This window comes from Gorilla gorilla, chromosome X (genome assembly GCF_029281585.2).
Source record: "Gorilla gorilla gorilla isolate KB3781 chromosome X, NHGRI_mGorGor1-v2.1_pri, whole genome shotgun sequence".
Taxonomy (NCBI): Eukaryota; Metazoa; Chordata; class Mammalia; order Primates; family Hominidae; genus Gorilla; species Gorilla gorilla.
Genome location: NC_073247.2, coordinates 124,368,405 through 124,512,583, shown reverse-complemented (window position 1 = coordinate 124,512,583; position 144,179 = coordinate 124,368,405). Strand labels below are relative to the sequence as shown.

Sequence of the window (144,179 nt, the reverse complement as noted above, 5' to 3'; positions counted from 1 at the left end):
TGATAATGCTAATCATATTTTGAGTGTAAACATTATTATTTCCAGAGGTGCCTTGTTAAGGTCAGGGTAAAACTCTGACCCTGAAATTGATCTCAAATGGAATTCTGATTGAACACATTTCTTCTTTTTTTTAAACAAAAATTACACCTATTAGTTTGAGCATTTCATTATATAGCAAGTCAACGTATTCTAGTTCTTTAGTAAACAATATCTCATTGTTTCTCCATAACTATGCTAGGGAAAATAACCAAAGTGATAGCAACTCCTTGGAATATCAGCGATTGTATATTTGTCTAACACTTATATTATATTAAAAAGTATTTCTTAAAATGCGAATATGTCTTAACCATGTTCCTCTTAGAGCATGTTTCAATTGTGGTTAACTCATTGTTAAGAGCACTTAAACTTTATCTTCTAACTCCATAGAAAGATAATGCTACTTGAAATCAATTTGTTAAAGTCTTAGAGATAAACAGCCTAAACATTTTATTAATGCATAATAGATGTACATAGTTTTGGGGTACGGGTGATAATTTAATACATTCCTACAGTTCATAAAAATCAAATTTGCATACTTAGAATATCCATTACCTTAAATATTTATATTTTCTTTATGCTAGAATAATTCAATTCTTCTCTTCCAGGTATTTTGAAATATACAATAGATTGCTGTAAACTATAGTCACCCTACTGATCCTTCTAACACTAGGTCTTATATCTTCTATCTTATATATACATAAGATATATCTTATATAAGATATATCTTATATAAGATATATCTTATATCTTCTATCAAACCGTATATTTGTACCCATCAATCTGCTTGTCTTTATCACTGCCTACTCACTACCCTTCTTGGCCTCTGGTAACCACCAATCTACTCTCTATCTTCATGAGATCCACTTTTTTTTTTTTAGCTCCCACAGGTAATTGAGAACATGCAATATTTGTCTTTCTGTTCTTGGCTTATTTCACTTAACTTAATGACATCCAGTTCTATCCACGTTGCTACAAATAACAGGATTTTATCCTTTTTATGGCTGAATAACGTTCCACTGTGTATGCATACCACATTTTCTTTATCCATTCATCCACTGATGGGCATGTAGGTTGATTCCATGTTTTGACTATTGTGAATAGTGCTGCAATAAACATCGGAGTGCAGACACATGTCTTTTTGATATATTGATTTCTTTCTTTTGATATATACCGAGTAGTGGAATTGTTGAATCATATGGTAGTTCTACTTTTAGTTTTTTGAGGAGCCTTTATGCTGTTCTCCATAGTAGCTGTACTAATTTACATTTCCACCAACAGTGTATGAGGGTTCCCATTTCTCTGCATCCTTGCCAGCATCCATTATTACCTGTCTTTTTGATAAAAGCCATTTTAACTGTGATGAGATGATATCTCATTAAAATTTTGATTTGAATTTATCTGATTATAAGTGATGTTCAGTATTTTTTTCATATATCTGTTGACCATTTTTAAGTCTTCTTTTGATAAATGTTTAATCAGGCCATTTGTCCATTTTAAATTGCATTATTTCTCTTTTTTTTTTTTTGCAATTGAATTGTTTGTGCTTCTTATATATTCCTGTCAGATCCCTAATCCCTTCTCAGATGGGTCTTTTGCAAATATTTTATCCTATTCTGTGGGTTGTCTCTTCAGTTTTTTGATTGTTTCCTTTGCTGTGCAGAAGCTTTTTAGCTTGATGTAATTTTGTCTATTTTTGCTTTGGTTGCCTGTGCTTTCGAGATCCTACACAAAAAATCTTTACCCAAACCAATGTCATGGAACATTTCTCCGCTGTTTTCTTGTAGTTTCACAGTTTCAGATCTTAGACTTAAGTCTTTAATCCATTTTGATTTGATTTTTGTGTATGGTGAGAGGTAGGGGTCTAGTTTCATTCCTCTGCATATGGACATCTAGTATTCCCAGCACCGTTTATTGAAGAGACTGTCCTTTCCCCATTGTATGTTCTTGGCACCACTGTCAAAAATGAGTTTTCTGTAAATGCAGGTATGTGTACCTAGGCTATATCTAGGTTATCTGTTTCTATTCCATTGGTCTATGCATCTGCTTTTCTGCTAGTACAATGATGTTTTGGTTACTATAATTTGGTAGCAAATTTTGAAGTCAGGTAGTGTTATACCTCTGAGTTTCTTCTTTTTGCTCAGGGCTGCTATGATAATTGGGGGTCTTTTGGGTTTTAAATACATTTTAGGATTGTCTTTCTATTTCTGTGAAGGATGTCATTGGTATTTTCATGGGAACTGTACTGAATTTTTAAATTGCTTTGGGTAGTATTGTCATTTTTAACAACATTAATTCTTCCAGTTCATGATCATGGAATATCTTTCCTTTTTTGGTATCCTTTTAAATTTCTTTTATCAGTGTTTTATTGTTTTTGATGTATAGACCTTTCACTTTGAGGTTAAATATGTTTCTAGATATTTTACATATTTTGTAGCTATTGTAAATGAGATTGCTTTCTTGATTTCTTTTTTTTTTTTTTGAGATGGAGTCTCGCTCTGTCACTTGATTTCTTTTTTAGGTTGTTTACTGTTGGTGTATATAAATGCTACTGATTTTTGCATGTTGATTTGTATCCTGCAACTTTACTGAATTAGTTTATCAGTTCTAATAGTTTTTGGTGGGATCTTTAGGTTTTCCTAAGTATAAGATTATGTCATCTGTGAAGAAGGCAAATTTAACTTCTTTTCAAATTTGGACGTCCTTTATTTCTTTCTCTTGCCTAATTGCTCTGGCCAGTACTTCCAGTATTATATTGAATAAACGTGGTGAAAGTGGGCATCCTTGCCTTGTTCCACATTTTACAGGAAAAGGTTTCAATTTCTTTCCCATTTAGTGCAATGTTAGTTCTGGCTTTGTCATATATAAGGTCTTTATTATTTTGAGGTATGTTTCTTCTATACCCAATTTGATTAGGGTTCTTATTATAAAGGAATACTGAATTTTATTGAATGCTTTTTTGGCATTTATTAAAATAATCATTGTTTTTGTTCTTGGTTCTGCTAATCTGATGTTTCACATTTATTTATTTGCATATGTTGAACAACCCTTGTATCCCTGGGATTGAATCCCACTTGACTATGATGAATGATCTTTTTCATATGTTGTTGAATTTGGTTTGCTAGTATTTTGTTGACAATTTTTGCATATGTGTTCATCGGTGATATTGGCCTATAATTTTCATTTTTCATTGTGTCCTTATCTGGTTTTAGTATCAGGGTAATGCTGGCCTCATATAATAAGTTTGAAAGTATTCTCTCCTCTTCATTTTTTTTGAATAGTATTGATATTAGTTCTTCAAATGTTTGGTAGAATTCAGTAGTGAAGTCATCAAGTCCTGGGCTTTTCTTTGATGGGAGATTTTTATTACAGCTTCACTCTCATTACTTGTTATTGGTTTATTGAGATTTTATATTTCTTAATGGTTCAATCCTAGTAGGTTGGATGTATCAAGGAATTTACCCATTTCTTTTAGATTTTCTAATTTGTTGACATACAGTTGTTCATAATAGTCTCTAGTGATTCCTGGTATTTCTGTAATGTCAGTTGTTATGTCCCTTTTTCTGTTTCTCACATTAATAATTTTGATCTCTCTTTTTTCTCTTAGTCTAGTCAAAGGTTTATCAATTTTATCTTTTCAGAAAACCTACTTTTATCTTCTATTTTGTTTTTTCAGTCTCAATTTCATTTATTTTTACTTTCATCTTTATTATTTATTTTCTTCTACTAATTTTGTGTTTGGTCTATTCTTGTTTTCTGAGTTTTTTGAGCTGCATCATTAGGTTGTTCACTTGAAGTCTTTCTACTTTCTTGATATAATATTTTACTGCAAACTTTCCTCTTAGTACTGCTTTTGATGTATCCCATAGATTTCGGTATGTTGTATTTCCATTTTCATTTGTGTCAAGAAATTCCTAAATTTCCTTCTTAACTCTTTTGTTGACCCATCGGTTATTCAGGAGCATGTTGTTTAATTTCCATGTGTTTGTGAAGTTTTCTGAGTTTCCTCTTGTAACTAATTTCTACTTTTACTTCACTGTGGTCAGAACAAATACTTGATATTTTTTTCTGTTTCTGAATTTGATAAAACTTGTTTTGTAGTCTAAGATATGAAATATTCTAGAAAATGCCAAATGTGCTAATGTAAAGAAGGTGTATTCTGCAGCATTTGGATGAAATGTTTTGTAAATGTAAGTTAGACCTATTATGTTTAGTTTATAGTTTAACTTTGCTCTTTTTTTGTTGATTTTCTGTCTGGATGATCTGTTCATTACTGAAAGTGAAGTGTTAAAGTCCACCACTATTATTGCATTTCAGTCTATCTCTTTCTTTGGAGCTATTCATGTTTGCTTTGCATCCATAAAAGCTCTGGTGTCGGATGCATAGATATTTATAATTGTTATATCTTCTTACTGAATTGACCTCTTTTACATAGTGATCTTTTTTTTGTCATTTTACAGTCTTTGATTTGTAGTTTATTTTATCTAATATAAGTATAGCTACTTTTCTTTTTTGTTTTCCAGTTGTATGGAATAGCTTTTTCCACCCCATTACTTTCAGTCTATGGATCTTTAAAGGTAAAGTGGGTTTCTTGTAGGCAGCATACAGTTGGGTCGTATTTTTTATCCACTTAGCTGCTCTGTGCATTTTAATTGGATAATTGAGTCTATATTCAGTGTTATTATTGATAACTAAGGACTTTCTATGACAATTTTGTTGTTTGTTTTCCCATTGTCTTGTAACTCCTTTCTTCCTTTCTTACTGTCTTCATTTGTGGTCAAGTGATTTCTTTTTTTTGGTGGTATGTTTTATTTTTTGTTTTTCATGAATCTATTTTAGACTTTGTGGTTATTATAAGACTTACAAAAACATCTAATAGACATAATACATTATTTCAGAGGGAGAAAAACTTATCTTAAATCACAAAGAATAGAAACAAATTAAAAGCAAAAGAAATTCTTCTACACCTTAACTCTATCCTCCCAACATTTTGACTTTCAGTTATCTCAATTTACATATTTTTATATTACTTCTCTCTTAACAGGTTGCTGTAGCTATTTTTGTTTTTGAAAAATTTGTCTTTTGAGATTCACAGTATGTTATGAGCGAATTGCAATCTAACACTACAGTATTAGAGTATTCTGGGTTTGTCTGTATCCTTCATTTACAGTTAGCATTTTTTGTGAGATGGGTCTGCTGCTGAACTCTCTCAATTATTATTTGTCTGGAAGAGACTTTATCTCTTCTTCATATTTGCACAATAACTTGGCTAGATACAGTATTCTTGAATGGCAGTTTTTTTTCTTTCTGTGTTTTTTCGTATTTTTTAATTAACATTTATTTTAGGTTCAGTAGTACCTGTGCAGGTTTGTTACACAGGTAAACTATGTGTCATGGGAGTTTGAGGCACAAATTACTTCATCACCCAGGTAATAAGCTTAGTCCCTGATAAGTAGTTATTCAATACTTACCTTCCTCCTACCCTCCAGTAGTCCCCATGTCTATTGTTCCTTTCTTTGTGTCCATGCGTACTCAAGATTTACTTTCCACTTTTAAGTGAGAACATGCAGTATTTGGTCTTCTGTTCTTGCATTAGTTTACTTAGAATAATGGCCTCCAGGTCCATCCATGTTGTTGTATAAGACATGATATCATTCTTTTTTATGGCTGCATAGTATTCCATGGTGTATATGTACTACATTTTCTTTATTCAACCTACTGTTGATGGGCATTTATGTTGATCCCATGTCTTCACTATTGTGAATAGTGCTGTGATGAACATACACATGCATGCGTCCTTATGGGAGAAGAATTTACATTTTTTTGGGTATATACATAATAATGAGATGGCTGGGTTGAATGGTAATTCTGTTTTAAGTTCTTTGAAAAATCACCAAACTTCTTTCCGCAGTGACTAAACAAATTTACCTTCCCGCTGGCAGTGTATAAGTGTTCTTTCTTTTCCACAATTTCACCAGTGCCAATTTTATTTTGACTTTTTAATAATAGCCATTCTAACTGGAGTGTGATGGTATCTTATTGTGGTTTTGATTCACTTTTCTCTAATGATCAGTGATGTTGAACATTTGTTCATATGCTTGCTGGCTGTGTGTAGGTTTTCTTTTGAAAAGTGTCTGATCATCTGCTTTGCCCACTTTTTAATGGGGTTGTTTTCTGCTTGTAAATTTGTTTAAGTTCCTTGTAGATTCTTGATATTACACCTTTTTCAGGTGTATAGTTTGCAAATATATTCTCCTATTCTGTGAATTGTCTGTTTATTCTGTTGATAGTTTCTTTGGCTGTGCAGAAGCTGTTTAGTTAGATCCCACTTGTCAATTTTTGTTTTTGTTGCAATTGCTTTTGGCACCTTCATGAAATATTTTCCAGGTCCTATGTCCAGAATTTTATTTCCTAGGTTATTTTTCCAGGTTTTTAAAAATAATTTCAGGTTTTGCATTTAAGTTTTAATCCATCTTGAGCAGAGTTTTGTATCTTGTATAAGGAGGGAGTCTAGATTCTGTCTTCTGTTTATGGCTAGCCAGTTATCTCAGCACCATTTATTGAATAGGGAGTCCTTTGCCTATTGCATGTTTTTGTCAACTTTGTTGAAGATCAGATGGTTGTAGGTATGTGGCCTTATTTCTGGGCTCTCTATTCTGTTCCATTAGTCTATGTGTCTGTTTTTGCACCAATATCATGCTGTTTGGTTACTGTCAACTTGTAGTATATCTTGAAGTCAGTTAACGTGCTGTCTCCAGCTTTGTTATTTTTGCTTAGGATTGCCTTGGCTATTCGAGCTCTTTCTTTGTTTCATATGAGTTTTAAAATACCTTTTTCTAGTTCTGTGAAGAATGTCATTGGTAGTTTGATAGGGATAGCACTGAATCTGTAAATTGCTTTGGGCAGTATGGCCGTTTTAATGATATTGATTCTTCCTATCCACGAGCATGGAACGTTTTTCCATTTGTTGTGTTTGAGCAGTGTTTTGTAATTTTCATTGTAGAGATCTTTCACCTTCCTGGTTAGCTGTATTGCTAGGTATTTTATTCTTTTTGTGGCAATTGTGAATGGGATTGCATTTCTGATTTGCCTCTCAGCTTGGCTGTTGTTTGTGTATAGGAATGCTAGTGATTTTTGTACGTTGATTTTGTATCCTGAAACTTTGCTGAAGTTGTTTATCAGCTGAAGGAGCTTTTGGGCCAAGATTATAGGGTTTTCTATAGAATCACATCATCTGAAAACAGGGATAGTTTGACTTCCTCTATTCCTATTTTGATGTCCTTTATTTCTTTCTTTTGCCTGATCGCTCTATCCAGGACTTCCAATACTATGTTGAATAAGAGTGGTGGGAGAGGGCATCCTTGTCTTGTGCTGGTTTACAAGGTGAATGTTGTCACCTTTTCCCCATTCAGTATGATGCTGGCTGTGGATTTGTCATAGATGGCTCTTACTATTTTGAAATGTGTTCCTTCAATATCTAGTTTATTGAGAATTTTTAACATGAAGAGATGTTGAATTTTATCAAAAACTTTTTCTGCATATATGGAGATATTCATGTGGTTTTTGTCTTTAGTTCTGTTTATGTAATGAATCACATTTATTGATTTACTCATGCTGCACCAAACTTGCATCTCAGGGGTAAAGCCTACTTGATCTTGATGGATTAGCTTTGTGATATGCTGCTGGATTAAGTTTGTCAGTATTTTTTGAGGATATTTGCATCTATATTCGTCAAGGATATTAACCTGAAGTTTTCTTTTTAGTGATGTCTCTGTCAGGTTTTGGTAGCAGGATGATGCTGTTCTCATAGAATGAATCAGGAAAGAGTACCTCCTCCTCCATTTTTGGGGAATAGTTTCAGTAGGAGTGGTACCAGCTCTTTTTTATACATCTGGTAGAATTTGGCTGTGATTCTGTTTGGTCTTGGGCTTTTTCTCATTGGTAGGCTTTTTTATTACTGATTCAACTTTGAAACTCATTATTGGCCTGCTCAGAGATTCAGTTTCTTTCTGGTACAATCTCAGAAATTTATCCATTTTCTTCCTGGTGTTCTAGTTTGTGTGCATAGTGGTCTTCATAGTAGTCTTTGAGGTTTTTTTTTTTTTTGTATTTCTGTGGGGTAGGTGCCATTTCTGATGTGTTTATTTGGATCTCTCTCTTTTTCATTAGTCTAGCTAGTGGTATATTGATCTTATTTTTTCTTTCAAAAACAAAAGTCTTGGATTCATTGATCTTTTGCATGGTTTTTCAGGTGTCCATTTCCTAAAGTTCAACTCTGATTTTGATTATTTCTTGTTTTCTGTTAGCTTTGGGATTGGTTTGCTCTTGTTTTTCCAATTCCTCTAGGTGTCATGTTAGGTTGTTAATTTGAAATATTACTAAATTTTTGATGTGGGCATTCGGCACTGTAAACTTCTTTCTTACCGTTGGTTTAGCTGTGTCCCAGAAATTCTATTGTGCTACATCTTTGTTCTTATGAGTTTCAAAGAATTTCTTGTTTTCTGACTTAATTTTGTTGTTTACTCAAAAGTCATTCAGGAGCAGGCTGTTTAATTTCCATGTAACTGTATAGTTTTGCATAATTCATTTTTATTTAAAGAATTTTAAAAATTTAAAAATTTTTGTGGGTACATAGTAGGTGTATATATTTATGGAATATATGAGATGTTTTGATATAGGTATGAAATGTGAAATAAGCACATCATGGAGAATGGAGTACCTATTCCCTCAAACATTCATCCTTTGAGTTACAAACAATTTAATTACATTGTTTTAATTATTTTAAAATGTGAAATTAACTTATTATTGACTCTAGTCACCCTATTGTGCTATCAAATAGTAGGTCCTATTCATTTATTTTTTGTACCCATTAACCATCCCCACCCCCATCTACCCTTTCTAGCCTCTGGTAACCATCTTCTACTCTCTATGTCCATGAGTTCAATTGTTTTGATTTTTTTTTTTTTGAGACAGAGTCTCCCGCTGTCGCCTAGGCTGGAGTGCAGTGGCAAGATCTCAGCTCACTGCAAGCTCTGCTTCCCAGGTTCATGCCATTCTCCTGCCTCAGCCTCCTGAGTAGCTGGGACTACAGGTGCCCACCACCACGCCTGGCTATTTTTTTTGTATTTTTACTAGAGACAGGGTTTCACCGTGTTAGCCAGGATGGTCTCAATCTCCTGACCTTGTGATCCACCAACCTCGGCCTCCCAAAGTGCTGGGATTACAGGCGTGAGCCCCCATGCCGGGCCAATTGTTTTGATTTTTAGATCCTACAAATAAGTGACAATGTGCAATGTTTGTCTTTCTGTGCCTGGCTTATTTCACTTTATGTAATGATTTCCAGTTCCATAATCTATTTACATTCAATGTTATTATTGATGAGTAAAGACTTACTCCTGTCATTTTGTTACTAGTTTTCTGGTTGTTTTGTGGTCTTTCCTTTTTTCTTTCTTTCCATCCTGTCTTGCTCTAATCAAGGTGATTTTCTGTGCAATTTTCTTAGTATTGATTTCTATTTACTTTGTGTTGTGGTCCAAAAGTGCAACTGGTATGATTTGAGTTTTTTTTTTTAATATTTGCTGATGATTGTTTTATGGCTGATTGTGTGGTTGATTTTCCAGTATGTGCCATATGCAGATAAGAAAAATATATATGCTCTTGTTTTCAGATGGACAGTGCTGCAGATGTCTGCCAGGTACATTTGGTCATGTGTTGAGCTTGGGCCCAAATATCTTTTGTTAGTTTTCTGCCACGATGATGTGTCTTACACTGTCAGTGGGATGTTGAAGTATCTCACTATTATTATGTGGTATCTAAGTCTCTTCATAGATCTCTAAGAATTTGCTTTATAAATCTGGGTACTCCTGTGTTGAGTGCATATACTTTTAGGATAGTTAGGTCTTCTTGTTGAATTGAACCCTTTACCATTATGTAACGCTCTTCTTTATCCTTTTTATAGTTGTTGATTTAAAATCTCTTTTGTCTGAAATTAGAATAGCAACACTTGGTTTCCTTTTTCTGTTTGCTTGGTAGATTTTTCTCCATCCCTTTACTTTGAGCCTATTTGTGTCATTGAATGTGAGATGGGTTTCTTGAAGACAGCATACAGTTGGGTCTTGCTTCTTTATCCAACCTGCTATTGTGTGCTTTTTAATTGGGGGCATTTATCCTGTTTACATTCAAGGTTAATATTGATATGTGCAGATTAGATCATGTCATCCTGTTGTTAGCTGATTATTATAAATACTTGATTGTGTAGTTGCTTTATTGTGTCAATGGTCTATGTACTTAAGTGTGTTTCTGTGGTGGCTGGTAACAGTCTTTCCATATTTATCACTCTGTTATGGTGCCTTATAAGGCAGGTCTGGTGGTAATGAATTCCCTTAGCATTTTCTTGTTTGAAAAGGATCTTATTTGTTCTTTGCTATGAAGCTTAGTTTAGCTGGATATGAAATTCTTGGTTGGAATTTATTTTCTTTAAAGAATGCTGAATATTGGTCCCCAATGTCTTCTGGCTTGTAAAGTTTCTGCTGAAAGGTCCACTGTCAGTTTGATCAAGTTCCCTTTGTAGGTGACCTGCCCCTTCTCTCTAGCTGCCTTTAACATTTTTTTATTTCATTTTGACCTTGGAGAATTTGACTATGAGTCTTGTGGATGACCATTTTTATGGTATCTTGCAGGGGTTCTCTGCATTTTCTGAATTTGAACGTAGGCCTCTCTAGTGGGGTTGGGGGACTTTTCATGGATGATATCCTCAAATATGTTTTCCGAATTACCTGGATTATATCCTCAAGTATGTTTTCTCTTCCTCTCTTTCAGGGATGTCAATGTGTCATAGATTTGTTTTCTGGCTTTGTTCAGTCTTCTTTATTCTTGTCTGACTGAGTAATTTCAGAGAACTGGTCTTCAAGCTTTGAGATTCCTTCCTCAGCTTGGTCAATTCTGCTGTTAATACTTGTGATTGTATTACAAAATTTGAAGTGAGTTTTTGGCTCTATCAGATTGGTTCTTTCTTAAAATGGCCATTTCATCTTTCATCTCCTGTATCATTTTATTGTATTCCTTACATTCCTTGGATTGGGTTTGACTTTCTCTGAATCTCAATGATCTTCATTCCTATCCATATTCTGAACTCTGTGTCTGTCATTTTAACCATTTCAGCCTGGTTAGGAACCATTGTTAGGAAACTAGTGTGGTCACTTGGAAGTGAGAAGACACTCTGGCTTTTTCAGTTGCCATAGTTCTTGTGTTGGTTCATTCTCATCTTTGTGGGCTGATGTTCCTTCAATCTTTGAGGTTGTTATCCTTTTCATGCAGTTTTTGTTTTTGGGGGTTGACTGTGGTGTAAGGTAAGTTCCATTGACTGGCTTCATTTCTGGAAGATTTTAGGGGGCTAAGGCTCTGCTCAGCACTTTTAGGCTGCATGATTTAACTCTGGGGGTGGTGCTATGCTCTAGGCTCTGTTCTCTGGCCCAAGGTTAGGAAATTGCTGTGCTGGAGGGAGCCAAGTGGTTTCTGGTCTGCTGGTCACAACATTTCAATGAGTGTTACTGCCCAAAGCACTTCACTGGGGTGGTGGCAGTGGGTTCCATGCTTGCTTATGTGTGCCAGCAGTGGTGGCAACACTGAGGTGCACATGTGTTGGCTGGGGTGGGATACTGGCAGAAGTGGGGCTGTGGTGTTCCTATTTGTGCTTATGCTGGCAGTGTGACAAGGGTGGAGTGCTGGCAGGTGTGGGGTTGCTGGTGTGCATGTTCGCATTCACACCAGTGGTGGTTGTGGCAGAGGCAGGGTGCTGGCGGGCATGGGGCTTCCAGCCTCTGCTTGTTCATTCACTATGGCAGTGATGGTGCTGCAGGGGGAGGCAATAGGATGCACTCATGCCAGCAACAGTGGTGTAGCAGGGTGTGCATGCACACATGTGCCAGTGAAGTAGGGGAGGTGAGGTGTGCTTGCAGATGTGCACCAGCAAACTGGTGGGGGTGTGGCCATGTATAAGTACATGCTGGCAAAGCCAAATGGAGGAGGCTGCAGTGGAGGAGGGTGTGAGTGGGTTGGTGCTCATCAGCAGGGGTCACTCTGCTGGAGCTCTCTGGCTGCCAAGTACAGTCTGCCAGTGAAGGAGCTATGATGAGGGCCTTTGGGAAGCGCCCTGGTTGTGGATCCAAGTCTGCACTGCAAGTGGATGCAGCCAGGCTGGGTCCCTAGGAGAGGTCAGGAGACAGGAAGCATTCAGATCAGATTGGCCCTATCTCATAGGCAAGACCTCCCTGCTCTGTCCAGGTTTAATCGTCACCCCAAACCTAAAGTCTCCTAGAGGAGCATGACAAGCCTTAAGGGATGGGGATTCCTGGCTATTATCTAGTGCTAATGTTCCTGCACCAAACCCTCTGGGTTATGCATAGCCTGGAATCCTGCTGCTACCACCTCTCCAAGCAGCTTTCTCTGCCAGCTCAAGTGTCCATGTGGGTTGTGGGGTCTCCTGTTGCCAGGATTCTAGAGGTCCATGGCAAGAGCAGACCACTTCTTGCCTGTTCAACTCATTTCTTCCCCAGGAGTTGCTGATGGCCAGAAATGAGTTCTAGTGCTTGGTAGCTCCACATAGGACACCCAGCTTTCTCCCCCTTCAGTCTAGCATCTGTGTCCTCCTTCCATCCACTCTCAATGCCTTCTGTTTGAAGATCTGCTTGAAGTGTGCCAGACTTCCTGATGCCCCAGTCTCTTGGTGGCAGATATTCCTTCTGGCTATATATAGTCAGCCATCTTGGTTAAAATTCTTACAGCATTTTAAAAATGTTGTTCCACTCCCTCCCGGCCTGTATAGTTTGTTGAGAAGTCTGTTGCCAGAAGAACTGAAACTTTTTTATATGTTATTTGCTTCTTTTGCTTGCTGTTTTTAGGATTATCTCTGGATATTCATATCTTTCTCAGGTTTTAGAAAGTTTTCTGTTATTATTTCTTTGAATAACTTTTCTACCTCTACTCTTGCTCAATGCTCTCTTGAGCACCAATAGTTCTTAGATTTTGTCATTTGAGGTAATTTTCTAGAGCTTGTAGGCAATCTTTGTAGCTTTTCATTTTTTGCTTTTTTCTCTTCTGACTGTATTTTCAAATAGCCTGTATTTGAGCTTACTAATCATTTCCTCTGCTCTATTCTGCACTATTCTGATCTATTCTGCTGTTGAAAGCCTCTAGTGAATTTTTGAGTTCAACAACTGTATTTCTCAATTCCAAGGTTTCTGTTTTGGTTTTTAAAATTATTTCAATATCTTTCTTTAATTTCTCTGATAAATGTCTGAACTGATTTACTGTGTTATCATGGAGATCATGGATTTCCTTATAACTGCTGTTTTAATTTCTTTGTTAGAGAGCTCATATATTGCTATCTCATTAGGGTCAGTGTATTAGTCCATTCTCAAACTGCTATAAAGAACTACCTGAGACTGAGTAATTTATGAAGAAAAGAGGTTTAATTGACTCACAGTTCTGCAGGCTTAACTGGAACCATGACTGGGAGGCCTCAGGAAACTTACAGTCATGGTGGAAGGCAAAGGGGAAGCAAGCAAGACTTACCATGGCAGAGCAGGAGAGAGAGAGAGTGAAAAGGAAAGTGCCACACACTTTTAAATCATCAGATCTCTCAAGAACTCACTCGCAGCAAGCGGAAAATCCACCCCCATGAGCCAATCATCTCCCATCAGGCCCCTCCCCAACACTTGCGGATTACAACTGAGCATGAGTTTTCAGTGGGGACACAGAGCCAAACCATATCAAACATGTTCCTTGCTTTATCTCTTTGAGGAGTCATGGTTCTCTGTCTGTGGTTTCTTGTGGATGTACATCTATGTCTTTGCTTTGAAGGATTAGCCGTTTATTCATCTCTGTCTGGCTTGTTTATTTTTTTATGGGATATATTTGCTTAAAAATACTTTTTATTGTAAAATCTAACAGATATAGGACACTATATAAAACAAACCAAACACCCTTATAACCATAGTTTATGTTCAAAAAATGGAATTTTGCCATTCACCCTAATCACAGCCCCTTCCTGCTTTTCAAAGGTAATAACAGTCCTGATTATTTATGGTAACCACACCTTTATTTTATTTTATCACCCAAAAGTTCGTGCCTAAGCACTAGTTTAGTTATGCTTCATATCTTGCTAAGTCTTTTTTTTTTAATCTGGAGACTGTCTTCATCTTTTCTTCATTATAATTTATTCAAGAAATATTGCCTTTTTTCCTCTAAGAGTTTCTTTTATATATATATATATATATATTTTATTATACTTTAAGTTTTAGGGTACATGTGCACATTGTGCAGGTTAGTTACATATGTATACATGTGCCATGCTGGTGCGCTGCACCCACTAACTCGTCATCTAGCATTAGGTATATCTCCCAATGCTATCCCTCCCCCCATCCCCCACCCCACAACAGTCCCCAGAGTGTGATATTCCCTTTCCTGTGTCCATGTGATCTCATTGTTCAATTCCCACCTATGAGTGAGAATATGCGGTGTTTGGTTTTTTGTTCTTGCGATAGTTTACTGAGAATGATGATTTCCAATTTCATCCATGTCCCTACAGAGGACATGAACTCATCATTTTTTATGGCTGCATAGTATTCCATGGTGTATATGTGCCACATTTTCTTAATCCAGTCTATCATTGTTGCACATTTGGGTTGGTTCCAAGTCTTTGCTATTATGAATAGTGCCGCAATAAACATACGTGTGCATGTGTCTTTATAGCAGCATGATTTATAGTCCTTTGGGTATATACCCAGTAATGGGATGGCTGGGTCAAATGGTATTTCCAGTGCTAGATCCCTGAGGAATCGCCACACTGACTTCCACAATGGTTGAACTAGTTTCCAGTCCCACCAACAGTGTAAAAGTGTTCCTATTTCTCCACATCCTCTCCAGCACCTGTTGTTTCCTGACTTTTTAATGATTGCCATTCTAACTGGTGTGAGATGGTATCTCATTGTGGTTTTGATTTGCATTTCTCTGATGGCCAGTGATGGTGAGCATTTTTTCTTGTGTTTTTTGGCTGCATAAATGTCTTCTTTTGAGAAGTGTCTGTTCATGTCCTTTGCCCACTTTTTGATGGGGTTGTTTGTTTTTTTCTTGTAAATTTGTTTGAGTCCATTGTAGATTCTGGATATTAGCCCTTTGTCAGATGAGTAGGTTGCAAAAATTTTCTCCCATTTTGTAGGTTGCCTGTTCACTCTGATGGTAGTTTCTGTTGCTGTGCAGAAGCTCTTTAGTTTAATGAGATCCCATTTGTCAATTTTGGCTTCTGTTGCCATTGCTTTTGGTGTTTTAGACATGAAGTCCTTCCCCATGCCTATGTCCTGAATGGTAATGCCTAGGTTTTCTTCTAGGGTTTTTATGGTTTTAGGTCTAACGTTTAAGTCTTTAATCCATATTGAATTGATTTTTGTGTAAGGTGTAAGGAAGGGATCCAGTTTCAGCTTTCTACATATGGCTAGCCAGTTTTCCTAGCACCATTTATTAAATAGGGAATCCTTTCCCCATTGCTTGTTTTTCTCAGGTTTGTCAAAGATCAGATAGTTGTAGATATGCTGCGTTATTTCTGAGGGCTCTGTTCTGTTCCATTGATCTATATCTCTGTTTTGGTACCAGTACCATGCTGTTTTGGTTACTGTAGCCTTGTAGTATAGTTTGAAGTCAGGTAGTGTGATGCCTCCAGCTTTGTTCTTTTGGCTTAGGATTGACTTGGCAATGAGGGCTGTTTTTTGGTTCCATATGAATTTTAAAGTAGTTTTTTCCAATTCTGTGTAGAAAGGCATTGGTAGCTTGATGGGGATGGCATTGAATCTGTAAATTACCTTGGGCAGTATGGCCATTTTCACGATATTGATTCTTCCTACCCATGAGCATGGAATGTTCTTCCATTTGTTTGTATCCTCTTTTATTTCCTTGAGCAGTGGTTTGTAGTTCTCCTTAAACAGGTCCTTCACATCCCTTGTAAGTTGGATTCCTAGGTATTTTATTCTCTTTGAAGCAATTGTGAATGGGAGTTCACTCATGATTTGGCTCTCTGTTCATCTGTTGTTGGTGTATAAGAATGCTTGTGATTTTTGTACATTGATTTCGTATCCTGAGACTTTGCTGAAGTTGCTTATCAGCTTAAGGAGATTTTGGGCTGAGACGATGGGGTTTTCTAGATACACAATCATGTCATCTGCAAACGGGGACAATTTGACTTCGTCTTTTCCTAATTGAATACCCTTTATTTCCTTCTCCTGCCTAATTGCCCTGGCCAGAACTTCCAACACCATGTTGAATAGGAGTGGTGAGAGAGGGCATCCCTGTCTTGTGCCAGTTTTCAAAGGGAATGCTTCCAGTTTTTGCCCATTCAGTATGATATTGGCTGTGGGTTTGTCATAGATAGCTCTTATTATTTTGAAATATGTCCCATCAATACCGAATTTATTGAGAGTTTTTAGCATGAAGGGTTGTTGAATTTTGTCAAAGGCTTTTTCTGCATCTATTGAGATAATCATGTGGTTTTTGTCATTGGCCCTGTTTATATACTGGATTACATTTGTTGATTTGCGTATATTGAACCAGCCTTGCATTCCAGGGATGAAGCCCACTTGATCATGGTGGATAAGCTTTTTGATGTGCTGCTGGATTCGTTTTGCCAGTATTTTATTGAGGATTTTTGCATCAATGTTCATCAAGGATATTGGTCTAAAATTCTCTTTTTCTGTTGTGTCTCTGCCTGGCTTTGGTATCAGAATGATGCTGGCCTCATAAAAAGAGTTAGGGAGGATTCCCTCTTTTTCTATTGATTGGAATAGTTTCAGAAGGAATGGTACCAGTTCCTCCTTGTACCTCTGGTAGAATTCGGCTGTGAATCCAACTGGTCCTGGACTGTTTTTGGTTGGTAAGCTATTCATTATTGCCACAATTTCAGATCCTGTTATTGGTCTATTCAGAGATTCAACTTCTTCCTGGTTTAGTCTTGGGAGAGTGTATGTGTCGAGGAATTTATCCATTTCTTCTAGATTTTCTAGTTTATTTGCGTACAGGTGTTTGTGGTATTCTCTGATGGTAGTTTGTATTTCTGTGGGATCGGTGGTGGTATCCCCTTTATCATTTTTTATTGCATCTATTTGATTCTTCTCTCTTTTTTTCTTTATTAGTCTTGCTAGCGGTCTATCAGTTTTGCTGATCCTTTCAAAAAACCAGCTCCTGGATTCATTAATTTTTTGAAGGGTTTTTTGTGTCTCTATTTCCTTCAGTTCTGCTCTGATTTTAGTTATTTCTTGCCTTCTGCTAGCTTTTGAATGTGCTTGCTCTTGCTTTTCTAGTTCTTTTAATTGTGATGTTAGGGTGTCAGTTTTGGATCTTTCCTGCTTTCTCTTGTGGGCATTTAGTGCTATAAATTTCCCTCTACACACTGCTTTGAATGCATCCCAGAGATTCTGGTATGTTGTGTCTTTGTTCTTGTTGGTTTCAAAGAACATCTTTATTTCTGCCTTCATTTCGTTATGTACCCAGTAGTCATTCAGGAGCAGGTTGTTCAGTTTCCGTAGTTGAGCGGTTTTGAGTGAGATTCTTAATCCTGAGTTCTAGTTTGATTGCACTGTGGTCTGAGAGATAATTTGTTATAATTTCTGTTCTTTTACATTTGTTGAGGAGAGCTTTACTTCCAAGTATGTGGTCAATTTTGGAATAGGTGTGGTGTGGTCCTGAAAAAAATGTATATTCTGTTGATTTGGGGTGGAAAGTTCTGTAGATGTCTATTAGGTCCACTTGGTGCAGAGCTGAGTTCAATTCCTGGGTATCCTTGTTGACTTTCTGTCTTGTTGATCTGTCTAATGTTGACAGTGGGGTGTTAAAGTCTCCCATTATTAATGTGTGGGAGTCTAAGTCTCTTTGTAGGTCACTCAGGGCTTGCTTTATGAATGTTGGTGCTCCTGTATTGGGTGCATATATATTTAGGATGGTTAGCTCTTCTTATTGAATTGATCCCTTACCATTATATAATGGCCTTCTTTGTCTCTTTTGATCTTTGTTGGTTTAAAGTCTGTTTTATCAGAGACTAGGATTGCAACCCCTGCCTTTTTTTGTTTTCCATTTGCTTGGTAGATCTTCCTCCATCCTTTTATTTTGAGCCTATGTGTGTCTCTGCATGTGAGATGGGTTTCCTGAATACAGCACACTGATGGGTCTTGACTCTTTATCCAATTTGCCAGTCTGTGTCTTTTAATTGGAGCATTTAGTCCATTTACATTTAAAGTTAATACTGTCATGTGTGAATTTGATCCTGTCATTATGATGTTAGCTGGTTATTTTGCTCGTTAGTTGATGCAGTTTCTTCCTAGTCTGGATGGTCTTTACATTTTGGCATGATTTTGCAGCAGCTGGTACCGGTTGTTCCTTTCCATGTTTAGCGCTTCCTTCAGGAGCTCTTTTAGGGCAGGCCTGGTGGTGACAAAATCTCTCAGCATTTGCTTGTCTGTAAAGTATTTTATTTCTCCTTCACTTATGAAGCTTAGTTTGGCTGGATTTGAAATTCTGGGTTGAAAATTCTTTTCTTTAAGAATGTTGAATATTGGCCCCCACTCTCTTCTGGCTTGTAGGGTTTCTGCCGAGAGAGTCGCTGTTAGTCTGATGGGCTTCCCTTTGTGGGTAACCCGACCTTTCTCTCTGGCTGCCCTTAACATTTTTTCCTTCATTTCAACTTTGGTGAATCTGACAATTATGTGTCTTGGAGTTGCTCTTCTCGAGGAGTATCTTTGTGACATTCTCTGTATTTCCTGAATCTGAACGTTGGCCTGCCTTGCTAGATTGGGGAAGTTCTCCTGGATAATATCCTGCAGAGTGTTTTCCAACTTGGTTCCATTCTCCCCATCACTTTCAGGTACACCAATCAGACGTAGATTCAGTCTTTTCACATAGTCCCATATTTCTTGGAGGCTTTGCTCATTTCTTTTTATTCTTTTTTCTCTAAACTTCCCTTATCGCTTCATTTCATTCATTTCATCTTCCATCGCTGATACCCTTTCTTCCAGTTGATCGCATCGGCTCCTGAGGCTTCTGCATTCTTCACATAGTTCTCGAGCCTTGGTTTTCAGCTCCGTCAGCTCCTTTAAGCACTTCTCTGTATTGGTTATTCTAGTTATACATTCTTCTAAATTTTTTTCAAAGTTTTTAACTTCTTTGCCTTTGGTTTGAATGTCCTCCTGTAGCTCAGAGTAATTTGATCGTCTGAAGCCTTCTTCTCTCAGCTCGTCAAAGTCATTCTCCATCCAGCTTTGTTCCGTTGCTGGTGAGGAACTGTGTTCCTTTGGAGGAGGAGAGGTGCTCTGCTTTTTAGAGTTTCCAGTTTTTCTGTTCTGTTTTTTCCCCATCTTTGTGGTTTTATCTACTTTTGGTCTTTGATGATGGTGATGTACAGATGGGTTTTTGGTGTGGATGTCCTTTCTGTTTGTTAGTTTTCCTTCTAACAGACAGGACCCTCAGCTGCAGGTCTGTTGGAATACCCTGCTGTGTGAGGTGTCACTGTGCCCCTGCTGGGGGGTGCCTCCCAGTTAGGCTGCTCGGGGGTCAGGGGTCAGGGACCCACTTCAGGAGGCAGTCTGCCCGTTCTCAGATCTCCAGCTGCGTGCTGGGAGAACCACTGCTCTCTTCAAAGCTGTCAGACAGGGACATTTAAGTCTGCAGAGGTTACTGCTGTCTTTTTGTTTGTCTGTGCCCTGCCCCCAGAGGTGGAGCCTACAGAGGCAGGCAGGCCTCCTTGAGCTGTGGTGGGCTCCACCCAGTTGGAGCTTCTGGGCTGCTTTGTTTACCTAAGCAAGCCTGGGCAATGGCGGGCGCCCCTCCCCCAGCCTTGCTGCCGCCTTGCAGTTTGATCTCAGACTGCTGTGCTAGCAATCAGCGAGACTCCGTGGGCGTAGGACCCTCCGAGCCATGTGTGGGATATAATCTCGTGGTGCGCCGTTTTTTAAGCCGGTCGGAAAAGCACAGTATTTGGGTGGGAGTGACCCAATTTTCCAGGTGCATCCGTCACCCCTTTCTTTGACTCGGAAAGGGAACTCCCTGACCCCTTGCGCTTCCCGAGTGAGGCAATGCTTCACCCTGCTTCAGCTCGCACATGGTGCACGCACCCACTGACCTGCACCCACTGTCTGGCACTCTGTAGTGAGATGAACCCGGTACCTCAGATGGAAATGCAGAAATCACTGTCTTCTGCGTTGCTCACACTGGGAGCTGTAGACCGGAGCTGTTCCTATTCGGCCATCTTGGCTCCTGTCCCAAGAGTTTCTTATAGTCTTGACTTTGCTTGGTGGAGTCTCCTGTTGTAGTTTAATAAGTTACTCTGTCCTGTACTTCTTGTAACTTGGTAGTTAGTTGTATAGGCTGAACCAAATTTGAGTTGGTTTTTTTTCCTCTTGACTTCATAGTGGTGTGATTTATTTGGAGGTACAAAATTTTGGGTTACCTCTCTTTTCTCTGATGTTAGCTGCCAGTAATGATTAATACCATCAGTCTTTAGGTTGGTGATATTTCACCAGGTGTTTTGGTTATTAGAAGCTCATTCTGTAAAATCGGGAAAAACTTGCAGTAACAGTATTTCCTGAGTTCTCACATGTTGATAAACTTGTCTTGGCATTTTTACTTGAACTCAGTTTGGTCATAAAATCTTTGGCTCACATTTTCTTTCCTTGGGCTTGTTAAATATGCTATCCCATTTTCTGCTGACATAAAAAGATTTGTTGTCAAAGTCTGATAATCTTGTTTTCTCTCTTTTATTAGTTATTTTGGTCTTTTTATTGATTTTTTTCCTTTAAAGTCCAGTAATTTTACTAGAATGTGTCTCTGTGTTGGTTAATTTGCCTAGGTTAATTTCCCCTTTTAACCTGAAGTTTTAATTTCTATTTCAGAGAAGTGTTCTTGAATCATACTTTGTAAAAACAGTTGTTCTGTTTTCTTCCTTTGGTTTTCTCATTTGAGGATTGAGAGCTTATGAAAAATAAAACATTTTTTAGCAGCTGCTGAGGGGCATCAACATAGGGATGAATAAGGAATTGCCAAGCAGTATTGAAGGCTGAATTGAGACTAAATGACATACATTTCTAGTGGATCCAACTTTCTATAGCAGAACTCAGCAGCTGCAAACAAAATAAATGGTTGGGTTTTGTGGCAGGTCACATAGCATAGAAAGGCGAAGGCTTGGGAAATCCTAGGATGCTAGTTGAAGTACAGCTGAAATAGTTACCAGCATATTAATTGTACAAATAAGTACAAAATACATGCAGCTATTTCTGGAATAGTTCCAAGTTTTTCTATTTTATTTTAAATAAAGGAAATGTGAATGTTTGACTAAATGTGATTTATTTCTTATTCATTGGTAAGAATGTTTATTAACAAATTAGAAAAGAAAATCTTGATAGACCATCTGTCCCAATTTTTAATTTGAAAAAAATTTATTCCACATCTATGTGTCATCAGCCAGTGCAGTAATAATGTCAATGAAAACAGTGCCTGAGAGTGAAAGCCCTTTAATTGGAGACTTTTTTTATCAGTCATGTTGGCAGTGTTGGCAGATTTCAGATGTTTCAATAACATTATTTATATTAAATTTTTGGCCTGTGGGACTGAGAGTACTTCCTGCTTAAACAATGAGCAGAGTCGATCTTTGTCCACAGACTCTCCGAAGTGGGAATCCTTGAGTATTTTCTACCTTTACATTTAGCTTAAGGTCAAGATAGACACAATTGCAATGTTTAAAGAAGCAGGTTGTTTCATTGGTCTCTCCTTTCCTCATAGGAATGGTAAAAGTGCTCCTTAGTTAAATCGCTTTTTACTCTTCTTTAGGTTTCCCAGTATTCCTTTGCTCTGATGTTGTCATACCTGACACCATTGATGCTTATTGATTAATTGACTTTCTTTACCTCCTAACTCAATGTTCCTATTAAATAGGGGCAATGTAGGGAGATAAGATAATGATGGTTATTCCAGACAAAAAAGTCTTTATCTCCACATGGTCTTGCCATAAACAATGGGGCTGGGATATATGTAGGTGGGGGTTGGGGAACTAGATACACAACAAATCCCATATATAAATCTGATGGAATTCTGCAGTTAACTTTGGAATCTTGCATAGAGTGTTACTACATCTAGCTACCACTTCCTGTTCTTCCTGTTACTACAAAGTCTATTTCTCTTTCTTGATCTGCTTCATTGCAATTGTCCATTCAGCAGCCATTTTGTCATCCTTGCCCCCACTTCTTGTTTGCCTTGACTAGGATGGTGAAATGTATTTGAAATGTACTGGGAGTAGCAAAATAGGATCTTAATGTGAACTTTTTGACTAATTTACCCAGTTTGTAGCTTTTGCAACAATATCCTTCTAAAGGATTTCAGTCAATCTCTGTCACTATCTACTTAAAGATGTCTTTTGCTACTGCTCTCCACAGATGGCTTCAGGATGCTGATGCTTTCACTGAGAACACCAATGCCTAAACTCTTTGTTGGACCAAGGCAATATTACTGATGATGAATCCCTCTTTCAGACTGCTGCAGATGCTTGTACTTAGAGTACTTAACATGCATAAAAGGTAATACATCATACTACTGCCAAAGCTCTTGGTACCAATGCTGCTGATTCTTTGGCTTGCAATATCTTATGGTGATTTGCTCTGTTTACTGCAACTTCTTTGCTAAAGATTCAGACTTAGGTCTCTGAGGCTGGGAATAAAATTCAGTCTGATATATACCATGCTATACTTAAAATTTACATTCCTTCTGTGTTCAAACACTGGTCTGTTTCTATTGAATCAAACTTGTTTATCTTGATTCTGCTTACATAATTCTTTCTCAGAAGAATGCTTAGACTCTAGTATAGTGTCTTTCCCAGCCCCAGTGGTTCTCCTGACAGTGCTCAAAATGTGCCTGGAGCCCCTCCTATAACATTCTCTTCCCTATTACTCCAAGTAAAAATGTTGTTGTCTTTATTAAAGTCTACACCCACCCAAGAATCAGTTTGAGTAATTGGCATTCCTTCAAGTGAGGTCTTACACAATACCAAAGCATTGGGGAGAGAGAAAGGTGGAGCCACCTGATTATTGACTATTAGTTCACACAAATTGCCATTGTCTTTTTGCTACTATCTGTATTTGGTGATTTATAGGGTCCAGCAGAGAGCTGTTGCCCAGTGCCTGCATGGTAGTCTTTCTATTGTTTCTATTCCACATTTGGAATACTAGTATTTTATAAGGATTCTTGTGGTCATCGCTAGGACACATACCCCATAGCCATTTCCTTTCTGGGGTCATGAGACCTCACTATTCCCACCTTTGAGAATCAGATGCAGGGCCTATGCTTTCGTTACCTACATAATTCTTTCTTTCCATTTCTCTGGACTCTTAGCCTAGGGCAATATCCAGACTGTAGAGAAAAGCCCCTAATCTTCCCCACCACTCACTACCCATATGAATTAATTTAATTTAACATATTTCTTCCATGTAGCTCAGCTGGAGTGGGAGTGGGGTTAGGTTTACAAGAGCAGTTAAAATATCTGTTAGAAAGCCTTGGAGTGGGTGTCTAGCAGCTGCTTGATGCTTTTTAAAGAATATGTGTGTGGAGAGGTAGTCCAATCTTACTATCTTCAGCTTTGGGATTTTAACTGAAATAGTGACAAGAAAAAGTCTCATTTGTAAGTCTAAATCTTCACCATTACATTTCAATCTTCTCACTAAGCATAGCAAAAGTGCACATCCTTCCCTAACTCTTACCTGTTCTCTTTGGAACATTCTTCTTCCAAGGCTGGAGAGGATCCTCTCTAGTATCCTGAAATACAAGCAGGGTTAATGTAATCTGGGATAGATAGCACTCATACTATCTCCAGAGGAGGTAATGAGGACAGTAAAATAAGAGGGTACTTGAGTTACAATATAATAGGACTAACCAAGGTTATGTGCTTAAGTTTCTCTCACTGATGCAGTCACTAGTTAGTATAAATAAATCAGTTTTTGGCACACAATTCAAGGGAAAAAAGCAATAAACACTCCTATGGCTCAGAGATAAAAATATCTTGAGCTCTTGCTAGGGATATGTAAAGAAGGGCATGAGATCAATACGATGGAGAATGCAAGGCAATAGGCTGCCTTGAGAGTAGCCAGTTTCTACTGTAGGCTACACTGCATATTAGAGGGCTGTATTAGTATAAAGAGACCAGTTTCAATTCAACTTTGGGATACCGTGAAGCACAAATTTCACAGGAAACATGGGAATTAAAAGGTTTGAAATATGTAAAACAGACCTTATGAGTAAGAAGAGAATTTTGAGTAAGAGGTAATGACTGTGGTATGTGTATATGTGGCAATACTGCAAGTTTCTGAAGATTTGCAAGGAAACAGAGGTGTCTTAAATACCACTCTGAGAGCAGTTTGAAGAGTTGTATTTTCACCAATATATGATGGCCGTCACAATTATTCTTTTTTTTCCTCCCCCTTGGTAGACTTTTCTTTTCTCTAGCACCACCTGAAGTCATGTGGTCACTGAGGGTGACCAACATCTACTTGTGTTGTAATCTTTTAATCTTTTAATAAAGCCCCTGGGCTAAGCTGACTGACATTCTTTTGGATAGCCTCCACAGATTTTGGAGCAAAGCCTGAGGGAGCAAAATTCCAGGGTCTCAAGGGAACCCTTTGGGTACCATTTGACTGGGAAGATCTACACCAGAGCTCTCTTCAAGTCTCGTACATGTGCTAATGGTCATTGCAGTCAGGGCAAGACTACCAATAGACCTTGATGTTAAATTGCTTTCAATTGTGTTTTATTGACAGGCACTGGACTCTGAAAAAGGGGAATTGATTGGGTGTATTACTGTGGAAGTCCAAACTTGGTAAAAAAGACACTGAGATATCTTGAGTTGGAATCATTCCATTACAGAGGTCTGACAGAGATACTAGCTGGATCAACTGTCCTTTTCCTCTGTGATTTCATAGTATATTCCCCAAACTCTAGTTGGATTGATTATTCATAAGTGTGATGTGTTACTGTAGATTTTTGTATCCAAGGCACCTATAACACTTTCTGTAGTGGCCAACTTAGACTTTCTATGATTTGGAGACATTTTAGTAGGTAATATATACACAGAAGTATTTTCCACTGAAATTTAAGAAAACATATGCATTCTGATGTTTGCCGTAAACCCACCATAGCAGGTTGAATGACCAGCCCCCATTAAAGCATTGGCACCTCAAAGGCAAATCTATGCATTCTATTCCTGGATGGTGTAAGGAGTGCTGACATTAATGTTTTCTGCTATAGAATAGCTAAGTTGGGAGGGTTATCTTTATTTATTCTTAAAAAATTATATATATATATGGTATACAATGTGATGTTCTGATATACATATACACATTCCATTCTTGGGATAAATCCTATCTGGTCATGGTATGTAATTTTTAAATATTTTGCTACATTCAAATTGTATTTTGTTTAGGATTTTTATGTCTACGTTCATAAGAGATATTAGTCTTTAGATTTCTGTTCTTTTGATAATTTTGTCTGATTTTAGTGTCAATTTAATAGTGGTCTTATAGGATGAGTTGGGAGGCATTCTCTCCTCTTCTGTATTTTTTGGAAGTGGTATTGCGGAAATGTTTACAAAAGTTGCTAAACAAGCAAACAACAGTAACAGCAACAAACAGCAACAACAAAAAATCCTGGCCAAAAGAGAGAATACGATTTTCAAAATTATCACATTATATTATTTATAATGTCCAGTTTTCAACAATATAAAATACAAGACAAGCAAATAAACAAGAAAGTATGAGCTATGCATAGGAAAAGAAGGCAATCAATAGAAATGTTCTTTGATGAAGCCTAGATTTTGCATTTATTAGACAATAATTTTAAATCAGCTATTATAAATACTTTAAAAGAAATGAAAGAAATCATGCCCAAATAATTAATGCATGAAAATGTCTTATCAAATTGAGAAATTAGTAAAGAGAAGTTATGAAAAAGAATAAAATAGAAATTGTCAAGTTGAAAAGTACAATAACAGAAATAAAAAATTCAATAGTGAAGCTCAATGGCATATTTGAGCATGCAGAAGAAGAATCAACAAACTTGAGAGATCAATTGAGATATTCCATTCTGATTAACGCAAATAAAAATAATAAAGAATATAGAAGAGAACTTCAGACCTGTGCGATACATAATTTGTCCAACATACAATGGGAGTACCAAAAGCAAAGGAGAGAGAGAAAAAAATAGAAAAAATAGCCAAAGAAATAATGGCCAAAAACATCTTGAAATGGATGAAAAATAATAATATACACATCCATGAAGTTCAACAAACTTCAAGCAGGATAAACTCAAAGGGTTCCAAACTAGATACACCATGATCAAACTGTCAAAAGCCAATGCAGAAGAGACTATCTTGAAAGCAATAAAAGAGAAGTGACTTGTCATACACAGTAGATCCTAAATACAATAAATAGTTGATTTCTAATCAGAAGTCATGGAGGCCAAAAGGAAAGGATGAGAAATTCAAAGTGCTGAAAGAAAAATACAGTTGACCAACAGTTCTGTAACTGGCAAAGGTATCCTTCAAAACTGAAGGAGAAATTAAGACATTCTTAGATTTAAAAAAAAAAAACCAGATAATTCATTGCAAGTAAATCTACCCTATAAGAAATAATAAAGGAAGTCCTAAGGCTGATATCCTTAAGGATTTTTTTTTTTGAGATGGAGTCTTGTTTTGTCGCCCAGGATGGAGTGCAGTGGCATGATCTCAGCTCACTGCAACCTCCTCCTCATGGGTTCAAGAGATTCTCCTGACTCAGCCTCCCAAGTAGCTGGGATTACAAGCCATGTGCCATCATGCCAGGCTAACTTTTGTATTTTTAGTAGAGATGGGGCATCCCCATGTTGGCCAGGCTGGTATCAAACTCCTGACCTCAAGTGATCCACCTGCCTCCGCCTCCCAAAGTGCTGGGATTACTGGTGCGAGCCACCACGCCCAGCCACCTTAAGGATATTTGACAGTAACTTGAATGTACATGAAGAAATAAAGGGCACCGGAAAAGGTAACTATACAGGTAAATATAAGACAGTTAAATGTATTTTTTGTTTGTAATGTTTGTTCTCTGTATGATTTAAAGGACAACTGTATAAAGCAATAATCATAAATTTCTCTTGATGGGCATACAATATATAACTATGTAATTTATTTGACAATAATAGCATAATAAAGAAAGAGTGAATGGAGGTATATAAGGGCCAAATTTTTACATATTATTGAAACAAGTTTATATTAATCAGAATTAGATTATTATAAATTATTAATTTTGATCCCCAGAACAATGACTAAGAAAATGACTATAATGAAATGGTAAAAGAAAAAGAAATAGAATTTAAATTCCTCACTAGAAAATATCTGGTTAGAATGAAGAAGGCATAAATGGAGCAATGGAGGGAAAAAAGACATAAGATATATAGAAAACAAATAGCAAAATGACCAAAGTAAATCTTACCATATCAGTAATTGCAATTAAAGTAAGTAGATTTAGCACTTCAATTAAAATGAAGAACTTGTTGAAACAGATTAAAAACGTCAACTAATTATATGCTGTCTACAAAAGATACTTTAGATTCAAAGACACAAATAGCTTTAACATAAAAGATTTCTAAAACTATGTCATACAAATAGTAACCAAAGGAAAGTTAAACTGACTATACTAATCATCAGACAAAATAGACTTTAAGATCAAAATTTTTATTCGAGACAAAGAGGACATTTCATAATGATAAAAGAGTCTATCCATCAAAAAGATATACTGGTTATAAATATATATATATATATATACCCCTACAACAGAGTCCCAAAATATATGGAGCAAAAACTGTCAGAATTGAAGGGAGGAATAGGCAATGAACAGTAGCAGTAGTAGTAGACTTCAATACCCCATTTTGAGAAATAGATACAATAACTGGATATGTGATGAAAAATAAATGAGAAGACTTGAACAACACTATAAAACAACTGTATCTAACAAACATCTATTGAACACTCCACCTGACAATAGCTGAACACAAATTCCTTCCAAATGCACATGGAACATTCTTCAGGATAAACCATATGTTAGGCTACCAGACAAGTCTTACAGATTTTTAAAAGATTGGAAGCATGCAGGGTATATTCTCTGACCATAGTGGAATAAGACTAGAAATCAATAACAGAAGGAAATGGCCAATTCACAAATAGGTGAAAATTAAGCAACAAATTCCTAAATAACCAAAGAGTCAAAAAGAAAATCATGAGAAAAATTGGAAAATACTTTGAGATGAATGAAAATAAAAATGCAGCATTCCAAAATTTATGAGATACCACAAAAGCAGTGCTTAGGGGAAAATTTATAGCCATATATATATATAATATATACAAATATATAAAATATATAATATATAATAAATATATAATACATAATAATTGTATATATAATATATACAAATATATATTATATATAATATATATTATATGTAATTAATATATAATATATTTTATAATATATAATATATTTTATAATATATAATATATAATAATATATATTATATAATATATAATATATAATAATATATTATATAATATATAATATATAATAATATATTATATAATATATAATATATAATAATATATTATATATTATATAATATATAATAATATATTATATATTATATAATATATAATAATATATTATATATTATATAATATATAATAATATATTATAATATATAATATATAAATATATATATTATAATATATAATATATATAATATAATATATATATTATAATATATAATATATATTTATATATTATTAAATATATATTATATAATATATATTATATAATATATAAATAATATATATTATATAATATATATATAAAAATATATAAATATATATTATATAATATATATAATAATATATATAAATAATATATATTATATAATATATATAATAATATATATAAATAATATATATTATATAATATATATAATTATATATAAATAATATATATTATATAATATATATAATTATATATAAATAATATATATTATATAATATATATAATAATATATATAAATAATATATATTATATAATATAATATATACAATATATATTAAATATAATATATACTATATATTAAATATATATACAATATATATTATATATTATATGTAATATATAGTATATATAATATAAATAATATATATTATATAATATAATATATACATAAATATATATATGAAAAATGTTAAATCAACAACCTAAACTTTCATCTTAAGAAACTAGGAAAAAAAGAGCAAACTAGATTCAAAGCAAGTGGATGGAAAGAGATAATAAATATTATACTGGGAGTAAGTGAAATAGAGAACAGTAAAATGAGAGAAAATTAACAAAACAAAAAATTTTTTTTTTGGAAATATTAACAAAATGGAAAAAAAATCTTTAGCTAGACTGACTGAAAAAGAAAGAGGACTCGAATTTCTAAATCAGGAATGAAAGAGTGACATTACAAGAACCTTTATAAAAATAAAAAGGATTATAATGTTATACTATGAACAATTATATACCCACAAATTAGATAGCCTAGATGAAAAGAATGAATTCCTAGTAAGACACAAACCATCAAGACTGACTCAAGAAGGAATAGAAAATCAGAATATAACTATAAAAGGATATATATATATATATATCCTGGTGAATTGTACCAAATTTTTAAAGAAGAATTAATAACATTTTCTCAATACCACTTTAAAAAAAAATAGGAGAGAACACCTCTCAATTCATTCTGTGACACCAGTATTACACTGACACAAAAGCAAGACAAAAACACCACAAGAACAGAAATCAAAAGACTAATATCCCTTATGAATATAGAAATAAAAATCCAAAACAAAATATAAACTAAGTAAATTCAGCAACATATAAAAATTCTTATATACTGTGACCAGGTAGGATTTATCCCAGGAATGCAAGGTTGATTCAGCATGTTGAAAACTAATCATTATAATACACCATATGAATACAGTAAAGGGAAAACATATGTTCATCTCAATAGATGAAAAAAAGTATTTAACAAAATGCAACATTCTTTCTTGATAAAAAAACATTCAACAAGGTAGGAATAGAAAGGAACATCATCAACTTGATAATGGGCATATATAAAAAATCTACAGCTAATATACTTAATGGTGAAGGACTAAAGCTTTCCCCTAAGACCAAGAAGACAAAGATTTCTATTCTTGCCACTTCTGTTCCTCATTGTACTGCAAGTTCTAGTCATGACCATTATGTAACAACAATGACAACAACAACAAAATAGAAGACATCCAGAATGGAAAAAAGTAAAACAATATCTGTTCACAGATTACATCACCATGTGTATAGAAAACCTTATGAAATCCAAAAAATATCATTAGAGTTCAGCAATGTTAGGAGACACAAGATACGTATACAAAAATAAATTTTATTTCTATATACTCACAATGAAAATTGCAAAATAATATTGAAAAAACATTTTCATTTTCAATATCACCAAAAATAATAAAATACTTAAGAATACATTTTTTAAATTGCAAAACTTGTACACGGAAAACTAGAAAACATCACTGAAGGAAATTAAGACCTAAATGAATAGATACTCCATGCTCATGAGTCAAAAGACTTAATATTTTCAAGATGGCAATATGCCCTAAATTGATCTACAGCTTCAATGTAATCCCTATCAAAATCCTCACTGCCTTTTTTACAAAAATCGAGGCGCTGATTTTAAAATTCATGTGGAAATGACAGGGATTTCAAATAGCCAAATAATCCTGAAAAAGAACAGCTAGACGAGTAACACTTCCTGATTTCAAAAATTATTACAAAGCCACAGTAGCCAATTCTGCGTGGCATTTCCATAAGGAAAGACATGTAGATCAATGGAATGGAATTGAAAGTTCAGAAAGAAACCAATGTAACTATGGTCAATTGATTTTCAGCAAGGGTACAAAAGCTATCCAATGGGGGAAGACTAGTCTTTACAACATATGGTACTGGCACAGCTGGATATCTACATGTAAAAGAAAGAATTTGGACCCCTACCTCACCTCACCTCATACATATAGAAAAATTAACTCAAAATGAGTCAAAGACCTGAATGTAAGTGTAAACTATAACTCTAATCCTTAGAAGAAAATTTAGGTTTAAATATTTGTGACCTTGCAAAAGGCAATGGTTTCTTAGATAAGAAACCAAAAACACAATGGCAAAAAAAAAAAAAATGGTGAATAGGACTTCATCAACATTTTAAAAATTTTGCTTCAAATGACAATCAGGAAACTGAAAAGACAATGCACAGAGTGGGAGAAAAATATTTGTAAATGATAACATTTTTAAGGGTGCAGTATCCAGAATATATGAGGAACTCTTGCAACCCAATAGCAAAAAGACAAATGGCTTAATTGAAAAATTGGCAAAAAACTTAAAACATTTCTCCATAAAAGATAAGACTGGCCAATACATGCATTAAAGGATGTGAAAATTATTTAGCTATTAGGGAAAAGCAAACAAAATCACCATGACATACCACTTTATATCCACTAGGATGGCTATAAGAAAAAAATATGGAAAATAAAATGTTGGTGAGGATGTGGAGAAACTGGAAAATTTCTGTATTGTTGTTGGAAAGACTTTGGCAGTTCTTCATAATGTTAAACATAGAGGTACTGTATGACTCAAGAATTTCACTCCTAGGTATATACCCAGAAGAAATAAAAACATATTTCCACGAAAATACTTGTACAAAGAATGTTTATAGCAGCATTATTCATAATAGCCAAAGAGTAGAAATGACCTAAATGTTCATCAACTGATAAATGGGTAAACAAAATGTGGTATGTTCATGCAATGGAATATTATTCAGTCATAAAAAGAAATGAATTTCTGAGAGACGCTACAACATGAATAAGTCTTGAAAAGATTATTCTAAATGACAGAAGCCAGACAAATAAAGGTCACATATTCTATAATTTCACTTACATGAGATATCTAGAATGTCAAATCCACAGAGGAAAAAAGTAGGTCGGTGGTAGGAAGGGGTTTGTGCAAGGGGAGTAAGAAATGGGGAGTGAGTGCTAACTGGCATGAGATTTCTCTTTGAGTAGATGAAAATGCTCCAGAATTGGATAATGGTGATTGTTGTCCAACCTTGTGACTATACTAGATATTGCTGAGTTGTACACTTCTAAAGGATAAATTTTATGGTATACAAATTATATTTCAAAAAATCTGGAGAATAAAAAATATTACTTACAGTTGGGCCATTCAATATGGCAGCCATTAGTGACAGGTAGCTAATGAACACCTGAAATGTCACCGGTCAGAATTATGACATGCTGTAAATGCAGAATACACATCACATTTCAAATAAGGTAAAGTATCTCATTAACAAATTTAATATTGATTACATGTTGAAATGATAACATTGTGCATGTATTGGATTAAATAAAATTATTACAGCAAATAAGTTCAAAAAATGTGACTGCTGAAAATTTTAAACTAACATATGTGGTTTGGATTTTTTATTCTCATTTTATTTTCTTAGGACAGCATTTCCTTAGAAGGATAATATATCAAGCCCACTATAATTTTTTTTCTTTTTTTTTTTTTTTGCTATCTGGATAGTTGACATTGAACTTTATGTTTCTATTAGCTCATGAAAGGAGGCCTGTGGGATCAGTCTGGAATATTGATTCCTGTGGGGGTGTATGAGTGCAAGAAAAGGAGAGAATGGAAACAATGCTGGTTTCTAATTATCAAAACAATCTAAAGGGTCTGGGAATGCAAGATTATTGTTCATTGGTTTATTAGGTGGAATCATATTTGGAGAATCATGATTACTATGTCTAAAACATTTATAGCTGAACAATATGTATCAATCAGTGAGAAAATCTCTAAAACTCAAGTGTGCATGCCATACGTGTGTTTTAAAACATGTTATATTTTGTTGAAATAAACCGGTTTTTCCTCTCACTGAAATAGGGTGGGAATAAATGAAATGGTGGGCTACCACATTGAGCCATTCCAGCCTTTTATACCTCCATGTGATTGACTTCTTAGAAAGTTTGCTGAGGAAATATTATTTCCTCTATGGTAGATGCCTCTTAAGTAAGAAGCCTAGGACTGTGATGATTGTCCAGGTCGGAGTCCATTGGCCTGACCCAAGGGTAGGGTGCACTGTTTTATTTAAAGAGGACAGAACAGGCAGACACTGGCAAGTGCACCTCTGAGCTCTCAGAACCCACAGTACATCACCTTGGCAGACCACACGATTTAATGGGTTATTGATGACATAGAGAAACAAAAATATATTCAAAAATATATTTTTAAAAGCTGTTATTTAAATACTACATAACAGGTAGATAGTATAGTCATCTTTGGCTTTCAAGACCCACATGGGTTCACCGTAGTTGACCACATAACTTTGAGGCTATTGTTTAATATAAAAAGAGAACAAATGTAAATTCTAAAAGCCTAAAAAAAGGTCAAGGAAATGTATCTCTTTGATGAATAATAACTCAGGAGGGCCATCACTCTTCTGTGTGATTCTAGGACATGTACCAGAAGATTTATGGCTTGAGTGGCTTTCTGTAAGCTACTGCTGCTGTTGGTGCTGGTTGTGGTGGTGGGTCTAGTCAAGGGTACAAATACTGTAGTTGTGGATGGAGATGGCAAGGAAAGGGGTAAGACAAAAAGATCACTTTTTGTGAATAGAGGGCTGAAATGCAAACCATCTTCTGCAAAGGCAAGCTTCCAGTTAAGAAGGTGCATTGGTTTAACTCATTGTTCAGAGAAGAGATGCTTTCAGATTAAAACCTTAAGACTGTAAGATTTGAAGTCATTGGTGAGGAAATCTCCCTACCTAAAGATGAATGCTTCATATTTTCTCTAGTTAACTACAAGAGTGATTTTTTTTATTAAATGGAAATTCTTTCCTTCTGCTATTAAAGGAAAAAAATAAGAAAAATGGTAAGGAGGTGATCACAGGGCACCTTCCCTGTCATTTATACCTCCTAAGGGAGGGTCACTTCTGCCTGACGCAGAGGTTTATCATATCTTTCTGTTTGAGGGCATCTCTAAAGAGGCAAGCTGGGGAAAAAAAGAATCAACGTTTCAATTAAGAAGGAAAAACACATTTTTAAAATGGGGAAGCAGAACAAGATGTCTGAATGGAAGCCTACACCATTTGTTCCTCCTACAGGGACATCAAAATTTAGCAGCTAGCTACACGCAAAAACCACCATCAGAAGAACCAAATATCAGGTGAGCAATCACAGTACCTGATTTTAACTTCATATTGCTGAAAGGGGCAATGAAAGAGAGCAGGAGAGACAGTCTTGAATTGCCAATGCTACCCCTCCCCCATTCCCCAGTAGCAGAGAATCTGCGTCCTGTCCTCGGAAGAGGGAGAGCACAGGAACTGAAGGACTTTACATTGAACTCAGTGAAGATGCCCTGTCACAGCAGAAAGCAAAACCGGGCTGTACCCAGCTGGCACTCCCCCATGGAGGGAGCATTTGAACTGGCCCTAGCCAGGGAGTGATCTCTCATCCCAGTGATCAGAGCTTGAGTTCTGGCAAGCCTTGCCACCACAGGCTGGAGTGCTCTGGGGTCCTACATAAACTTGAAAAGCAATCTGGGACACAAGGACTGCAATTCCTAGGCAACTATTAGTGCTGAGCTGGGCTCAGAGCCACAGAGCTAGGGTAGCATGTGACCTAGAGAGACACCTTCTGGGGTGGCTAAAGGAGTGCTTGTGCCTCTCCTCCTCCAACCCCAGGCAGTGCAGCTTGAAGCAATGAAAGTGTCTCCTTTCTTCTGCTAAAAGGGAGGAGAGCAAATAACTAAGAGGACTTTGTCTTGTATCTTGGATACCAGCTCAGTCACAGTAGTATAGGGCACCGGGTAGAGTCATGAGGCCTCCATTCCCGGACCTAGCTCCCAGACAACATTTCTAGACATACTCTGGGCCAAAAAGGAATTCACTGCCTTGAAGAGAAAGACGCAGTCCTGGCAGGATTTGTTACCTGCTGACTAAAGAGACCTTGGGCCCCAAAGAATGAATAGCAATACTCAGGTAAGATGCTATAGGCCTTGGGCTCTGAGATGTGCTGGCTTCAGTTGTCAGCCAGCACATTCCCAGCCACGGTGGCTATGGTGAAAGATTCCTTTTGTTTGAGAAAAGGAGGGGAAAATGTAAAGGGGACTCTGTCTTGAGCCTTAGGTACCAGCTTGGTCACAGTGAGGTAGAGCACCAAGCAGGGTAGTGGGGTCCTCAATTCCAGGCCTAGGCTCTTGGTCAACATTACTGGACATGCCTTGGGGCAGAGGGGAGCCCACTTCCCTGATGGGTGAGTCCCAGGCCTGACAGCATTCACCACAAGGTGACTGAAGATCCCTTGGACTTTAAGTGAACATTGGTATTGGCCTGGAAGAAACTGGTGCTAGTGGCCACGAGGAGAAGCTCTTCTGCCTGTGGAAAGGGAAGTTCCACTAGGAAGAAATTTGTCTTGTGGTTTGAGTGCCAACACAGCCACAGTAAAATAGAACACTGGGTAAATTTCTAAGGTTTTTTACTCCAATCCCCAACTCTCAGACAGCATCTCTGGACACACTCAGGGTCTGGGGGAACTCGCTGCTCTGAAGGAAGGGACATAAACTTGGCTGGTGTCACCATCTGCTGATTGTGGAGCCCTAGGGCCTTGAGTGAACATAGGTGGCAACCAGGTATTGGTTACAGCGGGTCCTGGGTGAGACCCAGTGCAGTGCTGGCTTTAGATCTGACCCAATTCAGTCCCAATGGTGGTGGCCCAGGGGTGGCTGTGTCTACCCATCCCCAGTTCCAGGTAGCTCAGCACAGCAGAAGAGACTGTTTGGGAGAAAGTAAGGGAAAAGAATAAGAGTCTCTGCCCAGTAATCCAGATAATTTTTCTGGATCTTATCCAAGACCACCAAGGTAGTAACTCTACAAGTGTGCAAGAACAACAGTGCTGTTTGGTTTGGGTCCTAAGTCTCTTCGAATTCCTGGAAAGCCTTCCCAGGAAAGATAGGCACAAATAAGCCCAGACTGCGAAGACTGCAATAATACCTAACTATTCAATACTCAGATACTGAAGAACACATAAAAGTACCAACATCTTCCTGAAAAATATGACCTCACCAAGTTAATTAAATAAGGCACCAGGGACCAATCCTGGAGAAACAGAGATATGAAGGAGAATTAATACCAATCCTACTCAAACAATTTCAAAAAATAGAGGAGAGACTACTGCTAAACTTATTCTATGAGGCCAGTATTATCCTTACAGCAAAAATAGATAAAAGCACATCAAACAAAGAAAACAACAGGCCAATATCTCTGATAAATTTTGATGCAAAAATCAACAAAATACTAGCAAACCGAATTCAGCAATACATTGAAAAGATCATTCATCATGACCAAGTGAGATTTAGCTTGGAGATGCAAGCATCATTCAACATATGAAAACCGATCAATGTGATACATTATATCAATAGAATAAAACACAAAAACTATATGAACATTTCAACTGATGTTGACAAATTATTTAGTAAAATTCAAGATTTCTGTATGATAAAAACTCTCAAAAACTGGGCATGGTGTAACATACCTCAACATAATAAAAACCATATATGACAGACCCACAGATAATATCACACGGAATGGGGAAATACTGAAGTTTTCCTCTAAGATTTGGAACATGACAAGGATGCCCACTTTCAAGACTGTTATTCAGTGTAGTATTGGAAGGCCTAGCTAGAGCAATAAGACAAGAGCAGTAAATAAAGGGCATCCAAATAGCAAGGGAGAAAAATTATCCTTGTTTGCAGATAATATGATCTTATATTTGGAAAAACCTAAAGACTCTACCAAAAAAAGCTATTAGAATTGATAAACGAATTCAGTAAAGTTGAAGGATACAAAATCAACATACAAAAATCAGTAGCATTTCTATATGCCAACAGTGAACAATCTGAAAAAGAAACCAAGAAGGTAATCTCATTTACAACAGGTACAAATGAAATACATAACCTAAGAATCAACCAAAGAAGTGAAAGATCTTCTACAATGAAAATTATAAAACACTGATGAAAGGAATTGAGGAGGACACCAGTAAATGGAAACATATTCCATATTTATGGATTGGAAGAGCTAATATTGTTAAAATGTTCATACTACCTAAAACAATCTACAGATTTTATGCAATCTCCATCAAAATACCAATGACATTCTTCATAGCAACAGAAAAACAATTGTAAAATTTATATGGAACCACAAAATACGCAGAATAGCCAAAGATATTCTGAGCAAAATAAACAAAACTGGAGGAATTACTTTATCTGACTTCAAATTATGCTACAGAGCTATAGCAACCAAAACAGCATGATATTGATATAAAAACAGACACATAGACCAATGGAACAGAATAGGGAACCCAGACACAAATCCCTGTATCTATGGTCAACTCATTTTTTACAAAGGTGCCAAGAACATACATTGGGAAAAGGACATTCAATAAATGGTGCTGGGAAAACTAGATATTCATATGCAGAAGAATGAAACTTGACTCCTCTCTCTTGCCAAACACAAAAATCAAATCAAAATTGAATAAAGACTTAAATCTAAGTCCCAAAATGAAGCTGCTACAAGAAAACTTAGGAGAAACTCTCCAGAACATTGGTCAGGGCAAAAATTTCTTGAGTAATACCCCACAAGCACAGGTGATCAAATAAAAAGTGAACAAATGGAATCACAAGTTAAAAAGTGTCTGCACAACAAAGGATGCAATCAACAAAGAGAAGAGACAATCCACAGAATGAGAGACAATTTTTCCAAACTACCCATCTAACAAAGGATTAACAACAAATGTAGAAAAGAGCTCAAACAAGTCTATAGAAGAACATCTAATAATCTGATTTAAAAATGGGCAAAAGATTTGAACAGCCATTTCTCAAAAGAAGACATACAGCATACCTGCTGAGTCCCAGGCTTGGCAACATGGAAGGAACTGGAGGTCATTATATTAACTGAAATAAGGCAGGCACACAAAGACTTTCTCTTTTTCTATTGATTGGTTTCAATTTCAGAGCCTGTTATTGGTCTATTCAGAGATTTGCCTCAATTTCAGAGCCTGTTATTGGTCTATTCAGAGATTCAACTTCCTAGTTTAGTCTTGGGAGGGTATATGTGTTCAGGAATTTATCCATTTCTTCTAGATTTTCTAGTTTATTTGTGTAGAGGTGTTTATAGTATTCTCTGATGGTAGTTTGTATTTCTGTGGGATTGGTGGTGATATTTCCTTTATCATTTTTTATTGCATCTATTTGATTCTTCTCTCTTTTCTTCCATATTAATCTTGCTAGTTGATCTTTTTGTTGATCTTTTCAAAAAACCAGCTCCTGGATTCATTGATTTTTTGAAGGATTTTTTATGTCTCTATCTCCTTCAGTTCTGCTCTGATCTTAGTTATTTCTTGACTTCTGCTAGCTTTTGAATGTGTTTGCTCTTGCTTCTCTAGTTCTTTTAATTGTGATGTTAGGGCGTCGATTTTAGAGTTTTCCTGCTTTCTCTTGTGGGCATTTAGTGCTATAAATTTCCCTCTACACCTGCTTTAAATGTGTCCCAGAGATTCTGGTATGTTGTGTCTTTGTTCTCATTGGTTTCAAAGAACATCTTTATTGCTGCCTTCATTTCGTTATGTACCCAGTAGTCATTCAGGAGCAGGTTGTCCAGTTTCCATGTAGTTGTGCAGTTTTGAGTGAGTTCCTTAATCCTGAGTTCTAATTTGATTGCACTGTGGTCTGAGAGACAGTTTGTTGTGTTTTCTGTTCTTTTACATTTGCTGAGGAGTGCTTTACTTCCAATTATGTGGTCAATTTTAGAATAAGTGTGATGTGGTGCTGAGAAGAATGTATATTCTGTTGATTTGGGGTGGAGAGTTCTGTAGATGTCTATCAGGTCTGCTTGGTGCAGAGCTGAGTTCAATTCCTGGATATCCTCGTTAACCTTCTGTCTCATTGATCTGTCTAATATTGACAGTGGGGTGTTAAAGTCTCCCATTATTATTGTGTGGGAGTCTAAGTCTCTTTGTAGGTCTCTAAGGACTTGTTTTATGAATCTGCTTGTTCCTGTATTGGGTGCATATATATTTAAGATAGGTAGCTCTTCTTGTTGAATTGATCCCTTTACCATTGTGTAATGGCCTTCCATGTCTCTTTTGATCTTTGTTGGTTTAAAGTCTGTTTTATCAGAGACTAGGATTGCAAGCCCTACTTCTTTTTGCTTTCTATTTGCTTGGTGGATCTTCCTCCATCCCTTTATTTTTAGCTGATGTGTGTCTCTGCACATGAGATGGGTCTCCTGAATACAGCACACTGATGGGTCTTGACTCTTTATCCAGTTTGCCAATCTGTGTCTTTTAATTGGGGCATTTAGCCCATTTACATTTAAGGTTAATAATGTTATGTGTGAATTTGATCTTGTCATTATGATGTTTGCTGGTTATTTTGCCTGTTATCTGATGCAGTTTCTTCATAGCATCAGTGGTCTTTACAATTTGGCAGTTTTTGCATTGGCTGGTACCGGTTGTTGTGAAAGGCCAATTTTTATAGAAATTTCTTGGAGAAGGAATGAGGGTGCTTAGAGACTAGACATTTGGTAATTCCACAAAGAGGGGAAAATCAGGTTATATACATTAGGGATCAGCTGATCTTTTAGGAATCATGAAGAAAAGTTGATGAGAGTCCCACGTAAAGGTATAGCTCATCTGTGATTAAAAAATTCGATTGTCATTTCTCATTCTGGCCTAACATGGAAGCTATAAGGAGCTGCTGTTGTGTTGCTCTGGGTAACAACCCACGTTTGATGTTTTCTAGCCAAGTTCAGACCAAATGAACTTCAGGACAATTGGCCCATTAATCAACAGGATGCCTCATGATTATTAGATGTCATTCGGCTCTCTACTTTCACACAAAACCCTATTATTAGATTATTTCTATCAGAGACCTACAGGCACAAAGCCAGCTGTAGCCAACCTAAATATCTGCATTATTGCAAGAGGCTATTTTGTAAAGGATATAAGTCAGTGAGAACTAAAACTTGCTGAGGTATGGGGGGATGAAAGTGGAAATTCAGGTAATGGTACAATCTTAGCTGTAGCAACTAGTTCTATTGCCATTGCCCTAGCTTATGAATGGTCTTTCCTATATGCAGTTCTCCCAAAGATTACTTTGAAGGGCCCCACTTGGTGGAAGTCCCAAGAACAGCCTTGAAACCCAGGGACTCAGATATGGGCAACAAGCCTTCCTCTGAAGACAAGATGTTATGTTAGTTCACAGGACTTGACTTTCAGATAAGTTGTTTACAGATCTAGTTAGAAGCCTCATTTTATATTTTCCTTTTTCTGGCCTCATAAGAAAGACTTCAAAGACCTTCACTAGCCTTGACCACTGCTAACTCTGAATTTTAGGGTCACAAGACACTCTTGGTAAAAGATGAGAAGAAGGAGGCTGAAAGAGTCAGGAGTCCTTTAAGCTTTGCTTCATTTCAGTGATAGGTAATATCAGAGACCCTTTGAAAAGGCTTTGAGCGGGACCCTTTGAAAAGGCTTTGAGTGGTTGAAGTGCCATCCTGTTGGTTCTGGGTGGTTACTTAGGAACAGTGGGAAGTTTTAGAGAAGTGGTCTTATGAATGTGTATGCAAGACTCTCTGATATTCTGCATGTCTCCTTCCCTAAGGGGGCCATCTACACTGGATTACCACAGGCCTTACTCATTTGTCCACTGGATTTACAGGAGAAATAATAAAATATCTTAGCATATACCTAACCCCTAGAAGCAACTCAAAGCTCCCTCTCTCCCTCCACAAGAAAAAAGTACTGAAGGGCCAGAAAGAAGGTGGTATAACATAGGAGGCTAAAAGTAAGGGCTCCTATGCAAATGGTAACCAAAAGGGAGTATGGGTTGCTATACTACTATCAGACAAAACAGACTTTAATAAAAAATTGTTACAAAACACAAAGAAGAACATTATATAATGACAAAAGGGCAATTCACCAAGAAGTTATAGCAATTATAAATATTCATGCACCAAACCCCAGAGCTTCTAAATATGTAAAACAAACTTTGATAGAATTGAAGGGAGAAATAGACAATACCAAAATAACAGTAGAAAATGTCAATACCTCACCGTTTCAACAATGAATGGAACAACCAGACAGAAGATCAATAAGAAACAAGGACTTAATAACACTATAGGCCAATTGGAACTAACAGACATACACAGAACAGTTTCTCCAACAGCAGCAGAATTTACATTCTTCTCAAGTGTATATGGAACATTCTCCAGGATAGACTACATGTTATGCTGCAAAATAAGTCTTAACAAATTCAAAAAGATCGAAATTATGAAAGCATAAAGCATGTCTTCTGATCACAATGCAATGAAGGCAGAAATCAATAGCAGTAGAAAAAATCCACAAATATGTGAAAATTAAACAAACCACTCAAACAACCAATGGGTCAAAGAAGTCACAAGGGAAATTAGAAAAGATTTTGAGACAAAACGAGATTTTTTTTTCTGTTTTGAAAACAAAAACACAAATACAAAATAGTATGGGATACAGCAAAAATAGTGTTAAGAGAGAAGTTTATAGAAAGAGGCAGATATCAAATCAACAATTTAGCTTTATATCTCAAGAAATTAGAAAAAAAAATGAACAAAACCCAAAGCTAGTGGAAGAAAAGAAATAATAATTAGAGCAGAGATAAATAAAATGGAGAATAGAAAACATGAAAACAATCAAGAGTTTTTTTAAAAAAAGATAAAATTGACAAACTGTTAGCTAGATTAACCAAGAAAAAGAGAAAGAAGACTCAAATAACTAAAATCAGAAATGAAAGAGGCAACATTATAGGTGATGCCACAGAAATACAAAGAGATTTTAAGAGAATACTATGAATGATTGTACACCAACAAATTGGATAACCTATAAATGAATCAAGTTCTAAAAACACACAACCTAGCATAACTGAATCATGAAGAAAGAGAAAATCCAAATAGACAAATAACAAGTAAGGTGATTAAATTAATAATTAAAAACCTCCCAACAAATAAAAATCCAGAACCAGATGGCTTCACTGGAGAATTCTACCAAATATTTAAAGAGGAATTAGTGCCAATATTCCTGAAACTTTTTCCAAAAATTGAAGAGAAGGAAACACTTCCAAATTCATTCTATAAGTACAGCATTACACTGATATCTAAGCCAGACAGACACTACAAGAAAACTACAGATAAATATCTCTGATGAATATTGATACAAGAATTCTCAACAAAACACCAGTGAACTGAGTTCAACAGAACATTAAAAGAATTATACATTATGACCAAGTGGGATTTGTTCCTGGAATGCAAGAATGAGTCAATATGTGAAAATTAATCAATGTAATACATGGCATTAACATTATGAAGGATAAAAACCACATGATCATCTCAATTGAGATTATAGAAAAAGCATTTGACAAGATGAAATAACCTTTCATGATAAAAACACTCAGCAAACTAGAAATGAAAGAAAATGCCTCAACATAAAAAAGGCCATATAAGAAAAGCCCACACTAATGTCAGCCTCACTGATATGATTAAAACTTTTCCTTTACTATCAGGAACAAGACAAGGAAACCTATTCTTACCACTCTCTCACCACTATTATTCAACATAGTTTTAGAAATCCTAGCCAGAGAAATTATGTGAGAAAAAGAAATTTAAAAAATCCAAATTGAAAAGAAAGAAGTAAAATTATTATTCTTCACAGAAAACATGATCTTATATATAGAAAATCCTAAATACTCCACAAAGAACTGGTAAAACTCATAAAGGAATTCTGCAAAATTGCAGGATACAAAATCAACACACAGAAATAAATGGTATTTCTACACACTAACAATGAACAATCTGAAAATGAAATTAAGAAGCAATTTCATTTACAACAGCACCAAATACTTAGGAGTAAACCTAACCAAGGAGATGAAAGACTTTTACACTGAAAACTACAAAATGTTGCTTAAATAAATTAAGACATAAATAAATGGAAAGATATCCTGTGTTCATGGATTAAATGACAATATTGTTAAGATATCCATAATAATGCAATCTACAGATTCAATACAATCCCTATCAAAATCCCAATGGGATATTTTGCAGAAATAGAAAAATCCATCCTAAAATTTACATTGAATCTCAAGCCTAAAGAGCCAAAACAATTTTGAAAAAGAAAAACAAATTGAAAGATTCACAATTCCTGGTTTCAAAACATATTACAAAAATACAGTAATCAAAACAGTATGGTACTGGCATAAAGACAGACATATAGACCAATGGAATGGAATAGACAGCCCAGAAATAAATTCTCATGTATATGATGAAATAATCCTCAAGGTTGCAAAGACATCCCCCTCAAGTGGGGGAAGAAACAGTCTCTCCAAAAAATGGTGCTAGGAAAATTGGGTATTCACATGTGAAAGAGTAGAGTGGGAACCTTGTCTTATACAATACAGCATACAAAAATTGACTCAAAGTGTATTAAATTCCTAAACATAAAACCCAATACTATAAAACTCCTAGAATACATTAGACCTGAGAATAATTTTTGTGGATATGACAACAAAAGCACAGGTGACAAAAACGAAAATAGACAAATGGGACTGCATCAAACTGATGAACATTTTTCATCAAAGGTTGAAAGGGCAATCTATGGAATGGAAGAATATATTTGCAAATCACATACCTGATAAAGGGTAATATCCAAAGTATAAAGAAGTTCTACAATTCAACAACAAAAAGCCAAATCACCAGATTAAAAGATGGGCAAAAGACTTAAATAGACATTTCTCCAAAGATGATATACAACTGGCCAAGAAGCATATGAAAAGATGCTTGACATCACTAATCATCAGAGGAATGCAAATGAAAACATAATGATATTAGCCCACTCCTAATGGGATGGCTACTATTAAAAAAACAAAACAAAACAAAACAGAAAATAAACTGTGTCAGCAAGAATGTGGAGTAATTGCAACCTTTCTGCATTGTGGTTGGGATTGTAAATGGTGCAACCACTATGAGAAACAGTATGATGCCTCCCCCCCAAATTAAAAATAGATCTACCATATGAATCAACAATCCCACTTCTGGGTATATATCTAAAAAAATGGAAAGCAGTGTCTCAAATAGATATACGCACACTCTTGTTCACAGCAGCACTATTTTCACAATAGCAAAGAGGCAGAAGCAACCCAAATGCCCATAGATGGATGAGTGGATAAGCAAAATGAATGGAAACAAAATATAAATGTATTACATATAAAATTTGTGTATACATATTTACATATACATTTTTTATATATGTGTGTGTCTATACACACACCACACAATGGAATATCATTCAGCTTTAAAAAAGAAAAAAATGCTAACATATCCTACAACACCAACGAACCTTGAGGACATTATGCTAAGTGAAATAAGCCAATCACAAAAAGACAAATACCATAAGGTGGTAAAATGTGTGTCGTGTATTTTTACCAAAATTTTAAAAAGTTAAGAAAAAAAGTAAGGGTCCCGTGGTATGAAATGGACCTCAGTGTCAGTATTTTTATAAGCTGAGCGATCTAGGATAAGTTTGTTCTTGTAAATATGTTTTGGTTTTCCCAATCATAAAAAGGGGATGATAAAATACTACGTATTACTCAGGCTTGTTGTCAGGATCAAACAAGATAATGTATGTAAAAGTGCTTACTACAGCACTTACTAGATAGTAAATGGTTAGTATCTCTTAGCTATGATTGCTAGCTAAGACAACTTTAGGCTACAATTCCAGAATAATGGTTTTGAGCTTCCTCTCATAACCTCACAGAATAGGAGTACTCCTGGGGGTCAGAAGAGACAAAGTAGTATGATGTGATGCTGAAGAACAAGTTAAGATGGACAGAACTTCTATGCCAGTTCTGATTATCTCTGAAATCTTAAGCAGGGTTTTGAACCACCTCTGCCACAGTTTCCTCAGCTATTAAATTGGGGATATAAATGTGTAAGATAATCACTAGATTGTTGTATGACTCAAATGATATAACCTATGTAAAATCACCTAGCATAATGCCTGGCACACAGTAAGCATTTAATAAAATGTAGTTAATGTTAACCAAAGTGATCCTTGGGCCACCGTTCTGGAGAGAACTGATGTGATGTAGGGAGCCATTAAACAAACCTCCATGTCTTTGTGGCAAGAAGGATATCCTCTCCCTATTGTAGCCTCTCTCCATTGCTTCTTTGATTACTTTTTGATTCTTTTGATTACTCTCCATTTTTGATTCTTTTGATTACTCTCCATTGCTTCTTTTGATTACTCTAGACACACTTTTTGTGTCCAGAGTGTTTGGAGTGGGGAGTTGGGAGGACATTCCCAGCATTTATAGGACTAGGGAGGGTACTAGGACTACCTTTACTCTAGAAACAGGGACAAATATTCTTTTTCTCCCTGAGTTGTTATAGGGTTCTTTGTTCCTTTCTTTTGGAGTGCTAATTTCTAGAAGGAAAGAAAAGGCCTTTTGCCTAGCTCAAGGAAGTTAAGGAAGCTGCTAAGCCTATACTTAGCGTGATGAGACTTAGACCTTCATGGGGCCATAGGAGGATGACATCCTTAGGAAATTTCCATTTCTGCCCCTTCTGTCACTTTCCCTCTTGCTTACTATTTTCCTATCACATTAGCCTGGTTTTTGAAAATGCATAACAGCTTTATTGAGATATATTTCACAAACTGTACAATTCACCTAATTAAAATGGTTTTTAGTATGACCACAGAGTTGTGCAACCATCACCATTTTCTAGTTTTAGAGTATTTTTATTGCCCTGAAAGAAACTCTGTAAATGTTTTTAGTTTTTATTTTATTTTTTATTTTTTCATGAAATCCTCTGGTGTTGAAACTGATTTTAATTTCTTTTTCTTTTTATTTTTTTCACGATATTTTAAATTATTTTTCTTTTTATTTTTTCATGGTGATTTATTTTTCTTTTTTTTCACGATGTGTAAATGTTGAGCAATCTCTTCTGTGGGAGACCAGAATATACTACCCTCAAATATGCCTCTTTGGCATAAGGATTGTCTTAAGCTGAAGGCAACTGAGAAAAAGCAGATGTAGGAAAGCTCTCTGCCCTCCCTCTTTTTGTCTAAAAACAGAATATAAATTTACAAAGACAAAGATACACCACCTCTCCTTTCTACCAGGGAGAACAAAGGCTAACCACTGAAGAAAACTTTAGATTCTCATAAGCCTTGAGATGGCAACACAGAAATCTACATTAACAAGCTTTACTAACAAGCTTTACTAACAAGCTTTTATCTGCCATTATTTACCTTCCCACAAGTTATCACCCCTAGAGACTCACAGTCCTCTTTCTTTGTCTTGTCACTTCTCTAAAAACTGACTGTTGTTTGTTGATGGTGCTACATAAGGTGGACTTCAAAGCCACATTTTTGAGAATTACTAATTCCCTGGGTATCTTCCATATGTATGTTTTATATATTATATATAACATATAAGTAATTATATATTATGTATAATATATAACATATATAATCTTATATAATATATAATATATAAGTACATACAATTATATAAACATAAAATAAATATTATATATAACATATAAAAATTATGTTATATAATATATAACATGTATATAGAATGTATTATATATTCATATTTATATAAGTATATAATACATTATATATACATATATAATATAATATGCATTTATATTTATATATTTATGGAAATATATTTATATAGTCATAGAAATATATTTATATTTATATATTTATATAAACACATTATATTATATGTGTCTATATAATATGTATGTATAATATGCATAATATAAATACATATTATATATATATAGTAATAAACTTCCTTTTGCTTTTCTCTTGTTAATCTGCCTCTGCCTTTTATTATAGGGATCTGCTTTAACTGGAATTTATGAAAGTTGAAAAAAAATGATTCTTCCTTCCCTACACTGTCCATTCTCCCTTCCCCCAGGCCCTGGCAACCAATAATCTATTTTTTTATCCCTATAGATTTGCTTGTTCTGGACATTTCATATAAAATAAATCATACAATATGTGGCCTGTTGTGTCTAGCTTATTTCACTTAGCATAATGTTTTCAAGGTTCATTCATGTTGTAGTATCTATCAGTACTTCCTTCTTTTATGGCTGAATAATATGCCATTGTATATAATGGACACATTTCATCTATTCACTGGTTAGTGAACATTTGAGCTATTTCTATTTTTTTCGCCACTGTGAAACTATAAACACTGTGAATACTCATAGCTACTATGAATATTTATGCTCAAGTTTTTGCCTGAGTACCTGGCTTTGATTTTGGAGTGTGTATACCTAGAAGTAGACTTGCTGGGTCACATAGTAACTCTGTGTTGACTTTTTTGAGGAATTGCCAAGCTGTTTTTCACAGCAGCTGCATGATTTTGCACCTCTACCAGAAAAGTACAAGGGTTCCAAATTCTCTACTCCCTCCCAACACTTATTTTCTGTTTTTAAAATTGTTGTTATTATAGTTACCCTAGTGGGTCTAAAGTGGTATCTCATTTTTTTTAAGTATGATACTGTTTATTTAACTTAAAAAAACATTTCAGCATTCTAAACATAGGAAAAAATAACAGAACATTGCAAATCGTATTTAAGTACAGAAGGTTCTTGAACTTTCATTGATCCAGTGGCTCTTTATTTTGCTAGCAATTAAGAATTCCAGAGTTTGTTTAAAAACAGTTTTAAAACTATCACACTTCACTAAAAACAAAAAACCGAACACTTCTCATGCCAGCTGAACCCCCTTTGTCCACAGCTAAGAATGGCAGCAGAATGCTATGTCACTATACACAGAAACAAGACCACCTGAAGCTAAATGGATGCCCATGCAGAGTCAACAGGTGGAGCCTCACAGCAGCACACCCTGAGCTACAGCCTCTCCAAAAGGCGTCTTCCCCCACAGCCTCAATGCCAAGCAAGGAGCATGAAGAATTTGTCGGGGTTGTTTTTTCTTTTTTACAAATTATAGATATATGCAGTTGATAACTCAGCATTTCTAGCCAATAACCATAGACTTAATACCACCTTAAAAATAAAAAAACTGCCAGAAACATCTTTAAATGCCTTGTCACTCCACCTGCAATGTACACAGAGTAGGGAGAATACCAGAGTGACTTTTCATTTTTAAAATGTTTGAAATATGTACAACTTTGATACAGTTTCAGGATGCTCTGGACACCCAACCACTTCATGTAAACCACTGACAATTTCTAGAGCACTTCGAGAGACTACAATATGATCATAATCAAATTTTGTAATTAAACTTAATGAGGGCAACAGACGCTTCTCAAATAAGAGATATGTCAATTATGACACTCCCCTACTCTAAGGCATTCATAAGATGACAGATAAACAGTTTTTTTATTCCCCCTCCTCCTTCTTCTCTTCCTCCTCCTCTTCTTCCTCCTCGTCTTCTTTGTCTTTCTCTTTCACCTTTTTCCAGGCAATTTTAGTGGGACCCTTTGCACTATCAAACTTTCCTTTAGACTTATAGTCGGCAACATCCTTCTCATACTTCTCCTTCAGGTCTGCTGCCTTAGTGATGTAAGGCTGCTTTTCCCTGTCACTATAGTTAATCCACATCTCACCCAGCTTTTTTGCCATGTCTCCAATAGAGATGCCAGGATTTGTGGATTTGATCTTGGGGCGGAATTCTGAACAGAACAGGAAGAATCCAGACAGTGGCCTTTTGAGGGCATTAGGGTCCTTCTTCTTGCCTCCCTCAACTGGTCCATTATCCTTCATTTCCTGATCATAGTGTACTTTATCCACCTTTGCCATTTCATCAGATTTGGTCTTCTCTTTCCCAGACATGGTCTTCCACTTCTCAGAGCACTTCTTGGAAAATTCTACAAAATTGACAGGGACCTCTGAGTTTTTCTTCTTATGTTCTTCTCTGCATGTCTGCGCAAAGAAGGCATAAGCAGACATCTTGCCCTTTGGTTTCTTGTGGTCACCTTCAGCCATCCTGACTGTATTGTTCCCTAGTCCATCTCATGTGATTCTATTTGTATTATCCTAATGACTAATAATTTTGAGCATCCTCTCATGTAGTTATTGACCTTTTGCATATATTCTTTGTAGAAATATCTACTCCAGTCTTTGGGGTGTCTTAAAATTAGGTTGCCTTCATGTCCTTTATATATTCTAGATACTAGGCCCTTATCAGATATATGATTTGAAAACATTCCCCCCCCCATGTGGGTTATCTTTTCACTCTCTTGATAGTGTCCTTTGATACACAGAAGCTTTTAATTTTGAAGTGCAATTTATCTTTTTTTCTTTTGTTGATTGTGCTTTTGGTGTCATATCTAAAACACATTGCCTGATTCAAGGTCACAATGATTTATACCTATGTATGCTATGAGGTTTATGATTTTAGCTCTTATATTGAATTCTTTGATACATTTTAAATTAATTTCTGTATATGGTGTGAGATGAGGTAGAAGTTCAACTTTATTCTTTTGCACATAAATATACAGTTGTCCTTAACCTGCTTTTTGTTCCTTAAACGCGTTGATCATTTGTATAACTTGAGGTTTCCTTATTTGCTGTTTCCTTTGCTTGGAATTTTCTTACCTCTCTTCCTTGTAGGGCTGGCTTCTGACTTTTTAGGTCTCATGTGAAATATCACCTTATCAGAGGGTCCTAACTACCCCATCTAATCTAAAGTTGTCCTTATTCCCACTCCAACACTCTATCGTATCACCAAATTTTATTTTTGTTTTAAAACTTATCTCTCTACTTCATTAATGTTCACTTGTTTTATTGGCTGTCTTTCCTACTAATATGTGAGCTCTGCGAGAGCAAGAATCTTGTCTGTCCTGTTATCATTGTCTCTCCAGTCTCTGACACATAATAGGTGGTCAACAAATTATTATAGAATGAATGTAGTGGTCCCACAAGTAGTAGTAATACTAATAACAATTACCTCAAAATTATTTTGCTACTTAATGATTTGTTCCCATAGTATAATGATAATTTTTAAAATTTTTTAAACTTTTTCCCTAGGTAGAAGAATTAAGTCCTGAGAAGGGTGAAAGTGATAGCCCAAGGTGAAAGAGAGAATCTTTGATTTGTGGAGCAATTCTCACAGCAATAATTTAGCTTGTGGTATCCCACAAGAGTAAAGGGAGAAAGACACAAGAGACACATGGTTTGAAGCTACTCAAGGCCAAATTCAAGGTGCTTGGACCTGCTTCCAGCCTCCCTGTATTTCCTCAAAGTTTGTCTAAATTCAAGAAAGAAAACCAGGTGGTACCAGAGTTGATGGCTCTTTGCCAAGCACAGCAAGTATCAGCCATTGAGTTGCCCCTTAGAACTCATTAAAAATGAAAAAGAATGATTAAGGAAGCTGGAAATACTGTTTCATTTCTGAGTAAGATTGGTTTCTCACAGCTCATCCCTAGTTACCACCGGACAATAGTTGGTCGATACAGCACTTAAAGCTGGAAGGGTGTGTAACCACTTTGCCCCCAGTCCCCACATCCTTCCTGAGCCACTTCTTCCTGAGCCACCTCTTGTCCTTGAGAAGCTGTGGTATGTGGGAAACAGGGTGGTTGGAGGAGGTCTGACCAATCTTTGTCTCCTTCACAAGTCCTTGTTTCTTTACCTATCCCTTAAGTGTGAGTGTTTCTCAGGGTTGCTCCTGTCCCTGGCCCTCGTATTTGACAAATACCTTTGTTCTATCATCTACCCTTAGGCTTGTATTTTCCACACATGAACTTTCAGCCTGGAACTTTCCCCTGAGCCCTAGACCCATATAACTATGTTTATTGTACATCTCCACTGGGATGTACAGAGATGCTTTGAACCTAATAGCCAAGCTGATCTCAATAATTTACTGATCCTCACTGTCCACTACCAGGGAGAAAGAGTGTGGAGAGGTGGGGATACTGCTGTGTGCCTGTGTTCTTATTTTAATGGAGGATATATCTATGCACCGATTTTCCCAAAGCAGAAATTTAGGATTCATAAAATATTTCTCCCTTTCCCTTACACCCTTTTGGACCCTGCCTTCTGTCCTCATCCAGCCTTTCTTCTTTCTCCAGGTTTTTTTTTTTTCCTGAATCTGTTACTCAACAGACCTAAGAGCTCTGTGGCTTTGGAAAAGTCATTTAACTTTTCTAAGCTTCAGTTTCCTGCTCTGAAAATGGGGGTAATGTTTATTTCATAAGTTTATTGTGAGGATCAACTTTACTATTCAAATTTTAGGAATCATTACTCATTAAAAGGCAAGGCCTGCTTGCAAGGATTAGGCAATGTTTGCCTGTAATTCCCAGCAAATATTCTTAATGACAGCCTCCTGGGCAGATCTTCTAAATAGAAGGCATGTTAGAATCCACCAATGTGCCTATGATTTCCCCAGAGATCAGAATTACATACCAAGAAGTGATGAAACGAAGTTGTTTGGCTGTCAATTGCTTTACTCATTGCTGCCAAGAAAACATGGTTTATATTGCAGGTCACTAGGCAAATGCCCAAATGTGCTCTGGGGTGGTCGTAAGCCAGCACCCAAATACTTAGCCAGAGAACAAAGCTGAGGTTTATAGAGTAGGGCTTTTCTTATTGTATCATCTTTGCTTCCTGCAGCTGTTGCTTCATGGGATTTGGTGGGCAAGTAGTCTAGTTTGTAGAACTGCCTCCGCTGGCCAGCCACTGGCCCTATCAGATTACCCCTGTAGAAAAGGTTGCTATGTATTTTCTGAGCTCTGTGTCTCATTTCCTGAGAATTTTTTGGGGGGTGGGGGAGGCTATCTTGTAGCCTTCACTTTTCCTTCAGCCTCTAAGCCAGCACTGAAATGGCAGAAGACATGTTCATCCTTTTAGCTGTTTTGATGTCCTTCTGTGGTGTGGTTGCCCAGGTTTTTTGGAGCAGCCTGGATGGCTATACTATTCAGCAAAGCCAGGAAACTATTGTCATGCTGTAATAACCAATGAGATGCCTAGAAACCAAAGTCTTCGTGAATGAGGTCCCAAAATTGACAAAGCTCCGTGACTTGCTTTAGGAGACAGAGGCAAGAACAATAATTTCTTGGTTCTGGAATGCTGTTTCTCTTGTTTCACTGAATTTTCTAAAACTGAGTTTTAGAAAAAATTCTCCATGAAATGAATTAGGGTGGTCTGGAAAATCAGCCATGCCACCAATGGCCACTCTTCCACATGATTTAGCTGACTGAGAAGAGAGGGATGTTTATGTTAGAAAGTCTTTGAAAGACACTGATGGCTTTGTGGTAAGAGAGGTGGGATGAGGAAGAATGACAGAGGAAATACTGTTGAGAAAGTTGGGAGAGGATTTGTTCTTTCAGCTCTCTGGACCATCATTTAGGACACTGCCTGAAGAGTAAAATTCTACTCAAATCTTCATTAACTGGACCATGAGAGAGTGGACTTTCTGTTCCTAAGCAAACCAATCCCATAATTAGTTCAGCATTGAGGTACTTTTAATACAGGGGCCCAAGGTATATAGAATTCTGGTATATAGGACTTTTTAAGAGTTTTGTATTTAAATGGGCAAAAACTGGAAGCATTCCCTTTGAAAACTGGCACAAGACAGGGATGCCCTCTCTCACCACTCCTATTCAGCGTAGTGTTGAAAGTTCTGGCTAGGGCAATCAGGCAGGAGAAAGAAATAAAGGGTATCCAATTAGGAAAAGAGGAAGTCAAATTGTCCCTGTTTGCAGACGACATGACTGTATATTTTAAAAACCCCATCGTCTCAGCCCAAAGTCTCCTTAAGCTGATAAGCAACTTCAGCAAAGTCTCAGGATACAAAATCAATGTACAAAAATCACAAGCATTCCTATACACCAATAACAGACAGAGAGCCAAATCATGAGTGAACTCCCATTCACAATTGCTTCAAACAGAATACAATATCTAGGAATCCAACTTACAAAGGATGTGAAGGACCTCTTCAAGGAGAACTACAAACCACTGCTCAGCGAAATAAAAGATGACACAAACAAATGGAAGAACATTCCATGCTCATGGATAGGAAGAATGAACAATGTGAAAATGGCCATACTGCCCAAGGTAATTTATAGATTCAGTGCCATCCCCATCAAGCTACCAATGACTTTCCTCACAGAATTGGAAAAAACTACTTTAAAGTTCATATGGAACCAAAAAAGAGCCTGCATTGCCAAAACAATCCTAAGCCAAAAGAACAAAGCTGGAAGCATCACACTACCTGACTTCAAATTATACTACAAGGCTACAGTAACCAAAACAGCATGGAACTTTTACCAAAACAGAGATATAGACCAATGGAACAGAATAGAGCCCCCAGAAATAATACCACCCGTCTACAACCATCTGATCTTTGACAAACCTGAGAAAAACAAGCAATGGGGAAAGGATTCCCTATTTAAGAAATGGTGCTGGGAAAACTGGCTAGCCATATGTAGAAAGCTGAAACTGGATCCCTTCCTTACATCTTACTCAAAAATTAATTCAAGATGGATTAAAGACTTACATGTTAGACCTAAAACCATAAAAACCCTAGAAGAAAACCTAGGCAATACCATTCAGGCCATAGGCATGGGCAAGGACTTCATGACTGAAACACCAAAAGCAATGGCAACAAAAGCCAGAATTGACAAATGGGATCTAATTAAACTAAAGAGCTTCTGTACAGCAAAAGAAACTACCATCAGAGTGAACAGGCAACCTACAGAATGGGAGAAAATTTTTGCAATCTACCCATCTGACAAAGGGCTAATATCAGAAGCTACAAAGAACTTAAACAAATTTACAAGCAAAATCAAGCAACCCCATCAAAAAGTGGGCAAAGGATATGAACAGACACTTCTCAAAAGAAGACATTTATGCAGCCAACAGATGCATGAAAAAATGCTCATCATCACTGGCCATCAGAGAAATGCAAATCAAAACCACAGTGAGATACAATCTCACACCAGTTAGAATGGCGATCATTAAAAAGTCAGGAAACAACAGGTGCTGGAGAGGATGTGGAGAAATAGGAACACTTTTACACTGTTGGTGGGACTGTAAACTAGTTCAACCATTGTGGAAGACAGTGTGGTGATTCCTCAAGGATCTAGAACTAGAAATACCATTTGACCCAGCCATCCCATCACTGGGCATATACCCAAAGGATTATAAATCATGCTGCTATAAAGACACATGCACACGTTATGTTTATTGCGGCACTATTCACAATAGCAAAGACTTGGAACCAACTCAAATGTCCAACAATGATAGACTGGATTAAGAAAATGTGGCACATATACACCATGGAATACTATGCAGCCATAAAAAATGATGAGTTCGTGTCCTTTGTAGGGACATGGATGAAGCTGGAAACCATGATTCTGAGCAAACTATCGCAAGGACAGAAAACCAAACACCGCATGTTGTCACTCATAGGTGGGAATGAGAACACTTGGACACAGGGTGGGGAACATCACAGACCAAGGTCTCTTGTGGACTACTGGGAGGGAGGAGGGATAGCATTAGGAGATATACCTAATGTAAATGACGAGTTAATGGGTGCAGCACACCAACATGGCACATGTATACATATGTAACAAACCTGCACATTGTGCACATGTACCCTAGAACTTAAAGTATAATAATAAAAAAAGAGTTTTGTATTAACATCTTGATGGAAATTTTCACTAAATCTGTTTTCATTTATTTAATTTTTTATTTTGAGATGGAATCTCACTCTGTCACCCAGGCTGGAGTGCAGTGATGTGATCTCGGCTCACTGCAACCTCCACCTCCCGGGTTCAAATGATTCTCCTTCCTCAGCCTCCCGAGTAGCTGGGATTGCAGGTGCCCACCAGCATGCCAAGCTAATTTTTGTACTTTTAGTAGAGATGGGGTTTCAACATGTTGGCTAGACTAGTCTCAAACTCCTGACCCCAAGTGATCCACCTGCCTCGGCCTCCCCAACTGCTGGAATTACAAGCATGAGCTACCGCGCCTGGCCACTAAATCTGTTTGTATTGGTACATAATACATGTACATATTTTCGGAGTACAAATGATAATTTGATACATTCATATAATGTGTAAAGATTAAATCAGGGTAATTGGAACATCTATTGCCTTAAATAATTCTCTTTTCTTTATCTTAGGAACATTTGAATTATTCTCTGCTAGCTATTTGGAAGTGGACAATAGATTAATGTTAACTATAGTCACCATACTGATCTATCACACACTAGGTCTTATTCTAACTGTATATTTATACCCATTGACCAACCTGTACTCATCCTCCTTCCCCGCTGGTTTCCGAGGCCTCTGGTAATCATCAATCTACTCTCTATCTTCCTAAATCTGTTTTTTTAAAGTTTACTTAAACATAAATATGCTTACAGAAAGATACTCATAGTAGTGTGAATATAATGCAATTTAGTTTAACTTACCCTATTCAATTTGGACCCAAAATTTGGTACATGATTTTAGTTAAAAAAAGGATTTGCAATCTGTTTTATTTTCATCTACTATAAATATAATAAAAATCCTCCCTCAAAAGCTGTTAAAGCAGGCAGCAAGATCCATGAGCAAATTTATTTTTGGTTTACTTCTGAATAATACACAAATTGCACTGCAAAAGCTTAAAAGTTGGTGCAGCAAAATATTTTTGAAATGCATTTTAAAATATATTTTGAAACATATTGTGTAGTGGAGAGAAGCCTATGTGTAACATATGAAACAACTATAACAGCAATCCCATTTTTGTTAATATTGTGTGTGGCTTATAAATCTACACAGACCAAGATAGAAGTAACTTCTTGAATCCGAGTTCCAGTGGTATGCTGAAGCTGGCTTGTAGCAGCTTCTAAGAATCGATTGTATCTCTTCCCAATTCTGCTTTTACTGATGTCAAGCTGGTAGCTTGAAATTGGCTGTGATGGGAGTATTTATACTATGGCAATCAGCAGATGCCACAAATCAGGGCTCTTTTGCAGCCCTCCACCTCCCACCTCCTGAAGCCAGTTACTAAATGTTTACCAACACACCATATCACTGCTTAACACTATCAGTTCATCCTTCGAGGTCAAAAAGGAAACTCAACAAAAGAGTTATTGGTTCTCATTTTTATATACTAAAGAAATATAAGTTTCATCTCTAGGTTTTCAATCTATAACTGAAACTATAGTTTAGGCAAGGAGTACCTTCCATATCCAACCTGTATTGGTGACAGGTCATGGAGTTCACATGGTTTTAAATTTGCAAACACGTATATACAAATTTCCCGACGTTCAAGGGCAATGGGATTCTAGAAATGATTTTTTTTACAAAATAAATGCTTCTGTCTTGGAAGACTAGAACAGAACATACTAATAAGAGAAGAAGACGCTCTGACAAAAGAGGAAAAAATAACTTAAAATATGTTGGAAAACAACATCAACAGAGGTTCAAAGGATAATTAACAGAAAAATACATTTTCATAAAACTACCAAATGTTTGGCTTAGCTGAATTCCTGTGTGTTGCTAACTCACAGGGAATAGATTTTAACTAGTGTGGGTTAACTGGCACCTTAACAAAGCTGACAGCAAGCAGCATTTATTTTTATTTCACGATTTTCCCTTCCTTTCCAACCTCTTTCTCCTCATAATCAACACAATGTCTCTACTATAATCTACTGATGTGTGTTTAACCAGGGGTCAACATCTTTTCTCCGTAAAGAGTCACTTAGTAAATATTTTTAGGCTTTGTGGACCATAAGATCTCTGTCACAACTACTCAACTCGGCAAGTGTAGCATGAAAGCAGCCATAGATGATACATAAGTGAATAAACAGTGGGAGTGTGCCAATAAAACTTTACAAAAACAGACAGCCTACTGGATTTGGCATGCACAGTCTCTGGCTTGCTGACCCCTTGTCTAGACTGCAAAATGCTGTGGGGGTGTTCATCTCATTCGGGAAATGCTATTGTATACAACAGTGTTTGGCAAATGAAGGATGGGGATGGGGGTATATATCAGAATCACCTGTTACCCATATCTTACCCTTGCAGAATCTCTTATTCCAGACTGATCGAAGGCAGGATTTAGGTATTCTCTAGTTTCCTTTCCAATATCCATTTTAGCACCATCCTGTCCCCTAAATACATTACAAGAAGTGTTCCTTTCTCAAGCCTTTCCACATAATCTTATGAAAGCAAGGCTGAAGAGCATTTTTAATTGAAAACATATCAAGAGCCACAAGATGCAAGCAATTTTTTTCTGAGAGAGCGTTCAACTGTTAAGAACAGGAAATAAAATTTTGTCCAATAAATTAGATTATTATTTATTATACACTTAAGTGTCTATAGAGAAAAGAGGATAAAAGAGGAAAGTAAAATGGTATTCTTCTTAGAGTTTCAAATAATGATAGGTTCCCCAAATGACAGGTGTAGTCACTAAGCAAAGGGCAATATTTACTGCTGTGCATAGAGTGGGGATCATCTATTTTTTATATGTCAACATTTTCAGCCGTATCTCACACAGTTACTACGTGTCAGTTAATATTAACCTATATTTAATGAAGGAGGGCCTACCATTTCTTTTTACATAATCCTATGTCTGAAGCAATGGTTCTTAAGGGAATGACAGCTGGGAGGTTATAAAACTTAGTTGGGGGGCTTACACTGCCAAAAGTCTAACATTCCACCTAAGGAGTCATCTGTGCTTCCCCCAGAAACATGATGGCCTCAGTAAGCCATGATTACAGATGGGAATGGATTTATCACTGTGTTGTAGAACAAAACGGTAAAAATTGCTGATGGAAAGTTGCTAGATAGACAAATACATGCATGAATATAGGATTATATCACTGATAAAAGGCAGGACACAGGTGGTATACACAGAAGGCAGGAGAAACTTTGTAAGTTCATTAAATAATCACGGCACAATTAATATGTTAATTTACGGTCATATTTTGAATTATTGCCACAACATGCTAGAAAATAGGCCTAATCACCTTTGTAGCATTCTGGTGAGGGAACTGGGCCATCAGAGAAGCATGGATACTTTGGATCAGTCCAGTGTACTCTGTTAATGTAACCATTCTTCCTTCTAAATCATTTAGATTTGTTCAGCAAAGTTCCCCATTCACAGGACATCTAAGAGGGGAAAAGAGACATGTACGAAAATAATAATAATAATAATGATACTAGGTAGAAGATAATAAGTTTCCCCAAATATGAAGTGTCAGGGACATTCACAGGTGGGAAATACGACATCGGGTTGGAGTAGAACATCAGGCAAAGCTCCATTCATCTCCAGACCACTCAGCTCTTTTCCCAAGCAGAGTAGCAGTTATTAGTGCACTGGGATAAATTAAACACTGACTTTTGATTGTATTATTACTATAAAAATATATTAGTTATTCCTTTCAATGTATGATTTCCACAAATTCTGAAATGTAAGCTCATTACATCTTGGAGCCAAAGATTGCTCTGCTGGAGCATCTTCCCCATCAGGCAATGGAAATCAGTTTGGGGAGAAGAGGTTGTTCTGTCTTATTCTATTTAGGCATGTGTTCTCTCAGTCACTTCTAGCCACATCGGTCTGCTACCTACCATGGTAGAGATTATCTAGGGCATTGGAGGAAAATTAGAGAAAATCTCTGTTCCTTAGCAGGCTTTTGGGCAGCAAGTGAGGAAGTAAGATAACGCAGTTCAAGCGCGGGCATGCCTGCGCGCATGCGCGCGCGCTCGCGCGGACACACACACACACACACACACACACACACACGCACACGCACACACACAGAGCTGCTTTGTCCGCTGTGAGGTTGGAGGTTTGGGGACTCTGTGCCCACTAAGCTACTTTCTATTTCAAGTGCCTGTATGTCTGAGGCCTAGTTTGAAGCCTCCAGCGTGTTTGGAGTTAATCCCCATTAGGTTGGACTCCGCCCCTTTCTCCCAAAGGTAAAGCAAGGTTTTCAGGCATCACTGCAAAGGGCAGCTAGTGTTCCCATCCTTGTCTAACAAGCTGTGAGGAGAAGTTGTTTCTGAGATCTGAGCCTGAAGAGAGGGAACAAGTCAGTCAGCCTTCGTGGTCAGAAGGTAAATATGCAACTTGGGCCAAATGCAATTCAAACAGCTGGATAAGAAACTGCTTTGCTCTCCCCTTGCTCAGCCCCCCTTCTCCCCTTCCTTTCTCAGGTTTCCTGTCCTTTCATCTCAAAGCTCAGAGAAGCCGTTTTCTACCCGAGGGCAGCCCGGTGCTTTTTTATTTCTTCATAGTCCGTTGTTTGCACAGAGGCTAAGATGAATCAGGGCTGGATTCCTATTTCATATTGACAAGATTTGAGGACCTAAGGGTTAAGTGCTAGTTGGTTTCCCCAGGGGAGTTGGTAACCTGAGGAGATGAAGTGCCTGTTTCTGGGAGTGGAGAGAGTGATTTTGTTATGACCTGTCTATGCAAGTAAAAATGGATCCGGTTTGCTAATGTGGTAGGTTGATCTCCTGGATTTGCCTAAATCTAAGGGGTTATGCGACGGAAATGGGGTAATGAAGTTAAACTGAAATGCAAATATTGAGGCCTCTCAGGCTGGAAATAAAAGAATGCATCCATTTGGTAAATATTTATGAGTTCCTACTATGTGCCAAGGCATGACAATTTCCAGAAGAACCTGAAATACTTAAACTATAAATCCATTCTTGCAAAGAACACTTGGCCAAGTGGTTTCATTTTGTGGTGGGGAACTGAAAATAGAATGAAGCCTAGGGGTGAGGAAAAATCACCCATGGAGTGGTTGTGGGGAGAGAAAGGGGAAAGGAGAGATGTTCTAAATCTTAGGTGGTTTCAAGTCTTTTCCATTACTTATGAGAGAATAGGGTATTTTCTGGTAGAAAGGGAGAGAATTGATACCTACTCTGGTGTTAGGTATAGTGCAGATGTTTCACTTGAATTTTATGCTTAATCATTTCCATTTTATAAATGAAACCAAAACTCAGAGGTTTTAAGTGATCTTTTTATGTGCATATAGCCTGTAAGGGGCAGACCTCAGGACTCTGTCTCTGATCTGATTTCAAAATTGTGACTTTTCCACTAAAACAGTATTCCTCAATCATTAGTTCCCATTAGAATCAATTGAGGATTTTTAACAATATGAATTCCCATAAATTCGAAGTCAGTGAATCAAGGAGGGGTTGACATAGTCTGCATTTTGAACAAGCATTGAAAGTGATTCTGAACAAGCATTGAAAGTGATTCTGAACAAGCATTGAAAGTGATTCTGTTGAGAAACATTCTTGATATACCATGCTGCCTCTCAACTTCTCTGAAGTGATTGGAAAAGCAATCAGCCCATCTTCTTCCCATATGGGCCAGATTCACTCAATAGAATGTCACCAGCTGTGGTGACATTTTATTCCCAGCTTATGCAATGGGCTGGAGAGACTAACGGGCAACAATAACAGGGCTGGGGTTTAGGGCTTAACAATGTCTTGCCAGGGATCTTGATAGGGGTAGTTTCTAACCAGCTGAGAGTGTGAGATAGAACTCGTAGCCAACCAGCTTATCACTGAAGATGATGGCACCTGTCTAGCCAGAATAAGAACTGAGATGAAGATCTCTAATTGGTACCTCACTTTTAAAATCATAGGATAGATGGGGAGTTCAAGGAGCAGCATCTTGGGGAGAGGGAAGGAGAGAGAAGCTCATATGAAATTTGGGGAGGTTATTCCAGTTCCTACCTTTCCAGTCTCAAACTCTGGAGAAAGGAAATAGCCCAGGGCCTGATGTGGAGGTTCTTTTTATGAGCTCTCTTTGTCTCTGCATGGTCAAATATATTTATTTAGAGTTGATCATTTCAAAGTTATCAATTGCTCAGTTAGTCCTTTCTCTCCACTTAGTCTCTGGCTTCCTGCCTTTTAATGCCTTACCTGCTTGTGAGCATTCCCACCTCTGGATGGAGAGATGCAAATAAACACATAAACTCACCCAACACAGTTTTGCTGGTCTTTCTACCTCAAACTAAAAGAGGAGGGAAGGAAGAAGAAGGCCCAGAAAGAAGTTCAGCAAACATGAAATCTGAGGAATTTGAAATAAAAGACACAAGTCAAAAGAGAGATCTTCTTAGAGTCACCAAGATGAGTGAGTACATCATGAGATGATTTCAGGCACAGGAGAACTCAGAGCACTTCTCATAATGGAGATAGCCAGAGGAGAAGAAACCCCTGAGGGAGACAGGTAGCAGAACATGAGGAGAGAAATGTTTGGGGAGTAGCAGTATTTTTTTTTTTTTTTTTGAAGCTTTGTCTGAAACAGAAAGATCTAGCATGGTCAGGCTGCTTATATACCCAACTTGATATAAGGAGTCACATCGGTCCAACACGTTTCTCTGGAGCAGGACTCTATTTACCCACTGGAAACATATGCCTGCATATCTCGTTCATTTCCTAGGGAAGTCTCAACTCTGAGTAAGATGTATTTGTAACAGGATTGGCAGGAAGACAATGCACACTGTCTGGGGGCGTGAGGAGAAAGGCCTGTTCACGTTCCTTTGCCAACACCAGTGCCAAGAAAGCTGCTCTTCACAGACCAGTCCTAAACCAGCAGTCTTGCAGGCATGTTTCCCTCAGCAGCTGTTAAGTCACTGACTCCCTTTCTTACCACTTCATGTTCTAGTCTTTAATTTGCTTACTGTTTTGCCTGTACCCTCTTACCCTGGGAAAGGCAGTGCTTTCCTTAACTCAGAAGTTGCACAACAAGCTCAAGTGGAAACAAAAGGATTTGTGTCTTTTTCTGTGGGTACTGGGGAGGAGGTGATACAGGAAGGAATAGCTTTGTTTTTCTCCACCAAGAGAAATATAAAAGCAACGTTTCACTTTCATTGATACTTCATTGTAAGTGCCCATACATTAGTAGGTATACAAGAAAGTGAAAAAAGTGAGAACAAATGATTAAAGGCTTGGCAATTGGACACCACAGGGAGAGGGAGAATGCTCATTATGGGGAAAAAGGCTAAAGGTCTCCTGCTAGCAATCTGAGTTGATGAAGGGCTCTCATTTGGAAGATGGTGGCTAGCTGTTCTCCATTACCTCTGAGGACCCAACAAAAGGATCTGGCCTTAGGTTGCAACAAGAAAAGTTTATAAAGGCATATAACAAATTATTTATTGACGGTGAGAGTTGTTAAGCTACTAAGAGATATTATAGATTTCCCTTTCCTAGAGTTCTTTAAAAGTAATGGAGATAACCATTTGCCATGTATGGTTTAGGTGGGTTTCCTGCATCATATAGGTTGAGGTGACTTCTACCCACGAGGCTGTGCTAGAATGGCTAGCATTATCTCTAAAGATGAGCAAACATTAGGCTTTAGTAAGGATAGCAAATTCAGAACAGAACTCATATTTTTATCCTATTTATTACAACTTTCTGGCAACATCCACTGCATCTCATACAACCAATCTCAGAAACAGGCTTGCGGCCCATCTAGCAGATTAAAAAACCTGAGGAATGAGGGATAATGTGACACCTAAAGAGAGAGGTTCAACTGCAATCCTATCAATGCCTGGTAACTCGACCACTCCACAAGAGCATCAGGGTGAGTTCTTGGTTCCTGAAATCCAGTGTGGCTGTTTGGCTGGATATTCCAGGACAGGGAAACAAAGCTGTTACATACATGAAGTATACAACAGGAATTAGGATAGAATAAAATATAGCATTGTTTGTGATTTCTAGTTATGTAAATATAAAGCGACTTAACCGGTTTCTGGGAATGAACTTGGATTGCTTTCGAGGGTTGTCATGAAGGAGATTACTCCATTGCAGGTGGCATAACTAAAAGCATTTTCTAGAATATGCTTCACTGTCCACCACACGTGAACATAAAGCAGTGTGTGAACAGACTCCATGTGCCCTGCAGCCTCTCTATCCAGCCACAAGAGAAGTTGGGCTGAGACTCATATTGTGTTCAGAAACTGTTAAGCAATTGGATCTCTGAGATCTGTTTCTTGATTGCGTTCAAGTCAAGTCGATGATTTAGAAAGGTTTGCATTTAAAGTGTATAAGCTTCATATCTTCAATGTTTAATTCCATAGTCACTTTTAACTTTATATTGTTTGAGTCCTGAAAAGAGAATATTAGAGAATTATCTGTGGCAGTGATTCTTAACCTGCTGTCCACGGATCGTGCTAGCCCACATCTCTAGTCCTAAATAGGGTGACCATTTCATCCAAGGTTGTTTAGGACTTTCCCGGTTTTATCACTGAAAATTCCACATCCCAGGAAACCCCTGAGTCCCAGGAAAACTGACATAGTTGGTCACCCTAGTCATAAATGAAATAAGGACTATGAGTTTTTCCTAAAGTTGAAAGTACTTCATCTAAATTCTGAAGGTCAATGAGTTTTTCTAAAGCTAAACACATTTAATTTAAATTGAATTTTGAGAATTTGTCTTCCTATGTCTTGGCTTCAAAACGTCGCTTTTAAACTGAAATCATGGTGACAGTACTTGATAGTATTGTAGTTTAATTTAACACCTTCATTTGTCACAGGTGAGGACAACCATATATCACAACCCCTCCCCTCATTTCTACTGTAGTCTCGGTGCTACACAGAGATAGTCCGTTCCTCTGCCTTAAGTTCTCTGCTCCTCCTACTGGTTGTTATATTGGGACTTTTTAAAAAATTTTATTTTTCCGTAAGTTATTGGGGGTACAGGTGATATTTGGTTACATGAGTAAGTTCTTTAGTGGTGATTTGTGAGATTTTGGCGCACCCATCACCCGAGTAGTATACACTGCACCGTATTTGTAATCTTTTATCCCTCGCCTTCCCCCCAAGTCCCCAAAGTCCCCAAAGTCTATTGTGTCATTCTTATGCCTTTGCATCCTCATAGCTTAGCTCCCACATATCAGTGAGAAATATGATGTTCAGTTTTCCATTCCTGAGTTACATCACTTAGAATAATAGTCTCCAATCTCATCCAGGTCGCTGCAATAATGACTTCTTTTTCTCTAGGCAGATACCCAGTAGTGGGATTGCTGGATCAAATGGTAGTTCTACTTTTAGTTCTTTAGGGAATCTCCACACTGTTTTCTATAGTGGCTGTGCTAGCGTACATTCCCACCACCAGTGTAGAAGTGTTCCCTGTTCACTGCATCCATGCCAACATTTACTGTTTTTTGATTTTTTGATTATGGCCATTCTTGCAGGAGAAAGGTGGCATTGCATTGTGGTTTTGATTTGCATTTCCCTGATCATTAGTGATGTTGAGCATTTTTTCATATGTCTGTTGGCCATTTGTATATCTTTTTTTTAATAATTGTCTATTCATGTCTTTAGCCTACTTTCTGATGAGATTTTTTTTTTCTTACTGATTTGTTTGAGTTCGTTTTAGATTCTGGATACTAGTACTTTGTCAGATGTATAGATTGTGAAGATTTTCTCTCTCTGTGGGTTGTCTGCTTACTCTGCTGACTGTTCCTTTTGCTGTGCAAAAGCTCTTTAGTTTAATTAGGTCCCTGCTATTTATCTTTGTTTTTATTGCATTTGCTTTTGGGTTCTTGGTCATGAAATCCTTGCCTAAGCCAATGTCTAGAAGGGTTTTTTTCAATGTTATCTTCTAGAATCTTTATGGTTTCATGTCTTGGGTTTAAGTCCTTATTCCATCTTCAGTTGATTTTTGTATAAGGTGAGAGATAAGGATCCAGTTTCATTCTCCTACATGTGGCTAGCCAATTATCCCAGCACTAGTTGTTGAAAAGGATGTCCTTTCCCCACTTTATGTTTTTGTTTGCTTTGTTGAAGATCAGTTGGCTGTATTTGGGTTTTTCTGGGTTCTCTATTCTGTTCCATTGGTCTATGCACCTATTTTTATACCAGTACCACGCTGTTTTGGTGACTATGGCCTTATAGTATAGTTTGAAATCAGGTAGTATGATGCTTCCAGATTTGTTCTTTCTGCTTCATACTGGGACTTTTCATCTCCAGGTGATGATGTCCATGAGGGACATTTGGAGTTAGTTTTGACTACAAGTGCTGAGATTGAAAGAAATTATATACTTGCCCTGATGATGTTTGCACTATGTCTGGAGAAATTGGGTTTCCTTCTGTCTTCAATATTTTTTGAAAATCTCTATGGGAAATCATGGAGGCTTTTAATTGTAATACTTTTGGGGTAATACTGTAGGGGAAGGCTTCAGGTAAAAGAGAAGTGAGAAATTATGGCTTTGCCGTTGAATCACTGTGTACCCTTGGGTAGGTCGCTTGTCTTTCTGAAGCCCAATTTGCTCATTTGTAAATTTAGGATAATATCTTTCTTACTAACCTAAGAAGACCGTTGGGCAGAGCACATATAATAATGGATTTGGAAGGGATTGTGATGACACAGCTAATAACTGTTTGTCAGCTTGTTTCCTCTCCTCCTCTGGCCTGGGCTGCTTCATCAGGAAATGAGTCTGTAATGGAGGGCTGCTTGCACTTTTTGTAATCTTACAAACTAATATAACAAGCAGAGGCATTACCTCATTGCGGCCAACCATACCTGCTGTCTAACAGCAATTACTCAAAACTAGTTCCACTTCTCCCCCTGTTGCCTTTCAATCCCTCATCACATCTTTCTCTCATTTCTCCCATTCTCAGCCACAAAGCCTAATTCCCAGGGGCCCAGCTCAGGGCACTTTCTTCCCAAGCCCTAACATTCCAGAGTAAGCACCTGCAATTTACGATCTCTGCTCCCTTCCTGCACAAAACACGTAGCACAAAATACATATGTATCAATAGGGGAATTGTGGTTGAGTAAAAAAAAGAGCATTATATTAAGAATCAAATAACTGGGCTCTGATCTGGCCAGTGTACCTCACTAGCCCTTCACCCTTGAGTAAATCACTTCCTCTCCATATTCCCACCTGTAAAGTCATGGAGAGGGGGTAGTTTAACATTGTGTGGTAGAAAAGTACTGGCCTAGGCATCTGCAGATCAGGTTTCAGGTTCTGATGTTGCTGCTTGCTAACTTACTCTGTGACTTGAAGAAAATCACTTCCTCCTTTACTGGGCCAAATTCTCCCATATGTAAAACAAGAAGGTTGGATTAAATGATTCATTAAGTTCCCTACCCATCTGGAAATTGAATGATTCTATGAAATGGGTTTCACTAAACTAACTTGAAATGGACTGCCTGCTCTGTGTCAGGCACTGTTTGACGATGGTTGTGAAAGGGCTCATGACTGAGACCCTGAGACACTTAGTGCCTCTGCTGCTTGTTCCTGTCAGTGTCTAAAATTGGCAATGTGGCGATGACCCCATACAGCCAGTTCCTGCGCTTCCCCTGCTTTGGGTCCCCCAACCTCCTTCCCCGTCCTCTACACCACCACATATAACTTTAAGTAATGGTGGTGAATCATGGAGAAGTTTTTGAAACATATTCCACCATCTGCCTGCTGGAGACATTCACAGTGCTGTCATCAAGCTGCAGTGTGGTCTCTAGCCGGCCCAATAGAGAAACAGGCCAGAAAGCAATGGCAGATTAATGGAGTTGGGAGGAAAGTGGTTGATTTTTGACAGAGGGGTCTGTGAAAACCATTTGTGAGCTGAGCTGAAGAACTAGATCTGGAAAGACTCTCAGCATCTTGATTACAAGATTACTTGTTCCAAAAGGGACCTTGAAAGGTCCTTACAGCTATATGTTCCTGCTGCAAGGTAGGGAGTGCCTGATCCTGATCTATTTCAGAACTCTGAGAAGCTTTTTGGATTATATCCAGCAAAGGACAAGGAAGCTTTTCTTAATAGCCATTCCAGAGATAACCTCTCCTGGTTGGAAAGTTGCCTCCCATTTTGATTGTGGGAAAAGTGACTGATCAGTGCTCTCTCAGTGACAAGTATAGGGTATGAGACTAGACACTCCTTATTTTATTCTATCCATTTAAACCTGGCTGATGCATCCCAGCTGAAAAGCCCACACTAACACACTGCTGGACATGTTACCCAAGTCAAATGGGAATAACCTGTAACTCCATGGCGAGGTCTCTTTCCCTCTTACCCCTTATAGTAGGGGCGGGTCTTGATAAGTTGTCTTCCTTCTCCTTCACTCACTGAAAACAACTTTGCTCCTGATCCTCTTCAGATATTGCCTCCTTCCAAGCTACCAGGCCAGGAAGTCCATTCAGCTGGAAGCCGGGACAGCAGCCTTGTTTTCATTTAGGCTCCTTTCCTGCCACTTGTTCCACGATGTATGTCAAGAGTTAAAAGCTGTCTGATCCGGCTGTATTTGAATTGGCAGAGCAGACCCTAATTCAGTTATCTGGTTCCTCCATTGCAGCCTAAAGACCATAGAACTCTAAATTAGGCTGAAGGAAGGGAAGGTGGGAAAAGTACTGAAAAGCAAAATCCCACAGGGATCCAAATGGTCCTCGAGAGAATAATCTTATCCAGAAGCAATGACCGAGTGGCACATAATTGAGCCCCAGGACTGGCCAACCAGATGAAAAATAGGCCAGTGGAGCCTACATGGTAACTTACTGCATTTGGTGCTGTGATCCAACTCATCTCCCCATCCCTGCAGAGAAACCTGTGACCATGAGGAGCAGCCTGACCATGGTGGGAACCCTCTGGGCCTTCCTGTCCCTTGTTACTGCTGTGACCAGTTCTACCAGTTACTTCCTACCTTACTGGCTCTTTGGATCCCAGATGGGGAAGCCAGTGTCATTCAGCACATTCCGGAGGTGCAACTACCCTGTGCGGGGAGAGGGACACAGTCTGATCATGGTGGAAGAATGTGGGCGCTATGCCAGCTTCAATGCCATCCCAAGCCTGGCCTGGCAGATGTGCACAGTGGTGACAGGTGCCGGCTGTGCTCTGTTGCTCCTGGTGGCACTAGCTGCTGTCCTGGGTTGCTGCATGGAGGAGCTCATCTCCAGAATGATGGGACGTTGCATGGGAGCAGCGCAGTTCGTTGGAGGTAAGACTGTGCTTCTGGGATTGAGTAGGCTGGGTAGCTTTGGGGCAGGGAGGAGTGGGGAGTGTAGCCTTATGGGGAAACCCATTCTCACCCCCTTCACTTTGTCCAACTCTAAGGCTATGAATGAAGTCTCCTTTAAAATATTTAGTCTAGGACTTCCCAAAGTGCAATCAATATCAGAGTTTTATTCACAGCAAATTTGGCTAGTAGGCAGAATTGATATCTGTTGTTTACCCTCTATTTTTGTCACCTTCATCTGCCTGCAGGTTGCCCATTTAAAAACATTATCTATTAATATGTCTGCCTTCCAGAGGCAGCAACATACACTCTAGTATTACTGCTCCAATATAAACTTAATTTCTAGGAGCCCTGCTCTCTGGTAGTTATCTCAGAGAACAGTGATCTAATAAACACATACACACAGGTGCAAATTACTAACAGTTCTCATCAAAGAAATACACCTCTAATAGTGAAATGTTGGGTACCACAAAAACTGTAGATGACTACTTATTTGGACCACATCTAAGGCTAGCCCTGTCTGGCAGCTATTAGCAGTCTACCCAGATTTCTTGTGACCTTGACCCACCTTACTTGTCCTTCCTCTCATTCAGGCTCCCCCTAACTTTAGTGCAGGGAACCTGAGATACTGGCAGTGTCTGGATTGGCTAGAAAAGAGCAAAATGCAAAAATGGCAAACTTCAGGAAGACAGTGACAGCTGTATAATTTGAACTGTCTGAGAAGAAAAAACAAATTTAGAAAGACAGGAAAACATCTATGTGAATATTTGAGTATTTTGCAAAACCTAGATTGGGCACTGGGAAAAAGTGCTGGTAGAATCTACTGCTGAAGTTTGTTGTTACAGAGTTTTCGAATTATTACCCAATTCATTATCATTATTATCTCCATTAGCATGACAGTATGGGTCACTAGAGCCAGGAAACTTGGATTTCACTTCTGTTTTTTTCACCAAGTTGCTCTGTGACCATAGTGGGAAAATGACATGACTTTTCCTATGCTTCACTTCCTTTGAATTTGTCCCCTGGTGATATAGCCCAGATCTGATCTTTCTTTCTTCTGTCCAATGACTGCATTCATGTGGCCTTGGAGTGAGATGGCAGTGATGAGCTAAGACAGTGGTTCTCAGTGGGGACTACTTTTGCACGCCCCTCCCGCCTGGAAGACATTTGGTAATGTCTGGAGACATTTTAAATTGTCACAACTTGGGGAAGGTCCTACTGACATCAAGTGGGTGAAGGTGAGGGATGGTGATGAACGTCTACAATGCACAAGATGAGGACAATACTCATCCACAACAACAAAGAGGTATCCAGCCAAAATGTCAATAGTTCCAAGTTTGAGAAACCCTGGGCTAGGCTACCATGCTTTCCTGGCTTGATTATGAAAAGCATCAGATTCTTTTTGTGATACCAATTAAGGTGATGCTTTCTGGTTTCCTCTTTTCTCAGACTAGCTGTAAAAGTTTTAAATCTGAATTACCATTCTAGCCTCCCTCATTTCTAAAATTTTTTTCCCACCGTTTAGCCACTGATGGGTTTTTAGCCACATTGAAATGTACAATTAAGTTAGTTTCTTCCCTTTGAAAACTGTAATACTAAACCAGTTGCTAAGGCTGATCTAAGCCAATTATCTTAGCTAGCTTTGGAAGCTCCATGGGTATTACAAATAGGTCTTAGGCTTACCTTTCACTTTTATTTTTAAACACGCTATAATTAACTCAGCACTGCTATGAACACATTATTTCAGGAAGTGACACTTGGCTGATAGGGCGGAGGGGTCATCCTTGCAATTCATATTTATAGCCCTGGAGCCCAGTTCCGTGCCTGGCTGGCACGAAGCAGATGTTCAGTAACTGTAGAAAGAATGAATGCATGGCTAAGGCAATATCTAGCATATGTTGGGATAAACTGAATATGTGAGAGCTGGATTAGTTCACATCCTTTCCTCTTTTTCCAGGCTTCCATGCAGGGCTGTTAGCACCCTGAGCTCTCTTCTCTTCTGACAAAAGAGTGACAGTTTAGCCTCACTTGTATTTCTAAGAGTTTCCAGCAGAGTGAGGAGGGGCTAACTGTCAGGAATCAGAAAGCCTAGCAACAGCCTCCATCAGATTCCACACATTAAAGTGGCTCCCATACCCCCAGCTTGCTTCCTCTTTTGGGCTCAACTGAGACTTTCACAAAGCATTCATAATTCTCCATAAGATGCATTTCAGTTGATTTCACCTACTAGGTATAGAAACTCAAAGGAAATTGTTGATAGGGGATGTAGGAAGGTAGTGGAGATTTGGATATTCACAGGTTAGGCGGGACAGAACTTTGAGTGGCAGGTGTCACATAGAGGAAATAAAAACACGAGCATCATTTTAGTTTCACATGATTCTGCCATTCTATATCCACATGAGCCTTGCTCATAGGAACATAGTCACAGTGTTCACATGTAGATGAGGGTCTTTAAAGCTGAAGAAGAAAGTGCCATTTGGCAGTAGTCCTACAAGTCGTCAAGACCCTGGATGTGCTACCACGTTTATCCCTGGGCAGGGGATTGATACTGGGACAGATCGCTAGACCTCCACAGCTTCCCCATCTGTAACACCAGCCAATTAAGAACCATTCCTGCCTCCTTTCTAGAGACTGGTGGCTGTCCAGGTTATATCAGATGTGAGAGAATGGTGAGGGTTGCTTGGATGAACTCACCAGGAGCCCCTTGACATATGAGTGTGACCTAAGGATCTTTGGACATCTTCGGCCTGACCTTCTGAGACAGGCTTTGCCAGTGGAAGGAAACCAAGGCTGGGCAGCATTTTGGGCCCCATGGATAAAGACACAAGAGAAAGAGTTTGGGGAATTAAGTTCAAACTTGTGTAGCTGAGGGGAATTGATTTTGTTGCTTCAGGCCTGGCTGCTTCTCGGCAGCTAGCGCATTAACCGAAATACATTGGGGGAGTAGTCAATTTTTGTCAGGTCTGGTTTCTCTCTGCCAGACCCCAAACCACTGAAGAGATGGAGTATCCATTAAGAACTACCCCCTCCCCCTGCCTGACTCTTGCTCCCCAGTTTGGCGGCTGCCCACAGAGATGAGTGGTGGGAAGTGGGAGAGACAGGAAGAAATAAAGAGCTGCTGGCCTGACTCATACTCAGCAAAGTGACCTGATGGGGCCCATGGGTCCCATTTGCTCCACCTGTAGCTGATCCATCTGGACAAGCCCAGGGTCCAGAGAGCCTTCCACTGGGACCTCGATGCCCTGCTCCAATCAATGAAGGAAACACCTGGCCAGGAGATTATGTCAACACTGGGGATGCTGAGATTTCTAAACAGCTGGCCCCCAGTCCCTGAGAACATGGCCATTATTCACATTCCCCTGTTTATACATATGCAAGATGCTTATGAGATCCTCTATCTTCAGTGAGAGCTAAACAAAGAACAAATAGGTGAGTAGTAAATATAAGGAACTTCTTGGCAGAAAAACAATGTAAGATCTTGGATCAGGTTACTCATGGGAGGCCAAGAATCTTTCTCGACCAAGGAATGTATCAGAATCACCTGGGGTGCTTAAAAATGTGAGCTTTCCAACTCTCTGGTCTCGTTTCCCATTCTGATATACACAACAACAGGTGTAAGGCTGCATATTTAGTCAAATCTCCCCAGTGACTTTGATGTGTATGTGTGTTCCCTTTCCCCAGCCCAAGGGAGGGTCACTACCCTGGACATTATTTTTTTGTTGTTAAGAGAACAGCATTCAACACACCAGTGCTTTTCTCCATGTAAGGTCCTAATATTACATGCTTCAAACTGAATAAAAGTTGCCATTGGAGACATATCACTGAGAACTTGATTTCAGGAAGAGTGCCATGTTTCTAAAAACCGTCATCATCTCTGGAAACCATTTTTTTCCTGGAAAGTCCTTCAAAGTTTCACCAGATATCATTTTATTTATCCTCACCATGCTGAGAAAGGATTATGAAAGCCATTTTCTGTTTGGGAAGTGGTATTCAAGGACGTTAACCCACTAGCAAAGACTTATGTAGCAAATTGGAGCAGAGCTGAGAATATGGTCCAGTGCTCCTGACTCTCAGTCCTGTGCTTCATACGCTGATGCTCTTGAATTTTTTTTCTTTTCTCCTTTGGAAAAGAAATGCTATCACAGTGTTTTCCAGAGTGGTCCATGAACCGCTTGGATTAAGAATTACCCAGGGTGCTTGTTATTACAGATTCCTTAGTGCTGCAGACTGCACCAGGGCCTGCTAAAGTGCGTATTACACAACCTCTCATGCTCATATATTTTTGAAAATATATTATGAAATATTTCAGATGTACTCACTACTCTGTGTAAGAAATGGAATATTAGCAATATAGCTGAAGCCTCCTTTATACCCTGATCACATTCCCTTGTCCCCACTGAAAAGGTAACAACTGTCTGGGAGTTGTTAGTTATCATTCACTATCATGATTCCAGTACACACTAAAATTTGAGAAACTCTGCTCAGCCTTGTTTAGGGTGTTGCTTCTTTCTGGAATTCCCTTTTCTTCTATCCCTCCCTGTAAATATCTACCTGTCTCTCAAAGGCCTGGTCCAATGCAGCCCTTCTGTGAAGCCTTCCCTGATCTACTTTTGACATCTTTAGCAGGTATGAACGATCCTGTAACTCCAAGAGGAATATGGGGTAGAATGAATGGCGGGGGCGGGGAGTGGTAAGTGAAACAACTCCCTAGGAAGGGAAAGCTGAGATATAGTTGAAAGTCAGGCTTGTAAATTTTCCACTGGTTTGTGTTTGAGTCGAAGTTGTTATAATAACAAATTAACCCACACTAGGCTTCTGCTCAGGGCAGTAAATCCAAGCTACCCAATAATTATGTTTGGAAAGTAGGATTGGCAGCTATGCAAAGACAAGGGAATTGAGAACGAGAGCAGGAAGTTTAACAAATGCCCACCCAACAGTTGCACTTGTGAATAGTGGAGGGGTGTGCAAAGGGAGTTGGTAATACCCAATAAGGAGGTTATCCCTGCCAGAAGACAAAGATTAGGCATCTACCTATTTGAGAATATGTAGTTGGGAGAGGATTATATAGCAGCTGGGATATGGGCAAATAGTAATGCTGGGAACAGGGGAAAGTTGAAGGCAGCTGTGGTGTGGCTGGAAGGAGGGTTCCAAGTTCTGTCTCAGATTTTGCACCTGAAGGTGTGTATTGGTGTCCCAGTTTCCACAAGGGCTGAAGCTGAATAAAATGTCTAACTCCAGCCCTCTTCTTGGTCAGCTCAGTAAATTCAAACCATGGCAACTATGTCGGGGAGAACATTTGGTATGTTTTGTGATAGGGGATTCTTAGGGAGGGGAGCAGCTGAGGAAGAGAAACAAAATGGCAGCCTATTGGACATCTTCCCACGTGTAGTAGGGGAGTAAAGACAGTAACACACTCTAAAGGCTTTCTTTTCCTTCCTAGAGGCATGTGAGATTAGAAAAGTTCCCAGCTAAGCATATGCAGTTGAAACAGACTTCTTCAGGCCTGGCGCAGTGGCTCACGCCTGTTAATCCTAGCACTTTGGGAGGCCGAGGCAGGTGGACTGCCTGCACTCAGGAGTTTGACACCAGCCTGGGCAACATGGTGAAACCCCGTCTCTACTAAAAATACAAACATTAGGTGTGATGGCACGCACCTATAATCCCAGCTACTAGGGAAGCTGAGACAGGAGAATCGCTTGAACCTGGGAGGCGGAGGTTGCAGTGAGCCGAGATCGTGCCATTGTACTCCAGCCTGGGTGACAGAGTGAGACTCCGAGTCAAAAAAAAGGAAAAAAAAAAAAAAGAAACAGACTTCTTCAAGGGGCATATGTGGTTGGAGGGGAAGTCAAACTGGGAGTTAGCAATGACACAGAAGAGAAGTGAGAGCCAGGGCTGCAGCTCATATGTGGCAGGGCTGGGGTTTAAACAAGTTTTCTCTGCCACCAGAGCTTCTGCTCTTAACATTTTTAGTGGTGTTTTTCTTAAATGTTGGTACCAGGACAAGATACCTCCACATTACAGGGTGCTTTTAAAATGCATATTCCTGGGCTGCAGTTACTGAATCAAATACCTGGGGCTGAGGTCCAAGAATCCACATTTTCAATGAACCTCCATTCTTTCAGAAGGTGGCAGGGACTGACACTTGTAAATGACTTCCCTGTTGCTACCTGAAGCACATCTTCACAACTCCAAATTAATGAGAACTGCTGGAGACAAATATAATTGAAAATGAATTACTCTATGAATCCATTTTTATTTTTAATGTGTTCCCAGGGGCATCTTTCTCCAGCTATGATAAAATGTAATGGAATCAGCTGTCAGTTACAAGTCAAATATCTCCATGAAGTATGTTTACAACCTAATGTGCTCACCTGTCTAAAAGGGAGGATGGAGTACTGGGGAAGATGGCGGGGGTGGGAGGGCAGGTTGGGCAGAGCACGGAGCTACATGCACTAGAGCTGAACAAATGCTTTGCAGAGATTCCTGTTCTTTCAGCAGGTACCTCTGAAAAATTGCAAGATAACTCCAACAAGGCAGCTTTTGAATCAAGCCCTGTTCAGGTTTTGACTTTTTAGCTGTTTGTTATGAGGTTAAAGAGGTGAGGAAGAAATTAGCATGGAGAACACAGGTAGAAACTGGGAGAGGAGCCACAGGGAGAGTCAGCTGTATAAGAATAATAAATTTTTCTTGAGCACTTTCTATGTACGAGGCACTTTATGTATATTAATTCTTGGAACACCTCCATAAAATACAGTCAGCCTTCCATATCTGCAGGTTCTGCGTCCACAGATTCAACCAACCATAACTCAAAAATATTTTTAAAAATCCAACAAGAATACAACAACTATTTACATACCATTTACATTGCAGTAGGTATTATAAGTAATCTAGAGATGGTTTAAAATATACAAGAAGATGTGCTAGGTTATATGCAAACACTACATCATTTTATATAAGGGATTTGAGTATGCACAGGTTTTGCTATCTGCAGGGGTCCTGGAACCAATCCCCTGTGAATACCAAGGGACAAGTGTATTATTATTACTCTGATTTTACAGATGAGGTGAATGAGGCACAGAGAAATTAAGTAACTTGCGTAAACTCACACAGCTTTCAGGTGGCAGGGCTGGAATTTGAATTCAGGTCTAGTTCTGCAGTCTGACTACAGAACCCATTGTTTTAAGCCACCATGTTGTGCTGCAACTCTCAATCTAATGCCTAGCAAATTCCTAGTGCCTGCTAGAGATATTGTTGCCAAGAGGTAATCATCCCAGTACACATGTCTCTAGAAGGACAGAGCCTCTAAGGGTTGATGATCTCTTTGATCAGGGAAAAAGGGCATTGCTAGTTACTAGCTATGTGACCTTGGGTAAATCATTTTCCCTTTCTGTATTTCAACATTCACATCTGTAACAAGGAGAGATTAGCGTAGGTTATGTCCAAAAACGTTTTCCTTTCTATTTTTTTTTTATGGTGTCAGATGTCTGGGATGATTTCCCAGCCCTGACATGGAAGTCCCTTCAGAAGGGACTTTCCCCTTGGGCAGTGTGGGCAAAGGAAGCTGTCTGTTATATAGACTGTGCATACTCTGAAACAGATGCATTTATCGAGTACTTATTATCTACCATGTGCCAAGGACACAGAATTGAAGATAAGTATGTCTCCTGCCTTCAAGGAATACACACTCTAGTGAGGGAGGCAGATGATAAACTTTTGTAAAGAATATATATTACAGGCTATTTTAGTCAAAGGAGTAAGCACTGGGTGCTATGGGAACAGAAAGAAGGAGCGTGTAATTTAGCCTGGGGGTTGGGGATAGCGAGGGAAGACTTCCTGGAGAAGGAAATCCTTGACCTGGGCTCCTCAGTATGGTAAGATCTGAGGGGCAGGGGTCTGAAGAAGATGGAAGGTTCCCTCTACTGTGCCAAGAAAGGCACTTGGCCAGCTCTAGTTTCCGCTTGAGAAGGCAGAGTTCGTGCCAGTCCCAGGGATCTGAATGTGAAGGTTAGAAAATAGAGCTGGTGTTCTTTTATAAACTTGTGTTCTTTTCTTCCTAGTCTGTGTGGGAAAACTCAGTCTTTATTAAATTTTCCCTCAAAGGGTATATACTGGCAGCAGGAAAAGGCTTAGGTTTCATTTCTACTTTTGTCCTTAACCCAATGTGCGTACTCTGGACGACCTCTTCATATCCTAGGATTTCAGTTTATCTGTGGAAAAAACAGGGGGTGTTGTTGTATTGCCACTGGATGAATTCCAGGGCCTAGAAAGGTCTTTGAGTGACCAGTTTCACTTCCTGTGATACCACGAGACAGATAAGAATGCTTTCTAATTTTAAGCATTCCACTGAAGAGAATTTCTAACCTTAATTGGTCATTGTTTTAGTTTCTAAAACCATTCTCACTGTCAGTAAATTCTCCCTATTTTCTTATTTAAATCCTTCTTGCTATTTCTTAAGGTCCTTCTCTTCTTCTGCGGCCTCAATGAGTACTGAGAAAAGCTAGTTGCCATGGGGCAGCCAAGCTTGGAGGCTACTTTGAGATCTTCCTAAAGGATTCATCTGAAGGCAATATGAGTTTCTTAGAGTATATATGGACTCTTCCTCAGTGAGGAAAGAGAAGTGAAGATGAAGCTGGCAGTCCCTAGAGCAGCCCGCTTTTCACTGTCCGGTTGAGCCCCAGAGCTCTGGAACCTATAAATATGCTATTCATTCACCATTGATCAAGCAGCTGCTTTGTGACGGTTCTGTGCTATGTGTTACTTTCTGCGTCCACATTCACGACAAGTGTCCCTCCCATGATCATTAGTGTGGCACCCAAGTATGGCGTGATTGTAATTAGGCTCTTTTGGTTGCAAGTAGCAGAAACTCACTTGAGTTGCCTCAGTGAAAAGGGAATTTATTATAACATAAGGAAAGTAGATTTGGAAAGCCATCAGGAAGGCCTGGCTTCTCTTTTTTCTAGCAGTTTCACTGACGGTATGGAGTTTTTCTCATGGTATGTCTGTTTCATGTCACTATTCTCCTCTGTTCTCTCCCTCTACCAATCAGTTTGCTCAGCTTATCCAGAATTGATACTCACTCATAACTTTGAATTGAACTTGGCTTTAGCTTGACACAGACTTGATTCTACCTTCTGGTGTTGTGGGGGTGTTTTCAACTTCTGCATTATCTGTTAACTAGCTCAGCATCTTTATGATTTTTTCCCCTCCATTTTTAAACAGACTAGTCAAGTGCAGTAGTGAGAAGGGGGAAAGAGTAGAACAATAAGTTCAATCCCTAACTGACTGTGAACAATCAATTGAGACAACTCACTACCTTCAGACCAGTCATCTTTATGCTTCTCAATTAAAAATTCCAGAAACAAGAAACTAGCCCAGGTCACCTCTTCATGCCAGGCTACAATGTCACCCATCACTGACCAGCCAATGAATTTGTTTTAGTTGTCAGATGCCAATGCTTGATACAATCCTCTGTGGCCAGAGGCAGGGTAAGAGCCGTAGGATATAAAATGTGAAAACGTACGCAGCAAGAAAAAGTTGTCAGCAACATAGTTGCCCTTAGAAGGCAGTGTTGGCAAGCAGACCCAGATTTGTATCTTTGGTTGGAAGAATAAGATTATCACTAAGGTACAACAAAATTTCCCTGTAATGACTAAAAAACCTAAATAAAAGGGCCTTCATCCTTTTATTTAGCGTAAGGCGTCATGGTGTAAGGCATATGGAAACCAAAGAGGGGAGGACTGCTTGGTATAAAGCTGGAATGATTTATCGGGGGAGGAGTGTGGTTCCCTGCTCATCGGTCCAGCAGCTGACTCCAAGTTACAGAAATCAGTACATATTTTCAGCTGGTAGGGACCTGCCTGATGTTTAGAAACAGCTGGATTTTGGGAAAGAGTAGTAACATTTACATTGTTATTCTCTGTATATCAGACCAAGGCAAAAGAGGTTGGAAAAGCCAACCCAGCCTTGTAAGTCATTGACAAAAGTGTTTTGGCTGTAAAAAGTATATTGGCCTGTCTCATTTTTCAACATTTTTTAAATTTATGAGTTGTCCCCTCTGCTACCTATTACACTCCACTACCTGTGGCATGGCCAAAAATAAAATCCTGTTGAGTTGGTACTCTCATAGAAATTTAGGGTAAAGGGGGAAGTGTAAGCTCAGTTGAGGAGGCAGAATTTGAGCTGAACTAATCCAAAGGGAATGTTGGGGTGACAGAAGACGTTATATTTTTTCTGTCTGTGTGTATGCTTTCTTTCTAGGGCTGCTGATAAGCTCAGGCTGTGCCTTATACCCTTTAGGATGGAATAGCCCGGAGATAATGCAAACATGTGGGAATGTCTCCAATCAATTTCAGTTAGGTAAGGTGGCCTGGGCAGATGGCAGTGATGGTTCATGGGAAATGTGTTTTCCAAAGTGCTTTACCACTTGGAGGGCACTCTGCTAGTGGTACTTGCCTGAATCTCTCTCACTGTGTTAGCTTATGGGAAGTGGTAGCTTAACTCACAAGAGTTGGCTGTAAATTCCCCTTCTTTAACTATCTCTCCACACAATTTATGCACTTTTGCCCAGGGACCTATGACCAGTTTAGGGCAACCCTATCTTCAGAGGGATTTAAAATGCTTGGAGGCTAACAATCTGCCATCTTCTGAATAAATCCTAGTTCCTACTGGTGTTTCCTTCTAGGCACCGTTTTCCAAATGTAAATCAACAGTATCGCTTGTCAATCTCCACTGAAGATGTAACACGAGGTTATTTAGTTTACCTGAAGCATGAGGAACCTAGATAAATATTCAAAATTGTTTCTAACGGCAAGAGCTGTTAAATATTAGAGTAGGTGACAGAAGTAGCCCTGAACCATTCTCTGGTTGCCAGTTTTCATTGAGAATGTCTCAGGTTCACTATTGTGAGTTGATAATAGATTAGATTCTAATTGGAAGACTTCAGAAATATCCCCCCATCTATCATGATGAAAGAGAGTAGGAGAGGGAATGTCTAGGTTTCCTTGGGTATTCTCAATTGTACAAAAGGATTTGGGAACAACAAGGCCATCCAACCACATATAGCTTGTGCTCCAATACTTCCCTTTCTCTCTGTTGCCTCAGATTGTTTTTTGAGTCTTGCTTGACTCATTTTTGAGAAAGTTGTTCCCTGTGCAAACATAACATGAGGAAAGGTGTAACTAGTGTGGACGCTCAAATGTCCAGTGTTCTTCACTCAGGACAAGGCTGACTGGTAAACATAATATTTCTGCCATAGATAAAAGAATGAGTAAATACTGGGAGCAGGTGTTGAAGAAAGGGAAGCAAGCCACTAGTCCTGCTAGCTGGGGTAAAAGCTAAAGATTCAGCAAATTTTTCCTAGTTGGTTGTGGGACTGATTCTACTTTTTGAAAATGACAGTTTTGTTGATATATAATTCTCATATTATAAAATGTACCCATTTAATGCATATAATCACCGGATTTTAGTATAATCACATTGTCTAACCATCACCACTATCCAATTCCAGAATTTTTTTTTTTCAGAATTTTTTTTTTTGAGATGGAGGCTCCCTCTGTCACCCAAGCTGGAGTGCAGTGGTGTGATCTCAGGTCATTACAACCTCTACCTCCCAGGTTCAAGCGATTCTCCTGACTCAGCCTCTCAAGTGTCTGGGACTACAGGCTCGTGCCACTACGCCCAACTAATTTTTGTATTTTTAGTAGAGACAGGGTGTGGAGGAGGGGTTTCCGCCATGGTTCAAACTGCTGACCTCAGGTGATCCGCCCACCTTTGCCTCCCAAAGTGCTGGGATTACAGGGAGCCACTGCACCCTGCCCCAGAACATTTTCATCAGCCCAAAAAGAAACCTCTTACCCATTAGCAGTCAGAGACTATTTCCCTTTGCTCCCAGCTGCTGGTAACCACTGTCAATATGGATTTACCTACTTTGGATATTTTATGTAAATGGAATCATATAATATGTGTTTTTTTGTGTGTCTGGCTTTTTCACTGAGCGAGAAGTTTTCAAGATGTATACATGTAGTAGCATGTACCAGTACTTTATTTCTTTTCATGTCTGAATAATATTCCATGGTATAAATATAACACATTTTATTTATCCATTTATCATTTGATGAATACTTGAATTGTTTCTACTTTTTGGCTATTATTATATAATATTTCTATAAATATTCATGTACACATTTTTGTGTGGACATATTTTCATTTCTTTTGGGTATATATCTCAAAATTGCTGAGTCAAATATTAACTCTATGTTTAAACCTTTTGAGGAACTGCCAGGCTTTCCAAAATGACTGCATCATTTTACATTTCCACCAACAATGTACAATGGTTTCAATTTTCTCAACATCTTCCTCAATACTTATTTTCCACTTTTTGTTATAGCTGTCCTAGTGGGAGTAAAGTGCTATCTTATTGTGGTTTCGATTTGCATTTCCCTGATGACTGATGATTTCGAACATCTTTTTGTGTACTTATTGGCTGTTTTTACATCTCCTTTGGAGAAATGTGCATTGAAATCATTTGCTTGGTTTTTTTTTCTTTTTTCTTTTTTTTTTGTTTTTTGAGATGGAGTAACACTTTGTCACTCAGGCTGGAGTGCAGTGGTGCGATCTCTGCTCACTGCAACCTCCGCCTCCCAGGTTCAAGTGATTCTCCTGCCTCAGCCTCCTGAGTAGCTGGGATTACAGGCACCCGCCACCACACCCTGCTAATTTTTGTATTTTTTAGGAGAGATGGGGTTTCACTATGTTGGCCAGGCATTCTTGAACTCCTGACCTCAAGTGATCTGCCTGCCTCGGCTTCCAAAGGACTGGGATTACAGGTGTGAGCCACTGCAACCAGCCATCCTTTGCTTATTTTTAACTGGGTTATTTGCTGTTGTTGTCGTCGTTGTTGTTGAGCTGTAAGATTGTTTTATGTGTTCTGGATACAAGACCCTTTTTGGATATATGATTTTTAAATATTTTCTCCCATTCTGTAGGTTGTCTTTTCACTTTCTTGATGACGTTCTTTGAAGTACAAAAGTAATTTTGATCAAATCTAATTTATCTATTTTCCTTTTTCTTTTTTTTTTTTTTTGCTTCTGTTTTAGGTGTCATATTTAAGAATACATTGATAAATCCAACATCATAAAGATTTACCCCTAGGTTTTCCTCCAAGAGTTTTATAATTTAAGCTCTTATTGTTAGGCCTTTGTTCTGTTTTGAGTTAATTTTGAAAGTGGTATGAGATATAGGTCCATATTCATTCTTTTGGATGTGAATATCCAGTTGTTGTAGCACCATTTCTTGAAAAGTCTATTATTTCCCCTCATTGAATGGTCTTGGTATCCTTGTTGAAAAGTCAATTGTCCATAAATGTAAGGGTTTATATCTGGATTCTTCATTCTATTCCATTGATATATATGTGTATTCCTATGCCAGTACCACACTGTATTGATTATCATAGATTTGTAGCAAGTTCTGAAATCAGAAGTATGAGTTTTCCTTCTCTTTTAATACTGCTTTGGCTATTCTGATTCCTTTGCATTTCCATCAGAATTTTAGATTTAGATTGTCAATTTCTACACAAAATCAAGCTGATATTTTGATAGGAATTGTATTGAATCTGTAGATTAGTTTGGGGAGTATTGCTACCTTAATAATATGAAGTTTTCCAGTCCATGAACCTGAGATGACTTTCTATTTAGTTAGGTCACTTTGAATTCCTTTGAATGATGTTTTGTCATTTTCAGTGTAGAACATTTTCACTTATTTGGATAAATTTGTTCATAAGTATTTTATTGTTATTTTTTAATAAGTAAAGCAGGCCTATTAACACAGAATTGTTTTATGCTTTTATTTTATTTTAAGATTCCTTATTGTTATTATACAGAAATACAGATGGTCCCCCAACATACTATGGTTTGACTTATGATTTTTCAACTTTGCAATGGTGCAAAAATGATACACATTTAGTAGAAACTGTACTTCTAATTTTGAATTTTGACCTCTTTTTAGGTTAGAGATTTGTAGTATGATACACTTTTGAGATGCTGGGCCACAGTAGTGAGCCACAGCTCTCAGTCAGGCACCAACAACCCATACTCTACAGCATACTGTGTTGCCCAGTGGTTTTGCTGAACTGTAACATTATAAGTGTTCTGAGCACCTTTAGGGTAGGCTAGGTGAAGCTATTCCATTCAGTGGATTCGGCATATTAAATACATTTTTGACTTACAATATTTTTAAGTTACAATGAATTTGTTGGGATGTAACCCCACTGTAAATTGAGGAGTATATGTACAAATGATTTTTGCATGTTGGCCTTGTATCCTGCAACCTTGCTGAACTCCTTTATTAATTCTAATAACTTTTAAGTGTATTCCTTAAAATTTTCTAGATACAACAATCATGTTATCTGAGAATAGAGACAATTTTACTTCTTCCTTTCCAATCTGGATGTCTTTTGCTTGTTTTCCTTGCCTAATTGCCCTTGCAAGAACCTCCAGGACAATGTTGAATAGAACTTGTGAGAATGGAGATCCTTATCACTGGTGTTAGCGGTAAAATATCCAGTTTTTCATCATTAAGCATTGATGTTAGCTATGTTTTTTTTAATAGATGGAGGACCTTTATTAGGTTGAAGAAGTTCCCTTCTATTCCTAGTTTGCTGATTGTGTTCACAATGAAAGGGTGTTGGAGTTAATCAGATGCCTTTTCTTCATTTACTGAGATAATCATGTAATTTTTGTCTTTTATCCTTTCAATATGATGCATTTCATTGATTGATTTTCATATGTTAAACCAACCTTGCATTTCTTGGATAAATCACAGTTGGTCTTGGTGTATAATTCATTCTATACCTTGCTGGATTTAGTTTTCTACGATTTTGTTAAGGGCTTTTGCATCTATATTTATTAGGGATATTGACCTGTATATTTCTTTTCTTGTGATGTGTTTATTGACTTTTGGTGTTAAGGTAATATTGACTTTACAGAATGAGTTCCTATGATTCTACTTTGATTAAGGTAAAATGCCAAAGTAAAAAGTTGGATATGTGATTTGCATGGAGATTACCAACTTTGTTTTTTGCCCTAATCACCACCTAAGGACCTAGTTCATAAATGAGTAGTTCTGGGCTGAGTGCAGTGGCTCATGCTTGTAATCCCAGCACTTTTGGAATCTGAGGTGGATGGATCACTTGAGCCCAGGAGTTAAAGACCAGCCTGGGAAACATGGTGAAACCCTCTCTTTACAAAAAATAAAAATAATTAGCTGGGCATGGTGATGTTCACCTATAGTCCCAGCTACTTGGGAAGGGAGATACACAGAGCCAAAAAAGAAAAGACATGGTCCCTACCAGAGGAATAAGCTTTTTACCCTGACATGGTTCAGAGAGATGAAGAAGGTAGGGAGGAGAATAGAGGCGGGCATTATCAATCCGTCAGAGTAAGTAAAAAGGATTTACCACTCTGCTACTCTGATAGGCGTTCTGCAGCCTCCTATATGAAGAGATCACATTCATGTCTTCAACCTATCTTTTCTTAGGTTTTCATTCAAGTTATCCTAAACCATCCACACTATTTTTTAGTCCTAATTTGAATGATCAAAGATACAACTTATATTAAGGCACTGATCTTGATGTCTGCACTGGATTAAAGATAGCCACAAATTTCTTGATACTTTTCCCATAGAGAAGCTGGGTCCGTCTCCAATTCCTATTCCCCAAATCTTCACTGGTGTATAGCTGCTTTAAGTTAATCTAATTACATCTAATTGGATTATTAGACTTAATACTCTAATTCGCTTCATTATAGAAGATAAATAGAGTATGACAGAAGTGACATCAAGCTTATTCTAGGCCTATGGTCTAAAGAACTTGCAGTTTCCTTCTTGGTTTCTTGGAGCTCTGAGTCATCATATAAAAAGTTTGACTATCTTGGAGAGACCACATGGGATTTCCAAGAGTTACTTAAAGACAGAAAAGTTCAGCTAGTACAGCCATTCCTGCCAAGGCACTAGACATGTGAGTGAAGTTGTTCTGAACCCTCCATACCGGTTAACTGAATATCACTGAATGACATCAGTTAATGCCATTTAAAGTAGAAGAATTGCCCACCTGAGCGCTGAACAATTGTGAAACCATGAGATATAATAAAATGGTTGTTTTAAGCTGCTGTGCTCTGAGGTAGTCTGTCATACAACAATGGATAACCAGAAAAATGCCAAACCACAGGTATATTTCAGATCGTTATTTTAAATAAAAATAATTCATGTATGTGACACAATAAAACAATACATATATAAAGGTTTAAAACTTAAAATCCGTCTTTTTTTCTGACCTCAATACCATTCCCCAAAATGACCATTAAGTTCCTTTTATATTCTCCAGAATTTTTAATAAATATAAATATAAATATAATTTTAAATAAATATAAAATATTTTTTCCAATATTTGTTCCAATATCCAATGGGATCATATTATCTAGCTCTCTATCTATCTAGCTATGCTGTTCTGCACCTTGCGTTTTTCACTTATTCATATCTCTTGAAAAGCTATCAATGTTTATAGATCTTCCTTCTATATTTTAGGTATGCCATATTTTTCCATTGCAGGGATAACATAATAACATGCTCTGTGAGGGCACAGATTTTTTGTCTGTGTTGTTTATTGCTATCTCCCCAGTGCCTGCTTAAAGAGTACCAAACAGTACTGAATATTTGTTGAATGATTGAATCATATGATCATTAACCACTTCTTTATGCACATTTAGGTTGCTTCCAGTTTTTGGCTTTTCCAAAACATATTTCAGGGAACAACTTTATGTATATGTCTTAGCATACTAGTTTATCTGTAGGACAAATTCCTAGGAGTGGAATGATTGGGTTAATGGTTATTTTAAATTTTCAGAAGTCATTGATGAATTAAATGCTCTCCAAAGAGACTGTACTAAATTATTCTCCAACCCACAATATGAGTTTGCCTGATGTCCCATAGCCTCCTCAGTTTTGTGGATTGTCAACATTTCAGTTTCTTCCACTCTGGTATCTTCTTTTAATCTGCATTTCAATAATTATGAAAATGATTAAATAACATTTCATTTTTATTGCTCATTTCAAATAATCAACTCTAGCAACTTTAAAAGGTAACAGTGTCTAATTTACAATTACAATTCTTTAAAAATTCTTAACTTTTATCCATTTATTTTAAGTCTACTTTGATTTCAGACCCTGATGAGAATGTTCCTGAAATTTGCCTTGGTCTATTTTAACTTGGAGTCAAAGCCCTTTCTAGCAGCTCATCTCCAACTCCCAGGCAGGCTTGCCATCGAAGGACCTCATGCTGCTTCTCTTGGAGAGAACAGTTTTCAGCATATGCCATCTTCCTTCAGCAAGGAAAAGGAATAGAAAGGGAGGGAGCAGAGAATAGGAGACCCACTTTATCCTTTCCATTCACTTGTTCCTAACTCTTTCTTTTTTCTGTGCATGGGATTGAGGAGAATAAAAATGATGTTAACAATAATTAATATGTTTTTGAGCATTTACTATATGCCATACATTATTTTACTTAAACCTTGATGACAGTTAGAGAGGGAATAACTGAAGGAGCAAAATTCTTGAGAAGGTGGTTATTAAGTTACCCCGGGGCACAGAGCTTGTAATTGGCAGAACCAGGATTTAAACCCAGGCCTGGGAGTCTCCATTGACCTAGCTTTCAACCATTACTTAGGTGCTGTGATCATTATGTAATAATAATTGCTATTATTTATTGAATGCTTGCATAGGCTTCATATTAATTACATTTTAGAATTATTATGCAATACTTCAAATATTTTTAAAGATATGAAGTAATACCATGAACATCCATGTACCTATTACCGATTAAGTAGCTACTTAAAGTTATGTAGCTTGCCTAAGTTCACTCACTCAGCTGGTAGAGTGGCAGAGGTGGGATTTGAATTCCAGCTTAGAAAATAAAACCTTACCAGTATGTTTGAATCTTTCTATATCCTGCCCCAATTACATCTCTGTGCCTCTCCACCAGAAGTAACTACAATCTTGAATTTGGAGGTCTTAAAAATGTTGTATACACTTATTATGGTGATTGTGCTATGAACATTAAATTCATTACCATATTGGTTCCTTAAAACTATTCTGTCAGGTTGATTTCATCTACTGACATTATCCTGAGAGGAAGAATAAGACTCTCATATCCCTCAACTGATAGCACAAAGCCCTTGGTGCCAGTTTTAATGAGGCAGCTCCCTCCTTTATGATGCTTGGCATATTTAGCTATGTGTGGCATATTTTATACAGAATCATAGAATGTCCAAACAAAATAGATCTTAGCTATCATTTGGGTTTGGCTGGTTCTTTATTATCGTTTATTTTCAATGTCACCACCTCAAAGTCACCCATCATCATACTTTTCTATCACAGCATCTTTTTGGTGTCTTTTGTAGCACTAATCACAATATGTAATTATTAGATTTGCTTATTTGATTACCTGTGTTCCTTATTAGAATGTAAGCTTCATGTTGGCCCAGACCTTGTGTGTCCTTTTTCACATTCAACAGAGGCTTATTGAGCAAATAAATCTAATCCAACCTCCTCAAGGTAAAGACAAGAAACCTGAGGCCTGGAAAAGGACTTGCCAAGATCACACACCGTAGGCTTTCTGACTCGCAGGCAGGCACTGTGCTATGAGGGAAGGAACTTCAGTGGTTATAAAAATGGTAGATGTTCTGATGGTGTCTAATTAGTGTTGATAAATGATATGAAGGAAGAGACAGGGTTTGGTGAGAGAATTCTAGAGGGGCATCTGACTTAAATTAGAGGATTATTAGGGAAGGCCTCTCTAAAAAGGTAAGATTTAAGAAGAAACCTGAAGGGTGGGTAGGCTTAATCAAGTGAACTACATGAAGAAGAGAGTTCCACACAAAGAAGTAGAATGCTATAAAGGCTCTAATGTGCGAAAGCACATGTTGTATTTGGGTACTACTCTAAGGCCAGTTTTGCTGAATCAGAAGAGTGAGTAATGGGAAGAGTAATAGATGATCTCAGAGACGTAGGCATTAGTCAGAATATAAAGACTTTGTATTTTATCCTAACTGCAATGAGAAACCATTGCAGGGTTTGAGGAAGAAAAGAGATAAGATATGATTTCTATTCTAAGAAGTTTCCTCTGGCAGTGTTATAGAGAATGGCTATGGGGATGGTGACGAGAGTGGAAGCAGGAGGCCAGTCAGGAGGCTGAGCCATATAGTCTAGGCAAAGACATGAGGGTAGCAAAGGTGACAGTGGAGCTGGGGAAAGTAGGCTGTTTCAAAATATATTTTAAAGTGTAATCAATTGTACAGGTGATAGATTTGATATGGATATGGAAGAGATGTCCAAAAATGGGGAAGACTAGAGGAGAAGCAACTGTGGCTGGGATTGAGAAAAGAGAAGGAAACTCAGTTTTAGATAGGTTTTGGAGATACCTGTGTGAGAAATCCAAGTGGAGATGTCAAGCAAGCAGTCTGGAGCTCAGTGAGGTCTCTGACCTTGAGTTTAGAAATTGGGAGTTCTTAGTACATAGATGATGTTTAAAGTAATGGGAAAGAGGATTGTAATACTAACAGTGGTTATCACCTACTGACTATGACCTATGTGCCAGGCAATGTTCCAAGTGTTTTATATGTATCATCTCATTTAATTTTCACAGCAACCAAGTGAAATAGGTGCTGTCATTATCTTCATCTTATCATGAGGATGAGAAGTTTACAGAAAGGTAAAGAGACTTATCCAAGATGAATTTAGCTAGGGAGAAAGAGTTGAGTGAGAAGAGAAGAGAGCCCAGTCTAAGTAATGGGAAATTCTTCATGTATAAAGATTGGGCAATCATAGCGAACTCCTATATGGCACTCACTATACATACAAGAGCTCATTACATCTTTGACACAATCTATAAAGAAGATATTAGCCTCATTTACAGAAAGGGAAATTGAGGTTAAGAGATATTAAGTAACTTGCCTAAGGTCATTCAGCTGTGGAGTGGCAGATAGAAGTCTGATCTAAGCAACACCATCTAACAGAAGTTTTTGCAATGATGGAAATGTTCTGTGTGTTGCTGTCTCATGTGTTCCTAGTCACATGTTGTTGAACAATTAAAATATGGCTAATGGGACTGAGGAACTGAATTGTTAGTTTTAATTTTATTAAATAAATATCTAATTTTATTAATTAATCTAATGTAATTTTATTAAGTGTAACAGGCACAATGTGACTAGTGGCTACCATATTGGACAGCACGACTTGAGAGAGTCTGTGCTGTTAGTTGCTTCTCTGTACAGAAACTTACTAAGGAGACTCAGAGGGGTAGCCAGAGAAACATAAAAAAGAAAATCAGGAATGTGGGGGTCACAGCAGCCAAGAGAAAAATGTATGTCAAAAAAGAAGATGTAACCAACTATGTTTAATACTGCTGCATTAAACTCGATGAGGACAGAGAAGTGACCATTGCAGTCAGTCAGACAAAGGTGACCTAGAAGAGAAGTTTTGGAGTTACAGATACTGGCAGTATTGTGAGATGAGGAAAATGAAGGCAATGTGTGTAGATAGTTCCTTCAAGCAATTTTGCTAAGAAGGAGAGCAGAGAAAGTGAGCAGCAGCTGGAGGAGAATGCGGGATGAAGAAAGGCCTTTTCTAAGATGACCAAATGCTTGGATGCTGATGGGAATGATCCTGTAGTGGAATGAGAATGATGAAAAAAAGCAAAGTCTCTGAGAAACTGAGGGTGCAATGAGGAGGAATTTTTTTCTACTGTATTATAAAGAAATCTAAGTAAGAACCCTGAACAGAGATTTCAAGTGATTTCTTATTACACTAATTGCAACTTTGATGAGATTTTCAAAATCCTCTTAAATCCACACACCACTAGAAAATTCTTTCATACCCAACGGCATATAGACAGGGGACACCCAAATAGGTCCCACTGAAAACTTAGAGAAGCTATATACTTCTTTTTTTTTTTCACAAAAAACTAGATGTTTATTTATTCCACACATGAAAAAGGGATGTGAGAAGTCACGTCCAGCAACATAAAAGGCCTCCCTGATTACTCTGCACAATGAGAATAAAAGGATTCATGAATATACATATTATGACAAAATTTCAGAACATTAAACAGAACACCTTAAAAACTTGCAGAGAAGAAAAAAGTTATAAAAGACAAAATACAAATAAATAACAAAATCATTCTGTCATAATATATTTTATCAAAGCCAATGGATGCTAGATGAAAAAGGTACAATGCTTTTAAAATTTTATACCCAGAAAAACTGTCATTCAAGTAAAATAAAATAATGAAGATTTTCAACATGGAAGGCCACATAACATTTATCTCTCGTGCATTTTTCATAGGGGAATATTGGAAGATATATTACAGTCAAAGGAGAGAATAAATCCCAAAAGAGGAAGGCAAGTAACCCAGGAAACCATAAAGTCTGCAAATCTTTGAAGAATAGCATGAATGAAGCCTCTGTAACACATTAGAAGGCAATTGTTCACAATTGGAGGAGGCTTATGGCCTTCAGTGAAAAGGTTGCTAAGGAAAAGGGAGTCTTGAAGAAGGAGAAATTCTAACTGAAAGGTTAGGATAATTTGTGAATAGGAAAATGTCAGATGACAGATAAAAAGAAGATTAGAAATGCCCAGGTAAACAAACATGCAATAAAAATATATAAGAAAGTCTTGGTCCAAATATAAAGCAAATGAAAAATAAGTATGCTTTTAGAGATATACCTAATGTTAAATGACGAGTTAATGGGTGCAGCACACCAACATGGCACATGTATACATATGTAACTAACCTGCACGTTGTGCACATGTACCCTAAAACTTAAAGTATAATAAAAAAAAAGAAGTATGCTTTAAAACAATTGGGAGCTAAAGTAAGAATACATTTTAATTTTAAATATGGGTTCATTTATATTAAATTAGCTTAAGAAAATAACACTGTACATGCAAGAAGTGAGAAGTATCTTAGTAGAGAACTTGGTCCCTTGTTGAACAATATTTACTACTTCCTATTATTGAAAGCACTATTTGTTGGTAATAGAGTCAATCTATTGTCAAGGTATGGGAGACTAGGTTGTGATTGCAAGATAAAAATAATATGTTTCAACTTATACCTTCTATACCTAACACAGAGTCCATAATAAATGTCCTCATTAATATTTGGAGAATAAATAAATACATAAATTTCTTTTTTTAATGTTGAAATTTTTATTTTACAGACGAAAAAGGTGGAAGATAAAATAATTTAAGAAGTCCTATTTTGTCTAGCATAGGGGAAAAGAGAACACAGCTTTGTGAGTTTGTTTTTTTTTATACTTTAAGTTCTAGTCTATTAAGGTCAAAATATTCCTATGTTAAAGCTTTAGTTTAATCAAAATAAAATGATCAGCAAACAGATTTTTTTTTAGCTGATTCTTATACTGTTATTTTCCTTTACTCTTTAGTTCTGAGGAAGAGGACATAAAAATCTTGAATTTCACTCCTGTTGCTCAGTGACAATGTTCAGAGAAATGTGGCATTTTAACCATCATTTTGGTAAACTTGGTTATTTTTGTATGGCCATCTGTCCCTAAACCACATTATTAAGGATATTCTTTTTTAACAATTATACTTTAAGTTTTGGGATACATGTGCAGAACGTGTAGGTTTGTTACATAGGTATACACGTGCCATGGTGCTTTGCTGCACCCATCAACCAGTCATCTACATTAGGTATTTCTCCTAATGCTATCCCTCCCCTAGCTCTGCACTCCCCAACAGGCCCCGGTGTGTGATGTTTCCCTCACTGTGTCCATGTGTTCTCATTGTTCAACTAGCACTTATGAGTGAGATCATGCAGTGTTTGGTTTTCTGTTCCTCTGTTAATTGGCTGAAAATGATGGTTTCCAGCTTCACCCATGTCCCTGCAAAGGACATGAACTCATCCTTTTTTATGGATGCATAGTATTCCATGGTGTATATGTGCCACATTTTCTTTATCCACTCTATCACTGGTGGGCATTTGGGTTGGCTCCAAGTCTTTGCTATTGTGAATAGTGCTGCAATAAACATAGGTGTGCATGTGTCTTTATAGTAGAATGATTTATAATCCTTTGGGTATATACCCAGTAATGGGATTGCTGAGTCAAATGGTATTTCTGTTTCTAGATTCTTGAGGAATTGCCAAACTGTCTTCCACAATGGTTGAACTAATTTACACTCCCACCAACAGTGTAAAAGTGCTCCTATTTCTCCACATCCTCTCCAGCATCTGTTTATTCCCTGACTTTTTAATGATCACCATCCTAACTGGCGTGAGATGGTATCTCATTGTGGTTTTGATTTGCATTTCTCTAATGACCAGTGATGATGAGCTTTTTTTCATATGTTTGTTTGCCGCATAAATGTCCTCTTTTGAGAAGTGTCTGTTCATATTCTTTGCCCACTTTTTGATGGAGTTGTTTTTTTCTTGTAAATTTGTTTGAGTTCCTTGTAGATTCTGGATATTAGCCCTTTGTCAGATGGATAGATTGCAAAAATTTTCTCCCATTCTGTAGGTTGCCTGTTCACTCTGATGATAGTTTCTTTTGCTGTACAGAAGCTCTTTAGTTTAATTAGATCCCATTTGTCAATTTTGGCTTTTGTTGCCATTGCTTTTGATATTTTAGTCATGAAGTCCTTGCCCATGCCTATGTCCTGAATGGTATTGCCTAGGTTTTCTTCTAGGGTTTTTATGGTTCCAGGTCTCTAATGAGACATAGCTGCTTTTAAGTAAGCTTATAAAACTGTCGTGTTATAAATAGCACTTAATTCTAGGGTAATGTCTGTATTGTCCATCAGTGGATCACATTCACAACATGTTCTCATGAACACAATATAATAAGACCCTAAAAAACTCAACCATGGCTGACGGTAATATGCCATTTTTATGATGAGGAAAACCTGAGATGGAGAGCTAAAGTGACTTGTGTAAGGTCACACAGCAAATTAAAGGCAGAATAATGAATGGAGCCTATCTTCTAACTCACTGCCTGTGTGCTACAATGACTTTTTTCCTCTCCATTGGTGAGGGTATGTCTTGAGTCATTTGAGAATTTTTTTTCTTTAGGATACACTTCAGCTCTATTGTTTTCAGAAACAAATGTCTGAAACATCATGGAAAGTACCTAGTGATGCATCCTGTCTCCCCACCTCAACGCCTATCCCCACCCCCAGTCCCCCATCAATCTTTTAGTGTAATCAGATTAAACATAAATCAGGAAGTGGCTGGACCTGATGGGATTCTGAAAGAGATCCCCATTGGAATGAATATATATGGGAAATTCTTAAATGCCTCTAGATTTGACTTGCGCTAATAAAGGAACCTAAATGGTCCTGCTAAAGTCAATCAAATAAGAAAGATCTACAAAAATTTTTGTGTTCCACATGTTCTAAGATTATATACAGTTTATCTAGGGCCTCTCTCTGGTATTCTGGGGTGTGTGTTTGGGGGATAGGGAGGATGAAAGATTGGAGGGGGTTTGGGGAAGATACAGCCTTGAAAACAAAACCATACAATTGCAAAAAGAATCTACCAGCCCCCGCAGCCCCCCCCGCCCCCCGCAAACAAGGAAAGTTTGACCTCCTTCCTTCCATTGCCTCTTTTGTTTCCAGGTTCTTCTCTTGTGTCTTCCAGTCCTTCTTCCAGGTCCCTTGCTGTCCCAGGACTCCCTTGTGTCCACTCTACCCTCCTGGAAAATTATGTACCTGACCCTGTCCCACCAGAGTCTTCAGTTGAACAGTTTAGGAAATTGACTCCTTTACTTCTTTTCTTCACTTAAAGAAGAAACTAACAGCCAAATATTTAAAACAGAAAATGAACAAACATTAACTGAGAACCTGCACTGAAACTTAAACTGAGAGGGACCTTGAGATCAGTCAGTGGGGCAAATAAGGGCAGGTGACTTTCTGAAGGCCCCACAACTAGTGACCTAGGGCTAGTTTCCTTACTCCCACGTATACGGTAGATGCTGCTTAATGGCAACCCAGTATCTGTTTCTTGAATGAATCACCCATTCAACAAGAGGGAGAAAACAGGTAAAGGCTCCTTGCAACAGCCCTGTCAAGTGCAATGCTTTTCATATACCTTAATTTTATTAAATAAATGAAAAATTTAAGCTGAGAAAAATGCTTTGCTGGTTGTTAATTGAACTCCAGCCATCAAATGAAGATTTTATGGACTTGATGCCACACAGATGAATTCTTGAGAAGTCCAATTCTAAATTGATGCTATTCTTCATCAAGCCTCTAATTGAAAGACAGGGTTGGGCATAGATTGCCTAGTTGTAAGACTGGGCTTTTGCATAGCTACATTCTTAGCTCTGTGACCTTGGGCAAATTATTCAGCATTTGTGAGTTTGTTACTACCTCATGGATTGTTGTGAGGATTAGATGAGATAATGCATGCAATACACACGGTATAGTATTTGGTACATAGTAACCAGTCAATAGTTGATATCTGATATCATCATCATCATCATCATCATCATCCTGATACCAGTTGTTAAAATAAAAATGTTCCCAGTACTTTAGTTTTCAGAAAAAGGACCTATTACAGCAAGGAGCCAATATATGCAGCATGAAGGCTAAATGCACAGGTTAATATTAGAATGACCTGGGTTCAAATATGAGCCTTACCATTTACAAGTTGTGCAAGCCTCCATTAATGAGGATTGGTAATAGTATTTCTCTCCGTAGGGTTAATGAGAAGATTAAGTGAAGTATAGACACATACAAAGCACAATAGGCTGCATTATATGTAACTTGCTATTAGTAGCAGCCTAGGTCTCAAGAGCCTTTTTGGAGGGGATGCCCCAGACTTGGCTTCTGGGAGGGAAGGAGAGACCACCTCCAACACACACTTGGCAAAAGCCTGCAGTAGAGGCTACCCAAAAGCCATGTGTGTGCTCCCTGTGTTTCCTCTCCTGGAGGTTCATTTCCTTTGTTCTCCCATCATTTCCGCTCATTCTTGCCAGTTCAAAGCCTTTTATGGTGACTTGGGGTTTGACCTTTGTGGGTTCAGTTTCCAGGCATTTCCTGTTACCTTTTCTTTCTGTCAGTTTCCTTCTTTATGGACAGTTTGTTTTCTTGTGCTCACCACAGCACAAAGAAGCAGTCTAACACATTTCCATGCCCATAGCAGGGCATCAAAGTGTGGTAGAAACAACCGTGGCCAGGGTATCAGGGCACCTGGGTTTTGATTTTCCTAAGCTTGCCTGGGCACCTCACTTTGGCACTCTGACCCTTAGTTTCCTTGTTTTCACATAGAGAGCATTGGACTAGATCGATGAGTACTCAGAGGCCCCAGATACATGCCTAGTTCCCTGTGTTATGATATGCCTACTTTTATGGTGAGGTCTTTGATCTAATTTCACGTCTACCTATTTTGTATTTAAATAACAGAAGAGCAGATATCAGGTCCTTTTAATGTGTACGCACACACACACACACAAACAGGAGAAATATATGCTAATTTGCTTGACTGTAGTAATTTCACTATAGGTATATAAAAACATCATATTGTATATGTTAAAAATGTACAATAAAAACTACAGCAATCTACTTAAGGCATCCCTTCTAGAGGAGAGGAGCTTTTTAGTAATACCCACCCCATCAAGATTAGGTTATAGAGGAAAAGAAAAAAAAAGAAAGTAATACCCACCCATGGAAGGAGGGGCCAGAGATTGGCCAAAGGGATTGTCCAAAGCAACTCATCTATAGGAGGCCATCCGCCCCTCACAATTTTCCTGCAGCATCAGCTAGAATGCCCTGGCAGGCAGTCCTTGAAAATCCATGGCTTAGGTGTTGCTTAAGATTTTTTAGTTGCCCATCTAGCCCACACAGAGAGGAGTATCCAGCCAGAGAAGAAGCTGTGCTGAGCTGGAGCAGGCAGTGGGGGAATCAGTCAGTTAAAAGGCAACTTAAGCAACTGCTCTGTGAGGTAGTTGGTATCGCTTCTGTTTTACTCATGGGGAGCTGAAACTCAAAAAGGTTTGATGACTTGCCCCAGAGGTTAAGTTTGTGACAGGACATGATTTCAACCGCACGTCCGTAGTGCTTGGCATGCTCAGTGTTGCACTGAATGGAACGAACAAATTGTAGGGTGGCTCTGTTGCTATCTGACTGTATCACCATAGATAAGTAATTTCACTTCTTTAAACCTGTTTCCCCACAACTAAAGTGAGGATGATAATACCTACTGATATGGTTTGACTCTGTGTCCCCATCAAAATCTCACCTTGAATTGTAATAATCCCCACGTGTCTAGGGCAGGACTAGGTGGAGATAACTGAATCATGGCGAAAGTTTCCCCCATGCTGTTCTCATGATAATAAGCGAGTCTCACAAGATCTGATGGCTTTATAAGCATCTGGCATTTCCCCTCCTTGCACTCATTCTCTCTCCTGCTGCTCTGTGAAGAGGTGCCTTCTGGCATGATGATAAGTTTCCTGAGGCCTCCCCAGCCATGTGGAACTGTGAGTCAAGTAAACCTCTTTTTTTTTTTTTTTTTTTTTTTGAGACGGAGTCTGGCTCTGTAGCCCAGGCTGAAGTGCAGTGGCACGATATCGGCTCACTGCAGCCTCTGACCCCCAGACTCAAGCAATTCTTCTGTCTCAGCCTCCTGAGTAGCTGAGATTACAGGCGTGCACCACCACACCCGGCTAATTTTTGTATTTTTAGTAGAGACAGGGTTTCATCATGTTGGTCAGGCTGGTCTCGAACACCTGACCTCGTGATCCACCCGTCTCAGCCTCCCAAAGTGCTGGGATTACAGGCGTGAGCCACTGCGCCCGGCTTTTTTTTTTTTTTTAAATTACCCAGTTTCAGGTATTTCTTCATAGCAGCATGAGAATGGACTAATATACCTACCTTCAAAAATTGTTTTGGCCATAACATGACAACATGCAGATAAATGTGCTTTATGAAGACAATGCTCTACAGGTACAAGGCATAACAGGTTAGAAAGCTAATTTACCATTAGATTTTCTCACTGATCATCTTCTATTAAAAATAGTGAGGTGCTTAAAGTAATGAGACTCTATACATCCCATAGGCCACTAAGCTACTTTCATTTTGAATAGAAAAATAATGACGGTGCTTATAGACATTTCTATCTTTTCTGACATAGTCTGCATGAGAATGAGGTGCTCACCCCTGGAGTAGTTGGTGACTAAGGTGACTTCCAGCTTGGTGACTCCAGAGGAAAGCAAGGCTGTTGCAATAGCCTCAAGGTCAGGTCTTCTGATTCAATTGGCCTTATTTTCACATTGCCTTGCAGAGGGCCTAGTAGGCTCAATGACTGGAAAAATGAATGCAGAATTGTGAGCCAGTTGTCTATTCATGCGATGACCACACGATGGCAGTAAAGTCAGGTGAATTCATTCTCTGCTGCTTTCTCAGTCCTGCCTCTCTGGTCCTTAGATCAAAGAATGTGAACACACTTAATTCCTTGTTTCTGTTTCTTCCAGTTAATGCCTGGGCAACATGGTGAAGCCCCATCTCAACAAAAAATATAAATTTTTATTTATGTTTTTTAATATTTTTTGTTGAGACGGGGCTTCACCATGTTGCCCAGGCTGGTCTCGAATTGCTGGACTCATCTAAGCTGCCCACCTCGGCCTCTTAAAGTGCTGGGATTACAGGTGTGAGCTGCTTGGCCTGACATTAACTGATAGTATTACTATTGTTATTAGTATAGGTTGGACAATATAGAAGGTTTTTTAATAAAGTGAAATGGGTTTCAAACGCAGGAACCAGGAGGAAAACTAGGGACAACTGTAATCCTAGGAGCAATTCCCTGGCGATGCTAGAGTTACAGGGGTGAAAATATATGTTATATCTGTGTTCTATGTCATATGACTTTTTCAAATCATTGTCACCTAGCCTCATCCTGGTGAGCTGTGAGAAATTATGAGAAAGAGACAAATGTATCTTTCAAGTGAAAGCTGCTAGCACTGCATCAAGCACAGTGTAGGTTTCCAATAAATGTGGATTCCTCTTGCTTTTCCTCTAAAAGTTAGACTGATGTGGGCTAATGATATGGTCCTATCCAGTGGTTCTCCATGGAACTGTGTATCAGAATCATCTGGGCCTTCTCCCCAGACATACTAATTTTGTAGATCTGGAGTGGAGCATAGGAATCTGTATTTTACAGCTCTTTCAGACACTTTTGGGAACTTGTTGGACCAGTTGGGAGTGTGTTGAGCTGAGATAAAGAGGATCTGAGAAGTATTAATTATTCTAGGCATGGTGCTAGGTGCTTTGTATGTGTCATCTTTTTGGCCTTCAGAGCTGCTCTGTGAGATAGGTGGTATCACTTCCATTTTACTCACGGAGAAGCTGAAACACAGAAAGGATAAATGGCTTGCCTCACAGGTTCATTTTGTGAAAGGACATGATTTCTAGCACACTTCCCTGTAACTCTCATCCCAGACTCTTCTCCCTGTACCACACTGACTTCCTGAGCACACACAGACCTGGGCTCAGTCTCTATATTTTCTAAGTGGGGACCTTGGTCAGACACTTTATCTGGCTGTTCGATTCTTTCCTCTGTAATAATTCCTGCCTCTGGCTGGGACTTGACGAATGAATAAAACAAATGAAAAATAAATAAATGAGATAATGGATCATAAAATACCTTAAACATGATAAAGTACTAAACTCATATTGGGTGTTATTATTTGTGGCATTTGTCATTACCCAGGAACCTTGGACCTGGAAAAGTCTCTATGGTGTATATCCGTTGGCTGATAAAGCATGGATGGAAATAGCTAATGTTCAAAGCTGGCATTGCTGGTATGGGGCTAATTTAATGGCTAGAATGAGGGAACATGCACTTCTGAGTCCTGAGGTAAGTCAGCTCACTGGGTCTGGCTTTCTAGCATTCTTGAATGTTCAAGGATTATGTCAAAAATTAATAACAGTCACTCAAAAAGCATATTCTGAACATTCACTGTATTCAAGATGCTGAATAAGGCATTGAAAAAACTACAAAGAATTTAAGGATATAGTCTTCAACAAGCCTGTAGTTAATTTGAGGAGACATGATCCATACACACACACATACACAGATGGAATCTAACAAAAGCAGCCATAATGATGTCAATCACAAATGTGTAGTGTCGTCAGAAGGAGTAAATTACTGTTGTTACACTAAGACACACAATGAGAACTCTAGAATCTATCTTCCTTCTCTTTATGTAAGTTCTCATCTAGGTTACTGAAAATAGCCCCTGACTCTCTCTCTCCCTGTTCCACAAAGGTACTGCACATCAACGCCTTGATCTATCTCCCATTCTGTGGACAAACTGACATTTCTAAAATGCAAATCTGATGTCATTATCCTTCTTTAGCAGTGGTTCCCCATTGCCTTCAGGATAAAGTCCAGATTCTTTAGCAAGGCCTACAGGGACTCTGGCTATCACTTCCATCACCACCCTATCTTCTTCTCTTGCCCAGCCTCCTCAAAAATACCATGTTCCTCCACCCCTTTGCAACTTTGCATGTGTTACTCCCTTTGCTGGGAATGCCCTTCTTCCCTTCCTTACCTAGCTAACTTCTTATTTTTCCCTGAAAACTCCCCAGCTCCTTTCAACTGGATTTGATATCTCTCACCTATATCCTTGTGGCAGTCCATATCGGAGCACTTTTCACACTAATAGTCTATTTCCTTGTCCCGTTTCTGCTTCTGGCTCCCTTTCACTCATCTAGTTTGTTGATCTTACCTATGAGAAAACAATATGTTTACAGAGCTTACTATAGTGACTGGCATATAGAAACATTTAACCAATATTAGCTATTACTATTCCAGTAACTGACTTATTTAGCTGAGAAAGTTCAAGTGGAAGCAAGCAGAGGGCTACTGAGCAGATGTTAGGGGAGAGGAACCAATTTCCTAGAGACTAGGTGTCCTCAAGAGCTAGCGCTGCATCAAATACATCCAATATTTGGTCAGATGGGTTTTAACCCATCTCCTTGAGGAGAGCGCCCAAAGCTCTTCTGAGAATCTGCTCCAGGTGTAGCTGACAGGCTGTATAAAAGGCAACACGGGGTGACCCAGAAGTGTTTTTCAGAGGCAGCTAAAGGTAAATCTGGAGAAAGACCTAGAAGCACAATTTAACTCGGCCTGAGACATGGAAGATGAGCAGAGTAGCTAAAACTCAGGATAGCTATATGAAAAGTGATATAAATAAGCAATACAGGTTGGCAAAACATGAGGAAAGGTCGGAAGCTAATGCTCAATAGTGGCGAGGAAGATTTTAATAGAAGGACTCAATTTGTTCGGCAGAAGTGTGTGAGAGAGAAAAGAAAAATCAGCCAAATCAGGGCATTTCTGTCATCATGAGGACTTGGCTCTTCTTTGAGTACTCCCATGGACTTTCTAGCAAGTGTCCTGGTCTTCCCTTACCCTTTGGAACATTGGGTTGAACCGTGATGAAGTTGAAAACCCAGAATGTCCTACCCCTCCAGCAGACCTGACTGGACCAAAAAGTCAGTGGCTACTCACAATAACATATTTACCTGAACAACTGAAGTTTTCAGTGGGTTGTTTTTTATTCTTCTTCTCTGGCAAAGGAGCCTGGCAGGCTTCTGGAATCTTCAGTAGGTTCTGGGCCTCCAATCTGGGCTGCTGTTGACACTCACGCCCAGCTTGGAGAGTGAGAAGAGAGATGTTCTCATAGCTTTGGCTGTCTTTTTACTGGGGGCCGGGGTGGGGGTGGTAGGGTGTTTGGCAATTGCTCTTGAATTCGTTGGCTTTGCTTTATCTTTGTGGATTATTCATCTGTGTTTGCTGAACCTAGCAGAGAAAGTTCTCTGTTCATTTAGCTTGGCTGCATTAAAAATGTTTTTATGTTGCTACCTATAAAGACCCTAAAGTCAGCAGTATGTCTCTGAATAGATGGGACCACCAGCTCCTTCCAAACCCCTACTTTTCTTGCTAACATAAAATTCAGGTCTTCATGGCAAAAATATGTTGAGTCAGCAAATAGCAACCACCCCTCCCTTACCCTACCATGTGTACCAAACAGTAGTTTGGGAGATGGGTTGTTACCTGGTTTCATGACTTTAGATGGTGCCACAATGATGAGAAGAACAACTGGCTTTCCTGAACTGTGTTTATTATTTCCTGAACTTGTTTATTATTTCCTGAACTTGTTTTATTATTTTCAGAAAAAATAATACCCTCAATAGGAAGAGGTCTGTAAAAGCTTAACCCTCCCCAGCCATCAGTCTCCATGTGCCATGATCTCTATGTCTAGTGTTCTAATCTTCCACCCACCCCATTGATTCTCCTTTAGTCTCTTTCTCTTCTTTGATTTCTCTCTATTCCTTCCCCTCACACCCTACTCTATCAAATTCCAAAGGATTCCTAGGTGCTTCTCTGTAGCTGAGGGTTTTGTCCTCAGGGCCACTATAGGCTACCTGGCTTGATATGTGGAAGCCTGTGAAAGCCATCAAGGCCCCCAGGTCACTCCCAAGCAGATTTCTCTGTATATCTGTCCTGTTCCTCTACACTGGGTGGTGAAGTTGAGGATGATATGCAGGTTCCCATTTTAGGTTCTTCTCATCCTTGGTGTCATTCCTTCCCTTCTTTTGCCTATCTAAGGCCAGGGCAGTGTCTCTTAAACTTCCTGATTATTGGAGTATATTAGATGAAAAAACAAATGCTAATATTGTTCTCTTTGCCCCTTACCTGAAACACCCTCCAGTCTTCTAATTCCAATAATTCCTAGAATTTGGATCTTATCTTTCTGGTGGAATACAATCTACACCCTTGAACTATTCACATGGTCCAAATGGATTTTTCCCTTCTTGCCTGACCCTGAAACTCCAAACTACTTCACAATTCTTACCCCATCTTCATGAGCCTCTCCCCTGCCACACCAATATCCAACACTTCTTACCATAATCCGGGGTCCTAGCATGCTTGTTTTTTCCTTCTACAGTAGCAGCTCTCAGAACATGACTGTTGGCAACACTTGTGTGAAATTAAATCTTCATGTATCTGAAGGTTCCATTACATTTCATCTAGCCCTATTCAGTTTTGGAGGTGTTAGTTGTCATTATGGGCTTGCTATATCCCTGCTTCCCTGACTCTTCCTCCAACCTTTCAGGAGCCTGGAATTTCATCAGATGATTCTCTGAAAGAGAAGACTCAACTCACTCGAAAGACAGACTTACCTCATTCTCTTTTTATGCCCTTTCTTTTCAACATTGTTTCCTTCTTCCTCCAAAGAGAACTCCTTTTTTGGATTCACTCTCTAGCATTCTTGGCTTCTAAGCTGGCATTCTGCACATGCTCCCTGAATGGGGGAGCCACTCTATCAGATTCTGACTCACTCCGGTCCATAATTTTGATGCCCACAGCAATGCTAGGTCCCACCACAAGCATTGGTTTGGGGCTAACTCCCCATAGCTCATCATGACCCATTGACAGCTAGCCAGACACCACAACCCTGAAGGGCATAGGACTGCGGCTCTAGGGAGGGTGGTCAGTTTAAGTGGCCGCCAGTGACAATTTATCTCTAAACAGTGAGCTGTAAAACATAACATCATGCTGAATCAAAGGAAACAGAGTCAAATTCCAAACCAATTTGATGTGCAACTTGGAATAAAAGCAACGTGTCTTGATTTAAATGTCAGGCCCACTGCTGAGTGATGATTTAATAACTTGTATGAGAGATTCTGTCACAGCAAATTCAACACTGGAATTCAGTGACTCACAGATAGAGTGTTAGAAATGATACAGAAGAGCACAAAAAGGAATAGGCTTATCTCAGGGCTCATCCAGAAGCTTTGCATAAAGCTCATTTGCAGTTAGAACCTCTTTTCTCCCCCTATCCTGCCACCGATCCTTCTCTTCACAGACACCCATGCATGGATATAGAGAAAATTTCTAGGCGTGATGTCATCTCCCTGCAGTATCTTCTAAGGATACAGACTTTTAAACAATTCTAGCATGGAAGTAGAGTCAGTGCATTTAATCTGAAGGCAAGGAAGCAGTTAGTTTGGTGTTTCTCAAGGGACTTTAAGGACGCATCTGGTCCTAATGTGACGTCTTTAGCCAGGTACTTAATTATTTTTCCACATTTTAAGGGTTAAAGAGCTGAGACCTGGTGGAGTTAAAACATTTATTCAAATATTTATCCTGTCTCCTTACTCCCAGGGAATCAGTGCTTCCTCCTCAATACTTTGTGAGATCTCTCCCCTTGAGCTTCCCTTGCCTTCCATGGGGTAACATACCAGAATGCTCAAGATTGACCATGCCTCAGTCCCAGTCTGCTTCCCAGGTCAAGAAGGAACCATGCATGGCCGTTCTTAAGGGAGGAAATTCCATTCTGTTGGGCTAATCTTTTAGTCATCAAGATTTATTTTGAATAGAATTTAAAGTATAAATATCTGGTGTTTGTCTACATGAGGATTGCTCAACCTAGACAATATTGACACTTTTTGGCCAGATCATTTTTTGTTGTGGAGAACTGTTCTATGTATTGTTGGATGTGTAGCAGTGTCCGTGACCTCTGGTAACTCTCTCTGCCTATATCCTCCATTTGCCTCCAATCTATTTGACACAGACCTTTCAGGTTAATATTTCCAGGCAATACCTCTAACTTAGTGGTTCTCAATAGAAAGCAACCTCCCCTCACACCAGGGGACATTTGGCAATGTCTGGTGACATTTTTGGTTTTCACAACTTGGTGGGGAGGAAGAATAAGTTGCTATAGACATATAGTGGGTAGAAGCCAGGGTGTTACAGCGTACAGGAAAACCGCCCCCTGCCCCCGCCCCCACACCAAATAAATGTCCAACCCAAAATGTCAATAGCCACAAGGTTGAGAAACCTTGCTCTAGCATATCGTTCCCTGCTCAGAAACTTTCCATTGTTTCACACTGCTTGTAGGAAAGATGACAGATTTCGTGGCCTCTCCTGGTGTAGATTCAGTCTATTATTTTGTCAACTATAGCTCCTTTTTGGAAACAGCTCTGAATGTTATGCTTTCTCTGAAACATGTCATGTGCTTTCTCACTCACATAACTTTGCTCACGCCAACCACTCCCTCTGCCTAGAATGCCCACTTCCTACTACTAAAGCCAAGTTGAAATGTAGCATCTACAAAGGCTTACCTGAGCTCAAATTTTCCCAGCTGCAAATAATTCCTCGTTCCCTGGACATTCCTATAGTATTTTACAAATATATCTCTTAAAGCACTTATCGTATTCATACTACAATAGAAAATATGAACTGGAAGGGGCTTTTAGAATTCTCTTCAGTAAATCCTTCCACTAAAAGTAAAGGAAACTGAGGTCCAGAAAGGTGAAGTAATTGGCTGAAGGCATTGTATATTCTCGCAAGACTTGGACTGTAGTAATTTGTGTTCTTGGTTTCATTCTCCTAGCATGGTTGAAATGGATAATCATGAACTTTGAGTTAGGTCTGGCAGTCAAACTGCAATTCTGACACTTATAAGTGGGCCAAGTTATTTACCTTTCTGAAACTCAGTTCCCTGAGCAGTAAATGGAAATAATCATGGCTGTTATGAGAATTAAATGAGATTGTGTATTAAAAATGCCTAGCATATTGTCGGTACTCAATACATGTTTGTCAGATGAAAATAAGGATCAATAGTAGTTTAAATAATGGGATTTGGGAATGGATGATGGTCCGTAGGACTTCACTAAAAGGCAACAAGAGGCAAAATATGGCAACTCATTGCCACCTGCTCCCTACTTTTGCACCCTTCCATAGACGATTTCCTCAGTGGGCCATCAGATCAGCATGCAAGTTTTCTATGAAGTAACTGAGTGCTGACAGTGGCTTTCCAAATGGTAAGGTAGTTCTTAAAAGGTCTGCTTTTTCTTTTTCTTTTACAGTGCCAATGATATAATCTCTTTTTTTCCTCCGGTAGATAACAGGTAGAGTTGTGGGGAGGGATGTGGATGGAAGATATATTTCCCCTCTTTCTCCTTAGTTTCCTTTATGACAGCAGTCTGGGGCTTAGATGCCTTCAGAGGTCTAACAGGAATTTCTGTAAGAGGGAATTCACAAGGCACTTGGGGTGGCAATAGGAGCACTTTAGTGTTGGCTCCTAGCTCAGTGATACCTGGTTCTGACTTCAGTGAGGTTTATTGTGGCCTTTCTAGCTAGCTCTTCACTCTGGAGCTGACCACTCTTGTCAGTTTTCTTCCTGCCTAGGGCTTTGGGCTAATGGCATGCTATGCATTTATTCTCTTCATTCAGAGAAATGAGTCTTTCCCTGATCCCATGGGGCATGTACCTAATAGAAATATCCTTGCTACTTAAATGAGGGGATGACCTGACAAGCAGCTGAAGGAACAGAATGAGAGTTCTGATGCCTTGTCTAGGCTAGATTTGGAATAAGCTGGGGAGGATGAAGTTGCTTGACAATGGGCCCACCTCAGAGCTGGCTCCTGTCTGCTCTGCCAGGTGACTACAGGAGATTTTTGTTGAAGGGGGTTAGAAGAGAAGCTCAGGTGAGTCTACTACAACTTGACTTAGGAGACCCCACTCCTTAGGGCTTACAGGTCAAGGGCCCTGTAAGAGAAAAATGCTTTTGGGTGTGATGAAAAAAAACTGCAGAGGGCAGAGCACTGAATTGGGAGTAAAGACACTTGGTCTGGATTTCTGCCTCTACCTCTCTGCTTCTGAGAGAGTTCCCAGGGCTATCACCGGAGCCTCATATTATAGTTTGTGAAGTAGGTGCAATAAAGTCTGCAGTCTTCTTCCCATTGATGGCAGAAGTTGAAGGTTTTCCAGTCTCTGGAGTTTTCACTCTGTGAATTCCAAAACATTTTTCAAACCTTCCTACTTTGTGTATGTGAACCAGGGAGTGCGTGTGTGCGTGACAGTGTGTGTGTTTGTGTGTGTGTGTCTAGGGGGAGGAGCAACAAGGAGGGGATACAGCTCTACAGGCTGCTTGTCTCTATATGGTATTCTTCAGTTTACTGTCTTGAGAGTCCACCATTGTTGTTCACGTTTAAACTACTTTGGAGATAGTTGAGCTCCTTTCTCAAAGGAGGCTTCTCTTTCAAATTTGCTCTTTCTAAGCCTTCAGAGGCACTATTTTCATAGCTGCTGTAATTGGGCTTTCACCATGATTTTGGGTGGGACCACAGGAGTTCAGGAACTTTAGACTGCCCAGGTCTATTGGTAAAGTACTATTTCCTCTGAAGGACTGTAACACTTGACACTGGTCATAAGAGGGGATAAGGGATCCATTCACCCATTCAAGTAGAGAGGAAGGATACATGGTATTGCGAGAGCCTCTGATGAGGGAAGTTGACTTAGGAAGGTCAGAGAAAACTTCACTAAAGAATTAATGATTATGTTTAGTTCTGAGGAATTATTAAATATTGACTAAGTAAAGAAAGTAGTGGAAAGTATATGCGTACATGTGCACATGCAGTAAATGTTTTAGGCAAAGGAAACAGAATGTGCATAAGCCTTAAGGTACAAGGGATCAGGGCACATTCCAGAAAGAAATAAAATACTATATTCGCTGGTTTTTCAACTTTAATTCAAAATTTAAGCCATAGTTTTAGGTGTTAAGGGTTGAAAATGCCAATGTACTCAGCTTTGAAGTACTGTTAGGCTAAATCACACATACTGAAATGGTACCCACTGTGGATAGAGCACATGAAAGCATAATCACGAAAAGAAACAAATGCATCTGTACTATTGAGCCAACAATCTGGAAGAGAGGAATGGGCAGATAAAAAAATGTGAAATGTAGATCTTTCTCCCAATATTTTGTCCAGCAGGTACATCTGTCTATGGAGTATACGGATACATTCCGGGAGGGCTACTTGGTTGAGGTGACATGAGCCCAATGGAGTGAATCAAGGGAGGGCTTCAAGCAGGTGCCAAGTTCTGGATAGTGTTCTGAGGAAGCTATAAATTGGTGAATAAGAGGAGAGAAGATGTTTCTGGCAGGAGAAACAGCATGAGACATGACTTGGTGGTAGACTATTTTATTTCTGAGATGGGAAATGTGGGGATAAATTAGGCTGGCCTGAATGGGAAAGCGAAGCAGCCAAGCTTGGGCGCATCTTAGACTCTTTCTAGGAGACACCAACTAATCAATTAAAAGTAGTAAAATTAAGGTTCACCAGGTAGTATGTGAAAATAAATAATTAGTTATTTGAATTTAGCCTTTAAAAAAATAAATTGTCATACAGATCAATCTTGACATCCTCCACTGACTGTAGTCAGGATTAACTTTCTTCAAGATTTAGATAGAGAGAGATAGGTGAAAGTTGCTGCCTATCTCTCTTCTCAGGGCCTCTCTGCAATTTTGTATCACTGGGACCCTACCATAATTTCTTGAGTCCTGTTTGCTTAAGCACTTTATTTTAGCAGTTAGCCACTTTGATACCTTGTAAAGTAATAGCTCTTATTTTTCTAGGCATTGACATTTTCTGAAGGATGGCTGAAAAGTCACAAATCTTTCAGACAAAGGAACCTGTCTCTGATGGAATAGCAGGTGGCGGGGTGGATGTTTTTGAGCAGGTGACCTTTCCCATTACCTTTTAAAGAGAAAACTACCCACTTCAAAGCTTGGCTTTGATTCCAATGCATATTTCTTTCCTGGGTGTTGAAAGGCTAGGTTAGGATAGAGACATGATGTAAGAGGGAGTTGATTTTATTTTACCTGTCTAATCCCCTGATGATGCAGGCAGCCCATGTACAGTATTCTATCACTGTGGTTCAAAGTGTGGAGTTTTGAAGTTATGATGAGTCAGCATTTGTATCTTTACCACTTGCCGGCTGTGTGGTTTTCAGTTGCCTCATCTTCTGTAGCTGTGTGTGCCTCAGTTGCTTCGTCCTTTGTAAAACAGGGATAATAAGAGTACCTATCTCATATAATTACTGTAATGATCAATGAGGTATATGTTTAAAGAGCTTAGCATAATGCTTGACATCTTATCAAGTTGTTCTTGTCATCATTGTCATTAGCATTGCCACCCATACCACCCCCAGGCTCCTACTCTAACAAAAAAATAAAATCTTACAACCTCTTGCTGAAGCAAAGATCAGCAGTCAGCACAGAAGGAAAGAAGAAAATAGGAAGCCCAGGGACATTCGCTGTTTCCTATTCTCACCCTAACCATAGCATCCCAAAGAGAATGTATAAAAACTGTACTTTCTGGAATCATTTCTATAGTTCATTACCAAAGAGAAAATATGAAAAGACAACCCAATCCTCATTCTCTGTCCCTGTTCTCACAGGTACCTGTCGGCTTGGCTGGGCCTATTACTGTGCTGGAGGTGGAGCAGCTGCAGCCATGTTGATCTGCACCTGGCTCTCTTGCTTTGCTGGAAGAAACCCCAAGCCTGTCATATTGGTGGAGAGCATCATGAGGAATACCAATTCTTATGCTATGGAGCTTGACCATTGCCTCAAACCTTGAGCTTTGAAAGAAGATTGGAGAGGGTGGGAAAGGGGAGGAGGGAGCCCTGAAAAGAGGTACTAAGGATTAGGCCATTTGTCATCTGACTGTCATTAGCATAGCCTAGTGTTTTCATGCTTTTTAAACTAATTGTCGTTCATTTTCACTTATCTTTAAGCCAGTAGGTCACTGGCTGTTTATAAAATTCATCAGAGGAAACATTCTCAGACATTTACCCAACTGGCAAGTCATGCTAACCCGAAGACCCAAAGTACCCCTTTATGCAAAATAGGATCCAAAGCTAAGGCTGGGTAAGAATAGTTGTGCAGGGAGGGAGCACGAGGTGGGCAGAGCTGGTTCCTACCACTCCATTCACACAGTTCATCAGTTCATTCCCAGGTATTTATTGTCACCCCCAAACATCTCTGGAGTACTACTGCTCAATTTTTGTGTCGTTATCAGGAGTATACCTTGGCTCTTCCTTTTTTTCTCCTGCTTCCCCCCCAACCTTGTGGGGAAGCTTCAGGGGGGCAGGGGAGGGTGATTCCCAGTGGTGGGGAAAACATTAATCAAGGATACTTGCATTTAGCCTGGAGCCCCTTCCTCATTATGCTTTAGAATATTCATAGGAGTTCAATTTGTATTCTGGCTGGGTGATGAGCAAAAAAAATATATAGTAGCAAATATTCTCTCATCCTTTAGAGATAAAGAAATGGTGTTCATCAAATGTACTGAGAACAGACTAGCATTTGTGGGGCACTCAATAAATTTAAATTCATGGTGACAGTGACAAGGATGCTTCTGCTAGATACTTATTGAAATTTCTATCAGAGATCATTTTTATTGACTAGGAAATCCACAGTGGCCTTTTACCCCCTATAGTCACTCCTAATGTGACATAAGTTCATCTGCCTGTTTCAAAGACTGTTCATCAAATGATCTCTCCTCCATCTGGGGCAAGTTAGCCACAAAAGAACACAGCACTGATGTCACCTAGGGCTGATGTATTTTTAGGCCTGGACTCCATCCCATCTGTGCTCAAGGTTGATGGATGGTGTAGAAGAACTTGCTGTCTCCTGGGGGCAGACTTTGTCTCACTCCTCCCCCCCAGTTAATTCAGGCCAGCTCTATTGTTCCATAACTACAGCTATTGTTCCGTAACTACAGCTTTAGGGAATGGGGAGGGCCCGTGATTCAAAAGGCCAGCTCATCTGTTTCTATTCTTAATAATTCCAGCATGGTTTTGGTACAGCACTACCTAGAGGGATAGAAAATAGAAAAAAAACTGGCTTCGTAAGTTATATGCTATCTCATGAGAGGTCAGAGTTCTTATATTGGCTTTACATAGGTAAGTGAATTTAAATGCTTCCTCCATCTATAGTTGATTCATTCATTGAGTCACTCATTTAGAAAACATTTCTTGAGCATCTTACTGTATGACAGATTCTGTGCTAAGTTCTGGGGATAAAAGGACAAAGACAGTTTTTCACCTTAAAAGGGATAGTGGTGAGGTATTGAGAGACATGTCAATAAGTACTCGTGAGTGTATTTAGTGCTAGAAAAGTGAAGAAGAGTAGCTAAAGGATCACAGAGAAGCCATTAAACCAACTTGGCATGAAAGGGTTCATGGGAAAGCATCCTAGCAAAGAAGATGGGTCCGAGAGATGAATAGCAGGAGCTTTGTTAGAAAAGGTAAAGAGTACACGAGACAAGCAATGATGGCACCCAAGTCATGGAGACAGCATTAGAATGACGTATGGGTGTAAAAAGAGAGGTGGCAAAAGCTGAAGTTGAAAAGGGAAGCAGTAGCCAGATTCTGTGGGACCTTTTACTCCAGAATAAGGCGTTTGAATTTTATCCTAAAGAAGAGTCATTGAAAGGGAAGTGACCTGAACAAACTTGTAACTTTCAAAGATAAGTTTGGCTAAAGTGAGGAGAATGAAAGAAAAGACGAGGAGAACTAGAGATATTTCAATAATCTAGGTATAAAATGGTCAAGGCCTGGAGGAAGGTAGTGATTGTGAGGCTGGAGCAGATGGATGAATTTGAAAGAAGATATTTAGGAAGTACATGCCACAGGATTTATTGTCTAATGGATATGTGTAGGTATTGGCAAGTGAAAATTTTGGGATGACCACTCCGGTATGTGGGCGACTCCTATCATCAAGATGGCAAATGCAAGAGGAATAACAGGTGGTAGGGAACTGGTGATTGAATTCATGTCAAGTATTATATCCCTCATGGAACTGCATTAAGTGTTTAAGGTAAGGCCAACTTGAACATACCTCACTGGGAAGGAAGCAATGTAATGTGTTTGCAGCATCTCCTTTCTTTAAGAAAGATGACGAAGAACAGCTAAAACAAAAATGCAACTAGCTTAAACCTCAGTTTTATTGTGTAGACACAATAATGTGACCTTAATTTAGGAGGGCCCACTGTATAGAGAATATGTCAAATATTTGAGAAAAGGCAGATAGCTCACTTCAGAAAAGGTAGTTGGATCAGGTGATCTCTCTTTTCAGGCTAGGCAACCTGCTGGAATTCTGTAGGATAGACTTTGTCAAAGTGAGTGTATAAGTCAGAATCCTGCCAAGTATACTCAAGGAGTTTAGCTGAGATGAGCTTAGTGAAGGGACAATTTATGATGGCGTGTGCAGGGTTAAGGGAACTTACCAGTGATTGTGAGGCATAGAAAGACTATGAACAGTGAGGGGCTGTTATTATTATTACTCCTAACACTGAAAGGACAAAGGGAAGAAACAGTGTTATTGGCACCCAGTAAGCACTGCACATGTACAAGAGGGGCTGCCTCACAGGAGCTGTTGCTTCAGGTAGCACAATGTAGTCTCTGCCCAAATGCAGTAAGGAGGGAGAGAGGGGAATGAACACCCATATCTCACTCTCTTTCCACTCTTTGATAGGAGATCAAAGACCCAGCCAAATGGCAGCTGGCAAAGAAGCCTGTTGCAATAGCCCATTGAGGTCAGACTCCTTTGGCATAGAGCATGGCAGGGAAGGGTGGAGAATGAAGCTTGGGATTGGGGTTATGAGGGGCCAATGGGAAATAACATTTCAGTGAGTGCTCTTAGCCACCAGACAATGCCATTGCCTTATGCACTGCTTCCCAGGAAGTATATGCTTTGCTTTCCTCCATGGCCCAGATGCTTAAACACACTGTGAAGTAATTGGACCCTGGAAGGGAGACTGAAGAGGAAGGGGTTAATTTGAAAGAACACTTTAAATAACTATCACCTTGGAGGAGTTAGTTGCAGGTGAAGTAAGTTGGAATGTTTTCTCCTCTTTTCCAATGAAAGGAAACTGGATTTAAAAGATATATATATTTTTTTTTTTCTGTGAAGAAACCAGGTCTTCAGGGGCTTATATTCAAAGAGGGATCTAGCCCCATGTTCAATTCGAATTAAAATTCCTCCTTGCCTATGTCTGGTTTCTTTCCTGCTTCCTGCCAGGCCTTGTTTTTACATAGACGCCTGACAAGACTTGGTTCTTTTCCCCATGGCCTGGAGCAAACTTAGAAGCTAAATCTGCGTCTTGGGCTGCTATTGTACAGAAAGGAAGGAGAGTCCATGGGTCAGGTGGAGGCTGAATGAATGAGGTGAGAACCTAAGAGACTCTGCAGTTTGTCCCATGCCTAGCTGGCTGTCATGTTCCTTACCTGGGCATGCAGGCCGAGTGCCTAACTATGGGCCCATTCTGACCCTGGAACCACTTAGATCTTGGGAAGGGGTGAGAGGTAGGAGGTGATTCATCTGGGCTAACTCACAGTCCATTTAGTATTTCATAAGAGCCCGTTTTGCAAGATACTCCTTTCAGACAATAATCTCAGATGGGCAACAACTTCCCAATTGGCATGCTTTTGTGTCTAGAGGATTGAAATTTCTACACCTGGGCTAGCAAGTGTTAAGTCACTAGGGTATGTCTTCAGTGGTGCTGTCTCTCTAATGTCACACCTCATTACCTCTGCTCTCAGAGGAGTAGCTTCCTTCATTCACTTACAGCTGCTAGTGACTTCCAGGCAGTGGGTTCTGCCTTGCAGGAGCGAGCGTGTGACCTGAGCCAAGATGGAAAGGATCTGGTCTCTGGGAAAGGAGTTCTGGCTTATGCAAGAGTAGATGGCAATACGAAGTCTTGGCTGGATGAGGGAAAACCCTGTGAGGATGAGGGAATGAGGAAGCTTCTGGGAAGCAGAGGCTTTATAAATTTGTCAAACAAATTGTACTAAGGAAAGGTCTAGCTCCTTCAATATATGATGGGGATACTTTCTTCTGAGTCTGGTATTCACTCTCTGTAGAAACATTCATATTAATTTAAAGTAGTTTCAAGATGGTATTTGGTCCCTAGGAAGCCCAGTGATGGGAAAAATGGAACTTTCAAGAAAACTAATACTGAATATATTTTGTAAAGGATGGAAGGCATCCTACTTGTTGGCTTGAGGGGAAAGGTGTGCTATTTCTAGAACTCACAATCAATCTCCAGCCATACCCAGTAAAGCTTTCTTAGTAGACAGCAGTCAGGGCTCTTCCAAAGAATCATAGCTACCTTGTGTCCTTGGTTAAAGAGTATTTTCTGAGCTGCAGTGAGGCTGGAGTTGAAAGATACTTATTACTGGCCTCTCTCTCAGATGTAGAGAAATGCATTTTAAGCTTCATTTTTTCATCTACTTCTGAGACTTGGCTCTCCCAGGGAGATCTCCCAGATCTCTTCTCTAAACTCGTCAAACCCCCACTGAGTCCTCAAAGCTAACAGCAAATAAACAGTTGCTATGTGTGCACACAAATAATTTAGATTTTCATTATACAGAGCTGCTGATATGTTAGGAGGCAGAAGTAGGGGGAGACAAAACGCTAGGTTTTGATGGCAATGCCGTATTCTTCTCCTTCCTCCCCTTCCAGAAACGAGGCCTAGAGAACAGTACTTGGGAGTCAGGGGGTGGTGGGGGTGGGGGGTATCAGGGCCAGCCAGCATCCACATTGGCAGGACCCTGATGTTGCCTGCCTTTCATGTAGTGTCTCTGCTACATGAAAGAGACATTAGAAGAGGTGGTAGAAACTACAGATGAGAATCAAAGCTGGTAGAAAGTTCAAGAGGGACAAAGGGTAAATAAAGAGGTAAATATCAGAACCACTCCAGAGAAACAGTGTCTCCTCCCACTGTGGCTTATTAGAATTTCATTTGGGACACTTCGACTTTCTTTCGAAGATATCTCAGTATCTTCTGCACTAAAATATTGCCCTCCTAGGCAACATGGTAAAGTGAAATCGGTCCACGATTTGTAGTCGGACAAATCAAGGTTTGAATCTCAGCTCAAACATTTATTAGCTGTGTGTCCTTGGGCAAGGCAGTTAACTGAGCTTACTAACATTCTAAGATAACACTGGCTATTGACTCCACAATTCTCAGCAACTATAGAAGGAGTTAATCATTCGGTGGCCCCATTCATTTTAATTTGCATTGATTATTCTAATGTAGTGATTTTTAATCCTGGTCGACATTAGAATCTCCTGGGAAGCTTTTAAAAAATTTTCATGCTTTTGTCCATCCCAGTTCAACTGAGTCAGAATCTGTAGATGCCACTACACCATACCACCCTCTCTTTATTTTTGCTATCATCTACTGACCTCCTAGTCATCCCTCATTCATAAGGACTTTAGCACCTGGCTCAGTCTCTTCTCTATTTTTATTTCTTTCATCCTTTTAGAAATTTCAACATCATGTGAACCACTCTTCCAATTTACTGGCCTCTAAACTCTTTGACTTCTTTACCTCCAATAATATTTTTTTTCTACCCAACCTTTGTAGCTCCCACTCTTGACATCAACAGTAAACACACAATCACTAAAGTCCTGATGTCAAATCTCCCATTCCTGACCAACACTTCTTATTCTTTCATCTCAAGTTTTTTAACATCCCAACTCTACCAACTATTTGACCCCATCCTAGTTACACAACTAGAGTCCCTAGTTTATCATTGTAATCACCCCTTCCATAAATGTTCCACTCTTTTCCCCTCTTTAATTCTGCCATATATTTATCAAAAAAAAAAAAACCCAGCCCTGGTTAAACGTAATAATTTCCCTGCTCTATGCTTGCACCAAGTTCTCAACTATTTAGAGAGAAAAACTAGCTACCCTTGCACCTTTTCCTTGTCTATTCTCACCCCCTTGGTGAGTTCATTCAATCTCATGGCTTTACATGTTATCTATACCCTTGCTACACAAAGGGTGGGCTATGGTCCAAAAGTGTCAGTATCACATTGAGAATGTATTAGAAATTTAGAATCTTGGCTCCACTTCAGACCTACTGAATCAGAATCTGCATTTTAACAAGATCCCTAAGTGATTCATTTGCATTGAAGTTTGAGACGCACTGATCTGCATCAATGGTTATCATCTCCTATTGCAAACCAGAATCAACTATGATTTTCTAGTGCCAATATCTACTTTCAGAAGCTCTAATTTAATTGGTCTAGGGTAGGGCCTGGATATATATAAATTTTGTAAGCCATCATGTGATTTTAATGTTCAGCCTAGACTGATAACCACTGACTTAAGTACTGATGACTCCCAAGTTAATATCTCTAGGCCAAACGTCTCTGAACTTCAGGCTCAAATGTTCAACTACTTACTCCATGTCTCTACTTGAATGTCTAGTAGACTTGACAGAGTGTACATATCCATAACCAAGATCCAAATCTTCCAATTCTAAACCCGTTCCTTGTAATCATCCGCATCTTACTAACTAAAGGGCACTATACTTACCGGGTTTCCCCTTCTACCTCCTTGGGTGGCCCTTCTCATCCTTTTTTGGATCATCTGTCTATGTTCAACCTCCCAGTGTTGAAATGATCCAGGGTACATAGCTCCTCTCGATATCTAGAATCTCCCCAGGTGATCTCATTTACATGCTGATGATGCTCTGATTTAAACATAGTCGTGTTGCTCAAATTTAACCTGTGCAACAGGAAATTATTAGTTTTCTCCTCCAACCCCACCAGCGCTTCTGCCAAAATCTGGGAATAATCTCTGATGTTTTTCCTTCCCTGGGCTGCTACCTCCAATCCATGTGCAAATCTTAACAAGTCTACTTCCAAAATATATTCCTTATATACACACTTCTCTTATCTCTACTATTACAACTCTAAGACATCAATGACAAAAAAGTTTTAGCAAACTGAGACTAAAAAGGCATATTCTGGCCAGGTGCAGTGGCTCACGCCTGTAATCCCAGCACTTTGGGAGGCTGAGGTGGGTGGATCATGAGGTCAGGAGATTGAGACCATCCTGGCTAACACGGTGAAACCCCGTCTCTACTAAAAATACAAAAAATTAGCCGGGCATGGTAGTGGGCGCCTGTAGTCCCAGCTACTCGGGAGGCTGAGGCAGGAGAATGGTGTGAACCCGGGAGGTGGAGCTTGCAGTGAGCCGAGATCACGCCACTGCACTCCAGCCTTGGTGACAGAGCGAGACTCCGTCTCAAAAAAAAAAAAAAAAAAAAAAAAAAAATTAAAAAAGGAATATTCTACCCTGGTAACAGATATCTATCAAGCCTCTAGCAAACATTGTACTAAATAAAAAAAAAAATTAGAAGCATTCTAGTTTAAAACAGAAAAAAAGGACAAAGATATTGCAGCTCACAATTGCAACAAAAAATATAGGGTACCTAAGACTAAATCTTACAAAAGATGCAGAAAAGTTATAAAGCAACATGGGAAAAGACAAAATGGATTCATAAATAGGTTTCATGAATGGAAAGACTTGAGATCTTTTTTAAAGCATGTCAGGTTTTTTTCAGAATGAATTTATAAATTCAATGCCGTTCCAATAAATATTCTATCTTTTTTTAGTGTAAATTTACATGCTCATCTTCACATTTGTGTTCAGATATCAAGACTTAATGCTATAATGATTAACAAGTGTGGTAGTGACACAGATGAACAAATGGATAAATGGAACAGAATAGAGGATCAAGAAACACACTCATGATTATAAGGAAACTAGATAGATATGATAGAAATAGCATTATTAATCAATGAGGGAAGGATAGACAAATTCAATAAATGATAATATTTCGGAAATGAAATTATATCCCTAAAACACTCTATCTATAAGAATCTTAATTCCAGATGGATTAATGACCTAAATGTGAAACAATTCAAACTTTGAAAAGATAATTTAGAAAAAATATTGTTTTGACTTTAATATAGAAAGGAACTTCTAAAAAAGACACAAAAAGCACAGCCCATAAATCAAAAGAATGATACACTTGACTAAATTAAAATTTGAAAACGTCTGTTTAATGAAAAGGTCAGCTTGACTTTTCTGGTCCCCTTCTGTTGGGAGTGGGCCGTGTGACTAGTTGTAGCTAGTGGGTTGTGAGCAGCAGTGATGTGTGCCACTTCCAAGCTGGATTATTAGTATTTGCCAGTGTGAGTCCTTCTAGAGATCTCCTTTCCCTCTCCCACGGTGACACAAAGTACTCTTGTTGAAAACAGCCTGGATCCTGGAGTGAGGAAGCACTCCCAGCCAACTAATGGTGCACCTGTGATCAAAAAGATACATTTGCTACTTTAAAAAGCCTCATTAATGAACAGTATCATAAGCAAAATGAAAGGGTAAGCCTCAGACTGGGAGAAAATATTTGTAAAGGTAAAGCTAATGAAGGATTAATATGAAAACAATTTAAAGAGCTACAAATCAATAAGGAAAACATAAATAACTCAATAAAAATAAAACACAGGCAGAGGGTATGATTGAGTAATTAACTTAGGAGGAAACTCGATAGGATGCTTAAATACCTAAACTCAGGGAAATACATATTAAAGTAACAAGAAGATACAATTTGTATCCGTAAATTTGGTAAAAATGTAAAAGCCCATTTATAGCAAGTGTTGGAAAGAAATAAGAACTGTCATCATTGCTGGCTCAAATATAAATTGGCATAGACACTTTGGAGAAGAATTTGTCAATATCTTGGAAAGATGAAGATCTAGGTGTATATGTAATTTCACCTCTATGAATTTGCTGTGGAGAAAGTCTAGCACAACAGCAGACAAAGACATTTACAGTGATGACTGTCAATGTCATTGATATCTGGAATAGAAAATGTCAAATATTTACCAGTGGGAGAATAGAAAAATAAATTTGATATATTTATTTAATGGAAGTTATAATGAATGACTTGGAGTCACATGTGTGAATCCATCTAAAAATCATAATGTTGAGTGAGTAAAGCAAGTTGCAGAATGGCTTCAGAGTATACCTTTTCCATAAAGTTTGAAAACATGTAAAACAATACTACATATTTGTTATGGAATATATTTTTGTTCATCAATTATTCATGCCGCCTCACACTACATCTTTTGGAAGAGTATAGTTTCCCAGTCTATTGGTGCCTTGGCCATGAGATTCACTTTGTCCAGTAGAGTATTTGGGTAGAACCGATAATGTAAGAATTCTGAATCAAGGCCTTAAGAAGCATCATATTTTTGTTTTGTTTCTTTTGGAGTTTCTGACCTCCACAATAAGAAGCACATGTCACTTGAGACTATCCCTTCAGTTTCAGCCTCAGAATGAAAATGCATGAATGATTGCTGCCCTAGCTGACATAGAGACCTGGGAACAAGAGAGTAAATGCTTGTTGTTGTATGATACTAGGTTTGAAATACATGAAAAACTGAACTATGCAATGTTCATATGCCAGAACATATGTAACGTATGTGTATGTAATACAAACAGGAATAATAAACAGTAAATAATAAAATAATAAACAACACATTCAGGAGAGTGGTTATTTTTGAGGAAGGAAACAAGGAATCCTTATCCTTCTTTATTCTGTTTTATTTTTCTTCATAGCACATTTATTTATTGTTTCTCTCTCCCTCCCACTAAAATGTAAATTCTACAAAACCAAGCAATGAGCCTTATTTGTTGACTGCTCTGGTGCAGGCATCCTACTGGCACACAATAGGCACTCAGTTAACATTTGTTGAAAGAATGAGACTGTTTATTCATCTGTAGTAGGGACAATACTAATGGTCATGAAGGATTATACTGAGGGTTAAACAAGATTATACCTGAGAATATGCATCGTATTGAACCTGGCATCTACGCACTCAATTATGTCAGCCTTTTTTCTTTTTCTTTTTCTATTCTGGATATGTGGTTTCTCTGTTGAACTATCTCAATAATGTACAGAGCACTTTGTAATGTGTAAGGGGTAGACAAGAAACTGTTTCTTAACTGTGCAGTCTCTAACAAGATATTTAACCTCTGTGTTCCTGATCTGTAGCCTGAGGATAATAATACCCATCTCATATGTTGGTTGAGAGTATTAAATACTGTAATGATATGAAGCACTGAGCATGGGGCCTGACACATAGTAAATGCTCAATAAACATTAGTTATTTATTATTACTACTACAAAACAGACAGTTGCCTATGTGGTATCAGTTCAGGAGTATTTGGCAGGCTGCTTTACTAAAATAATATCTTCCACGCCAGCTTGTCATTTCCATCTCTACTTTTACTATTATGGAGTTATTCTTTTGGTTTATGCCTTGTTCATTCCAGCTACTTCTTACAAGCTTCATTGGGAATATGCTCCCAATAGTTTCTTGTGCTTAATGTTATGTGATGTCTTATTTTCCTCTACTCCTGGACAGATGGGCAACATAAGGACTCCAGGGAAAGGTTTGGGAAGACAAGTAAAGAAACGCATTCCAGAGGCAACCTTGAGCTATTTGTCCCTTTTCCTTAAGGATGGCCCTGTTCAGAATTGCCTGTAATCATCAGTCTGTGTCTCAGCAGGAGCTAACTCTCTAGCTTCTGCTCCTTATGATATAGGTGAGAGATTAGTAATCTTTGAGAACTGCTTTCTCTTAGGGTTCTAAAGTGTTCCATGTTCTGAGGACTATCTCTTGCTGTACTATCTTTTATGTTGCATCACCTCTCCCACTTGTTGGGGACTTGCCAGCCGAAACCATACCCAAACTCACTATCTAGGTGCTATTGTCAAGACTTCTTCTTGGGCCAGGGGATATTATCCTTAGCTCTCCTGATTATAAGGCTGCATTATTTAGCGCATACCGTAATTGATGGCTATGTACTTAGGAATCCTTGAAGTATATTTGAAAATAATTGTGATCGATATGCAAACATGTACAAAAATTTCTGAAAATGCCCATAACTTGTTGGCTTTTTAAAAAACAACCTTCTTAACATATACTTTATACATCATAAAATTTACCTGTTTTAAGCATACGATCAATTTATTCTCAGTGTATTCATAGAGTTGTGCAAGCATCACCACAATCCAGTTTTAAAACATTTATGATTGGCTTCTGAATGTATTCCTTATACCAATAATCAGTAATCTTGTTGGAAATCCTGGAAAATGTCTAAAATTTAACTACATTGTTTTATGGAATAAGTGGCCTCCAACAAAACGATACAAATAAATTTCCATAGTATCAATACAATTTCACCATCAATCTTTTCATACAATTAAAATGCATTTAATGACATATGGAGGGGGAATGTGGGAATTATGTAAAAAACTGACCAAATTGGATATTTCCATGAAGGTTAGTAACTACATTAGGATCAGTAACTGCTAACTGCCACAAAAGAAAACCAAAGTTTCATTCATCTCAACACAACAAAAGTTTATTTCATCAAGTCTAATGCAGGTTGGTGGGGATTCTCTTCCAAGCAGTGACTTGGGGATTAAGGCTCCCTTCTTTCTGTGATACCACCATCTTCATATATAGCATCTAAGACCACAAAGGGCAAAGGGAAAGATGGATGAGGAACACCAGCTCTTAACCTCCTGGACCTGGAAGTGGTACACATCACTCCTATTGGTGAGAACTAGCTACATGGCCCGAGCCCAAAGGCACGTTTGAGGAAGGTAGGTTAATACATCGATCATTTAGTGAGCAATTTCTCAGCTATGTTGGTGTAGGGGCAAAGACGGAGAGCTTTCCCCTTCGTCCTATGAAAGTTCACTGAAAATGAACTGACAATAGGCAAATTAATATGAAAAAAGGCATACAGATTTAGTTAATGTGTGTAGCATGGGGGAATCACAGAATGAGTACACCATAACCCAGTCGGGTACAGAAGCATATATACCCTTCTTCATAGGGGAAGGGGAGATGAGGGTTGTTGGAGTAAATGTTTTTTAGGGGGAATGAATGGACCCAATGTTCAGACAATGGTTAGTAAATAATTATTTTTGGGAATTGAATGGGATTTGAGAACAAACAATAGTTTGGGACAAAGTTTGTCTGGGCTCTATTATAGGTGTGGTGTTTAATTTTCAGTTTCTTTCTCTATGACAGGAGTTTTAATCTTCTCTAGTTAATGAAATTTCAGGGAAGAGATTGAAGGCAATTGTGTTATTCTTTGGGGGTCCAGTTTTAAAGTAAATAAGGGAACATCAGAGAACAGCCTCATTCTGTGCTTTGGAAGAGATAGAAGTTTGAGAGAAAGGGAGGCAGGGAAGGTCAGAGAATCTTTGAGTCTGCTTTTTCAGTTTAGCATGTCAAAGTGCCATACTTTTGGGTATTATTTCTTGAGCCCCCAAAGTGGTCAAGCCTGTGATGCTTTATTCTTCTTTTGCTCTTTCCTCAAGCGCTAAGAATGACTGCAATATCTCACAATATTATGATTTTACATTCTTCACTTCTAGAAATTACATTCACTCTTGGTCATTTAAAATGTGCAGTTCTCATGTATGCCAGCACTTAAAGTAAAATTGAAAAAAAATAAAATGTGCAGTTTCAGCTAGACTGCAAGTCATCATTCACCAAGAGATGACACAAGTCAACATACTTGCCCTTCAGCCTGCAAAATCCTCATCCAAGATTGTTCTGCACAATAAAATGCTTGTCAATTCAGTGAGATTAATTCTTTATAAAATTAATATATTTGTACCAACAGATATCATATTTTTATGAATCTTTAGATTGTCATCCATCACTTAGCTCACTAAGCAACCAATGATTTTGGTCATTATTTGATTACCCTTATTTAGTGTCTGTGGTAAGTGTAATGAGGGGGCCTCTTTTTTTGTCCTCTAATCTTCTTTTCCTAAATCCTTGCCATAGTCAATAATATCTAACAAGAATGTACTCAAAGTCAAGAACCTAGAAATGAAGGCTGCCAAAAAGGCCAGAAGACATGGTTCCAAACCTGGCTCTGCCTTTAATTAACGGTATGATGTTGGGCAAGCCTCAACCTCTCTGAGTCTCTGCTTCTTTATCAGAAAAAAATTGTAAATTTTAATATCTGCTAATGAAGATGAGTGGTCAGTGTGGCCTTCAGAGAACAGCCTTGTAGCCTCTCTTGCTAGCTAACTCTCTTTTCCTGCATTCCAGGGGTATATTAGTCCATTCTCACACTGCTATGAAGAAATACCTGAGACTGGGTTCTGAATAGCTGTGGAGACCTCTGAAAACTTACAATTATGGCAGAAGGCACCTCTTCAGAGGGTGGCAGTAGAGAGAATGAGTGCTGAGCGAAGGGGAATGCCCCTTATAAAACCATCAGATCTCTTGAGAGCTCACTCACCATCACGAGAACAGTGTGGGGGGAAACTGCCACTATGATTCAATTATCTCCATCTGGTCCTGCCCTTGGCACATGGGGATTATTACAATTCAAAGTAAGATTTGGGTGGGGACACAGAGCCAAAGCATATTATTCCACTGCTGGACCCTCCCAAATCTCATGACCTCACATTTCAAAACAATCATGCCCTTCCTACAGTCTCCCAAAGTCTTAGCTCATTCCAGCATTAACCCAAAAGTTCAAGTCCAATGTCTTATCTGAGACAAGACAAATCCCTTCCACCTATGAGCCTGTAAAATCAAAAGCAAGTTAGTTACTTCCTAGATACAAGGGGAGTACAGGCATTGAGTAAATATACCCATTCCAAATGGGAGAAATTGACCAAAACAAAGGGGCTACAGGGCCCATGCAAGTCTGAAATCCAATAGGGTAGTCATTAAACCTTAAAGTTCCAAAATGATCTCCTTCGACTCCATGTCTCACATCCAGGTCATGCTGATACAAAGGTGGGCTCCCATGGCCTTGGGCAGCTCTGCCCCTATGGCTTTGCAGAGTACAAACCTCTTCCCAGCTGCTTTCACAGGCTAGTGTTGACTGCCTATGGTTTTTCCAAGTGCATGGTGCAAGATGTCAGTAGATCTACCATTCTGGGGTCTGGAGGATGGTGGCCCTCTTCTCACAGCTCCACTAGGCAGTGCCCCAGTGGGGACTCTGTGTGGGGGCTCCAACCTCACATCACCCTTCCACACTGCCCTAGCAGAGGTTCTCCATGAAGGCTCTGCCTATGCAGCAAATTTCTGCCTGGACATCCAGGCGTTTCCATACATCCTCTGAAATCTAGGCAGAGGTTCCCAAACCTTAATTATTGACTTCTATGCACCCATAGGCCTAACACCACATGTAAGCTGCCAAGGCATGGGGTTTGCACCCTCTAAAGCAATGGCCTGAGCTGTACCTTGACTCCTTTTAGCCACAGCACTGGAGGTGAGGGAGCTGGGACACAGGGTGCCGTGTCCCAAGGCTGCATAGAGCATGGGGGCCCTGGGCCTGACCCATGAAACCATTTTTCCATCCTAGGCCTCCAGGCCTGTAATGGGAGGGGCTGCTGTGAAGGTCTCTGACATGCCCTGGAGATATTTTCCCCAATGTGTTGGTGGTTAACATTCGGCTCCTCATTACTTATGCAAATTTCTGCAGCCGGCTTGAGTTTCTCCCCAGAAAATGGGTTTTTCTTTTCTATCACATTGTCAGGGTGCAAATTTTCCAAACTTTTATGCTCTGCTTCCTCTTAATGCTTTGCTGCTTATAAATTTCTTCTGCCAGACACCCTAGATCACCTCTCTCAAGTTCAAAGTTCGACAGATCTCTAGGGCAGGGTCAAAATGCTGCCAGTCTCTTTGCTAAAGCATAGCAAGAGTCACCTTTATTCCAGTTCCCAACAAGTTCCTCATCTCCATCTGAGACCACCTCAGCCTGAACTTCATTGTCCATATCACTATCAGAATTTTGGTCAAAGCAATTTGATAAGTCTCTAGGAAGTTCCAAAGTTACCCACATTTTCCTGTCTTCTTCTGAGCCCTCCAAACTCTTCCAACCTCTGCCCATTACACAGTTCCAAAGTTACTTCCACATATTCGGGTATCTTTACAGCAACACCCTACTACCTCGGTACCAATTAACTGTATTAATCCATCCTCATGCTTCTATGAAGAAATACCCCAAACTGGGTAATTTATAAAGAAAAGAGGTTTAATTGACTCACAGTTCTGCATGGCTGGGGAGGCCTCAGGAAATTTACAATCATGGTGGAAGACACCTCTTCAGAAGGCGGCAGGTGAGTGAGTGAGAGCTGAGCAAAGGAGTAAGCCCCTTATAAAACCATCAGATCTTGTGAGAGCTCACTCAGTATGACGGGAACAGCTTGGGGTGAAACTGCCCCCACGATTAAATTTTCTCCAGCTGGTCCTGCCCTTGACACGTGGGAATTATTACAATTCAAGGTGAGATCTGTGTGGGGACACAGAGTCAAATCATATCAAGGGGTTTCTTTTCTGAGAGCCCTGTTCCCGAGATTCCAGTCCTTCCTTCAGTTTCTGTGGTGCTTCTCTTCAAATGTGTTTGTGGAGATTCTGACTTAATAGGTCTACAGTGAAGCCTAGGAATCTGTTTTGCAACAAACTCTGGAGGGATTTTGGATTATTAGCCAGGTATCACTGCCAGATTATCACACTTCACTATTTGGTACAGACTATGTAGAGTTGTCCCTCAGTATCCAGGACCCCTTTGGATACCAAAACATATGGATGTTCAAGTTCATGATATAAAATGACATAGTATTTGCATATAGCCTACTCATATCCTCCTGTATACTTTATGTATCTCTAGATTATTTATAATATGCAATACAATATAAATACTATGTAAATAGTTGTCATACTGCATCACTTAGGGAAAAACAATAAGAAAAAAATTGTACTTTTTTTTCAATATTTTTGATCCATGGTTGGTTGAATCCATGAATGAAGATCCCATGGATATGGATGGCCAGCTGTACTTCTAACATGAATAGGAATATCTGGTTCAAGGTAAATGCCAATTAAGAAAATTAAATGTACATGATCTCTATTTTGATTTCAGCTTATTGTAGATTAAAATGTAAATTGTGCTCTTACAGTTTTCATTGGTTTGTTAAATTTACTTATACTTTCATATTCCCAGTCAAATGCTGCAATTCTGTTTCAGCCCTCCTGTCCCCAAGAATGCAAAGTTTTTTTTTTTGTCTGACCCTTATATATTTCATCTTTCCTCTCTAGGTCAAACATGCTGTCATTACTTATACAAAATTCTGATGCAGTAGCATTCCAGGTTCCTAAACCAAACTCTGAACTCTTTGGCAAACAACTTAAGAAAAAAAGCATTTCTCATTGTTATGCAAGCTTTCCTCCTCTCTCTGGCACTACAGTTCCCCACAGATCTCTAAGCTCTTTCACAGTTCTGCTCTCTCAGCCAGCACCAGCCCATCTCCACACCATACTTTTAGGTCTGAGTCAGCGGTCCTATAGAACATTAACTCATTAACAACACAATCGTCCCTTACTTCTGAGCTCTCACCCGACTAGGGTTGTTTCAGTTAGTGAATACGGTGAAGGACTTTTTTTTTTTTTTTGAATTGCCATTCTTTTTACAGGGTACTTGGGAAGCTCAAAGGAATCCATAAAAATGTACTCTATGATAGATATAAAGCATAACTCAAATATAGAGTGGAGGTATAAATGGGTGCCATCCTCTATAATTTATTCTTCCTCCATTTATTTCAGAAAAAAGCTAGAATCCTCATGCACCTTAAATTTCAAGGACATTTATCATTTGCATTGCTGGCATACTACCATCCAAACATAATCATATTTATCTTCCATCCCTACTGGGTTCTGGAGAACTATGCATATTTCTTTTCTTCTGTAAATCTTCATAGCAATACAGATATTAACCCCTACTCAACCTCATTCCCAGCTGCACCACTAACTCTAACCTATCCTGCTTTCATGTCTTCAGTCACGTGCACTATCTTCTCTGAATTTATATTTTAGACTGTCAGATGGGACCACAGTCAGAAGCTCATTTTGTTTCTAAATGATGGAAAAGTCATGAGCATTGAGATAAATAGAAGTATTAATATTTTCAAAGTCAACAACTCAAAGAGATTTGGGGTCCAAGGTAGCTTATGAAATGTGAAGGGCCACCACACAGTGCCCCACACTATTGAGCACTTTTGTAAAAACCAAGAAACAAAAATGATTTCTATTCTTTGGACAGCCATGAAGGAAAATTTGTTCACAAAGTAGTATTCTAACATAGCTGTAAATGCAGTCACTCTTTTGTGGTTTAAGCTCAAGGACTACACTGCTTTCTGAGATGGTGGGATCATTATATTTCCAGAGTGATGACAAGAAAAGAAGAAGTTGGGGGAAATTTTGACTATTGCTGGCTCTTAGATATGTACTCGTCTATGGACTCATAGGTCTGCAAATCTGTGCATGGTGATAAGCGGGGGTAGAGAGCATTTGTGGGTGCACACATATATACAAGTTTCCTTTTATTAGTTGTGGTAGGTAGAATTCTAAAAATGTACCCCTAACCCCCAGCCAGGTGCCACTCCCTAATAAGTTGACATAGACACAGTTGACTTCTGGATAGAAAGATTATCTCAGTAGTCCTAATCAAATCAAGGAGCCCTTAAAAGCAGAAAACTTTTTCCAGCTGGTGTCAGAAAGGAAGGCAGAAGGAGAAGTCAGAGAGATTCAAAGCATAAGAAGGAATTAAAGTGCTGTTACTGATTTCAATATGGAGGAGACCACATGAGAAAGAATGCGGGTGGTCTCTCAGAGCATAGATTGGCTCCCCTGGCTGACAGCCAGCAAAAAAATGGGTACTTTCAGTCTTGTAACTGCATCAAACTGAATTCTACCACAGCCACATGAGTTTAGAAGAGAGCTCTGGGCCTCTAGATGAGAATGCAGATCAGTTGATAACTTGATTTTAGCCTTGTAAGACCCTGAACAGAGATTCCAGTTACACCATGCTGCACTTTTGAACTACAGAACGATGAGCTAACAAATGAATGCTATTTTAAGCCACAAAGTTTGTAGTAATTTTTAGGCAGCAATACAAAACTAATATATTATTGAATTAGTCTTTTCCCTGGATTATGGAGCTCCTGAAACCATAGATCATGTTATCTCCATGGGAAAGACCCACTGTCCCTCATGCACAGTCTTGTGTTCGGGAAGTACTCCACAACTGTTATCTGTTAAAAATAAGGTCACTGAACCAGGTGCAATTGCTTAGTGTGCTCATTGACTTAGAGCATAATTGAGCTGATTCTGTGGTTCACAGTTACTATTAAACTGCGTACTGGCTAGAAGGTGAGGGCCACAGAACTAAGGGGTTCAGCTTAGGTTTTCTCTCCACTCTATAAAAGACAGGAAGCATTCTTCAAACACACACAAGACTAATAGTCACATCATGTGGCCTTAAATAAGCCAGACTGGGATTCCTCTGGGATCAGGGAGATGATATCAGAAATAAAAATAAACCACAAGGCACTTGCTGCCCTCGTTCTTGGGCTGATGAGGAGCCAGATAATGAAGTTACACATTTTAACGTGATCATGAGAATGGAAAAGGGCTCACTCCTCTCTCAGTTTCCATTAGGGACTTTGTCCAGAGAAAAGCTATATTAACAGGTGCTTTGCAAAATGTAGCTTCCTTCCTGTTCTCAGCAGGGAGGGCATCAGTGCCTGCTCTAATGCTTGATCATCCTTCTTTTCCACCTCTGTTCATTCCTTTTCTTCCTTTTTCCTTCCCTTTCCCTGCTTCCTCTTCCTAATTTTATTTTTTGTTATTGAGCTCTTTAGTTGGGAGAGTGAGAGCCCCAGCAGCACAGAAAAAACCTCAGCCTTTTAGAGTGAGATAAATGCCCTTTATTCTTATTTGAGTTTCTCACTGCCTAGAATGTAAGTGTAGAAAATAGAACAGTCTAACAGAAGCAGAGAGCAAGACCTTTTTCATGGTGTTTGAAAAAGACTAGAAAAAGGTGGCAGAAAGGAGGATGAAGTGACTCTGCCCCTATCTCTCAGCAGTCACTCAGTCAACGTTTCTGGAGTGCCATGACATTTACTCTCATTTCATGTCATTAAACAGGGTATGAAGTAGTTTCAGCACAAGTGTAGATTATGCACAGACATTTGCTGTCTGTTCTCGGGAGCCAAGGGAAACACAAGATTTGGTCCCTATCTGTAAGGAACTAATAGGGCTGCCAGGCAGCATAGAATCCATATATGAAAAGGACATGTGGAAGACACAGATGGCCCCAGGATAATGCAGAAGAACTAGAGTGATAGGGTATTCTGGCATTGGAGAAGAGTAGAAGGGATGTGATTTAGTGGAAGTGGCAGTGATGGTTATAGAAGAGCAGAGGAAGGTTTTTTTTTGTGGCAGGGGATGGGGAAGGAGTGCAATGTAGTTTCATGGATGCAGGGTGAAGTTGGAATGAACATTCTTTATGCCTAGTTGTCACACTATTCATGTTGTTAGGGACCAAATTGTGTCCCTTACAAATTCATATGTTCAAGTCCTAAATTCTAGTATCTCAGAATGTGAGTGTATTTTGAGATAGGGCTTTTAAAGAGGTAGTTAAGGTTAAATGAGTTCATATGGATGGGGCGCTGATCCAATATGACTGATGTCCTTATATCAATAAAAAGAAGAAGAAACACCGGGAATGTGCACACACAGAGATAAGGCCAAGTGAGGACACAGTGAGAAGGTGGCTGTCTGGGGGTCAAGGAGAGAGGCCTCAGGAGAAGCCAAATCAGCCAACTCCTTGATCTTGGACTTCCAGCCTCCAAAACTGTGAGAAAAAAAAACATTTCTCTTCTTTGAGCCTCTAGTCTATGGCATTATGTTATGGCAGCACGAGCTAATACACATGTGAAGGAAGATTGTTCTCAATGCTGAATGGGGATTGCTCTAAATCACTTATTCTCATGGTCAAAGCTTTAAGTGGCCTAACAGTAATGGGTGTGTCAGCACTTGAGGAGACAGGCAGGTTCTGGCAGGACTCTTAGCTGGGTGACCTTCCGTAGGTCATGTTGCTTATCTGGGCCATTTTTGTCTCTTTGGTAAATTAGGAAATTAATAAGAGTGACTTGCTAATGCATAGATATAAGGTTCAAGGTGGAGATCATAATAACTTTTGTAGGTTTTTCAAAATACCCATGCTCTACTGCTTTGCTCCCTGCCCCTGCTGAGAATCCCTGGTTTTTATTATTTTATTTTATTATGTTAGGAACACTTAACATGAGATCTAGCGTCTTAAAACATTTTAAGCTAAGTGAAAAAAGCCAGACACAGAGCCACAAGTACTGAATGATTTCACGTATATGAGGTATCTAAAATAATGAAATTCATAAAACCAAAGACTGGAATGGTCATTATTAGGTGCTACTGGAATGACGATATGGGGACTTATTAATCAACAGGTATAAAGTTTCAGATAAGTAAAATGAATAAGCTGTAGAGAATCTGGCTTTTGTACTGAAGGTCATTTAAGGTCAGTCAGTCTGCTAGTCTTGCATACCCATGCACCCCTATTTCCTGTTATTGATAAGTTGCCTAGTCCTAAAAGGACCAGTACCTTCTGCTTTTTGCTTGGCTCAAGAACTTACCCCATCCTATGCTACCATCATTAAGTGCTAGCAGAGTGGTAAATGCCTCTTTTGAGGTGAGAGTTGAGGTGAACCATGAGAGTGGCAAGTTGGGGCTCTCAGAGCTATCAGCTAGCTGAGATTGTTCAACAGGTAAGATGCAGTATAGGAAACACCAATGCCTTCACCTTCTGCTTTCTGTTTACTTTTAGGAAAGATGTCCCTAGCTCTGGAGGAGGTGGTATGAAATCGTGAGGCTTCTCATCCTTAGCTCCCTTTGTTTCCCATTAGCTGAGCATACATGTCTTGGTTGTAGTTTTCCATTCAGACAGTCTGAATGTGAGTGTGTGCATAGGGGCCAGGGACCTAAGTATAAGAATGGAGTTTCCAGCTCATGGGTACAGACTTCCTTGCCTCTTCCCTGCCACAAAGCCCAGTTACATCGCCTGACCTGTTCCCAAACTCCATTACTCAAATGCCCACACCATCTACCTGATGTGGGGGGGGAGGCAGTCCTAGAACCCCCTGAAGCCCATACTAGAAATCCTGAGTGCAGCTGAATAAGTGGCAGAATGATTGAGCATCTCTTTTTTCTGCTTTGATCAGCCTCTAACCGAGGCAGGAGATTTATTTCTGTTGTCAATGTTATTTCAGGGCTCAGAAACCAGTTGTCTACCTTGCTCTTCAGCCAATCATAGGCAGGGGTAAAGAGGGGAATGGCAGACAATAAGGTCTGCTGGGGAGAGTGCAAGTTATTTTGAGCTTATCTTATTCTTAGCCAGCAGCCTGGGGCGTTGGTGTCTGCACATGATTCAGTTTTGCCTGGTGGTGGTGGCAGCAGTACTCTTTGCTTCAGGTGCTTGACGTTCAGTATTACAGAAATGAATTATGGGAAAAGCAGTTTCCTGATGCTAACACAGTCTCCCAGTAGACTCCTGAAGGATCAGGAGGAAGATTTCATGTAGACAGCCTGCTATGTGAGCAGATGTAGAAATGCCAGTGCCCACTGGGGAACATGGTCCTTAAAAAGGAAAACAATCAAACTGGCACCCCAATATGCCTGATCTGATTTTGAGATGAAAGAGTATAAGGTCCTGTCATTCTGAGGTTCAGCCCATGAGGCAAGACTAGCAAGGGAAAAGACAAGAGGAAAGTGACTGGTAGAGAGAACTGGGGAAGGGATGCCCTAATCTTTGTTCTCACTCCTCTAAAAGAACAGTGATGGAGCGCCAACACCAATACCTTCTCAGTGTGTGAAACACTAGGTGATGAGTTATTCTGGTTCCTAGAAATGACTTTCCCATTATCTCTACACTACCAAGTTCTTGATGTGTAAAATTCTTCAACAACTCCAGCCCCCAGGTCTTTCTGTTTTTTAGCTGCCTATAAGAATATTAGTGCATTGCTGGCCACATAGTAAATGTTCAATAAATGCTGAATGAATTAATGAATGGTCTATATTAGTAATTTTTATACTTAAAAACTCAGCAGAACCTTTCCTTTCAAATATAATCTTAATCTGAAACTCAATACACAGAATGAATCAAAGTTGAACACTCATGGAGTGTGATCAAATCCTGCATCACTGCATTTATTTCTTCTTGTGTCTCTAGTGCTGCAGCCAGCCTTTGACAATTCTCAAACTGACTATGATTCAGATACCCAGATGTAGACTCCAATTTTAGGTATCCTGTATAGGGTATGGCATTAGGAAAAGGAGATAGGAGTGGTCACACGTAAAGGGGTCAAAAGGCCTAGACAAAGAAAACTCAAAGAGAAGAACACATCGAGAGAGGCAGATGTGACAAGCTATGAACTTTCACTGGAAGTTAGAAACGTGACAGCTATCATTATGAGTGAATATGACTCTTTATAAAAGGCACAAGAAAGAATAAAGAAACAAGGCGTGGGAGGCTAGGGTGGGGCCAAATGTGACTGTGAGGGCCAATGGGAAGTATTTAATGAGACACAATCATTCATTTCACGTATTCAATAAATTTTTAGTAAGTGCATTGTTATGGGCACTAGAGAAACACCAGTGAGTAGAAATACCTACACTCATGAAGCTTACATTCTAGTGTGGGGTAGGAGACAGGCAAGAAACAAAATAAACAAATAGATTCCTTTCCTGAATGATTTCATCCAGCTTTATGGTTTTATCTTCTATATTATTTTTTTAAAATTTTCTGCTTGCAGCATTTATTTATAATTTTAATTTTTTAATTTTTTTATTATTATACTTTAAGTTTTAGGGTACATGTGCACAACGTGCAGGTTTGTTACTTATGTAAACATGTGCCATATTGGTGTGCTGCACCCATTAACTCGTCATTTAGCATTAGATATATCTCCTAATGCTATCCCTCCCCCCTCCCCCCACCCCACAACAGTCCCCGGTGTGTGATGTTCCCTTTCCTGTGTCCATGTGTTCTCATTGTTCAATTCCCACCTATGAGTGAGAACATGTGGTGTTTGGTTTTTTGTCCTTGCGATAGTTTGCTGAGAATGATGGTTTCCAGCTTCATCCATGTGCCTACAAAGGACATGAACTCATCATTTTTTATGGCTGCATAGTATTCCATGGTGTATATGTGCCACATTTTCTTAATCCAGTCTATCATTGTTGGACATTTGGGTTGGTTCCAAGTCTTTGCTATTGTGAATAGTGCCACAATAAACATAAGTGTGCATGTGTCTTTATAGCAGCATGATTTATAGTCTTTGGGTGTATACCCAGTAATGGGATGGCTGGGTCAAATGGTATTTCTAGTTCTAGATCCCTGAGGAATCGCCACACTGACTTCCACAATGGTTGAACTAGTTTCCAGTCCCACCAACAGTGTAAAAGTGTTCCTATTTCTCCACATCCTCTCCAGCACCTGTTGTTTCCTGACTTTCTAATGATTGCCATTCTAACTGCTGTGAGATGGTATCTCATTGTGGTTTTTATTTGCATTTCTCTGATGGTCAGTGATGATGAGCATTTTTTCATGTGTCTTTTGGCTGCATAAATGTCTTCTTTTGAGAAGTGTCTGTTCATATCCTTTGCCCACTTTTTGATGGGGTTGTTTGTTTTTTTCTTGTAAATTTGTTTGAGTTCATTGTAGATTCTGGATATTAGCCCTTTGTCAGATGAGTAGATTGCAAAAATTTTCTCCCATTCTGTAGGTTGCCTGTTCACTCTGATGGTGGTTTCTTTTGCTGTGCAGAAGCTCTTTAGTTTAATTAGATCCCATTTGTGAATTTTGGCTTTTGTTGCCATTGCTTTTGGTGTTTTAGACATGAAGTCCTTGCCCATGCCTATGTCCTGAATGGTAATGCCTAGGTTTTCTTCGAGGGTTTTTATGGTTTTAGGTGTAACATGTAAGTCTTTAATCCATCTTGAATTAATTTTTGTAAAAGGTGCAAGGAAGGGATCCAGTTTCAGCTTTCTACATATGGCTAGCCAGTTTTCCCAGCACCATTTATTAAATAGGGAATCCTTTCCCCATTGCTTGGTTTTGTCAGGTTTGTCAAAGATCAGATAGTTGTAGATATGCGGCACTGTTTCTGACGGCTCTGTTCTGTTCCACTGGTCTATATCTCTGTGTTGGTACCAGTACCATGCTGTTTGGTTACTGTAGCCTTGTAGTATAGTTTGAAGTCAGGTAGCGTGATGCCTCCAGCTTTGTTCTTTTGGCTTAGGATTGACTTGGCAATGCGGGCTCTTTTTTGGTTGCATATGAACTTTAAAGTAGTTTTTTCCAATTCTGTGAAGAAAGTCATTGGTAGCTTGATGGGGATGGCATTAAATCTACAAATTACCTTGGGCAGTATGGCCATTTTCACAATATTGATTCTTCCTACCCATGAGCATGGAATATTCTTCCATTTGTTTGTGTCCTCTTTTATTTCCTTGAGCAGTGGTTTGTGATTCTCCTTGAAGAGGTCCTTCACATCCCTTGTAAGTTGGATTCCTAGGTATTGTATTCTGTTTGAAGCAATTGTGAATGGGAGTTCACTCATGATTTGGCTCTCTGTTTGTCTGTTATTGGTGTATAAGAATGCTTGTGATTTTTGCACATTGATTTTATATCCTGAGACTTTGCTGAAGTTGCTTATCAGCTTAAGGAGATTTTGGGCTGAGATGATGGGGTTTTCTAGATATACAAGCATGTCATCTGCAAACAGGGACAATTTGACTCCCTCTTTTCCTAATTGAATACCCTTTATTTCCTTCTCCTGCCTGATTGTCCTGGCCAGAACATCCACCACTATGTTAAATAGGAGTGGTGAGAGAGGGCATCCCTGTCTTGTGCCAGTTTTCAAAGGGAATGCTTCCAGTTTTTGTCCATTCATTTTGGTATTGGCTGTGGGTTTGTCATAGATAGCTCTTATTATTTTGAGATAGGTCCCATCAATACCTAATTTATTGAGAGTTTTTAACATGAAGCATTGTTGAAATTTGTCAAAGGCCTTTTCTGCATCTATTGAGATAATCATGTGGTTTTTGTCTTTGGTTCTGTTTATATGCTGGATTACGTTTATTGATTGCATATGTTGAACCAGCCTTGCATTCCAGGGATGAAGCCCATTTGATCATGGTGGATAAGCTTTTTGATGTGCTGCTGGATTCGGTTTGCCAGTATTTTATTGAGGATTTTTGCATCAATGTTCATCAGGGATATTGGTCTAAATTTCTCTTTTTTTGTTGTGTCTCTGCCAGGCTTTGGTATCAGAATGATGCTGGCCTCGTAAAATGAGTTAGGGAGGATTCCCTCTTTTTCTATTGATTGGAATAGTTTCAGAAGGAATGGTACCAGCTCCTCCTTGTACCTCTGGTAGAATTCGGCTGTGAATCCATCTGGTCCTGGACTTTTTTTGGTTGGTAAGCTATTAATTATTGCCACAATTTCAGAGCCTGTTATTGGTCTATTCAGGGATTCAACTTCTTCCTGGTTTAGTCTTGGGAGGATGTATGTGTTGAGGAATTTATCTATTTCTTCTAGATTTTCTAGTTTATTTGCATAGAGGTGTTTATTAGTCTTGCTAGCGGTCTATCAACTTTTTTGATATTTTCAGAAAACCAGCTCCTGGATTCATTAATTTTTTGAAGGGTTTTTTTGTCTCTATTTCCTTCAGTTCTGCTCTGATCTTAGTTATTTCTTGCCTTCTGCTAGCTTTTGAATGTGTTTGCTCTTGCTTCTCTAGTTCTTTTAATTGTGATGTTAGGGTATCAATTTTAGATCTTTCCTGCTTTCTCTTGTGGGCGTTTAGTGCTGTAAATTTCCCTCTACACACTGCTTTAATGTGTCCCAGAGATTCTGGTATGTTTTGTCTTTGTTCTCGTTGGTTTCAAAGAACATCTTTATTTCTGCCTTCATTTCGTTATGTACCCAGTAGTCATTCAGGAGCAGGTTGTTCAGTTTCCATGTAGTTGAGCAGTTTTGAGTGAGTTTCTTAATCCTGAGTTCTAGTTTGATTGCACTGTGGTCTGAGAGACAGTTTGCTACAATTTCTGTTCTTTTACATTTGCTGAGGAGAACTTTACTTCCAAGTATGTGGTCAATTTTGAAATAGGTGTGGTGCAGTGCTGAAAAAAATGTATGTTCTGTTGATTTGGGGTGGAGAGTTCTGCAGATATCTCTTAAGTCCGCTTGGTGCAGAGCTGAGTTCAATTCCTGGATATCCTTGTTAACTTTCTGTCTTGTTGATCTGTCTAATGTTGACAGTGGGGTGTTAAAGTCTCCCATTAATATTGTGTGGGAGTCTAAGTCACTTTGTAGGTCACTAAGGACTTGCTTTATGAATCTGGGTGCTCCTGTATTGGGTGCATATATATTTAGGATAGTTCTTCTTGTTGAATTGATCCCTTTACCATTATGTAATGGCCTTCTTTGTTTCTTTTGATCTTTGTTGATTTAAAGTCTGTTTTATCTGAGACTAGGATTGCAACCCCTGCCTTTTTTTGTTTTCCATTTGCTTGGTAGATCTTCCTCCATCCCTTTATTTTGAGCCTATTTGTGTCTCTGCACATGAGATGGGTTTCCTGTATACAGCACACCACTGGGTCTTGACTCTTTATCCAATTTGCTAGTCTGTGTCTTTTAATTGGGGCATTTAGCCCATTTATATTTAAGGTTAATATTGTTATGTGTGAATTTGATCCTGTCATTATGATGTTAGCTGGTTATTTTGCCAGTTAGTTGATCCAGTTTCTTCATAGTGTCAATGGTCTTTACAATTTGGCATGTTTTTGCAGTGGCTGGTACCTGTTGTTCCTTTCCATGTTTAGTGCTTCCTTCAGGAGCTCTTTTAGGGCAGGCCTGGTGGTGACAAAATCTCTCAGCATTTCCTTGTCTATGAAGTATTTTATTTCTCCTTCGCTTATGAAGCTTACTTTGGCTGGAAATTCTGGGTTGAAAACTCTTTTCTTTAAGAATGTTGAATATTGGCCCCCACTCTCTTCTGGCTTGTAGAGTTTCTGCCAAGAGATCAGCAGTTAGTCTGATGGGCTTCCCTTTGAGGGTAACCCAACCTTTTTCTCTGGCTGCCCTTACCATTTTTTCCTGCATTTCAACTTTGGTGAATCTGACAATTATGTGTCTTGGAGTTGCTCTTCTCGAGGAGTATCTTTGTGGCATTCTCTCTATTTCCTGAATTTGAATGTTGGCCTGCCTTGCTAGATTGGGGAAGTTCTCCTGGATAATATCCTGCAGAGTGTTTTCCAACTTGGTTCCATTCTCCCCGTCACTTTCAGGTACACCAATTAGATGTAGATTTGGTCTTTTCACATAGTCCCATATTTCTTGGAGGCTTTGTTCATTTCTTTTTACTCTTTTTTCTCTAAACTTCTCTTCATGCTTCATTTCATTCATTTCATGTTCCATCGCTGATACTCTCTCTTCCAGTTGATCGCATTGGTTACTGAGGCTCGTGCATTCGTCATGTAGTTCTCGTGCCATGGTTTTCAGCTCCATCAGGTCCTTTAAGGACTTCTCTGTATTGGTTATTCTAGTTATCCATTCATCTATTTTTTTTTCAAAGTTTTTAACTTCCTTGCCGTTGGTTCGAACTTCCTCCTTTAGCTCAGAGTAGTTTGATCTTCTGAAGCCTTCCTCTCTCAACTTGTCAAAGTCATTCTCCATCCAGCTTTGTTCCGTTGCTAGTGAGGAACTGTGTTCCTTTGGAGGAGGAGAGGCGCTCTGATTTTTAGAGTTTCCAGTTTTTCTGCTCTGTTTTTTCCCCATCTTTGTGGTTTTATCTACCTTTGGTCTTTGATGATGGTGACGTACAGATGTGTTTTTGGTGTGGATGTCCTTTCTGTTTGTTAGTTTTCCTTCTAACAGTGAGGACCCTCAGCTGCAGGTCTGTTGGAGTTTACTGGAGGTCCACTCCAGACCCTGTTTGCCTGGGTATCAGCAGTGGTGGGTGCATAACAGCGGATATTGGTGAACTGCAAATGCTGTTGCCTGATCGTTCCTCTGGAAGTTTTGTCTCAGAGGAGTACCCGGCCGTGTGAGGTGTCAGTCTGCCCCTACTGGGGGGTGCCTCCCAGTTAGGCTACTCGGAGGTCAAGGACTCACTTGAGGAGGCAGTCTGCCCATTCTCAGATCTCCACCTTCGTGCTGGGAGAACCACTACTCTCTTCAAAGCTGTCAGACAGGGACTTTTAAGTCTGCAGAGGTTATTGCTGTCTTTTGTTTGTCTGTACCTTGCTCCCAGAGGTGGAGCCTACAGAGGCAGGCAGGCCTCCTTGAGCTGTGGTGGGCTCCACCCAGTTCGAGCTTCCTGGCGGCTTTGTTTACCTACTCAAGCCTGAGCAATGGCAGATGCCCCTCCCCCAGCCTCACTGCCACCTTGCAGTTTGATCTCAGACTGCTGTGCTAGCAATGAGTGAGGCTCCGTGGGCGTAGGACCCTCCGAGCCATGTGTGGGATATAATCTCCTGGTGTGCTGTTTGATAAGCCCATTGGAAAAGCGCAGTATTAGGGTGGGAGTGACCCGATTTTCCAGGTGCCGTCTGTCACCCCTTTCTTTGACTAGGAAAGGGAATTCCCTGACCCCTTATGCTTCCCAGGTGAGGTGATACCTTGCCCTGCTTCGGCTCACACATGGTGCGCTGCACCCACTGTCCTGCACCCACTGTCTGGCACTCCCCAGTGAGATGAACCTGGTACCTCAGTTGGAAATGCAGAAATCACCCGTCTTCTGCGTTGCTCACGCTGGGAGCTGTAGACTGGAGCTGTTCCTATTTGGCCATCTTGGCTTCACCCCTTTAATTTTTAATTTTTAAAATATCAATAGCTTATGGGATACAAGTGGTTTTTGGCTACATGGATGAATTGAATAGTGGTGAAATCTGAGATTTTAGTGCACCTGTCACCTGAGTAGTGGACATTGTACCCAATATGCAACATTTTATTCCTTGACCCTCCCACCCACCCTACCTCCTCTGAGTCTCCAATGTCCATTATACCACTCTATATGCCTTTGTGTACCCATAGCTTAGCTCCCACTTATAAGTGAGAACATACGATATTTGATTTTCCATTCCTGAATTACTTCACTTAGAATAGTGGCCTCTAGCTCCATTCTAGTTGTTGCAAAAGACATTATTTCAATCTTTTTTTTGTGGCTGAGTAGTATTCCACGGTGTGTATATACCACATTTTCTTTATCCACTCATTGGTCACTGGACACTTAGGTTGGTTCCATGTCTTTGCAATTGTTAATTGTGCCTCAATAAACATGCGTGAAAGTGTCTTTTTGATATAATGTCTTTTTTCCTTTGGGCAGATACCCAGTAGTGAGATTGCTGAATCAAATGATACATCTACTTTTAGTTCCTTAAGAAATCTCTACATTGTTTTCCATAGATGCTGCACTAATTTACACTTCCATCAGCAGTGTATAAGTGTTCTCTTTTCAACATATCCACACCAACATCTATTGTTTTTTGACTTTTGAATAATGCCCATTGTGGCTGGAGTCAGGTAGTACTTCATTGTGGTTTTAATTTGCGTTTCCCTGATTAGCAATGTTGAACACTTTTTATCTGTTTGTTGGCCATTTGTATATCTTCTTCTGAGAAATGTCTGTTCATGTCATTTGCCGCCTTTTTGATGGGACTATTTGTTTTTTTCTTGCTGATTTGAGTTCCTTGTAGATTCTGGATATTATTCCTTTGTCAGATACACACTTTGCAAATATTTTCTCCCACCCTGTGGGTTCTGTTTATTCTGATGATTATTTATTTTGCTGTACAGAAGCTTTTTAGTTTAATTAGGTCCCATTTATTTGTTTTTGTTGCATTTGCTTTTGGGGACTTAGTCATCAATTCTTTGCCTAGGCCAATGTCCAGGAGAATTTTTCCTAGGTTAGCTCCTAGATTTTGTTATGGTTTCAGGTCTTAGGTTTAAGTCTGTGATCCATCTTGAGTTGATTTTTGTGTAAGGTGAGAGATAGGGATCCAGTTTCATTCTTCTACACGTGGCTAGCCAGTTTTCCCAGCACCATTCATTTAATAGCGTGTCCTTTCCCTGATTCATGTTTTTGTATGCGTTTTTGAAGATCAGATGGTTGTAGTTATTTGGCTTTATTTCTGAGTTCTCTATTCTGCTCCATTTTTACCATTATATTCCGACTCCTAATTTATATATCCAGCCATGAAGTGTCCTCAGAAGTTTAGACTCACTTATCTAATTGCCAGTTCTTATGAGTCCCTCAGGTTTAACATGACCAAAACAGAATGTTTGATATTGTTCCTCCCACAGCCTATCCCATCTTGATATGGTTTCCCCATTCCTCAGTTGCTCAGGCCAAGACTTAAAGTCATGCTTGATTACTCTCTTTCCTTCACCTCCCTGCTTTCAATCTGTCAGCAAGTCTTGTTGGTTTCACTGTCGAAATACATGCTGGATCTAACCGTTCTTCATCACCTCCATGGCTACCACCCCAATCCAAGCTGTTATCATCGCACACCTGAACAACTGCAAGATATCCCTATTCAACAACTAATAATTTCCCATGACTCCAAGAATTAAACAAAAATGCTTTTTTAAGGCCACCCACAAATTTTGGTCAAGATCTGTCCCCAGTTTATTTCTACAACCTCATCTACTATCAGTCTTTCTTTCTCATGAAGCTCAAGACACATTGGTCTCCTCTCTGTTGTTCGAACGAAGCAAGTCCTTCTCCTCCTCCTGCTTTTTGCCATTTATTTTTCCCTCTGCCTGCAGTGTTCTTTCTCTTGCTGTTCATATAACTTATTCCTTCCTCTTTCCACTATAACCACCTCAGAGACACCTTTCCTGACTCTCTAAAGTATACCCAACTCCATTTTTCTCTGACACAGAACCCTATTTGTTTCTTTCATAATTCTCATCACAGCTTGAAATTATTTCAGCTGTTCATGTGCATATGTGCATATATGTGTGTGTATGTGTGTTGGTTTATTTGTGTTTCTGTCTCTCCCATTATGCTGCAAGTTTTGTGAATATAGGGGCAGTGTCCATCTAATTTTCCACTGTATTTTTAGTGCCTGGCATATTAGTTGCTTAATAAAAATGTTTTGAATAAACAAATGGGTGGGAAAGGATTATGGAACGAGAATATAGGCATCACAAAGGTCTGAAGAGACAATGAAGTTTCTGGTCCCCATACCATCAATCACGTCAATGACTGGTAGGTTGGGCACAAGCTTCCAGGATATAGTCAGGGCCAGAGATTTTTGTAGCTAGGGAACATAGTATGGAGGCTAGAGCATTAATTGCATTTGCATTAGGTTAATGGAAAAAGACTGGAAGAAGAAATTTAAGTCCAGAGTGAAGCTAGCCTTCATAACCAATGGATACAGAGCTTTCCATGTTCAGAGGTGGAACACTACCTAAAGAGAAGAAATAAATGTTTTGATAACAGGCAGACCTGAGTTTGAACACCGGCTGAGCCACTGACAAGCTAGGTGACTTTCAGCAATTTAATTAATCTACCCAAGCATCAGATTTCTCATCAGCGAAAGAGATACGATAAGGTTGCCTACTGCATAGGGTTATTGTAACAACTAAGTGAATTAAATATGTGTAGCACTTTGAATAGAACCTAGCACATAATGTGCACCGATAATGAACAAAAGGAAGAAGGAGAGGGAGAAACAGAAGAAATGAGCTCTCCTGTGGGTTGAAGATTGTCCCAGTCCTTGGGGAGAAATCCACATGGAAAGAGAATAAATTTGCAAGATACGCTTATGTCTGTGCCTATTAATTTATAACAAACTTGCATCTTTTTGCTTACAGAAAAAAAGGATATAGAGTCCTAGGATTCTCTCTCCCTGTATTGTTACCTTGGCCTTCTTCCTCAGTTAGGTGACTGTGCTGACCTGGATGTGATTGCATGGGTTACATTTCCAAAGGTATGGCTACAGTTACATAAGCACACTAAAAACCAGTCAATTCATCAGGAGAAAATAGAGTCTCTCAAGCTAATTATATGTCCCAGGGCCCAGACCATGAGCCAGCAGTGGCTACCTAGCCCAGCAATTTCATGCCATCCATATCCATATGGGTTACTTTAAAACCAATAAGAAATTTCCTCATATTGTAGTTTGAAGTGGATCTCTTGGTGTAGCATGGAGTTGCAGATGGCTCAGGAGCCAGGAAAGGCTTTCTTCAAAGAATGCCATAAATGCAGTACAATCAAAAGAAGTCACTTTGCTCCTAAATGAGGGCATAAATTCTGAGAAATGATCCTACCAGTAGTCATTCTGGATGTACAAAATAGAAGCAGCAGTGAGTTATCAATCCTAAAATTAGGGAGAAATATTTTCTATGAATATTTATAGTTCGTTATTGACTTTTGAAGCTCATTATACAAGTACTAAAATATGGAATTTTATGATTACTTTGTATAATTACGTATAGACAGGGAGAGCCAAGCTCCCTTTGAAGTTAGTGAGAGATATGCATGAAGAATGAGAGATAGAATTTGTTTCTATTTTTCAATTTTGTGCAAAGTAGAATTCAATATTTCCAAATGACAAAAGACTCATCTTGTTTTCAAATAGACTATAAAGCACAATAACACAATTTATTTACATACTTGCCTTCTTCTGAAGCTCAAAGCATTTTGCAGGTGTTCTTTTAGTTATTTTCATAATGGAAAGGGTAAATGGTTTTAATCTCTACTTTTTTCCAGATATGAAAACTGAGGCACAGAGCGGCCACATCATTTACTAACAATCGCAGTAGATTGTTTTTACATTTTTCCCTTTAAAATGAGATGAATAATAATTTCTGCCCTATCTCAGTGTTGCTGTAAGGATATGTATAGAACACCTCTTGTGTGATGTAAAACAGTCTAGGCCTTGCCTTCTACTCCAACCAATACCGTATTAATTATTTCGTTGCAGACTTCCACCCACTTTACTGTGTGCAACCTGACAGTGCTTCACCTCGAACCCACTGCTGCTATGTCTTGCTCCCTACCCTGTGGTTTTGAGGACACCTTGACATTGGATGTCCTTGGGACCTTCCTTGAGCAATGTTTTCTCCTGGACTGATAGTCCCGAGATATACTCCTTCATACTCCTTCAGGTTTCTCAGAAGGTCCCAGCCATCCACAGACATATCCAACTCAAGAATTCCTACCTGCATTTTCATTCCCTCCTTCCCTGTTTCACTTCCCTAGCCCTCTTGTCTGTTTTTTGGAATAACTTCCCAAATATACTACCTGCAAGCAAGCCTTTTCCTCAGGCTCTGCTTTCCAGATAAGTAAGCCCAAGACAGAATGACATGAAATAACATAAGTGAGATAATTTGAAAACCCAAAAATGCTACGCAATACAAGCTATTAATCTGATTTATGTAACGTTAGTAGTCTTCATACCAATTATAACCATAATAATTAATGCTCCTAATGAAGATATTAAAGGATTGAAGCAAAAATTGGGAGGTTTTTTTTTTTTCTGAAACTCTGGATCCTCTACAAATTAGAAGTGTTCATTTCCCTGGAGGAACACTAGATTTCTCAAGGGGTATTCAGGCAAAGGGACAATTAAAAGAATCAGTTTCCAGTGTTATCTCAACTTCCATATCATTCAATTCTTAATACTGATCTGCCAGAGTCCATGCTTGAAGTCAAGTTGTCTTACCATGGTTCCCCTTTCCTTCTTCTCCGTTCATAGTTGCCCTTCTCCCACTACACAAAAGAAAAGCAGAACATTTATCTTGAATCTTGCTATGATGTATTCCATCATCCAACTATGTTTAAAAATAATAGCAACACTGTTGACAAAGAGTCCTATGAGAGAAAAGCAAAGAGAGCACTGATAAAAAAAAATAACTTTTGTGGACCCATCAGTTACTAATGACCCTATAGCTTCTCTATATGTTAACATGCAGAGATTTCCATAGAGAGATTTAAAATGACCTTATAAAAGTAGAGCATTTACTTATGCACAAGTGTAGGACAAAATGTTTCTAAAATGCTATGAAGAATGTGATGCCCAGAACTTCAGAAAACCAGTTTCACTTAATTAGAAGAAACCCTTGCTTTTCAGCTAATATGCTGCCCTAATTATGTCAAACGAATAACTATAAGCAATAATTTTTAACAATAAAACTAAATTACTAATCTATATATAATAACTCTCAAGTGTCTCTCCCTCTGTCTACCACATATTTTAGAAGTGCTTGTAGAAGATTTTGATTAGAAAACTGAAATATGGTCTGTAAAATATATGGCTGTGTGTATGTGTCTGTTTTGTTTGTTTGTAGTCCATGAGACAAATCCTAAAATAAATAATTTCTAATTTTTTGTTTGTTTTAACTCCTTATTTTAAAATAATTTTAGACTTTCTCTTTGTAATTAATACATATTGTATTATTCAGTGTTTTCCAGAGAAACAGAGCTAATAGGTTATATATAGGTATACAGAAAGATGTTTTTATGAAGGATTGGCTTATGTGATTATGGAGTCTAAGAAATCCCATGATCTGCTGTTTGAGAGCTGGAGGCCCAGGAAAGCCAGTGTTTAGTTCCAGTTCAAATCTGGAGGCCTGAGAACCAGTGGAACCAATGGTATAAGTCTCATTCTGAGTTAAAAGTCCCAAGAATGAGGAGCATCGATGTCTGAAGGCAGGAGAAGATGGATGTTCCACATCAAGCAGAAACAGCAAATTCACTTTTCCTCCACCTTTTTATTCTATTCAGGCCCTAAACAGATCAAATGATCCTCATGTACATTGTTTTCGTTTTGTTTTGTTTTGCATGTCTTAAATATCTTCACTTCTATTTATTTATGTTTTGGTTGACAATTTGTGTATTTTTTATTTTTTTAAAGTTTTATTTTAAGTTCTGAGATACATGTGCAATGTGCAGCGTGTGCAGGTTTGTTACATAGGTAAACGTGTGCCATAGTGGTTTGCTGCACCTATCAACCTATCACCTAGGTATTAAGCCCAGCATGTGTTAGCTATTTGTCTTCATGTTCTCCCTTCCCACACACAGCCCCCCAGTAGGTGTTCAGCTCTCACATATAAGTGAGAACATGTGGTGGTTGGTTTTTTGTTCCTGCATTAGTTTGCTGAGGATAATGGCTTCCAGCTCCATTCATGTCCCTGCAAAGGACATGATCTCATTCCTTTTTTACAGCTGCATAGTATTCCATGGTGTATATGTACCACATTTTCTTAATCCAGTCTATCATTGATGGGCATGTGGGTTGATTCCATGTCTTTGCTATTGTGAATAGTGCTGCAATGAACATATGCGTGCATGAATCTTTATAATAGAATGATTTATACTCATGCACATTGTTGATGATGATCTTTTTTAGTCAGTCTACTGAGTAGACAGAGTATATGCTAATGCAAATGCTAATCTCTTCTGGAAACACCCTCACAGACACACCCAGAAATAATGTTCACCAGCTATCTGAGCATCCTTGATCCCAGTTAAGTTGACACATAAAATTAACCATCACATGTATCTTGGAGTAGATACTTTGAAACTATGCAAATATCCTGTTTCTCCTTAAACTTTTGCCCATTGATTTTAGCATCCATTGGTGGATCTTCTCTGCAACAATAATTACCGTGGTGTTCTAATGGTGATTTTCTATTTCCCTCAATCTTTGTACATTTATTAATTGGAATTCTTCTGTAAAGAAGAGTTGTTCCTTCACAATTTTGTGTTTGATTTTTTTTTATTTTACATGTTATGATCCTATACTGTTTTTATTTATTCTGTTGCTCAAATTGTTCTCATTTTGATCATAGGGATCTCTAATAATAGAGAGAGAAATGTCCTTAAAAGTCAAATGGTTTAAATTATTTGCTTCCGATAAAATTGAGCTAGTTGCATTATCAGTGACTGATCATTAAAAAGTGTGTTGATGATAGAACACTGTATAACGTTTCACATGTAACACAGAAGACATTCAAAGAAACTTCCATTCTTATAAACTTATTTATATAAACAAAATTTCTCAATACTTTTCTATAAAAAGTAAAAATTAATGACCAGTGATGATGAGCTTTTTTTCATAAAAGAAAGCAATTGAATTGATACTGAGACTTACCTAAATCTAGCAATTTTCAATAACATTTTGCTTATTTTCCCATGGGTTATTGGGGTACAGGTGGTGTTTGGTTACATGAATAAGTTCCTTAGTGATGATTTGTGAGATTTTGGTTCACCCATCACGTTAGAAGTATACACTG

The 144,179-nt window shown here is 38.7% G+C and overlaps 2 protein-coding genes across 3 annotated transcripts; one reads left to right on the top strand and one right to left on the bottom strand.

Annotated features, from left to right (window-relative positions):
* Positions 1 to 48,687: 48,687 nt before the first annotated feature.
* LOC101150009 (high mobility group protein B3-like) lies at positions 48,688 to 49,293 on the bottom strand. Its single transcript, XM_055375818.1, has one exon. The coding sequence runs from the start codon at positions 49,291 to 49,293 to the stop codon at positions 48,688 to 48,690; it is 606 nt and encodes a 201-aa protein (XP_055231793.1).
* Positions 49,294 to 59,247: 9,954 nt separating this feature from the next.
* LHFPL1 (LHFPL tetraspan subfamily member 1) lies at positions 59,248 to 113,739 on the top strand. Of its 2 annotated transcripts, none has more exons than XM_004064731.5 (4): positions 59,248 to 59,357; positions 67,804 to 68,199; positions 78,475 to 78,573; positions 107,528 to 113,739. In XM_004064731.5, exons 2-4 carry the CDS (start codon positions 67,818 to 67,820, stop codon positions 107,707 to 107,709), a joined length of 663 nt encoding a protein of 220 aa, XP_004064779.1. In that variant the 5' UTR covers positions 59,248 to 59,357; positions 67,804 to 67,817; the 3' UTR covers positions 107,710 to 113,739. The 2 variants fall into 2 exon arrangements, with proteins under 2 accessions (XP_004064779.1, XP_055231934.1); XM_055375959.2 differs by having other exon boundaries at positions 59,252 to 59,357; positions 67,366 to 68,199; positions 107,528 to 111,119.
* Positions 113,740 to 144,179: the final 30,440 nt, after the last annotated feature.

Bases quoted from the DNA above. Each gene is read 5' to 3' on its own strand.
- LOC101150009 (XM_055375818.1), bottom strand. From the start codon at position 49,293: ATGGCTGAAGGTGACCACAAGAAACCAAAGGGCAAGATGTCTGCTTAT.
- LHFPL1 (XM_055375959.2), top strand. From the start codon at position 67,749: ATGGTAACTTACTGCATTTGGTGCTGTGATCCAACTCATCTCCCCATC. The intron at 68,200-78,474 runs GTAAGACTGTGC...CTTTCTTTCTAG, and splicing joins AGCAGCGCAGTTCGTTGGAG to GGCTGCTGATAAGCTCAGGC. The intron at 78,574-107,527 runs GTAAGGTGGCCT...CTGTTCTCACAG, and splicing joins CTCCAATCAATTTCAGTTAG to GTACCTGTCGGCTTGGCTGG.